We start from the raw sequence: 121,896 nt of genomic DNA on the forward strand, positions 1-121,896 counted from the left end.
GTGAAATTGTACAATTATAAATAAAATAGCTAAATTAGCTTAAAAATAGGCCAAAGAAGCAGATTAAAGCTATGTTTAATCTAAAGTTTACAGAAACATTTCTAAATGTGACAGGAGTCTGGTTTAGCCATGAAGATGCAGGAATGTACAGTTTTAAATATAACTCATCAAAAGCACATTTTAAAGGATGAACAGAATTTTGAAAACAACGCTGTTGTCATTCCCACTGTTTGCTCACTGGCTATTATTATCTCGAACATGGCTGCTGTGATCTCAGTCTGGGGTGATATGTTTCAGGCTGTAGTGTAGGCTTGATTGCCAGACCTAGCAGCCTTGGGAAAGATATAATCAGTCCTGCTGAAGTAGGGTCACAACTCTTGCTGGAATGGTTTCACTGGCCTATAGCAGCTTATCACCTGCTCCCACCCTGCTCAGCCAAACTGCTGAATACTAACAACAAGGATGGGGGAGCCCACTGTATGAATCGATCTACTCTCACACACATACATGTCCTGCTAAGAGGTCACCAAGGCAGGGTAATATGTACACTGTCAAGTCAATAGGCAAATATTAGCTAAACAGCTTAACAGAGAGTGAGAGAACACAGACACCGCATGCATGAAAGGATGGACGCATGCATGCATCAGACATCCCAGTCTGCTTCCCATGGTGCATCTGTCAGTCTCTGATCTCTGAGTTGTATGCAAGCAGGGGACTCGTATACGCTGCATTAGAATAAGACAGAACTGCAGGAGTGCCTTAGACAGACTGTGCCCTGATGCAGCCGCCCACCCTTGTCTTTTCAGCTGGGCTTTCTCATACTCACCCCTTTCATTTCAGCAGCTCTGTGGGACTGGGCTTGTCCCAATACACTAAACAGATGGGCATCTCACAAAGGCCCGTGCTTCTCAGCAAACTGGTGTCCTACATGGCTGATTACACCTAAATACCAAACCCAGAATTGATACAGTGGTTCATGGTCACATTATGCAATGGGTTTAGAGGGCAGCCAAAAAAAAATATGGGTTGAAACCTGTGTCTGTTATTCAGATTTCATAAATACTGCTACTGGTACAATAGAAGATGCAGAAGTGAAGAAATGAAAAGCTGGGGGATGCTAAGAGGCATAAAAGATGTTATGGGAAAAAATGAAAATAAAATAATAATAACAATAATGAAGTTGGTTCAATTCAACAATTTAACAAACATTTTTCCTTTTATAACTGGACAGAATTTGAGAATTTGGGGATTTCACGATTCAGATTTCGTCATGTTTCTGTTTGGATGACAATTCTAAATCAGTATCACTTGGACTGAGGCTCACTTGAAGTTGACAGTGAAGCTAAAACTCTACCAAGCTGCATTCTCTTGTCCCAAACTCATACAAGATGGATAGAGAAGTGATAACTGTATAAATGTAATAATATGTATAAATAATAATATCTAAAATAAAATGATCAATACACAGCTGACAAGCATCTGTGGTGGTATGAAAGGAAATGCATGAGTAATTTTATCAGTAAAGGAGCCATTATTACCATTTTTCAATGCATATAGATTTGAGCGATGATATCATTTTCACAGAAGGCCTTACATATTTTAGCAAGACCATTATAAACCACATTCTGCACATATGAAAACATCATGAGAAATGATACTGGCATGTTTGCTTGCATAAAAAATACAGGTTAAACAACAACAAACATGCCCCTGTTTAAACTTTTTGAACCATGCTGCTGGCATAAACTGTAAACTGGATTTATAAAACTATAAACCGAAGTGCAAAATAAACACACTGTAAGTGTCTGAGAGCATTTGTTTCCCAGATATCCAGCATTTCCCCTTCTTTATTTTACCAGCATTCGCTATGATAGGTGCGTTGTCAGTCTGTGAGTGCTTGTGTACATCCAACTGTTCAGATTTTCATCTGATGTTGTATATGCGTATATACGATAGAGAGAAACACAAAGGGGAGAATGAGTCACTGCCTGTAGCCAGACCATCAACATAGAAAAAAAAAAAATCGGGGCTTCTTATCAGCAGCTGTGTCCTTTCCTTCCTCTCAGACTGCCCTCCCATCCATGTCTGGCCTCCCAGATATGCTAATCGCTACGTAAGAATATCCTGTTGGATAATTACCATACATTACCCTGTGCTCATCTCGGGATTAATTCTTCACGTGCATAATCGCATTTGGGCTTCTTTTGCAGCCCAGTGTTAAAGGTGAACTGTGGGTAAATACAATTTACACTTGTCGGACAGTATTGTTTGGAATGTGTTAGCAGTTCTTACCTTCAGGATAGTGTCTGCAGACCGAGATGGCTGAATGAAGAGGATTATCTCTTCAGTCATAAAATGTCTAGGCTGGTGCATCTTAGAGAGTCATAATACCACCACCCAAGGCTGTCTTCAGTGGTGGATTTCCCTGCATTATCTTTTGTGTTTTGATGGTTTTATATTCATTTGTATATTAATATCTTTGTATTGATCTCTTCTAGCGCGGCGGCACAAAATCTCCTAATTACAGCCCGACTTAAGCTTTCTTCGATAATTTCTGGAGTCGACATTCAACTTCACAAGGTAGAGTTACAAAAAGCAGAAAGATCACAGACTACATGACTTACATAAAAATAGAGTTATAGGTTAAGACTAACAGATATTTCAGGAAACCTTTTACAGATGGTATGTTATGCCAGTAAGTAAGTATTTTCATGGTATTGCCATTCGAAAGTTTTAATGACACACAAATTAAAACAATTCTTTAAACTGTTATAGTTCAATAACATTTATGTAATTAAACATGTATTATGTTAGCCATAATTATGTAGCACATTAATAAGAACATGGTAATATAACAACTTACACCATGTTATCGCACTGATCAAGGTGAGTATCAGTGCATTCAGGGTAGAAATAAATGAGTAGCTCATAGTAAAATACTGTTTCTCGTGACAGGAATGGGATTGTGATGTTATGTACACTGCATACATACATCATGGTATCAGTGTAACTGAAGAAATGCATTTGTTTATTATCATTAATGTTAAATTTTAATAATGTGTCAAGTCAATTGATTATCTCTCAGATTTGCTTTTCTCTGCCGTCTGCACTATTGGTTAACTTGTGTCAGTTTCACTCCTTTTAATCTGATAAACACCCCCATGAGGAGTCATGAGACATTAGTAAATCAAATTGGTAGGACAATGATGAAAACATTACATGTTTGATGACAAGTGTGTCTGTCATGTTGCCATAGCAATACTTTGCCTCTCCTCTACAGTGTAATAGAGGACAAAACTGAGTATTTTTACTGTTGTTACCCTATAGCTAATCCCTAAAACAAAGTAGATGAATGGAAAGTATTGGATTTAGTTCAGAAATTAAATTGAAACAGGCATGGGTTTTACAGCTTCAATAACAAATATATTATCCATTATGTCGGTGTACATTTATGTTGTAACAGTTTATCATTTTCTTACTGAACACTTTTATATCAAATGAAAATCATGTTTATAGAGATATCTTAGTGCTGAGATTTTTATTTAGTAATTGCTGTTTGTTTAAAATACTTTTGATGACATCATTACAAAAGTTTTTATGATATTTAAGGGCACTTATCAAATCATATAAACATTTGAATTATAGCAGTGAAAATGTGTCTTCTTGGTAGGCTAATCAATGTATTCCAGTCACCCCCTCCCCGATTTTTATATCTCATTTAAATATATTGAGTGGGCCATCTGTACGCCATTTATCTACATCAAAAAGCCGTTAGAATTGCTTTTCCCTCCTCCTGGTCCTGCCTCTAGTTGAGTTGACACTTACAAATCAATTCAGACGTACATATGTTGTAGCATGCATACATCCAAAATTAGACAGACAGATAGATAGATAGATAGATAGATAGATAGATAGATAGATAGATAGATAGATAGATAGATAGATAGATAGATTTTTCAGTTCTGCAACAGGCTGTTTAGATGTCTGCTTTATAGTAATGGTGCTTCATACGTGGACAGAGGAAGCTATTTTAATTTGAGCTTCTTGAGAAATGATGCCTTCGTCTCTGTCTGCAGACCTTACAGCAAAGCTCTGCTGAGGCGGTTGTGCACATGGCCCATGTGAACAAACCATAAAAGCACTATTACAAGAGTAATGACCAAATTTAACAGTTTGCCTGAGCACACCTGGGTTCCAGCCAAGGACTGTATATTTCCTCTGACAGACCCAACATCGGCGCAAAATGCAGCCAACCAGAACGTAACTGGCAAGGTCAATATCCCTAGAGAGAGAGAGGAATAGTTTAAAGATTTTGTGCGTTTGTGGGTTCATGTTTGTGGCTGCATAAAGGCCACACAGCAGAGAAGGACAATTAACAGAGATCTCTGTTAATTCTTACAAAATTGGAATGAGAGTACACAGCAGTGTGAGTGCATGTCTGATAAGGGACCTTTTATCAATTGATCAGATGTGGCGTGTGGTGCTTCTCTTTAGTACACTTGCATATTATCATGCAAATAAATCTGAGTAGAAAGAAGTAGAAGAGCTTACAAATCAAATCAATTGAGTGACGTATACCTTCAAGCGCTGCAATGTTAGTGTGCTGCTTTGTTTTCCCCCATCTCTTGGGTTTTCACTTAGCATCAAGGTCACAAAAAGACCTCTCTTCATATTAGTTAACTAGTCACACATCATGAGGGGATAAGGAATATTCACTATAATACCAAACACCAATGGTAACACTAGTATAATATAATAGCTTAGATGTATTACATATATATTATCTATATATTATGCAACTTATATCAGAGTTGTTCATGCTCTGGCCTGCCCGAGTGCCAGAGGGACAGTGGGCGGTTAGATTCAGGACAATGCATGGAGAAAAGTGTTAATGGACTGACCAAGTGGAACAGCTGATCACAGCTCAGAGTTCACAGCCCAGTGCATCATGCCTCTTGACTAATGCTGATAATAAAATACAGTACAGCTGAATGCAGGACTTGGATCTATTGCTCCCTCCCTGCCCGACCAGCCTGAAATAACACAGAATTGGCATCTAATTTTGTCAATTCAAATTGCTGGATGCCGAGCCTGACAGAAGACTGCCAATCCCCTTTTACACATAATTTAATCCTTTCGCAGACTGAATAATGTGTAATATGTATAATATTTGCATTATTAAAAATGTATTAATAAAACTGGAGGAGCTGTTAGCGTGTGTATTTAATAATTTCCTCACTGTTTTGGTCAATTTTTGAAACATTGTCCCAATCTACTCATTTGCTTAAGGTTCCATAACTCCACAGTTATTCATTAATATTTTACTACAGATTAGAGCTGAGTCTGAGACTACTTCACTTGCTTGAGTGTTATGTGACCATGCCAACTGTTTGTCCAAACAGCCTCATCAATGCAGATGTTACATATGCTATGTCAATAAAGCTATTTGCAGGTGATTGATCAGTCAAAACCTTTTGGTTCCCGTGAGGAATGAGTGAGAATTAAAGAGAGTGACAGGAAGAAGGTGTGAGAATCACTGATTCTTCACATCTGACCTCAGTTAATAACACAGGACCTGTGGTGATCGGTGCCTTGGCGCAGTACGCCTATTGGTTCTACTCTCTGGAGAGAATGAGAGATAAAAGAAGCATGACACTGTACCCCAACCACAATCAGGAATTGTCAGAGATCACCATCAAATTCACCGCAAAGAAAAGGAAGGGGCACTGTAGGGAAACCTCTTTCTGAATTTTACAGACCTGATATGGTAGATTTAGTCTTTGGCATTTTTCCAAAGAGCAGCAGTACTTTGTGTTCCTGCTGAAACACTGAATGTAATCAAGCAGCCCACTGATTTCCTGCACCATAAAGCTTTGGGGTATCCTGACCATGAGAGAAAAGACAGTCAGCTAAACAAAGCTTTTTTTTCTTTCTTTCTTTCTTTCTTTCTTTTTTTTTAAAAAAAAAAAAAAAAGAATAAGATCAATGACCATCTCCATGTTGTGGAGATACAATCAATTCTGTGTGGCTCTTAGCCCCTCAGTGAAGATGAAGCAACAATAACAGAACATGGTCATTTCAGGGTCAGGGGAAATTTTGAAAGAAAACCTTTAGTTAAGGTGTTAGTGTTGGATTCTGAGTGTTGTGTAGTATATCGATTATTTTCTTCCTTCATGTCTCCAAGAACTCTTTCACACAGAAATGAGGCATACGGACTAAGAAAGCCCCCCTTTTTTAAACACTACTCTGACTGGTGTTCAAGAATAAACCCCATTAATTTAGGAACACTGTGTGGATGAAGCTCTACATCAATTTGATTGATGCTGCATAAAGAACTAAAGAGGAAAATACCTTAATACAAATGAGGCATAAGAAAAGAAAAGTAAAAGAATAAGAAAAAGTGCATTCCATGGTTATCTAAATTCGGTGGCTTTTATATGTTAGAAGATTTCCATTTTTATTAATCTCCTAAAATAATTATTAATTCTATTTCTCACCTAAAGGATTAGACTGCTTTATTCCACTACATCTGTTGTTTACCTCCTCCTTGATACACTTCTTCATGCATGCAACCAAAAACTAAGAAGCCTCTCTTTTTGAACCCTATAATCCGTGATTGGCATGAAATGATTCTCTAAAGTGTTAATGTAATCTGAACAGAGCTTCAAAAGTTTTTCTTGCAGCGTTCTTACAGATTCCAGCTTGTTTTCCCCCCATGCATACAGTAATACAAATTATGTGGCTGATTTTTGCTATACAGTCAGGTTTTGCTTTGTGATGTAAATATGACAGGCAGTGTAGATCATACAGGTTCTGTCTTTAACCTTTACCTCCAAATCAGAGCCCATGGACTTGTCCGGTCCAGTATCGGATACGACAAATGTGTGAACAGATGAAATGTTGTTGGAAGGAAAAATCAATTTTCCATCTGTGGCCGACACCCTGGAAAGTGCTAGCCGATATCATCCTGTAACTGCTTTTTTGTACCCCAGAAATAAAGATGTTTGACAGCATAGCATGCTGTGGTCAAACATGCAGACAAGCCTTTTAAACCAAAGAGTGTTACAAAGTCAAACACCCTGCCTGCACCTCGTAGCCTTCACCATTACTTCCTGGAAGGTTTTTCCACCTATAATGTGCCTCTGTGCCAGCAACAGGTGGGTCAGGAAGCATTAGCATTTTCGGATGTCATTCTGTCCCATTCACAGGATACAGTATATAAAGGGTGGGGGGAGGGTATTGTTGTTTTTTTTTCTGAAATATTCAAATGGAAGTCAGCTGGATGTCTAGAGGTCACTGTGATCTCATAAAACATGTCTTTGAACATAACTCAATTTTAAAAAAAATTACAGAGATATGATGGGATAAAATAAGTAAAAAGCATTTTATATCAAAAAGGTTAAGTTGTTTTCTTTCCCTTCTGCCTAAGAGGAAATGTTCTGGGCACAAAATGTTCAGTCTGAGGCAGAAGGCAAAGAAAAGGAACACAGACATGCAAAGAAAGCCCTTAAAACATGTGGTTATCCAAACCAGGCCTTCATGAAATCAGCAAAGATACACAGGAAAGAAGGTCGGACAATAACTAGGGAGAAACAGAATGACAAACTGAAAACCATTTCACATTTTAAGGGGAAATAAACAGGCTTTGCCATTGTGTAAGAATTTATTGCCAAGAACGATTGTTACAACAAAGACATAATCACCTAAGTACAAATTTCCCTCGTTTTTGTGCTGAGTTCATAAAATGAATCTGGACAGAGTCGGATGTAAATTACAATTGGATGGTTTGCTCCAGTTCCCTTTAAATGACCCGACGGGGCAGAAAATGAAGACTTGTGTTCTACAAATATTGATTGTTTGCATTATGTAGTATAGCGCTCTAATTTCAGTTGCATTTTAAAACCGCTCCGACACCTTCAAATGCACAGGTTGTTTTCTCAAGTGGTGGTAAGCACTGCATTCAAGTAGAGAATAAATCAACCTGTGGAGGATGTAGAACATTAATGAGCTGAGGGACTTGGAACAGAAAGATGGAAAATGAGAACTGGGACCATCTGTCAGTACTTGTGATGAATGGAAATGGACCTCTCTTCTCCATCCACACTGCTCTAGTGTTCACCACATACCTCGGATGACATTTTTCTCATCAGTCGTGTTTTGTACATTTGTTGCAAATTACTCCATCAGACATCGCTAGCAGCTGTCTGTCAGACAAAGGCATTGCTTGATGTCTTACAGACAAGTGAGTGACAAGGAAGAGAAAACCAACTGAAGGCAGCAGTGAGAAAGAAAGGGGAAGAGAAAAAAGTAAAGGGTGAGAGCATGAACTCTCTGGGGAGGAGCCGTATCGGTTAGTCTGAGGCTAATTCTTGTCAGAATGTATACGCTATCTCTACGAAAGAGGCCAGCAGAAGGCTGATAAAATTCAAGTGGAACTGAAGTTGTACAAATGAACAGATATAACTCCAGGGAAGGAAGAAGGTAATAGGCTGATACTGTGACTTTCTTCAAAGGATGAAACAGATTCTGGCCATTTTTCACTTACACTTGTAGAAAGAAACATATAGCAAGGCTGGATGTACACTGCATTATTAAACAGTGGAAAAACAAAGCAGGTGTTTGCAATTTTCAAATAAGATCCCTTCCTGTTTTACCAACATATGCAATCAAAGAAAATGTATCAGTTAAGTGGATCTGTGGAGTTTTTAAATCATCTAAGGGATAACATAGTGTCTGCAGTTTTGTAAAAGATGTTGAAGAAGCTCGGCAATATTTAATAAACAATATGTTTTTTAGTTAATCTTTTCATTTAAGAGAACCGCAAAAGAAATATTCACTGAGAGTAAAAACATAAATAATGTGTTCAAGTGTTCATCAGATCAAGTGTGCCACATATTCTCATACACTTTCAAACATACTTGTAACCTTTTTCTAAGATGGTTTAAATCCTTTGCCAGAGCCAGTGACAAAGTCATTTTCTCTTTTGATAGATAATATATCAAAAGAAATTCAACTTTTCACAAAAGTTTTTGATTAACTGGTAGGAGCAATCCGCAGAATCAAATATTTGTATAATTGCGTCCTGATCATCAATCATGTCTCCACATTATCTAGTTTCCATTACTTATCAGAGTGTTACTGAAAAGAACTAAATCTAAAGGATTAAAGTCAGATGGAGGAAAAAGGCAAGAAGTTGAGTGGAGGAGCACTCAGTTGTCACTCAGTGGCAGGTGACAGAGTAGAGCAGATGGTGATACTGGGGGTCTGTGTCGAGTGAATAATGTGCTCTTGAGCCTGGGGAAGTAATGTCTAAATTAATATGATTTGTCCACCTTTGATATTTAAGAGGATTATACCTTATGTTCAAACACACAGTTGTGAAAGACCTCATATGAAAAGTGACACAGGGCAGAATAGAATTAGAGGCTCCTGAAAGACTTCTTCATTCATTGTTAACTTCTAGCCTAATCCTTATTAGGATGTACAGGTCTGAGGGAGCTGGCCGTGGCTGTGGGGGACATGTGCCCCTATTGTGTGTCTGATGGTTAATTGTGCCGTCATGGCAGGAGGAGGGGAGAGCAAATGGGAAGAGAATAAGGGATCAAGAAATATATAAAGGCCCCCTGCCTGTTATGGGTGTTACTCGGGCTTACTGAGCTCTGATTCTCTGTGGCTTGCTGTATGAAGTGCAGAGCGCAGTCAGCGTGTCTCCCAGCAGGCTCACATAAGGTATATCACATATGTGATCATGCAGAAAACTGCAAATGACATGAAGAAAAAGGAGAAAGTGCTGTTGGAACATTACATTCATCATCACAAAAACCTGATTTAAGTTTTATAAACTGTTATTATTTGGTTTCAGGCCTTTTCTCAATAGATCAGTTTGAACAACTGACTTAATTTGCATAAACGAGATTCAGCTACTTTGAATATAGTAAATGAAGACTGCGTTGTGCTTGTACAACCCTAATTACAAAAATGTAAACTGTAAATAAAAACACCATGAAATGATTTGTAAATAGGAACAAAACAATATGTTACTCACATTAGAACAGGGTAAACACATTTAATATCTAAACTGAAGAAATTGTATGATTTTAAGAATTTTTTTTTTAAACATTTGGGATGGGAACAACAAAAGGCTCAAAAAGTAAGTGGCATTTAAAAAGATACAGGTGTAGGGACATTTTGCAACCAATTACTCAGGCTTCTAGTACGAAGCCACAGAGACTGTGTGCTGAAAAATATGACAAGGTTGAGCAGCTAGAATCCTATAACAGACAATATAAAACTATATATATATATATATATATATGTGTGTATGTATATATATATATATATATAGCTGAAATACCAAGGGCTCAGAGAAGAGCTCGAGAGGATGTGGAGGGTGAAGGTAACGGTGGTCCCCGTGGTAATCGGAGCACTAGGTGCGGTGACTCCCAAGCTAGGCGAGTGGCTCCAGCAGATCCCGGGAACAACATCGGAGATCTCTGTCCAGAAGAGCGCAGTCCTGGGAACAGCTAAGATACTGCGCAGGACCCTCAAGCTCCCAGGCCTCTGGTAGAGGACCCGAGCTTGAAGGATAAACCGCCCGCAGGGGCGAGATGGGTGTTTATATATATATATATATATATATATATATATATATATATATATATATATATATATATATATATGTATATATATATATATACAGTATTTTTAAAAAATTGTAGTCTGTTTTAATGTTTGAAATTGGGTAGTTTATTGTATGTATCCCTACATTTGCAAATGTAGTAAACCCAACAGTCTTAAATTGTGTGTATGTGGGAAAGTTATTGAAAAAGTACTTTTCAGAGTTTTTGGTTATTTTATATCAACTGTTAAACACTTAGACTCATCCACAAAACTTTTTTAGCTGCTGAAAAGGTGAATCACTGTGATGAATTTCTCTCTCACTGTTCAATGCATGCATTTATCTTTTGGTCTAATATAATGTCCAGACGAGAGCACTGCCTTTGTTCAGCACTGTCAGATAAAAAGGTTGGGTAACATGAATGTTTAATGTTATTTGTATTCATCAGGGTCTGCAGCTTTCCTCTACTAGCCCCACTCCCCCAAAACACCATCATCACCACCATGTCCCTCTGTCTCATGCCACAGTGTGCTGGTTTCACTTTGGTATACTCACAGAAACATTCAGGCAATACTATCATGCAAATAAGGCGGGCTCATTTCAAGTGCCTTTGGGAGAGCAGTGGCTGATGAAAGATGTTCAGTAATCAGTTGTGAAGGCAATGTGGTTTCCATTCACATTGAAGCGTGTGGGAGTCATGTTTAGAACTCAAAGGTCAACATCAGCAATAATGCTACAATCACACTGTGACAGTGGATGGACACTGTGGCACAAGAGAAATTATTGCAACTGTGTGCAATGAACTTGCAATCTTGTTGCCTTTGAAATGCTTCTTTGGTGTGTCAAGACAGCAATAAAATGTCAAGAAGACAGAGAAAGTCAGCTATCAGTCTGTAATTAGATGAGGTCAAGTTGGACATTACATTCGTTCTGTTTTTGATGATACAGAGATTAACTGTGACAAATTGGTAAATCTGTTGCCATCTACAAACACAAGAATTCATGTTTAACAGAAATCTACATTTACATCTAGAGTCCAGCCAGAACTTTGTAGATTTGAAACAGAAATGCACTAATTCATCCAGAAATAGTGACGTGGTTGTTATAGGATCACAATTTTAGTGCAGAATGACATAGGTGCTTTTATATTGGAATATAAACAGTATACAACCAGTTGGTTTGGGGAGTCCCCTACTGCACAGAGGGCACCTGTGCTGTCTTCTTGCAATCAGAAATTGTCACCCAGAAGTTGAGGATTTTGAGCAGTCAACTTCTGAATGACCAGTTTCATCCCGCAACTAATTCCATTTAATCCCAAATGTTGCCCTGCAAAATAAGTCCATGCATTTTACTCCTTAGACTTCCACATACACACAATATGTTTAATTTTGTTAATGTAATAGGGGGTTAAAACGGTAACAATTGTTGCCAGTGGGATTAAATGGGTTAAAATCATTCTTCAGTAGCAAAAGAATTAAACACAACCACCTATTTTTCTAAGTCAGAATGAGGGTGCTGTCATAGTTTTATTTATTTTTTAACAGATAGAGCCATGAGTCATCTACCAATCAAAAGGTCAGTAGTTTTCTGGTTCCCCTACTTTACATGTCAAAGCGTCCTTTGCCAAGATGCTGAAACCTGAGTTACTACTCATGCATTCATTGGAGTGTGAGTGTTAGGCAAGATGCTTCGGCATAGAAAAAGCACTAATGCGAATGGGTGAATGAGCCTTGTAGTAAGAAAGTACTTTAAGTGTTCAAATAGAGTAGAAAAGTGCTATATAAGTACCAGTCCATTTACCATTTACTCTAGTGTGCTGTGAGAACTGTGAGTTATATGCACAGCTGTTGTAGAAGACCCACCCTGAAGGCTAATTTCATGTGTTAATGATTACCAGAGCACATCATTTTATATGAAATATTTTATATACTTTTTTCTGGTTAAAGGAACAATCATAAATTCTGTCTTAATACTCTTTTGCTCTTTTTTTTGTCTTTAACAAGAGCAAAAATTTAAGTATTGATGGAAGACAATAGTTTATATGGGTAATGATACACAATCAGAATGATTTGGGAAAGAGTATACAAGTCCTATCCATCCATCCATCCATTGATCCATCCATCCATTTTCACTGAATACACCCTCTTGGTTATTTTTACAGTCAAACTATATTTATGAACTGATATACTTCAGGCTTGTCATCATGTTTATTTTTCCACTAAATGAAGCAAAGCCAGGATTGCTGACTAAGTGCTCTATAAGCCACACAAGAGGAGAAGAAATAATTTGCAAACTTGCTGTCTGAATTTTAACACCCAAATAATTGGAAAGGTGTGTAGTTTGCAGAGAGTACCTTATGTATCAGCCAGCCTGAGAATATGTGTACAAACATTAACACATCGTCCTTTAAGTAAAACAAAGGTTGATGATATAACGCTGATTTTCGTTCTTGGAAAATTAAAGAATCAAGAATATTTCCTCAAGGTAAATTAGATTAAAATAGCAACGTCTGACCTTTTTCAAAGAGCATTCAAGTGAGTCTTTAACCCTTAAATTGCTTTAAAAATGACCTTTTGTAAGACTGTAGACAACACACTTACAATGTTGCAGCTTTTGTTCCCTTGATTGTCTACAGCTTTTGTCAGGAGTGAAATATTTGTCCTTGTTTTCGTTTACACTCGCAAAATTGGAGGCATCTTATGCTTTGAGGGTGAAATTTACTGTAGCTGAGCAACAATTCAAACACAGCTATTGTGCAACAACCATTACAAGTTATAATTAGAGATACTGTTGTTGTTCCCATTTAATATAGTTTATGTCTAAAAAAAAATAAATGGCATAATTATGGTGGTTAGAGCAAATTATGACACTTTTGGTTGTGGGCAAACATTCTGTAAACTGCCATTAGAGGTGAGGAGGCTTTCTGTGCACTATAAAAAAAAGCACAGAGAGCAGGTGGAGAGGCAACAAGGCTTAGGCCCCACAATCTGCCATAATAACCCTTCCATTTACTGCTCCAACACCTCCTGCCTCCAATTCCTTTGTGTGATTGAAGTACTTTGACAGTTACAGCATTTAGTTGGTCTTCTTATCTTCTTCTCAACACATTATTGTTATTTGAACTTTCCTGTATATTAATGCTTTTATAACTATTTACCCTAAATTGTGACATAAAATATAAATGCCAGCACCAGCTTTTAAATATTTGTTCCCCTTTTATTCATTAAAAGACAAAAAGTCCATAACATTTACAATGTAAAAGGAAGCATAAGTAAGAAAGTGAAAAGGCAACTTGTTCAAAGTCTAAAGATGAATTGCTTCTTAATTAATAAGAGCTTCAATTACGAGCTTTTCAAAAAGTCTCATGGTTATTTTTTTTTTTTTGTGGTCACTCTGTTTAGGTATGCTCTAATTAAAAGACAATCAAAGTGGTCGTGTTATCAGCTGATTAGCATTTTCACTAAACACTGTAGTCATTATGAGACTGCAGTATGGGGCTTGTTGAGGTTGTGAACTGTTGCTGGACCTCTGATGTAGTGCCCTTCATTACTTTGTTGATGTTTCTCTGGTTTGATAATGATCCACTTATATCTGCCACTGAAGCCCTTCTTCTTAATCATCATATGAATAAATGAATGTACATGTAGTGCATTGACTAGTTCAAATGTAATAAAGATGTTTTAGTACTATAAGAGGGATAATCAGTCAATATATCAATCAATCATAATATATGTATACAGTATCTATCTATCTATCTATCTATCTATCTATCTATCTATCTATCTATCTATCTATCTATCTATCTATCTAGATAGATAGATATATAATTTTAGTATATGACAATTTTCATATATATTTTCATATACTAAAAATTATATACTAAAATTATATACAGTTATATACAGAAATTCTCTGTGATATCCTTACTACGTATAATGCATCATGTTTTTATTTGTTTTGCTGAATGGATTGATTCAGCTATAATCCTGACTGGATAGCTTAATACCAGTGTTCTCTGTCTAATGACTTGTCATGACAGGTGAAAAACGCCCCCCAGGTCTCAAAAACAAGACTGCACAATAAAAAAGAAAGAAAGAAAGAAAGAAAAATATCTCCCTTTTTTGTTGTTGTTTTTTCCACAGTAGATACAGTAGTCATGATGACTTTCTGTAGCACTGGAATAGTGCCACAGCGGGGTTTTTCAAAAGATTTGGATGCACTACCCCGTTACAATAATATTCATTGGAAGATATGTAATAACTATTAGTAGGCTAATTATCAAAAGAGTGAATTTTCTTCTTAATTAGGTTATCTTGGAAAGAGCTGTGACAGAGAAGCATGGAAATCTGGGATGCAAAAACCAAAAGCTTTGGAGCTCATGCTTTATCATTAGTTCAATACAGTCCATTACCCAAAGGCACAGAACAATGCAATTAACCCTGCAATCATTTATGTAGGCGCTATATGTATGGGCCTCATACTTAATCCCCTCTTAGACAGTTAAGCTCAGGCATCATCAAATGATCCAGCCAAGAATCTATTCTGGCTCATCTTCTACACTCCCATTTCTCTAGTCTTTCTTCTAGTTGAAGTTAATCACCACCACAACACCTACTGATATATTTTAAAACAAACTGCCTTAATAAATGCATCATTGTTAATGCTGTTTAAATTCACAATTTCAAATCATATGTTTGAGGTGTAAAATGGACACAAGACAAATCTGACTACACAAATATAAAAATTATTTATTTTATTTTAGAATTTATAGTGCTTTATATTCCAGTATATTCTGTATATGTTGCATTTGTATATATTAGACAAAGATAACCTGAGTAAGGTTACAAGGGTTATCAAAGTTCAAGGTAGTTTTTAAAGGTGGATATCATTTATTAAGAGAAAAAGTTAGCCAACCCTTCTTGGCCCTGTGTGAAAATATGATAGAGGTTATATAATTTTCTATACAGTGCAGGCTAGAGAAAAGTATGAGACAGCTACACTCAACTGCTACTATGTCACATACACTTGTTCAAATGTTTGTTCGCGTAAATATCTAATCAGCCAATCACATGACACCAATTCAGTGGATTTAGAAATGTAGACCTGGTCAGGTAACTACTTGATACAACCAAAATATGCAGAAAAGCATCTCTAAATTCACAACATCAAACCTTGAAGCAGATGGGCTGTAGCAGCAGAAGACCCCACTGGGTACCAATCCTGTCAACTAAGAACAGGAAACTGGAGAGGGGAAGACCAGAAAATCATTGCCTGGTCTGATGAGTCTTAGTTTCTGCAACATTCAGACGATGGAGTCAGAATTTGATGTTAAAAAAAAGAAGAACAAAAGAGATGAAAGCATGGATCTATCCTACCTTGTGTCAATGGTTCAGGCCGCAGTTGGTGGTGTAATGGTATGGAGGATCATTTTGTGGCACACTTTGGGCTTCTTATTACCAACTGAGCATCATTTTAAGGTATTGTTGCTAACCGTGTTCATTCCTTTAGAACCACAGTGTACCCATCTTCCGATGGCTGCTTCCAGCAGGATAATGCAAAATTCCACAAAGTTCAGATCATTTCAAACTGGTTTCCTAAACATGACAACAAGTTCACTGTGCCCAAGTGCCCCTCACAGTCACCAGGTCCAGCAGAGCATCTCGGGGAGGCAATGGAACTGAAAATTCACATCATGGATGTGCAGGTGACAAATTTGCAGCAACAGCATGATGCTGTCATGTCAGCATGACCAAAATGTTCTTAATAACAAAGTGGCCAATGAGTGTTTATTAAAGGGGAAAAAAAAAGTGAATGGCTAGGAAATTACTTTACCTACTAAGTCAGAAATAACACAGTTCATAAAGAAGTAAAGGAAAATCAATACCTAAAGTTAATTAATATTTAAACATTGCCTCCAAAATAGGCGCTTCAGCCTAACATGCTTGCACACTTTACTCTCTTACATGACTGGTCTTCAAATGACTCTGGATTGGCATACAAGGCGTGAAACTGGTGGAGGGTACGAATGAGTATTCACAAATCAAGCCTCTGTTAAGTTCTTCAGGCATTCTGAATGTTCTATTAACCAGATGTCTTGTAACACACATCAAGCATGAGATAACAGCACTTGGCTGATTCGATAGCACAGAGAGTCAGTGTCTGTATAACAGAAACAAAGGAGCTCCGTCATCCTTTGTGAGTTATGTGCAGTATTTTTAATTAAAGACTTTTTGTTAATAAAATCACATTCCTTGAGTGGAAATTTCTTTCCACTCTTATTCATATATTTTCAGCCACAACTGAAACAAAATGACTAAATGATTAATTATAGTATAATTTGAAAATACATTTGCCCCTAAGTGATTAATCACCACTTGTAAAATATAGTCTTGTAGTCCCTCCTGGTTAACATATTAAAGAATGTATTAAATTTTAATGTTTAATTATAAAAACGATCTCAAATGAAATATTTATGACTTTTAATGATTTAAGTGCTGATTTTGATTCAGAGCTACCATTGAAAAACAAAGAGTATACTTCCTCCCTGGTAATATAAGCATCCCGAAATACTGAGTTAAAATGCAGCTCTGTCAAACAACTATATGTCTTAATACATGGACAGGTAACGGATATTACCAAAGAAAAGGATAGCTGTACAAGTTTTCCAAACTAAGCACTGTTTACTCCCCTTAGCACCTCATCCATCCAAATTAGGTCATATACTGTAAAAGTAAACTTTACCTACCAAAACAAATGGCTGATAATGGATATGCATCATTATTGTGAGCTGATGTGTGGGAAGAAGGAGAAATGGAGGCTAAAATCAATGGGAACTGCACATTCTTCCCCACATGGCAGAAAGGAGACCTATTATGGAAAAATCATGATTTATGTCAACGGCAGGAGGGATATCAGGTTGAGCAAGGGATGGAGGTGTGAGCCAATAATGATAAATGCCTCCAAGCACACCCAACCCCCATACACTCTTCTCAAGTAGAAGGCTCCATATGCTATGACCAGTGGTGATGATCTTCAGCGGCTCTAGTTTTCCTCTTCTCTCCATTCCATCACTGCTTTAGCGCTTCCCCTTTATCTCCCTGTTTCTTGTCATCAAATTCTAGCCCCCCCCCCCCCCCTTTTTTTTTTTTTGTTGTTGTCTCTTTCATGTGCTCTGTCTATATAGAGACCAGAGCTGCTGCCCATGATGGATTCAAATGATCCATCGCTTTTGGGAACACAGAGCAAGGCAGTCACCTTTAAGCTGTGACTGAGCAATCTGTCTCTGTCAGACATCTCCTGTACATGCAACACGGCCAGACAGTGAGCAAGTAGAAGACAGGCAATGAATAAGAGGAATGTCCAGGATGGCGTATGGTAAGAGATCAAATATAAAGAAAGAAAGAAAGATTCAGTGGAGTTAGCTGAATTAATACTTGGTTTAGCATCAGCTACCAAAGACAGCCTTGTTCATAACAGAAACACATTGAGCTGGTTATCAGTGAGAATTAGCAACAAACTAAAGATTTGTTAACACACACCATCAATTACGATAGCGCATTGCATTGTAAATCTTTTATAGGAGTTATTTAACATATATTAAGAAAATACTGCTCAGTTATTACCCAGCTCAGTTGACCCGTGTTTGCCTATTCTTTGTGTTTGTGCTTCCTCCAACAGTCCAAAGCTGGTCAGGAAAGCCAATAACTTGTTTGACTGACTGACTATAGTGTGAGTGAGCAATTGTCGATCTGTGTTTGCATTGTGAGTGACCCAAACCCACACATACACACATACCATCCACCACCACCCACTAGAACCACTTCTATCAAAGTCAGATCCACCTCCCCGCCCTTCTGCTCCCAGATCCTCATTACTAGAGGCACTCTATAGGAATAAGCAGGTAAAGTCAAATCAGCAAGAGTCTCTTGTAGCATTGTACGGCCTCTTTCACAGCACTGAAGCAGAAGAGCTTGAGGCGCCTAGTATGTAATTGATGGAGACAGATAGCAGTCAGATGTGATTAGTTCAGGGTTGGTCAGCAGTCTAAGAAGACAAGAAAACCGAGAAGTGCAAGTGCAGCAGCGAAAAGAGTCCAGCAGTTTGGACATGAGGCACACAGTCTATTACATACAGGATAGTCTACCTACAGCACCAATCCAACTTTGCTATACACCCTACCTGACATTTATGCAATTCAGTAATTCAGACATAATGGAATATTGCTTCCAAATAGCTGTGACATTTGCTGTGCTTTACTTTACATTACTCAGCAACTGCAATGTGTTCTGAAAAAATGTCATCTCTATACTTTATATTGACTTTGGTAATATGACCTTTTGTACACTCCAGTGGATATACAAAAAGCCAAATTGCTATATACATGTTTTTTTCCCCTTTTCTCTGTGATGCGACGATATGTAAAGATGCCCCAGCTTTCTGTCAAATAGATCAAATAAAATCTATTTTACATGTTGAAGTACATAAATAAATGCTGCAAATTTACATGTAGGCTGGAAAAGCTATGATATGACAATGCACAGACATGCTGCTTTGAAAACATTCAAAGAAGTACATATGTGGTTAATAATTACATTTCTGATGGGTGAATGACAAGGCTAAAGAACGAAAGAAATGGAATTAAGTCTTCCTGGTTCCGTATTCAGCAACATGTTTAATTGTTTTAATAGAAACTACTGAATTTATCTCTCCAAAAATCTCACTCTAAAAGCAAAAACATCCAAGACCATGTGAATAAAGAATAAAAAAAGATTTTCTTAAACAACAAACATCTATTCAAACCATGCTACACATCACTGAATCAACAGGGATCACTAATAGTAACTACAAAACTGGAGGTACTTGTGCACAAACAGCTGACAAAATGCTTCTGCTGAACAGTAACATGATCTAAATACTAATCAAATATCATTTAGAGCTGGCTTTATTTGAGGCTCCTGAGAGACTGTCCCATCTTTTTTTTTCTTCTTTTTTTTTTTTTGCCATGGTAACCAGGGATTCATTTCAGAGGTGTCATGCTGCATTATCATCTCACCGGCTCATCCACTCGCCTCCGCCCTCTGGCTCTCTCGCTTTTGTACCTTCTCTGTTCAGACCCCTCAATCTCAAGCCTGCCCAGCATCCTGGAAGACATGTCCTATCTTGCTCTACCTCAGATAATACATTGATGTGATTTCTCTGCCTTACACACATACACCTACACATTAACACTTTAAGGCTATCTGCTTGCACAAAAGTAACACACTTGGGAAGCTACACACATAGTCAGCTATTGAAACTGACCAGCATGTACCATTGCTTGAATATACCGAGAAGGTGCCTAGGCACACTGTGCTGACCCTGTCAATGGTTTCATAGTCTTCGGGAGATCAAATATCATACCTACCTTTACACCACAGTATCATTAAAAACTCTAATCATAAATTATTTTTCTCAGCTTGTATAAATACATTTTGATTTTACAAAATACAAAACATTTGCACCTCTAAAGGTAGCAGAGCTTACAAAGCTCACATTACCTAAAATTAGCCACTCTTTGTTGTTTGCCCCAGCTTCTCAGCGTATCCCCACCATTGTTATCATCATCATCTATCCTTTTTACATAGTCTTCAAAACATCCACTCAACCATGCATGCATCTTCTTATTCCTTTCAACATTAATTTCCATGCATAACTCTGCCTTGTCACCTTCATGGTTCGGGTACACCATATGGATTCACAAGAAAACTAGTTTCAAAGGAGGCTCCCAGCATCCTTATATTCATTTTAGAAAATAATTAAAGTTCTTATTAAAACACCATATATATGTCTCATATATATATATATATATATATATATATATATATATATATATATATATATATATATATATATATATATATATATATATATATACATATTTCACAAGATGATAATACGTGAAAGGTCAAGATATTTGGTTACAAGTGCTACAGAACCAGAAGTGCTACAGGAAGAAGTGAAGACAAACTGTATAAGCAGCATGTAAGGCTACATCCTTGTACTGTACTGAAACAATGCAACAATAAAGCTGTGTGTTTTCTAATACTCAACATACAGAGTACAACCTTTTCTAAAGAGTACCGGTGAATCCCACTTGCAAATAAGGTTTGAATTACTTAAAGAATCGTCCTGTTACTTGGTTGTAATCATCTGGTTCTATGATAAGAAGTATAAAAATACTGCATGCTATTAAGCTCTTCCTTATAAGTCAAAATAAATCAAGATAATCTCAGAGGAAGGTTTTTTTCCTGCACATTTTCACCTTTGACTTTACATTAGTTTATAGTTTCTGCTAGGAAAATCATTTGTGGCTCTGGAGATTGAAGATGATATCTAATTCAGGCAGTTCTTTGTTTACACGACTCTCAGTGATCAATGTGTGCTAGGGAAGCCCAGACCCCTGCATATGCTGGAGAGTGAGATTTGGCATCTTGCCACATCAAGCAATACCAGAGGCTTGCAGGGTTTAACCCTTTGTTTTGCGCAAAATGGCTTCCTGAGGCTGCAGTTTGTAATAACAACCGTGAGTCCTGTCTGAGCGATATGACATGGCTGCCTGCCTCATCAGCTACTGGTCCCCAGGGACTGTAACAAATGCAGCACTGTAGCAGATTAAAGATAGTTTTACATGAAAACTAGAACTGAGGGGATAAAGAAAAAAGAGGAAGCCTCTTTGAGTATTCATTTTCATATTCCCTCCCTTTACACTTAACATCAGTGAAGTAAAACTGTACTTATGTTACTTAAGTCTGGTGGTTGCATTTGTTTCAATTCGGATGCTTTCGTTCAGTGAAAGAAAAAAAGATTTTAGTATTGTCACTGATAAACAAAGTGCTTCCCTGCATATTGTTTTGCTTAAAGGCTACATAAGATTAAGTAAGGTTTGTGAGGGGAAAAGCGAGGATGTGAGACAGTGTGTAGTAGTTTCATTACTTATTTGCTGTTTCTTCTCCACTGCAGTCACAAACATCAGATTAAAAGGGAGAGCTGCCTGTCTATCTCAGCTAAAACAGGTGGGGAAAGAAGTCTCAGAGACAACTGTCAAAGCTTTAAATATTCGATTAAATTTCAAATATTACGATAAGATAATATTACTGAAATACTAATCTCTTATAGTGTACATCTCCATATGATAGTGTTTGTACATCTGGAAACTTAATTATTTTAATTTGAATACATACAACTTAGGTAAAATTGGAATTTGTCTTGAAATGCATTTCTACTACGTAAATAACCAGCTGCAGCTTAACAAAGATGAGTGCACACTGTACCCTAGACTCTCAAACGGGTCATTACATTAAACTATCTTTTGTCATTTATACCCAGTCCGTTAGTAAGTGTACTGTATGCACTGGGACTGCTGACACAGAGAGGGAGGTCTAATGGTCTGCAGTATTAGTGGGTTAATTGCCATGTCCAGGTCTCCATTGGATTGTAGGCAGGGCATTTCAGTTTAATTGCGAGCCCACCACGAGTGCACTGTAGGAGTAGTGAGTGTTGGTGACGGTCTTCATCATGTCGACCTTCTTTTCACAGCAGACTCAGTAGTAGATTGCCACCTGCTGGAGTTTTAGAAAAATAACTCCTCATTGATGATAACCAAGTCCAAACAAAGGACAGTCATGCTGCTGACCGATGCCAAAAAAAATATACAAAATACAAAAGCACTTATACGTTTTACCACCACAATTGGTATCTGCTCATCGGATGCTAGAATATAAAATCTTCTGTACATTGAATGTATTCTGTGCACAGGTCAGTGAGGCTGACTGCTGTATACACTAGACGTGCCTGCAATGCTGACAACACACAGTCCCCCCCTTCCTTTATGGACTCCTCCATTTGGATGCTAATAAGGCTTAAAGTTAGTTAGCTACTTAGACTGACAGCTGTGCTGACACAAGCAGCTGTAGCTGAAGCTGTCTTGTTGACCTCCCATGCTCTGGACCTCTCCACTGTGCAGGTTGTGGTGGCATCCCTATGGCCATTTTAAATGGAAATATCTAATATGTTTATGTCTCTATTTTGTGTATGTGGTGAATGCAGCTTGCTAAAAGAACACCTTAGCATTAGCTAATATATTAGCATTCCACTAACATGTCCAAATATTGACGGCTTGTGGCGCCAAAAAATCAACATGGTGGCAAAATAATGCCAAGGTGGCCACCTCCATCGTATATGCAATCTATGTGTTTTACTTCATTAGGAGAAGTTTACTATTTTGTCACTCCTTTTCTAAAATGAATACATGCAAAGCATTAAAACCATATCAATACAGCACTGCCATGTTTGCATCTGTGCATTTTTATACTATATTCAAATTTTTCTCAGTAGCTTCCTTCTTCTTTTTCTTCTTTTTCTTGTCCCTGACAGCAGACACTGCGTTGTTCTGTCAATGATTAACGTGTAAAGTAAAGACAACAACATAATGCATGAGTAGATCCCTGTTCTGGCCCTCTTCCTCAGACTGCACAGGCAATTTACATTTTAATGGCTCAAGCTGCTCCATGTCCCCAGCATCAGAGTGAAAGCTCAGCTGAAATCATGGGTGACTGCTTCCAAATGATTTACTGAGAACAGGGAAAAAAAAGAAAGAAAGAACGAAAAAACAACAGGTTCTTATACACATAAGCACAAAAACACAAAATCTTGACATGGTTATAAATCTTCTGGGTGGAAGCACATGTTTATTTTATTAGATACATTTAACCATCATTCAATCAAAATAGAGGATCATAGTCGAAGAATAATCTGACATGATAGAAAAACCACCAGGAATTGCGCAGATTACCACTTTTCAGAAATAAGGTCAAACGTAGATTATATTGAGCAGAAATACTTTATGCGATGTCTTTACTGTGTGAGTGATCAAATATACACAGGGAATCGACTTTTTTTTAGCAGGCATTTCATTTGTTTAACTAGTATATCAAAAAGCCCCAAATATCAGGTAACCCCCTCATGTATTTTAAAAGAAATATAGTCTCATTCCCTCTGATAGTTTAGAATAAACAAAATGCTTGTATTTTAGATATAACTGCATTATACTGTTGTTTACTCATTACTATTGTTGCTACTTATTTAAAGTGGGCTCTTCCTATTTTTTTTTTGTTAAACAACATAACCGACTCTTCGTATTGCAGTGCAAGTCAGATCTTTTCATTTGAGACTGTCAGATCTGCTACTACTGCTACTCTACTTGTGGTCCTCACAAAAACCCTCTGAGTGCACAGCCATACTCAGCTATTTGAATGCTAATGAGTAAGACCACATGATCAAAACTGCTCATCTTATTCATTGGTTCTGGGATCCTTTCTGGCATGTCCCATTTAAGAAGAAGTTCACAACCCTTACACATCCCATTGCTTTTCCAGTTAACAATAGAAATAGGATTGATGCTGAGCACGGTGGCAACAACAAAGTGCTTATGTTTATTTTATTGTGTCTATTTTATAAATCATATTTAAATTAGTTATTATACATATTTTTCCCTTGGTTGTCCATGCCTCACCTGTGGAGAAGGTCCATGGTGCACTGGTGTAACTGGCAATGTATATATGCACTTCCGCAGTGGTCCTGCGGCATTGGGAGCTGTAAACCCCAAACGTCAATGGAAGAGTGAAGCCCTAGGAACAGCTAAGAACCTCAGGCCTCTAGTGGGGTTTGAGGAACACACACACCAGAGATGGGTTGTTTTAATATATACAAATGCTTCATAAGAAGATGTGAAGAGGAAACAAATACACTGTGTGTTATAATTCACTAATATAAGTTGGATGAGAACTACAGCATGCTGATCACAAAGGCTTGTGCATGTCTTGTTATCATGCTGCCATCTAGAGGTGCACAAATGTATGGAAACGTTTATATGGTATTGCCTGCAATACTTCACACAGTATTTTTGCATCGATTTCATTTGAACGCACATGCTTCAGTTGCACAGATAGCTGATAATCTCAGTTCTGGTAATTGATGACACGTGGCAGCATAAATGCTTATGCTGCAGCTTCTAGTATATGGCCTTATCATCCCGCTGTAGCTGTGGTGAAAATCAGTGGTGCTACACAATATACATTTTCCATTTGGCCCTTTTTAAAGCTAACGTTTTGACTTGTGACGTATAATGTTACATGTCTGCCCTGTTATTATATCAGGTAAGGACTTCTTTATGAGTTTAAAACATGAGTTTAGTCATTAATGAGTCAGTGACAATACTTAAGTAACAATTTAATTTATTATTTTGAGAGGGTTATAGATAGTTAAAGATGAAGCAGTTTCCTGTATGTGGTCACAGCAGCTGTGATACTGAAAGAAAGATTTGTTAGAACAGAAAGGATTTGCACAAAGGAGATGAGATCTATCTACAAAATTGAACACAGGCAGATGCACCACAACATGACCCCAAGTAAACAACCATCTGTTGCACAGGGATTTATTTTGCACACTGCAGGATTTCAATTGTTTTGTAACGCAGTGACTCAGTGACATGGATCAGGATGTGAGCCGATTACTGTATGCTGTCACTAGATTTTGATGATTGTTGTCCTAGGATGCTAATGATGTGGCGCAACCACACTTTGTAACATACACAAATTAGCTAGCTGATGTTTATCCTTTAAGGCAGACTTTACAGTGTGATATGAGAAGAGCGGTATGCATAGCTAATGGTTCCTGAATGAAAACATGTATTTGAGAAATCCTCTGAGGCCGTATGCAGTCAGAACCATACAAATGCTCATAGTAATATATCCAGGATCATTTCTTAAATCTCTTAATCATAAACATTAAGATAGAAATGAATCATAAGTGAAAGTAAATGAATCTTGAATGAATCTTTCATGTACCTGTTATTTTCACATGTGATGACTCAGGTTATAGTCAGTCGTGAGGCACTCATATTGGACAGGTAGTCTATTTACAGATAGCAGACTCATACAAAGTGAAGCAAGTAATAATGGCAATTCTTTTTTTCACAGTCTATTGGGTGGATGGGGCCTTTGTATCCAACAGAGCTGAACAATCAAAGCCAAATTTCCTCCAATCTCTAATTGCCACTGACTCGGGGCAATAAAAAGGACTCAAAAACATTCAATCACTGACAGTCATCAACAATTTACTTTAGAAAAATATCACCATGATGTCCCACAGATTAACTGATTTGACTGTGGAGAGAAAGACATATTTACAGTAATACACAAAATAGGTAAAATGGGGAGGAAAAAAGAAAAAAATAATATTGGAGTAAAAGATGAATAGTCCAAAGATGGTCCAAAAAATTTGAGTAATTCTCACTTTAAGTGCTCTAAATGGAACTCTCTTAACCTTTTCCATTTGTCCTGTACAGATCAGACAAAGCAATCTGCTTAAAAATAATAATAATTTAAAAAAAAAACCAGGAAATTATTGAGGATGGTACAGCTTGTGAAGTGCAAAGCATATATGCTCCTCCTTACAATACAGCTGTTGAATATTACAGCAAATCTCTTTTCTAATAGATGTTATTACCATTCTGATTTAATGTTGTCAAAATGAGCAGTGTGAGCTTAGATGAAAGCAAGTAGTTAGATGATTTATTATAAAGTGTTGGTGATCAGTCCTGGACATTTTATTAAACTGAACATAAGAAAATACAGGCTGCAATGGCAACGATACAGTAAAAAAAAAAAAGCCTATGAAATGTTTGTTAGCTGGGCAGCTACGGATTGCCATTACATTTTTTTTCAAATACCACTACTAAAGCTTTTACCAAAAAAAAAATGTCTATCATCAGCTTATGGTCATTTTAACTTTTCTTCTGATGAAAGTGAGTAAACAATTGTCACTTATAAACAGTAAAGCAGGGTGCTGATAAAGACAATACTAAAAAGAAGTTTGACAAGTCTGCATATGACATACATAGATGTTATAGCCACACATAAAATTGTTGTTCAATAACAGCACAACATTGTGAACTTCACTGAAATGCAGTGATAGACAAAGCATCTTCAAGGGGATATTTCTTTTTTATTAAGTAGCCTATCTGTTATCCATTATTTAGGTATAGACAAACATGATTTAGCATTTCATTCTCAATATGTTACATATTTCATGACAGACCTACAATGTCTTTCAAAATTCTCACCAACCAGTGGTTCTTAAGAGAAAAAAAAATCTTCAGACAAAAAGTGAGTAAGTGGCAGGATCAAGATAAAGTCAAAAACAGATCGTTGAACGGTCGGGGTACTGGAGTAAGATGAGATCTCAGAATCAGAAGGAGACCTCACCTCATAGTTGTTCTGCAGTACAGCCAAACTGGACATAATGACAGGATTTAGTATCTAGAATGAGTCTGCCAGTGCTGAAGGAGCAAAGAAGAGAAAATAGAGTCATAGAATTACTATTGTCACAACAGCCTATGCATATATTATGTACCTTGTGTACCTTTTGACTTATGAATCAGCTGGTAACTATACCCTCAAGAAGACTGAGAAAATGTATAAAAACTAAATATCTATTTTAAATGAAAATAGCCATTTATGTAATTCTAGGTTCTTCTCACTACAAAGGTGAAAGTACACTTTATAGGTATATGCTAGTTTAAGGCTAATTAACGTCACAGCACAAGTTCATTTGCTAGATTTCATTTGATCGATTTTAGAGCAAACTGTACCTTTATACACACACGGGGACTGCAGCATATAGCATGATAAACATACAACTATATAATTTCCAAAAGAAATTGTGATGCTGTGTAAAATGTAAATCAAAGCAAAACAGAGTGATTTCCAAATAATTTTAAAAGCCATATTTAAATGAAACCTGTACAGAGGCAACATGTAAAGTGTTGAAAATTAAAGGCCTCCTTTGTACTGTGGTGTTAGATTTGTAGACGCAGCAACAATAATGGCTTTTGAAAGTGTTCCTGAACGTGTGAATGGATTTCTGCTACAGAATCATTTTTAAAGCAGTGCTTTCTGGGTGATTGACGATTGCATGATCCTTGTCCTTTCACAGGCTTTTCTTTGGATTTTCTAAATCTATATTATTATGCAGTATTGGAAATACATGTTGGTAAATTACATTTAAATGTTCTTTATCTATCCTGTCTCTCACATTGAAGCATTTCTTAATCTCGCTAAAACACTCTTTTTAAAAAAAAATTAATTTGTTTTTGTATTTAGTCTACTGTTGCCCCCAAATCAGTGTTACACAACACCACAACTTTTAGGGAAAAGTTGTATATAACATGGGTAAAAGTTACCACTATGAGCTCTAACATAACACTCTCACTTCTCTGAGAGGATGGAATGGAAATCCAGGATGCAAATGAGATGTGACATCAGAGTAAAGTGAGGAAAAAAGTTCCTATCTCACAGCTCAGACCACTAGCTCTCAGTGATGAGTGACATGATGACGAAAGATGAGGTGTGAGGGCGCCCTCTGCTGGTGAGACATGAGATGACGATGGGATGACATCCGGATGGGAAAAGATCAGGACAGCACGCTGGTGTTCTGTGAATCCACGTCTTGCATGCTCATGACATCTGTACTTACTCCACTCTCATATATGGGGTTGTCGAAAGCTGACTCTTCTGTCATGTTGTCATACGGTGGCGAGGACATTGGCATTCTGATAGACTTCCCCTGGAGTCTGAGCAAAGAGTACAGAAACAGGAAACATCATGTAAAGCCTTTATTACAAGGGAAACGCATAAAATTTTGAGTTATTACTTACTTTGCAAAGTAGATGTAAATCCCAAGGACAATCACCAAGATGACTGCAGTTGGAATAAATACTGCAAGGGCAATGTTGGTTCCTTCTGTGCCATAATTTGTATTAACAACTTGAAGAAGAAAAAAAAAAGGACATAACATGTAATTACCCTTGTGAATGATTGTCAACAAATAAATATCAATCAATTCTGCAAGGTACTGAAATATGACTTACCATCTAGTCTGCGTTCATTTACATAATGTGTCGAGGACGCTACCAAGAAATAATTGCAGTTTAATGAGTATGTAGACCATATTTATGCAATGTGAATCACAGTGCATGCTTTATATTTATGGCCAAAAGGATCAAAAGAACCTGCATTTGTAAAAAAGCACTTAAAACTGTCGAGATTCTGCTTTACTTTTTGTATATTTTGACTGTATTTAAAAGCTTGTTACGTGGTTTACCTCTGCAGGCAGGAGGAGTGCTATTCCACTGTGATGGGTGTCCAGGAACACAGTATATGGTGGCATAACCCTGCAGCTCATAGCCGGGGTGGCAGGAGAAAGTCAGCATCTCCCCTGCTTGATAAAAAGCCTTTTCAGAGCTCTGCATGCTGGTGGAAGCTGCACCGGGGTTCCTGCATGGCTCATACTTTTCAGCTGAGGAGCAGTACAATATATTTGATTAGGACTATTATTATTTTCATGCATCTTTGTACAGTAGAAACAGTGACACATTGTAATTTTTGCCTGTTACTCATAATTGCTTAGCTGCACATCACTGACAGTGTGGGCGTGCATAATTGCATGTCTGCGAATCTATGCTATTCTGACTGAGGGAACTTACGGACACACTTGGGCAGTCTCTCGTTCCACTTGGGCATAGCTGAATCATGGTTGTAGCAGGTTAGAAGGCTGGAGCCTGACAGGATGTAGCCTTTGTTACAGATGAACTGTACAGTCGATCCAACAGCAAAGCGACTGCCCGTGATCACTTTACGACTGTGCTGCACATTTCCGGGGTCCTGGCATGTCATCACTGGTGCATCACCAAAAACAAGTGATGATAATTAGTTATTACTGCCACCGGTGCTGGTACAGGAGTGATTAAAAGTATAATTAACAAGGAAAACTATATTGTTTGTGATATTGTTTTGATTTTTTTTTTCTTGGGTAACTGGAAAAACCTTTAAAAAATTATGAGGGGCCATTACATATATGCACATTACATTGAATTTGTTGTGCAAAAGAAGTGCACCGGCTGCACTAAATATTGTTCCCCTAAATGTTATATTGTTAACTATTTGCCACATGACAATGCATCCTCATGTTATGTATTAAAGTTGAACAGTCACAGAATAACACAGTTATATCAAACTAACTAATTAACCAGGTATTATGGTAACATGACTATAATTAGTCATGTTACCATAATATTTAAGCAAAAAGGTCTGAGACTTGGACCAATGATGGCTTATTCTAACTCCCAAGGTGGACTAAAGAGAAACTACAAAGTTTTATGTGCTTCCTCTCACCTTCCTCGCATTTTGGCACATCACCGCTCCAACTGAGATCCCACTGGCACATGAGGATCTCAGAGCCAACCAGTGTGTATCCTGGGTAGCACTGGTAGGTGACCACAGTGCCGTGTATGAGATCAGGATGCGACATGCTCTTCCAGCCGTTGGTGATCTCCGGCAGCTCTGAGCAGGTGTCATTCCTTGGCACCTCTGTTGGCGTTGGCGCCATTGGTGTCATGCAGCGCAGGTATGGGAGGGAAGAGACAGGATGTTAAATAAGGATTTACAAAGACTGTGAGGACAATGCGTTACTGAGGATATATAAATATTCTCCTAATAATCCATTTTCTTGTATAACAAACATTTTTTTATTGTTTAGAGCAGATCTAGATCTAAAAGGAATAATGAGGATCCTCAAGGAAAAAGCCGAGCATTAATATGCAACCCCCACTGGAGGGAATAAATACGACTGCAGATTTTTTGCTTTCTTTGTGCTCTAAACAGAAACTGTTTGGGAAGAAAATGTAAATAGAGGCTTGTGATGTTTCCTAGGAGGAGCGCAGCATGTGGCTTGGCACCAGTCAATCTGTGCCTCCCTAACTGCAGCATACATGGCCGGGAACACAAAGAGTTAGGTAAAACCAGCTGATGTTGAAGTGAACACTATTATTATGTTTCGTGTTTGTTGTTATTTAATCCTGTGCACCTGGGATAAGCCAGAAGACAGATAGACAAAGGCACAGCTAGAGTGGGGAACAAAGAGACAGGGGAACAAATACACCTTTCTTTTTTTTTCGTTCCCTAAATGATGATGTGTTAGGTTCCAGATTCGAGTAACATTTTACATTCCACATTTGTGTCCATTTGTGGTCCCTTGCCTGTGGTACTTTTACAGTAAAAAGTATACAATATATGTAATCCCAAGAGAATTAGAAGAATGTATGCCTTATATTAAAAGCATGTAATAATAGTGTTTTGGTTTTTTTAAGAGAGAATGAAACTAAACCACCGTCTTACCAAAGAAGTGAACTACAAAGCCATTGTTGTAGCCGTAGATGTTAGTGGCAGGATCAGACTGAAACTGAATAGTGACATCAGCCATGGAGGTATAGAGCTTGAAATGTGGTCGCGTGCCACTGTATTGGCCCAGGATGTTGGCAGTCAGGTCATCACCATCATAGAAGGTCAGCAGGTCATTCTTCCCCAAATGGAGACTAGGATTGACATCACAATAAAAAGAGTTACTTTTTGTTTGTTTTCCCCTTAGTAACTTTGCAGATTTAGACAGTTCCCTGGCTCTGAGGTATATTTGCTGAGTGTTGTGCACAGAGCTTCAGTTGGTAAATGTGTTCTGTCTCCCTTTACGCTGATGAAAGCACAAGCTGATGATACTAGACAGTGTCAGCAGTACTTGGAAAATTGCAATTTTGTTTATATTAGATGCATCTGATGCAATGTAAACATTAAATTATTCATGATTCATGTCTGTCTGACGCCCCCCAACACCCCACCCCCCATCCCATGAATATATACTGATGTGCATATATGGGTATTTGAGCATATCATCAAAATAATCCAAAGGAATTACCTTTTGAATTGTCCTTTACCGGTCTTTTACAAAAAGCTGCCATACATGCAAAAACGGAATTATAGAAGGACTACAGAAACAGTTAGAAAAAAATAATAGATAATAAATAATGAATAAATACGTATGAATTCAGTTGTACATGTTTTGTGTTGTGTTTGTGATGTTAATGTGTGATAGAGTATACGGTAGTCAAGTCACAGTTTGGCGGATTCTTCGCTGTTACTGATTAACATAAAATGCATTAACCTTTTTCCATTTGAAAAATTCATATGTCTTTGTAATCACATCAGCATCAATAAAGCTTGACATTTGTTCAGACACAGAGTATGAAGAATACTGGGGGGAAGAAATGTAGTCATATAAGCTGTAGAGGACAAGAAAATGGTTGCTCTTACCCGTGACTAAATTTGGTGTCGAAATAGCAGTGCAGCTAGTTTTTACGACTTAACTTGATTGTGTTAATAATCACTGAACTGTACCATTTAAAAATTAAGAATAAGAATAGCACAATGCCTTCAATCACATGCTTCATGGAAGCCCAGCAGCGGTGCCTTTACAGCCATTACCCGTCTCCGATGCAAGCTGTACATCACTGTTTACTGTGCCAGATCAAGTGACCAACCAAGGGCACAAAGTGTGGTGAGAAAACAGTGCTCAGAGAACAAGTTTCAAATTACTATGCCTCAAAAATGTGCAGTTTCTGTAGCTGCTGTATGTAATTTCGGCTTGTTCTTAAATGGCGTGTCTTTGTCTTTTCTACATGTATTTGTCTGAGCAATAGATTTACAGTAACACTGCAGAGATATCCATATTGTTAAGATATCCAATTCTGAGTCAAGCTCATCTATAAGAAAAGCGACTGTCTGAACACAAATGAGTAAGAATATGTTACAAATGAATAATAATAATAATAGTAATAATAATAAGCTCTGAGATAATATGCTATTCTCAAATGTTTAAAAAAATCTCATTAATGAGCTGATTATTAATGCTGACAAAAAAAACAACTTTCAAGCAAACATATGCCAACACTCTAAAAAATAATATATATATCAGCAGCACAATGCTGCGTATAAAGAGTACAGATCTGTAATAAATATTTAATGTTAAAAGATGAATGAAAAGTAAAGTAATAAACTACAGCTTTTTATATAATTTTTTGCTTTTATAGCATTTTTGTGCTACTTTATGTTTGTGAATGTTTCAAGTATCTCATGCTCAACCAGATTTGATATATGTGACCGATGCACACATGAGCCATTGCAACAACATGACAGGGTTTTTTTTAAATCGCATGCTGAGGATAGACAAAATCCAACTACCAGCTGATTTGCTGTTATGATCCCCAAATTTGCTTGCTGTATCTTTTAGCTTCTGGATTATGTTCTTGATTGAGTTTTTGGCTCCAGTTTTGCATTGTTATTATATATGATGACCTCAGTTTCATCATATTACTGAGTCATAGTTTTGTGGTCACTCTAGTGGTCCTTAAGATTTGAAGCAAAAACATATACAGTGATTGTGATCACCTTTGTTCAACTTCAAATTATATCACCCAACTTAAATACTGTTTTATCCAATAAATTACTTGAAATTGTCAAACATGCCAACACTGTCACTTAAACCTGCTGTAAATATTGCCACGGCCTGCTATTAGCCTGATATCAGTCTGTAACTGAATGCTATCTGTTTCTGATAATATAGCAATTAAATGATGAATTGACAAAAATCACATACCTGTTGCTGTTCACATAAACAGAAATCCACATTTGCACCTATTCAACCATGTGTTGTTCTATAGGAATATAAACCAAATGCAACCAGCTGGCAGGCAGTTGAGTCGAGTCCTACCTTGTTGGTAACCAGTTTGCATTTATAAATTAGTTGCAAACTAATATATAGTTGCAAACTGTTGACAATCTCTCTGAGAGTGATTGCAGTTAGTCCAAGTCAGACTATGATGTTTGCAGAAAGGTTGCCTCCTATCTGTGCAACTGCCTTGTGATCTTAAGTTGTCATGATGTGCAACACTCTCAAGTTCTGGGCAGACATTCAGTCACCACAAGCTGCAGTAGGTTGGAGAATGTTTAAAAAATTCAATGCAATCACCAAGGAGCTGAGGATTTTATGTAGATGGAATAAGGTTGGTGTTTAATTTTCATTCGTCTGACTGAGCTATTAGCTTTCTTAGCTTGCTCTGTATTAGGAGCAAGCTTTGTCAAGTATGTCCAGTGTTTGATGGTAATTTGGCTGAGCCGATTTAATGTAAGTTTGCTCAGCTAATGTTATCTCAAGATGGTGGTGCATTTGATGAGCCATCTTGTTCATAGTATCCCCAGAGGTTTTTTTTAATCAATATTTAATAAAATATCAATATTTGGTGTCCCTGTATAGATAAAATTTTGCCACACAAAATACTGCAATTTTATGTTGTATCAATTTTTTCCCCCAGCCCTATTATATTCTTTATATACAGTCCTTATGCATAGTCCTGTCTCCACTTTGGTTTGTCAGAGCATCTGTTGTTCCTTTTCGATGTTCAGACCCAGTTTATACTCTTATTACCATCGTCGTGGTGATTGTTTTTGGATATATGTTTTGTTCCCTTTTGGAATATGTTTGGCCATTTTCAAAACAGCCAAATAAAAAGGGTTGCTCTTTGCTTATTTTTGGCTTGCCTGAGTTAACATTTGGGTCCTGTCCACATCCACACTGACAATTTCAGCTTTTTGGGACAAACACTGTAATAGGAGATAAGGCCATGTTATCTGTGATTGACAGAGTTTCATAATAAAGGGAAACAAATGACCTCTCTTCTACTCAGTCTTTTACCCAGAACCTCCCCACAGAATTCCTCTGAGAGCAAACAAACTGCTGTTAAAATCAGACTAGGAATAAATCTTGAATATTTTATGTTGACTAACAGTATAAACAAAAAGCGGATCTAATTAGCCCCACAAGGTTTGCTTCTGTGGAAAATAATGCAAAATAAAATTTTAACACAACATGGCCAGAATGATGGGTAGATCTTTTTTTTTTTATGAAGAAATTTGGACAGGGTTTTCCTCCTGGACACAAATAATGAATGTGGGCTGCATGAATCTGGGTGGCAATGTACTCCCTCTGGTTAGCTGGAACACTATGAGGGCAATTTACACCTCCGTGTTCTTTGACAATCGACCACTGTGGATTGAAGTGACAGGAATGACAAAGCCAATTTTCACTTCCAAATCTCCGTGATAATACTCTATGGAAATACAGACCTGGTGCCTTCTATGAGGGCATCTACAGGATAGGCAAATAACTTTTTTGACCTGAAACTTTCTACTTTCTCATAGATCTATTTGAGGAATACCATGAATTCTGCATACACTATAGTGACTGCATGGAATCTTCATTTCTGTTTGAGCTCTCCTTCACCTTTGGGTCATAAAAGCTATCAGTCTTCTCTGCTCTCATGGATTTTCTCCCAGAGTGATGTAGATCTGTCATTTGGTAATCATACTGTGTGATTACATCCAGTTTCTGCATTCTCATCACAAATATATACCAACACCCACTGATCCCTTTTGCCACATACTATAAAATGTTGCCAATGTACTGGCTGTTCTTTTTCTCTTGTTTTTTTAAAATGAGGCTAGTTTCTAATTCTACTACTTTCACTGTAATTGATTTTCCTCTTTTTTCCTACTACAGTGGTTTATCAGCACCACGGCCCATATTCTTTGACACTAATGATGTATAGTGAGCTCCATCTCAGCTGTGTTGATCTTTGCCCCCTTTGTGCAAACCAGTGCATCTGAGAAATCTTTCCTCACAGTTTTGGCAGTGATTTGGTCTTTAAAGTGTTTTAATCAAAATATATTTATCAGTGCCATAGCTGACGTTCTGATAAACAATTAGGTGCACAATTTTGTCTAATATCTTAACACTCAAAGGCATTGTCAAATCTAAAATTGCCTTTCAGCAGCATTAGGTCCCCTCGAGATTTTAGATATCATGTTCAACACTGTTGTAATATCCAAAAACAATCAGTATTGTAGTGGGCACCATCAGTGGATAACTTGGTTTTCCACTTGATGCACTGAAACCACTCACGTCTGGCTTCCTAAATAGCCCCCTCAGTCACGCTGCCTCATCAAGAACCTTGTGGTCAACCTTGGTTTTAAATTGCCCTACTGACCTCATCTGTTCTCTAACCTTTCTACCTGAAGTTTATTAAAAAATCCCAGTGACACCACAGAAGACTGCCAAACGCAAGATGCCTCCAGTCCAGACATACACAGCACTGAGTAGTGAGTCACTGCAGGCTACTCGACCACACACCGCACCAATCTGGCAATCACTGCATCCAAATGTCATCCCACATGGCTCCTTTCTTAAAAGATGACCCCAAGTCACGAAAAGCCAGTCCTGTCCTGGTTTGAAAACTGGTAACTAATCTTAGAAATATGTTGTCCCTGTGTCATTTGCTCTGTATCCATGATTTCATAATTCTTTTCAATTTTAGAAAGATATTGTGTTTCTGGGAATACAGCGACAACATCTGAGATATTTGTTGGTAAACAACAGTCACGAACTACCACTGGCCACAAACAAAGACGGGTGAGAATGCAAGACAGACATAAAAAATTATTTATTTGACTAAATTCAGTCAGATCTTACTTGACTGAACATCTCCCTCACCAACTTGGCACAGGCGTTTGCAAAGTTCCAAGGTCTGCTTGAAAAACAATTTCTGAAAACTCCTCTGCATACCAATGCCACTGGCTCAGTTCTGCAGATGAGGGAATGACAGTTGTTTTCTACAAGCCTGTAGGCATTCTGTCACCTTCACTGACCAGCCAAGTTTAAAGAACCCAGCAAATCTCTATTAACTCTAACAGAATGGAAATAGCTCACGGTACCATACTTTCAAAAGCAACCTTCTAACATCTTTTTCATACATATTTGACATTTAAATTGTTCTGCTCAGTTCAAATAACATAAAAAATAGGCACCTACATAACCACAGCATAAGCTGACTTCCAGGTTGCATGTCATGTATAGAGTCGCCACAAGAGGACTCTAAAAACCAGTAAGTTCAAGCTGCAAAGTCTCCAGTCCTGCTCACTAAACTGAAACATTAGCACTGTTAAAGAGACTTTGTGATCATTTTGTCTGGTGAAACACACTTCCAGATACAATACGCTCAATGCTAAAACACACGCGGACCACTTACCTAGCTATATTCCACAGGTGGGGATATCAGCTGTAACCCCTTGTGTCTGGCTCTTGCTGGAGCCATGCTCCATGCTAATTAGCAAGGAGTCGGCCCTCCTGTTTGGCCTAAATTAATTAATCAGTCCTCATTATGCACATTGCTCCTCTGTAATTGCCAGCACTGGCACAGTGATGAATGATAACACAGAAAACATTCTCATTACTGCGGAAAAGTGTGTGCCCACCCTTATAATGAGACGACTCTTATCCACAAGAGCCTTTTGTCACTTTAACATGCAAAACGCATGCACACAAACACACGTTGATGCAAATTACATGTTGGCCGAGCCTAAAGGAATGCTTTTTCTCAAGCAGAGCGGACCAGACTTGAAGGTAATGGTGGGGTCCGCAGGGATCAGACAAGCTGTGGGTTTCAAGTGCCAGGAAAGCTACACATGACCAACCCTGAGATAAACTAAAGCCGGCCACACCACCATTAATTTACAGTGAACAGTCTCATGTGGCCAGGATTAAAAGAAATTTGAGGCTGGTGCAATTTAAAAAGAGGGCACTGAATGAAAATCAGTTTACCTCTAATCAAACTTGTTTACTTCTGCGTGATAAAAAAAAAAAAATCCTCTCTGATCTTTTTTTTTTTTTTTTTTATTACCCTAGGTGCACTGGTTGACTTTTAATAACAGAGATTAATCACTGGGTCTTAATCTCTATCTAAAGATCACAGTGGCATGCGGGGTCACATAAAGCCCAGTGCTGTATTCAGACATTGTTTTGTATTGGTATCCTCTAATGCTTTTATTCCCTTTTGATCTGCGGCTCAAATTTGAGTGATGGCTCATATCTCACTGCCGGACAGATATAGTTTGGGAAATGATGCGTATTTAGACCACGCAGCAGCATCCAAAACTGGGCATGAGCAGAAATAATCCCCGCCCACACAAATGTTAAGTACGACACAGCTGGGCAATATTAATCTGTATCTTTATGCTTAGTTCAGCAACTTTTAAAAGATGAATGAGCATTGCAGTGAAACACAGTATTTGTTACTGTATCTACTGTTGTTCTAGTCTACATTAAATATGAACAGGTTAGTTTATTTTTATCAGTATATTTTTAGTTCTTAGCAAAAATACAGTCTCTAGTTTAGTCAAGTCCCAGTTTATAGCAACAGAACCACTCATGAGTACAGTACTGGTTGTAGATTGTAACCACCTCACTCTGATAACAAAGTAGCACAATTCAGATACACAGATATAAAAATGCCATATGATGACTATGCCTAGACTTAATCGTTTTCAGTGGTGGAGCTTTCTTCACCAGGAACTCAGAGCCGCGTTCTCAGCTTTATTATGTTTCACATTGTGTTACTGCCTTATTAAAAACATATTTAAAACAAATTCCACAGAAGAAAAATCTAAATTTAAATCGCTCAAATAATAAAATGCTGAGCAACTGGCCAAACGTCAGTTATACCGCTACCGACTTAATGCACGGGATGTACAATGATGAATTGAAGATGGTGCACTAGTGCTGAATGTTAACCTAGTGAGCACTGTTCCCTGTGCATGCACAAAAGTGACCATGAATGCCTTAACTGAAATGATGGAGTGATTTAAATCAGTGAAAAAGCTTCATGATTGCCACCTCTGGCTGCCGTTCACTATGGTAGATTTGTAGTAATGATGGTGATTTGATTTGTTCTGGAGGTTGTCTATTAACGACAGCTTGCAATCTGTCTGTACAGCCTCAGACTTCATTTCATAATTATGTCCTCATTTTATCACACTGTTCAGAAAGAATTATGAATATGGGAAATATGAAAAGTGAAGGGAACAAATTCATGCACGCATGCACAATTGACCACTCTGACCAACAGCTAGCAATTGCCACTGGTTGAGATTTGTCAGCGACTTTTCTTTTTTTTTTACAACCTCAGGCAGTATTCCCATTGGTTTATTTTTAACCTCTCTGTGCCCTCTTGTTTGCAAGTGCTTCAGGCAACAACAGGAATCACTTATGCTGTAGTTTTGGTGCTTACTATAGGCTGCATGAGCAAGGCAATATTGTGGAAATCATTCAACCAAAGCAAAGGGATAAATCCATAAAAGATAACAAGACAGTGGCACAAGATATATAATTTTGCGGAGTTTTTTGTTTTTGAGAAAGGCTCCACGTACCATAAAGAAAAGATTGTGCGATTATTTTCACTTCAGTTAAGATCAATTACTGGTGTAGACTGAAACAAAATGTGTGTGCATTCAGGGGACATTTGTGCACGAGTGATTGGTGAAGGTGAAACAGTGTGCCTGGATTTTGTGTGCGCATCTGTCTGTTTTGACATCTCTGTGCATGTGTGCTGGATTACAGTTGGGTAGGCTGAATAAGTGGCTCAGAGTAGTTGACTGCCAGAGCAGATTCATTTCAAAGCCAACTCTGAGGCAGACACCAGGGAAGTGAGAACAGGAAGGCTTACTGGCTAATCTGGTCAGAGAGCGAGCTGGAAGCAACACAGAATTCTTAATGTAGGGGATGTTGAAAAAAAAATCTAATTAGTGACTGCAACCACAGAAACACTTTCCTGTTCGCATTTTGTAGTGTGTCTGCGTAGATGAGAGAAAGGATGGGAAAATAACCAAGAGGGGTGTGTGTGTTTATATCTGGAGTCTGACATCCTCTCTGACCTCCCTGAGTGATTTCTAGTCTTACACCTGGGTGCAGTCTCTTACACTTGGATGTCAAGCATGATCCGCTTGTCCTCTTCCACATGGATACCCCAGATGCAGTCCTGCCCCTTGTCGTAAGCCTCAGGCCAATTAGGAGACAACACAACACCAGCAGAGTCTGTGATCTCCCCGCTGCACACAGCTGCAACACACAAACAGTACAGGCTGAAAAAACAAATTGTAAAAGATTTGAAGATACAGGAAAGTAAGATGCAAATTAGAAATCAATTCACTCAAAATATATGTTGGTACATAAATAATTTTGACTAGCTAGATTATGCCCGTGACCTTAATGCTTAATAAAATACAGCTGAAATCAGGTGCTGTGCAAGCATCTTGGTGTGATCCTCGCAAAACTGCAAACTGACACTAAACCACTTGGTGACCATGACCCATACGAGCAGAAATTAAATTTTCTTATAGCTAGCTTTACTGGAGAGCTTTTCAATTTCACTCTGTTGCAGAATAACCATGAAGGCTTTAAAGACCAAGAGTAAGGTCAGCATGTCATGTTTGTGTGTATGTGCATGTGGGAGGAGTGAAACAGAGAGGGGAAGGGAAGGGCTCAGGGTTGGGCCGCTATTAAATATGATGCGTCGCCTGTGAACTGTGGCAGTTCTCATCTTAGGCCAGCTATTGTCCGCCTTTAATCTCGAGCACTTCGAAAATCTGCCCTGCGAGCGCACATTTCAAAGTAAATCGTTGTTACAGTTTTGAGAGAAAATTTATCACGGATCAGAGGAAAGCAGCTTAGGAAGATATAGTTAACTGTCACTGGTATTTAATATTAGAAAAACTAACTCCTGCAGTGATCAAGCAGACAATGAAAGCTTCGGGTCCTCGGGTCAATCTGATATTGCTCCAAGTTCTTCTCCAGTGGAAGCACTTTTATTTTATTTTTTTTATGCCCTGCAATCATGACATCTGTTAACTCACCCCTACAAGCTGGCTCGGTCTCATTCCACTGAGGGTTTTGTGCATCCACACACTCAATCACCACAGAGCCTTGCTCCAGTGTGTAGCCAGGGTCACATGAGAATTCGACCACTGCGCCCACACTGTAGGTGGAATCGCTGCTGCTGAAGTTCCCGTACTTCACAAAGGGCTCGTAGCACATCCCTTTCGCAAAAGCTGCAGACAGAGTGTATGACATTGAACATAAGTGACAAGGATGGTGCAAGATATTATTAGCAAACTCTACATTCTGCCTCATCAGCTTGCCTTCGTATCTTATGGCTGCGCCGGTGGAGGTCATCGTCCCGTCTGTGGTGAACTCCACAAACAGATAACGTCCGGTACTGAGCACTCCCTCATTGGGCAAGTATTCAACTTCATAGGAGTCATACACAGGGGGAGAGTCTATGTTGTTGCCATTTTTTATTAGCAACCTAAAAAAAGAAAACAGGGAGAGAGCGCTGATGGGATTAAAATAGATGTTAAAGAAAGAAATTACAAGGTACCCGAGACCTGCTCATTGTTCCAGCTGCAGCTGTAATAACTTTGTGATAACATTCTACACCTTGTAATGAGGTGAATGGGCATGCATGACAATTGCCATATGGATCAGTGGTTACAGAAGGATACATAATGCAATTGCAGTCTCCTACCTCTCACTACCTTCTGGTCCCCTCAATTCATTTGCCTGACAGAGCACACTTAAAGGATTATCATGATAAAAGGTCCTTTCAAATTCATCTGTCACTCCCTAAAGATTTTGGTCATTTATAGCCCTCGAGAATTTTAAGCCTCCATCTGCAGGAATACTGTTATTCAGAGTTCAAAGCTCGACGCCACTCACATTTCCACACTATGCTCACATTTATTCTCAATGTGTGTTTTGATTTTAACAGCATGCATAAACTACCTGTCATCATCCTCTGCCAAAGCCACCTTCTCAAAGTGAACATGAAGCCGGTGGCCTTCAGGTGCCTCCAGAACCCAGTGGCAGGTCAGATTGTTGCTGTAGTTGCCAGGAAAACCAGGAGAGACGATGCGACCATATGTGGCATTTTTTATCATTCCTCCACAGGATGCTGTATGAAAAGAAAAGGAAAGAAAAGAAAAGAAAAGAAAAAAGGACAAAGAGTAGGAACTAAAAACTTGATGACAAAAAGTAATGATTCGAACTGTGGTAGGGGGATTTTGGAGAAAAGTCCCTGTCTGAGCATAGATTGCATCGATATCCAGTGGACTGTGGCTGAGCTACACCAGGCGGCTCTCCTGGGTCTAAGAGTGCCTGATTGTTTGTGAAGGTAAAAGCAAAACAGCGGCAGTAACACTATCAGTTTAGAACAGCTGCAGGCAGGCGCGGTGAAAGGCTGGAACTAGCAGATGAGTTTTTACCAGCAGGAGAAGGAGAGTCATGTGGCCCAGTTCTAATTAAGGCAGCCAGGTCCAATGGCCTTATTTTGCCCCGTCTCCAAAGAACAGCTCCCTGTGCTGCTAATCACATGCAAACACACTCATTTGCCCTCCGAGTGTGACTCAGTAGGAGACAACCCAGTGAAAGGCTCTGTTAATCAAAATCACCTGTTCCCTCAGAGAAAGCTGAAGAGAAACAGGCTTTTGTCTTTAAAATTGCGAGTTTCACTTTGCAAATTATTTTCCTTAACTCTTTTTTTCTTTTAAATCTCAAATATAAGAATAATTAAATAATTATTAAAATGAATAGCAATACTTAGATATTTGCTTTGGAAGCCTGGCAGTCAATGTTAACTACTTGAACGTATTTAACACTGACTGTCAGGCAGCGAGCCTGAAGGTAATTTAGTTTACAAAGCAAAATTGAAAATCAAACCAAATCACCCAACATTCCAATTAAGCTGAAGAGATAAGCCCATAACCCACTGTTATAGCGTTTAGATTTCATTTAGTTTAATTACATTCTTTGCAGTTTTATTGTTAGAGTATCAGTTGCCCTGAAACTTGTCTATCCAGAAAACCAGTTTGCCTTACCCACACATCGGGGTTCTTTTCCACTCCAGTAAGGTGTGGTTGCATTACGACAGGTGAGCATTTTTGGACCCTGCAACTTGTATCCAGTGAAACAATTGAAATAGGCTTCTCCGCCAGGATGCAGGTGCGTCACTGAAACCTCTCCTCCAGCAGGCTCTTTGGGGAATGCACAACTCAGCACAAAGGCTGCAGAGGAAGGAGTCAAAAACAGAGAGAAAGGGAAATGAAGGTACTCTTATGAATACATTATAATTTGATAATTTTTGTTGCAATGTATCGATTTATAAAGTTCAGTATGTTATACAGAAGTGATAGGAAAGAGAGACAGAGAGACAAAGCATGTTTATACTATAAAACCAGTAATTGCATTTTTAATGTAATTGATTTCACCATTATCAGCTGTGAAATCACAGCGCAAATAACTAAATGCATCATTTTGGGAAAGGACATGCTTGGTCTAAGTTATTTTTATTTATTTATTTTAATTTAGCATTTAGAAAAATCATTTTCCAGGGTTTTCCAGCCTTTTATTTGTCTGAGCACAATCCAGTCCTGGACCAAACTGCCAACAATGTTAACTGGCTGCACAACATAATCCTCTATGTCCTGCATTGTGTATTCATTGTTGACCAAGTTGTCTCTCCTCCAAACCACTGCTGAAGACCCATAAATATTTAAATCCAAAATGATTGTGAATTTGTGCAAATGAATCTGTCTCTGTCTTCCTGTTTCTCTTCAACATGCAATTAAAGAAGCTATTAGAACCAACCTTCAGATTTGTTTATATACACTACATCTTTTAATTGTAGTTTACCAGTACAAACAGTATGCAAATGTACAGAGACATGTTCTTGGCACTAGAGTAATTATCATCACTGTGTGGTTTGGTGTATAGTTGCTGCAGATACTTTGACAAATGGATGCATGGTTGTTCGGATGAACATCATAGTGGGTCTGTAACGTTAGGCTGAGGAATAGCCTCTATAGTGGTTGTCAAAGAGTTGCGATTGCAGCGGGGTAAGATCAATGTTCCCAGACTTGCTATGCATTGTTGTCCTGTTCCCTTTTTAAATAAATGGTGTAGGACGGCATAGAGTTCACTTCGATAATGAAGTAAGCTAACCAAGTCTTTAATGGAAGCTATTAAACAACCTTCTCTTCCTGTCTAATAACCACACTGTTCTACCTCATTAGTGTAGGCACTTTAATGACCAGACTAAAACTTTTAAACTTCTGGAAATGTGTGAACAACAGAATATAATTGGACGCACTATGGCTTGTGCTACAACAACAGTGTGATTGTGAGACTGCAGAAGTACAGAAAGCTAGAAGCCTTGTATAACATGCTTTAGCTTAATGGAGCAGATGCAAAAGCTAAACAAGTGCTAACAGACAACGATAACAAAGCAAAGGGCAGCTGGTAGTCATGTGTTTGTTAAAACTGTCTTGCTGAAATCATATTTGCAGCCTTAAAATCTTAAATTACAGCACAATGGCCAATAATAATAATAATGATAATATATGGTAAAGGTAGCTTGCTCACAGTTAGGTGAATTGTATAACACTCGTAATTTTAATATATATTTGCATGATTTCACAAATGGCTACATAACATCAAAAAAGTAAGTTTACAACAAGAAATGGGTTCATCTTCAATATATCAAGTCTAATTTGGTTCAAATACCAAAAAGCACAGATACAGGATCCTCAATAAAAGAGCTACAAGACTGGCATCTTAACATGTTGTGTTTAGTACTAGAGCAGTAGCCACATGTATAAAGCAATAGCACACACTTCATAGACAGGGTTGTTGGCCCACCTCCACAAAAGCAGGGCAAGTGGAGGTTAAACAGTGCAAACAGATTAGACAATATGCAGCAGGTTGGATTTGAAGCGCTTTCATTTCAACCAAGTCATTTGGACATGAAAAAACATCACTTTAGTGATGTTTTCTACCATTACCTTGAAGCTAAATTGTCTATTCAAAAAAAAAAATGTCATTCTATCAATCTTTGAACTTGAACTCGAGGGAAAACAGCCCTAAATGCATAACGGCCATAAAGGTTTGTGAAACTACTGACTTATGTGTTTCTTTTACACAAGCCACTGGTTTCTACCATAATGAAACCGGCCTTTGCGTTGCAGTAAATCAGTGAGCCACAGGGACGAGGTACACTGCCCCTGGGTCATCCATTCCATTCATAGTTTATCACTAGCTCCAATGAACCTAGTTATTGCCATTATCATAGCAGCATTTACATCCCTATTGAGCATGCAGTGGGAGAGCCAGAGGCAAAAATTGTGGAGCCAATTCCTGAAGTATTAAATTACGTGCTGCCTCCATTCCAGTAGATGTGGTGCTGGGCCATAAAGTCTGATTGTTTCACCATTAGAAATAATAGATCCACAGTGCAGACAGCCAGGAAGATTAGCTGATGGTGCTGTAGAGCCACAGGAAACAGATGTGAAGCGTATGTCTTTAGTTATTGTTTTCTTGTAGTGGGGAGGAAATAGTCATAGTCATAGTAATACTCATGTAAACCCACAGTAGTACAGTACACGCATAAGCTAGTTGCAAAAGTATCATTAGAATATTCAAATTCTCTCATTAAAATATTGTTTATTACCTTTTAAATACCACACATTTACTGTACGATTGTGGTAAAAAATAATGCAGACTCTCACCCAGGGAAAACTCAAACTCTGATGAACAAAAAGACATAAATATTACACTGGGTCAGTATTTTTTTTTAACAAAAGTGATGCCAAAATGCAGAGGCAGTGTAGGTGACAAACTGAGTACACCCAACAACTGAATAGCGTGTAGAGTCATATTTAGCACCAACAACTTGATGTAACCATGTTCTGAATAACTTTATCAGTCTCTCACTTTGTTGTGGAGGAATTGGCCCACTGTCTTTTACAACATTGCTTCAGTACATCAAGGTTTGTGGGCATTTGTTGCTTTGCGTAGGATCATTGTCCTGTTACGTCACAGGATTTAAGCAAAGTTTTAAATGCTAGATAGATGACTCTAGAATATGTTGGTTTATAGCCAAACATCTCCACTTTGGTCTCGTTTGCCTGAAGGACATTATTCCAGAAATTTTGTGATTGTTCAGATGCAGTTTTGCAGTCCTAAGCCATGTTACCATGGTCTTTTAGAGAAAAGAGGCTTTCTGCTGGCAAGCCTTCCAAACAAGTCATATTCAGTCTTTTGTAATTATGCTTTCATGACCTTTGACATTTAACTCCTGCTAACAGAGGCCTATCGAGTCTGAGATGTAGCTGAGCAGATCCTCTAAGTTGCGAGGTGGGCCGTCTTGTTTGTCCAGCAAATCCCACAGGTGCGTAACTTGATTGAGAACTAGGGAATTTGGCGGTCAAAACCTCAGACTCATTGTTGTGCTGAACCATTTTTTGTTCTTGGCAGGACACATTATCCTGCTGAAAGAGGCCACACCCATCAAGGAGTACCTTTTCCATGATAGAGTGTACATGATCTACAACAGTGGGTAGGCAGGTGGCACGTGTCAAAGTAACATCCATGTGGATGACCCAAGGTTTACTAGCAGAACGTTACTCAGAGCATCACACTGCCTCCACTGACTTCTTCCCATAGTGCATCCAGGTGTCCCCAAGGTAATGTGATTCATCAGACTAGGCCACCTTCTTCCATTGCTCCATTGTCCAGCTCTGATGATCACGTTCCCATTTGTTGACACTCTCAACAGCGGACTGGGATCAGTGCTGACTGGTTTGCAGCTATGCAGCCCCGTACACAACAAATTGGGATGCACTTCTGTCAGTATTCTGACACCTTTCTATCAGAACCAGCATTAAGTTTTTCAGCAGTTTCAACTAATACGTCTGATCACGTTGTATTCCATCAATGAGCCTTGGCTCTTTGACCCTATCAGTACCCAGGACCTGGTTCACCACTGTTCCTTCTTTGGACCACTTTTGATTTCGTCTAGCCCTCACAATTTAGCCCTTTTCAGACTATATCCTTACACTCACCCATTTTTCCTGTTCCTAACACATCAACCTTGAGGACAAAATGTTCACTTGCTCCCTAATATATCCCACCCACTAACAGGTGACATGATGAAGCGATAATCAGTGTTACTATTGTCAGTGCTCATAATGCTATGCCTGTATATTACAATGTTTGGATGATGTCAAAATGAAGCATTCCTGACAAAAATTCCACAGTATATGGAATAAAATGTCACTTTAGTAAATATTAAATATAGAAGAGGAAAAGTAGCTCAAAACACTTCTGGATTTATATGGGATGGATTTAAAGACAGGAAATTCTTTTTACACTCTACCTTGTCACAAGCAATATATAACCATAAGGAACCTGGGCACATGCTAATTGTCTTTTTGGATTTTATTTTTGTCAGTATTACAAAAAAGCACAAGGCACGCATGCCCTGTCTTGCCATTCTTTCCTCACTCACTCTCTCTTTTATTCTCTTTCTCTGTGCACAAGCTGTGGATTTGTACTGTCTTTATTGAATATAAAGTATGCTTTTTATTTTGCTTCCTGCCCTTTCACACCTACATGTTGGCACAAAAAACAAAAAACAAACTTGAATTTCAAATGTGGAACTCTAAATGTGTATTTGGGATCCAATAATGAGTTCCCCGTTCTTCCGCCCTCTATCAACATTTACTTAAGATCAACCTTCGGAAAACATTTAAAGAAAGTAAACATTTCCCAAAAGAACGCCTGATGCGACACCTGCATGCACTCACACATTCCTTCCATTAATGAGCCTCATTCAGCTGTATGCACATTTTTCATCTGCCTGAGTACTTCAAATTGAGAATGCTGCTCTTCAACCAATAATGGACAAATGTTGTTGACTAGGGCACAATAGATGAGCTGAGGAAGCTAGTAATAGTCAGTTACCCACAGTGTATTTGGCCAAACAAATAAAATGCATTTCAATTTAGCTCTAATAAACGGTTACACTCCTGTATGTGTTGCCTGAATCCCTTCAGGTGGAGAGCTGGAATAGGATCAAAAATGGCTAAGTGAAGGCAGCAGATAATGAAATGAGGTGACAGAAAACACAACACAGATAATGAATGTAGTGTAGATTGTTATTATATATAATGGCACGATATTTGGAGAATATTATCCATTGTGTGTTACACTGACATTTAGAGTAAAATGTGCAAGAAGCGAAGATTCCATGGCAATGATTAGTCATCTTTATAGTCAGTTATTGTTTCAATATACAGATATAACTTTACGCTCAGCTTGTAGGCGACATGTGGGAGAGTGTGGCTGTCAATATATATCTAAGCCACATGACCTGGCTGTGCATCAAAGCATTACCTTTTATAGAAACATCAATAGTGTTGTCTCTGGTAAAGTGCCTCACTTGTACAAACCCAGACGATAGTTCCACGGTGATATAGCCTATTGATATTTATGTGGTTTGGTTAAAGCCTCAATCTAAATGGCCATTTACTCAATAAAGGCCATTAAAAAGCAATAACTTTGAACTAGAGACAAGAATCTTATCAATGCTACTTAGAACAGGTGGCATATGCTGGATCGCTACCAGCGGCAGGGGTCCTCTGACCACATCTCTTGTCGTTGCAGGTTTTAAGTTAAAACCAATCAATAATTGCTGTGAAACACCGCTGCCATCAGCAGCATGGATTACTTCATACAGCTAAAAAATCCTAGCTCACCTTAGATGTCAAATACAATTATTATATCATCCTCTCAATGCAAAGAGGTTGTAAATAATTTCAATCAAACATTTTGGAATCAAATAAGGCTTTGGCAGCATTACATTTAATATTACAGACATTACATCAGTATTACATTTAATTCAGACAAAAATCTTTATGTATGTTATAGATATAAAATAGCCAAAAGGTGGGCTTTACCTTTGCTCATCATCAGTAAGTTTTCAGAAAGCAGGGGTGGGTTTGGGATAAAATAAGTCATAATGCTTACTTGCACTGTAGTATGCAATTTCATTTTTAAAACTTAAATTTAAACCGATTCTTCTCATTAAAAGAGCAAGATCATAAATTTTTCACATTGTTATTTTGTATTAAAGAGCAATGCCTGACTGAGAAATTAAATTGTTTTCAGTTTAATCCTACAGAGAATAGATGCCTGAATTTGAAAAAAAATTGTAGTGGTGGGGGGGTGGGTGCTTCTTTCGTTGTGTGCATTTTTTTTAATTGACCCAACTCCTTTATTATTAATACCAAAACTGTACACTAATCAGCCCCAGCATTAAAACCTCTAACTTCATATAGCGTTCCCTGTTGTGCCTCCAAAGCAGCTCTAACTCACTGCGGCATGGCAATGAAACCTAGGCCGGCATCATGTAGAGTCTGGCACACAGCACTGGCAGAAGCTCTTTTGCGTTCTGTGGGTTTGTGGGCCGGAATCTCCATGGATTTGGGCTTGATCCACAGCATGTCGTTGATGCTCATTCAGATTGCTCAATCACATCAGATCATATTCACTTCATCTGTCACCGGTTTTCATGTAATGGCTAATCTGTGCATTAGAAAAAGTAAAAAAAAAATCCCTAACTGTAAGTATTTATTCAGATTTTTCCTTTTTTAACAAAATCAGTTTTTAAGGAGAATATTTGAACAATCGAGACATACATTCTCTTAAGATGATATTATTAATTATACTTTCAATTCTAGATTAGATCACAAACATATGTGGGTGTATTGAGAAAAAGACGCTGATAAGAACATATGAGGAGAGTGGTAAGCCCCTCTTCATTCCCACACTTTATGTTCTCTTAACATAAACTGTAAAAAACACTTTATTTTCCAAGTGTCAAACTGCTCATGTTATAGACAGATACATCAGTCTGCAATCACAAGCTCGTGCTGTAGCAAATATTAATTACCGACGAGCTGAGATGCGTCTCTCCACAGTTCTATCTGCTTCTCCACGCTTGTCCAATTACATTTCTCACAGTCCATTGTAAAGGACAAGAAGATACCCCGCTTGCAAAGCAGAAGAACATAAATTGAAATATCTTCCGTGACTCCGATATGTCTAATCTTCATGAAATCTGCTCCTGGTATTTTTCTCATTAATGTAGCTGAATTTGTTCCATCAACTTTCAAACCAAACAGGTTTTTAGACGGACAAGGCTGCATGTGTGATCATTTTTTTGACACATTGTTGGCAAAGAAGTATAACACGGAAGCCTATTATGTTAAATTGTTTTCATAGTGGGCAGGAATTTTGGGAAAAAATGCCCTGCTAATGTTAAAACTGAGAAACACAGCAAAACGTTGACCTATTTTGGTGCAATATAGGAAAATATAGAAATTGTTTGTTTTTGGTTTTTTACAGCAAATACAGCATGCATAATTTCAATGCCAAGGTGGAGGTATGCTATTCACTTAAGGATGTCCTGTATATTATAGAGTACATAATGTATTCAATGTTATTTTTTGTACTTTTGCATTTGCATTGCATTACTTCAATTGAGTTTGAGGTGTTTAAACAATGCAAAATCCAAATGGGACAGGTAAAGGTGAAAAGTGTACCAACTGATATAAAATAATACTCATATATATTTCAACTGTTTATCACCATGTGTTCCCAGCTATACATCACCCTGTATGTTCTGTGGTGACCCTTCACTGTCATCATTCGGCCTGACCTCACAGTGATATTCATACATCCAACAGCGATGGGCTGATTTATCTCACATCAGCCGCACAGTTCTGATGGCCCCTTTCATTTTCTAGCTGATGAAAGTACCACGGTAATGTGGTAGAATGAATTGTCCACCAGCGACCACCGTCAGCTCAAATCGATGGGGCATGTAATTGGCGGCCACTTTGTGTGATTGCTAAGATAAACAGACATTGTTACAGACATAGAAGATCAATGTCACACACAAAATAAGCGAGGGAGAGGTTGGAAATTATAGGCCATTATATTCACCAACAACACAGTAACTATTTCTACTGACAGGATTTGCGGCTGACACACTAGATACTACTTTATTACACTTAATGATTCTTTACAAATGTGATCCGTGAAATGGCAAATGAAAAAATTAAAATGGAAAAGGCACATACACATCATTGGCCAGCTGAAGGTCAACAGATAGTGTTTTGAAATAGAGCCATTTTAAATGCAATTAGTCAACCATTTTGCAGCCTCTCACCAGCTCTCCACCATCTTTGCTTGAGGATAAGCATTACCTGATAGAAAGCTGCTGCTTAACAATAAGCTGTTGTCATGTTTAATGTAACGTGTTTGAATGATGTGGCACCAAAGCTAGTACTGTATAGCTTCTGCTCACCTTGGTAATGGAGTAGGAGATATGCTGAATTGTGGCGTTTCTCACTACGGAGACTGAGAGAGATCTGGTTGCTCCAGCTGCGTAGCACTAAGCCAGTCATCAAGACCGACTCATTGGCAAGGATGAAGGGTTCTTGACCTCCTGTATCCTCCACGGTCACCTGCTCTCCTTCCAACACGCTCACATTTAGCACCTAAAAAAACACACCCATGCAGTAAGATTAAACAAAAGCCCTCACTGGTGCAATTTCACAAAACAAAATTTTTTTTTTACAACAGAACTGCAAAGGTTCTTTTTAGACCAACACATTATCAAATGTTACATTGCATACATATTATTTTCAGTACTAGTTTGAGCATATGTATTCACCCTTAATATTCCCCCTCGGAAAACATGTTTGCTTTCATTTCTTTGATAACCTGCAGCTGGGATGAAAACATATTTTTGACTAATAGTAGAATCTATCTGAGTCATTCCACTAATGGTTTGTTGCACAATTCCTCTTCTTCTATGTTTTCTGCTTGCCTGCAGAATAGTCTGTTAGCAACGCCTTATGTCTTGGATTCAGAATCTGCAGTTAAATTTGGCAAAGGAATCAGGACTACTATATGTAGTAAAACGGTCTGTGTAATGACATTTGGAGCATCATTTATTTAATTATTGGCAGAAGTCAAAAAGGAAAATGAAAATCCAACAACAGATCCTAATCATCATTCCATATGATAATAAAAGATGGTACATTCTACATTGGGTTTGCTAGAACATTCTGATTATGTCATTGTAGGTTGACATATCTGACTTTTTTCTACTTTTGATAGTTTTTTAAATTGGCTTTGTGTGTGTTTTTATTTTTAGTTAGTTCTTGGTTTTCCAAATAAAAGTTGTTACCTTTTGCTTTCTCTTGTGTTGTGTTTAGTTTTACTTTCTCGCCTATCTCGTTGTGTTGATTGTCATCCCCTGTTCTTGTTCCAGAGCTGTTTCCACTCCCATTCTTAGTTCTCAGTTTGCCCTTGTATAAATTCCTGTGTCTTCTATTTGTTGTTTATCATGTTGTGCGCATCAGTTATAGTAGGGTTTCTTTTTCTGACCACTTGGAAAATGCAAGTCTAATCTTGCCTTTCAGCGTTATTTTTGGTCTCGACCAGTCTCTCGGGGAATGTCTGATAAATGGTTCACTATGTTCTAAAGCTAATTGCTGTTTTCTTTTGTAGAGTACATTAGGTTGTAGAGTACGCTGAGACATTGCTCTGAAAACTGCTGCTATAGAAAACTGAAGTGCAACAGGATGTTGGTGGCCAAGCAGCTAAATAATCTTAAGTAATTCTATACAGTAATCTGCAAAACTAAACCACTCCTCATGTCTTTCTTGTTTTTGAAGTGGTCTTGAACAATAGTTCGTCAGGCTTTCTAAAGATCTTTTAAAGTTATTCTTTGAACATTGGCTGCTTTTTCCTTCATATTCAGTCAAGTCTTTGCACCCGACCATTTTCAGAGGAAATGTGTTTGTTTGTTTGTTTGTTTGTTTGTTTGTTTGTTTGTTTGTTTGTTTGTTTGTTTGTTTGTTTGTTAAGCCATTTAATACTGAACTATGAATTATTCAAGCATAAAGGAGGCACCTAAAATCAGTAGATGAACCTGTTTTGTGTCTACACATAATAGACAACCTAGCAAAGCGACACTCACAGGTTATATCTTTTGGACCTTTGTTATTAGCAGCATGTCGCAAAAACATAATTTTTTCCCATGTCTTTAGTTGAATCTACAAAAAATAAAGATGACACAGTTTGTGTCATTGTACTTTTGCACCAACAAGGTGATTCCCAAAAGATATGGCATTGGTGTCCAGTGTATCCTTAAAAATTCGAAGGAAACTGTACAAGTGGAGGATAAAAGGAGTGTCAGGCTGAAAAACTATTGGGAGCGCATGAACTGTATCTGAAAGTCACATCTTTAAGAAACAAGAAACAATTAAGCAATGATCTGACACTAGTTCTTTGGTTTATCAGTCTACTGTTCGTCAAAGCATCATTAGAAATAGTCTTACTGGAAGGGTGGCTGTCAAGAAACTATGAAAAACTATGAGAAAAGACTAAGTTCTGCCAAGAAAACAAGAAGAAGAACAACACAAGAGATGTTCACAAACTTAAGCTTGGTAAAACTTTGTAAACTGTTACTGTAACTCTAAACTTTTGCCTTATATACTGTATTTCATTTATGTTTCCATATGTTTAAATAAATGTCTTCTGAAATATCTTCCCATTTTCCGAGCCATGTATAAAACTCAAGAGGTCGGCACAGTATGTGAAACTGAATGCTGTCACAGGTAGTGGGCTTAGGTTTCAGGTATGTCACGAGGCAAAAAAAGGTTGCCCTAGGCTGATGTCCCTGAGGTAATATGTGTTGCAGGATTGTTAGTGCAGCAGCTTGGAAAAGCTGAGACAGTGGGCAGGATGAGTACTAGTCACACGATGGTAGCAAAATGAATTTGGTCACATAGACAAACTGTCACTCAGTCGAGGAGGTGCTGACAATGACTGCAGAGAGGCTGATGGACGCTGCGAGCCTGAGCTTAGAGGTGACTTCTTCCGGAATGATCCAGGAGATCAGCCACTTTGATTGATTTGATTTTTTTAATCAATACCAGATTTAAACCCAATCTCTGAAGGTTTTCTGGGATACAAGGTGCACAACAAGCAGTCAGTCATCAGGTCAAAAAGGAGACAGCCTCATGTTGTATGTGAGTGACAGAATTATGTGTGCATATTTTAGTCTAAATTCTTGATGCCAACATGCTTTTTTTTTAGTAGTTGCATAGTTGCATGAGCCTTAAATAGGAGCGTCACAGTGAGTAATAAAAGAATGACACGTGACTTTAGAATCAGATTCTCAATTCCTCAAGGGTAATGAGAATGACAAGGCTGTAGGCACAGTTCTCTCTTTCTTGAATTGTGCTGTTTCTCACTACGAGTGTTTTTGGAAATCAGATTATTTAGGTTATTTGACTGTTTTATAACCTAATAATTCTCCCTACAGGCTCACAGGAGAGCACAGTAATTCTCCTTGAGTTTAACAGTCACACTGATATATTCAAGGAATGAGACTGAAACGTAGTCAATGTGGAATTGCAATTTAGTCTGTCAAATTTAGCAAATGAGAGCCTTAGAAAACAGATGTGAATGATGTCACCTTAACTGCATTGTGTTATTATGTACATTTAATTGTGCAATTACAGTTACTGAGGAAACTGTAATTAATTTGTAGTTACTATTTAAATAGTGGCGATTTCCCAGATGCACAGTTGTTCCAGGTAAAAGCACATGCAAAACGTAAAGTTTATTCTGTGAGATAAGAAGTCTTCTGTGCTATAAATACAATAATTTCCTTCTGAAATGAGAAAAAAAAAACTCTAGTATATACTGTACAGTGTAAGACATTACATAATCCCACTGGTTTACTTTAGTGCATCATATCTTCTCTATTTTTTTGTCACCAATGTGTTTTGTCCTGGCTTTCAGACGTTTGATGTTGATGCCTTAAAAAAAGATTAACACTTGCTGTGACACCTTTATTGCAGCTCACAATAAAAGTGTCTTAACAGAGGAGACATCCATATAGTGGCTTCCAGAGCACAATGAAACAAACACTTTCGTAGCATACCTACTCTCACTATCACGGGCTTGTGGTGGACCTGCTAGAACAGCTCTGATTTATAAATGTTGCTTTGTGCAATGTATGGTGCAGAACATTAAATATTAACATTTTTTATTTTTGTCATTTTTAATATTTGCTTAAGAGCTTTTTGTGGCTTTGTTTAAAAATAGCATTTGAATTCACTGAAACACAGAAGATAATTTGATTGTGAATTGGATTCTTAATTATTTGATGTCCACCTTGGATATGATATTGACGGTAGTCTTTGATACTGCAACAACTTATCATATTCAGTGAGCAGAACAAGATTGCGGATCTGTGACTACTTGGTTTACATATATCAGGGAGGCTTATGAAGGATAGGTGAGCAGATAGTGGACAGAGAACATTTGGACTGATAGATAGCTCAGCCCCAGAGGGCCCTATCATCTGTCATCCACCCTGGGACCTGTCAGTGCACCCAGCAACAGCTGTCCTGCCTCAATTATGAATCATTGACCATGTCAGGAGACATCAGACTACCTTATCTTCTCCAGTGCTACAGCCAAATGCCCACAGGGACTCACTGTCTCACTCACACACACACACACTTACATGAAGAGCACACACACATGCGTGTTCCTCTGGACTGTAATGAGAGCAGTATTATGGTAAGTCCTAGCTGGAATCCCTGCCTCAGCAGACACATTTGTGTGGCCAGGGATTTGGCTGACCAAGCACACTTCTGCACCAACCACATCATTATCACAGGATGCCATCTATACAGTATGCTGTTCCATTTCCAGAATTATGTTGAGAAAGGAAAGAATATCTTTTTTTTCTTTTTTTTCTGTCTTTTTTTTCATGAAATAAGCTCAGGACAATAAAAGAAATGCAACACCGGCCTCGGATAAGGTGCACTTTCTCTAGTAGCATTATCTTTCTCCCAACCCTTGGTCCAATATTTTTCCAGAGACAAATCAAAATGAGAGGACTAGAGAAGAGAAGGTCACCCCTCTCCTCTACCCTGTGTCTTTTCAATCAAACCACTGTAATGAACACACCATCCTGCAAGGCTACAGTACAATTGTCAGGCCTAGAAACGCACTTGGAATATTAACTATGAAAGAAAATGTCCATTATAATGTTCAAAAAGACGATGATATTTGTAAGACTGAACACCTTGATCTTGATGTGTTACCCGTGGCCCTGTAGAACAAGGAGCTTTCTTTTAACTGTACTACTGTGTGCGTCAACAGTGTGTAGGGGTGAAGATTCATGTTATCAAATTCGAACAGAAAACAGCCTAACACAGAGTTCAGGGAGTGATTGCGTCATGCTGTATAGTTAATCTAATACTAAACATAAACTAAATAATCCATATTATAAAGCCAGGAGTTATTTCAAACTTTGATATTTATGTTTAAAAATGTAAAGTACAAATGCAGTTTGGACAAAGCCCAAATGTTTCTCCTGGTGTCCTAAAATAGACACTATATCAAACCAGTCTGACTTTATACACGTGAGATATGGGCATTATTCACTAATTTATTCATTTATCTGCAAAATGAGTTAACTGTCCACAGAGGCTTGCTCTCGCTGATATTTTATTGTTGAAAACATCTGGTGGCAAAAAGTAATGAACATTTACACTGACTCACAGGAGCTATTGCTTATGCAGAAATGAGCTGTATGTAATCAAAATGATACCGCTATACATGGAAATTAAATGACCCTGCCGCTGGGGGCAATAAATCAACAGCCACTGGACTCACCAGCTGCAGTATCATAATTACTATGATAAAATCTCCCGGCTTATAAACTGGAACATACCAGAAATGTGTCTACCTTGCTTGTGCCCCCCCACCACAACCACCATCACAACCACCGCCATTTGAATAATTTTTGGCACATCCATTTGGCAGTTTTCGTGCATCTCTGGATAGATTTGTGCAAGCAAAAAAAAAAAAGGAGTTGTAGTGCTCATTATATAAAAACGTTATCTTAATTGAACATTCACCTCTACATAAAACAGTCAAGGCCATTTCCTGTTTGCCCTGTTGTCTAAAACAATGGATTCTTACCAATAAGCAAATGCTGAATGTTAATGAGAATGTGCAGGAGCCAGAAGCTGCATACAATAACTTGCTCATTGTCCCTTGTGTTTAATTTGAGCTGGCTCTTGAGTTTACCAAATGCAACCACCTTAGTGATAAGTAAAATAGTGCATGCTGGGTTTTTGTTTTTTGTTCTATTTGCTTACAGTTACTCAGACATTAGAAGCCATTTCATTAGATGAGATTCTTTCTTTTTGATAAATCAGCTTCATTTTCTCCCAGGCCTTGACACCTCGGTTTATTTGCTACACTGCATTTTTTGCATAGATTTAAATTCATGCATTACTGATTACTCTTCATATTTTCAAGCATGCATCTCTACCCTCCCACTCTCATCATGGCACTAAAAGAGTTGTGGGGGGGGGGGGGGGGGGGGGGGGGGGGTGACTTCACCTTCTGCCAGACAGACTTCTTCTTCCTTTATGACAGCTAGCTGGGTGGAGGAGCAATTAGTGTCACCTGAAAGCATTCCTCTCAGGATTGCAAGGCGCCATGAAAACTCATCTCGCCAAAGCCCTGAAAAGCTCATCAAGATCAAACTGGCCTTCTTTATGACCTGACTTACTCACCCACAGCACAGGCTGATGAAGGTTTCCTTTTGCCTCATCTCAAGTTGATTAAAGGCAGCAAGCCTCTGCTGGCTTCCATTCCTCAGTCAGACTCGTTTCCCTGTGACACATCTGTTGTGTCCTTTGTCGTTTGTGCTGCCTGGGACCCGATCCAAAGAATGGCCTAAACATTACCTTGTTAAAATACCACGTGATTACATTCATCAAAGAATTTTAAGAGTGGAACTTTTGTTTTTACAAAAGTGCCGTGACTCGCTTTTGTTGAAAATCTTTCCATCTTTGTTGTGGCACTTCCATCTGAAACGAGCACCAGCGGTCACTGAACGCCAACAAAACAAATTTAATTCCCTCCCTCATCAGCCACCCTCAGCCAGGGTCAATGCCTTGTGCAGTTTGCTTCTTTTGTAAGAAATGCTAGAATTAAAATCGGAGTGCAAGGATCAATACAGCAATTCAACCAGCACTGAGAGGGGCCTGTGTGTCAAGTATTTGTGCCGCTTATTAACATGACTATTGATTGGAGTCAGAGGAGCATGGTCACAAAAGCAGCATCAAATACCAATCATTAACCCTCAAGTCAGTTTTAGCTATAAACTCTTGGCATGCTCTGTAACATCTTAATCCTTAAAGGGGCATTTCACTGATGGTCATCCTTGGCGGCCCTGCCTTCAGTGTCATTCATTATGCAGCCCTGAGCTAATTAGGTTTGTTATTTTTTGTTTTCTTGGGTTTGTTTGTTGTTTTTGGTTTTTTTGCTGTTGTTGTTTTTTTCAAGTTTGGTTTTACTTTGGAAGTGTCTGAAACAATATTTACTCCTCTCAGGATTGAAAATAAAAACTTGAAAGTTTTAAATTTCTCCACTAAGCCTGAAAGCCTTTGATATTTATAAGGTTTAATTAAGGAAACAAACAAAGGGCAAGTTTTCTTTTCTTTTACTATAAGATGTGTGGGGTTTTTTTTTAAACAGACCATTTTTGCTTGGTTAGAGCTGCTGCGATCATGGAAACCTGCAGTAGCAGGCCCACTTTCTATTTACTAACTGTATCACGTTTGCAATACCTATTTTGCAACATACTTTTAAATGATTTTTTGAATATCATATCTGACTCGTTTTAACCAGCATAATCAGCAAAAATGAAGTTAAAGAACATCAAGTCAGAACAGAATCGATTCTGTTCATAATTATTATGGATAGAATTTCTAGGTGTAGCCAAGCGAGCGAAGGCTTGCACTTGAGTGGTCTCAGAATCTCATCTCTGCTTTTTACAGATGATGTGGTTCTGTTGGCTTCTGGAGCGGTTTGCAGCAGAGTGTGAAGTGGCAGGATTGAGAATCGGTACCTCCAAATCTGTTTCCAGTCCTCAGCTGAAAAAGGGTAGAGTGCCCACTCTGGTTCAAGGACAAGTTCCTGCCCCAAGTGGAGGAGTTTAAGTATCTCAGGTTCTTGTACATGAGTTAGGGAGAAAGGAGCAAAAGGTCAATGGACAGATTCAGTTGCATTGATGCAGACGCTGTACCAGTACGTTGTGGTGAAGAGAGAGCTAAAAAGCGTAAAAGCAAAGCTCTCAATTTACCGGTTGATCTAAGTCCCTGCCCTCACCTATTGTCACGAGCTTTGGGTAGTGACCAAAAGAACGAGATCATGGATACGAGCAGCAGAAGTAAGCTTTCTCCGAAGGGTGGCTGGTGTCCCTTTCAGATAGGTTTAGGAGTTTGGCCATCATTTAGGAGCTCAGAGGAGAGCCGCTGTTCCTCCACATCAAAAGGAGCCAGCTGAGGTGGTTTGGGCATCTGACAAGGATGCATCCTGGGCGCCTCCTGTGTGAGGTGTTCCAAGTATTTCTGACCCGGAGGAGACAGACCCAGGACACATTGGAGAGATTATATCTCTTGGCTGGCCTGAGAACACCTGGGTGTTCCCCTGGACAAGCTGGAGGAGGTGGCCAGGGAGAGGGAGGTCTGGGCCTCTCTGCTTAGGCTGCTGTCCCCATGATCAGTCACGATTAGCGGAAGAAAATGGATGGATGAAACATCAAATCAACTGGAGTCATGCTAATTGGTTGCCATATTCTATTAATTTACTCCCCTTTGCTAAAATACTCTGAACTGGATTAGACAAACCAGAAGAGAGAAGGAATTGGAAAAAATAGATGAGAGCAAGGTGGAAAAATAACTGGGTAAAGTAAATAAAAGTTGATGGTGAAAGACTAAAAAAATAGAGAGTACTGACTGCATAGTAACTCCTGAACATTATTGTGAATTATAGTAGTATAAGCTTGTCAGTAATTGGAAACACTAATATAATCAGACTTCAACACAGTTGGAGAGATTTGCAATTGGTTTATAATTCTAGCAATGCATTAACCAATGGTACTCACACATTACAACTGCTTTGAGCCAGAATGTAGAATCGGGTATGAAACAGAACTGAGACAACCAGTGCATCGCCTCAAATGGTTTCTGCTTGAGACCCAGGCAGGTAGTTCAGCAAGCAGAGGAAACAGAGAAATCAGAGCAGGACAGATGGCCTGGAAAGCACTGATATCTAGCTAACCCACTGGATTTATTTGATCAAATAAATAAAAAAAAGCACCATAACAGATTCTAAGCACTTTAATGCCACAGTCCAGTTCTGGAAAACCTCCATCTGTCCTCCCCTAAAACCTTATTGCAAAAGTGCCAGTGGACTACAAGGGGAGATTGATATAGAGATAAGATGTGCTTTAGATATCACTAATTCACAACTGAGAAAAAAAAAATCACCTCCATGTGTATTTATACAGTGGGAAAAGGGACTAACATGTTCCTTCCTGTTGATTTGGTAGCATTCGTACTCCATAGGACTGTCTAATGGCATCTGAGTCTTTATCGTTATTCAATATTAAATTAAGTTTGATTCTAATTCTTCCTATTTTCACAATATGAATCTACAATCAGTTTCAGAGCCGAGGATGGAATTAAACCCATAAAAAAAAACTTCTCCCTAGTCCCTAGTGTTGTGGCTTTAAAGGAATTCATCACAGCTAACCTCATAAAATAGGAGTGAGTGTCAGATGGAAATCAGTACTTTACATCTCATATCCAGCTCATAGTTTGCACAGGCTATCATCCTGTACATATATTCTGTATTTAACTATTGAATACAAGGCCAGGACATAACAATTAAAAGCTGCACCTAATGTCAAAGTATCCTGTCCTTTTCAAAACTACTTTTAGGTTTGGTTTTTTGTTTTTTGGTCTTTTTTGTTTATTTGTTTGTTTGTTTTTTTGGGGGGGGGGGGTAGTGACTAATAGTTTAGGTTAGTGCTAAAAGGCAAGTTAGAGCAGCTTCTTAATATTTGCAGTTATTTTGCAGGAAAAAAATCATTATATGTTCAGAATCACCAGATGGGGCGATGCATTATATTCTGTTAGCCATGGCAGAGGGGTTGAACAGTCAGGCTGGGGGCAGTAAACTCTCGTGATGCATTTTTCATCCTCCCTCTCTCACAAGAAGCCAGACTGCTGAAAGGAATATTGACTAAATACAGAAAAGGTTTGATCTTGCTTATTTATTCCCCACCAATTTCTGTGGGATTTTTTTTTTTTCAATGCTGGTAGAATTCAGCGGGGGTTTCTGAATGCTGTTTAGATTTTTTTTTCTCTGAGCCATAGGTACATAACAGCAACATATAAATATTTATCACAGTCTCCATATTTGCCCTTCAGATTATTTCCTTCATCTAATTTTCCTCCCCTGCCTTCTGTACTGATGGCTACCTTCCAGAATAGAGGCCCCTTCATGATAATGTCTCTACTACAGCTCCTCTGGTACAAAGTGCGGTGCATTCAATCTGTGTTAATGGTTGGTAATGTAAATTGTACCAGTACACAGCTTGAAAAGTGGGTACTAAGAGCTTTTAACCCAGGTCGGAGTTATTTTGTATGTTTCTAGCAAACCAACAAATCCATAACCTAACTGGAGAAATTGAAGGGAAGGTGTGATCCCTTCACAGATCAATATGTAATTATTGCAAATAGGCTCATCAGAAAAATGAAAGCAATCAATTGTTTTCTGATAACAACTGGTAATTTAATCAATTTCATCCCTGCCAACATGGGTATGTTTTTGTCTGTTTATCTGTTATCAAAATTACTAAAAAAAAAAAAAAAAAAAAAAAAAAGGAAGGATTTCAAACTTTAGTAGAGACCAACTTTATACCCTTCCACTTAAACAACCAACTGTTGATTTGCAATGATATCTTAGTGAAAAATCTCCCAAAAACCTCCACACAGAGGGCTGCGTACAAAGAAGACACCTGCTGTTACAGAACGTGAAAGTGCTTGAAAATCTTAATAAGCATTTTATTTGATTATACTCCTGTTATTAATGTTGGGCCAAATGGTGGCTTTTGTGAAACCCTTTGATTTCCAAGTGTTTTTCCAGTTTATTATTATAAACTGTTAATCTTGTGTCAAAAATAAGAATGTAGGATTTGAAGAGGAGAGTGATTAGATGAAGTAACTTTATCTTAAGCAGTTTCACTTCAGTTTTATTTATATAACCCCAAATCACAACAATAGTCGTTTCTCTGTTCATTTTATATTGTAACGTAAATATCGTACAATAATAAGTGAGGTGGGAAATGGTCTAGTGGTCCACAGTGGTCCACAGAAAATTTCTGAGGAATTTTAGATCTTTTACTTTTATTGCACAAAAGGACGAGAGCAGAGAGCTAAAGTGCAAACTGCATTCAGGAAAGAAACAACTGAAGTATACTGCCAACACAACATTAGCTTTTTGTATCTCCACAGACAGCATGCTAACGCAAAGCTAGCAAAGCAGCCAGAGTGATGTTAAAGCTCAGTGTATACTGATACCAGCCCAGTAGCCAGAGCCTGATCTTCAAGTCAGGCTTGTACCATTTTAGCCTTCATTTCTACCAGTACTTTTTGGGCTTCAACTCTGCAACTCTTTGCATTCAGCTTAGGGTTCAACACTTCAGCTTTGGCTTAAAAACTTAAAGAAAGGCTGTATTTGTGTTCTAACTAGGATTGGGAACTGTTTTGGGAAGCCGGACTGTAACGTGTTATTTATATTGTCAGCAGGTTTAATACTCACCAGAGAAAAGTAATTTGTCACTTACTTGTTACATTACTTTCTTTTTGCTCTGTAAAATGACCTGAAATGCAGTGTCTCACAATTACCAGTTAACAATACAAACCTTACGGTACAGTTCCACACACCGACACAAATCACTATCCTAATGTGGATCTTTCTTTTAGTAGTTGTACGCGAACACAAAGCCGACACCATAAAGCAAAGCTCAAAGAGACTTTAAAGTATCATCATGATGATCCTATTTTAGAAACATGAACAGGTAGACACAAAAACAAAACAGAACAAACCAAAAAAACAAAGGGAATCACATACATTTAAAGTCATTACATACATTTACAATTATACATGTGGAAAAGAGAAAAAAGAGAGAAAAAAAGAGGGGGAAAAGGTATTTACCATCTATTTACCCACAGATTTAAAAAAGAAACAACAAGAGTGAATTCCCATCCTTTGTGCTCACTTTCTAATACCCTAAAAACAACCGGGCCCTCTCAACAGTTGGGACAGAAACAAAGGAGACCAAACATTGAGGAACACTACTGTGTTCATCACTTCCTTTGTTACCTGATAAAGTTCAGCGTCAGGCTGTTAGACTGGGGTTGGGATGCGCTGAGCTTTAGTGCCACTCTGACTTCTAGGCTAGCTTTGTGTTAGCACGCTATTTAGCAGTTATTTAGTTAGTTAGCAGTATAAGACACTTGTCTCTTGTCTTTTTGGTTAATAAAGATAAATGTAATGACCACTCCACTATTTTCCTCTTCCACAGATGAGCTGAAATCAGATGACTGTAGTGTAAGAGCATAGGTAGAAAAAAAGCATGTTTGTTTGATGTTTTTTTCCTCTATCCTTCCAGCATGCAGATAATTGAAGAACCTTTGTGTAATTTATTAGCTGAATTTAATAGTGAAAAATGTAATCTGGTTACTGGTCACATGTTATGGAGTAGTGCAAAAGAATGTAACAAATTACTATTAATATAATATTAATGTTAAATATTCATATTTAATTTTAAATTACTATTAAGTAGGAATAATTACATTCAAGTTTTTCTGCTTGCTTGCACAAATTACTCACAAGTGAAAAAACAAAACGATTCCAATTTAAGGTTATATTTTATGGTTTAAGGTTGTTCTCCTTGCACATGATTGTATGAGGACATTACTACGCCACATTGCTACTCTGTGATAATCTTTTTTTTCCTTTTAAAACCTTCCAAATCTTGGATAGGCTCCCTGAAGAAGAGCTTCACACAGTGCTGATGAAAAGGCATGGCATGACACATGCTTGATTTCAATCTCTATCTCTCCACCTTTAGTCACTTCATGCATTCCCAAGGAACAGGGGCCTTGTTTCCTCAATCTCTTCAGTCGTGCCAAGCAATTGTCTGTAAGTTTGCCATCAGATCACTATCAGCTTGTCTGCAGGAGGGAGGGGAAAAAGTGGCCCCCGTCTGCTTGCATGGTGGTTTGAAATGCATGGCTTCATCTTATTTCTTTATCAAGCCCGACTGATGTGTGAATATAAAATGTCTATATATTTTAGCTTTATAGCCTTTCAGTTTAAGAAATCTTCTGCCAAAAGCACTGGAGAAGCTGGGAAAGCAAAAAGCTGATACATCAAATGCCTATGCGGATATGCATGCACATGTGCGGGTGAGTGTGCATGTGCTTATAAGTGCTTCAAGATTTACTTAAGTTACCCAGAGGAAGCTTTCAGAAAAAAAAGGCACACTCTCAAACATATACTCTGTCAAGACTTATCTTCGCCCCCCAGAGGCAGCAAGACAAAGCTCACACATTTTATAAAGTCTCCAATGGTAAATGAGGCGTTTGAAGAATTGCAAATGCCAGGGAACGCATACACTGACAGTTAATTTTTATAACCTTTTGTGAAAAGACTTACCAGGCAAACATTCAACCTGAGACAGACCCCGTCACTTGTGTCCCCATCCACCCACTCAACCCAGTAATTCATTGCATTTCTATCTCTATCAACCCACACAAGACCAGAAATTACTGTTACTGCTTAAACTAAACCAAAATATGTCACTGCTCTTTACTGGTTTAATAAGCATTTTATAAAGCATCAGAAAGCACAGTTCAGGTTGAAATGGCTATAATCAGTATTTTTAGATTAACAATGGAACATGTTTTTTGGGTCACTCTGACAAACCCACAAACAATTATGCATTTCCTCCCAGCACCCATGAGGTTTATAGCCTTTTTCGGCTAATTGTTTTGTCAGACTGCAGAGTTAGTATTTTGGTTCACTCTCTCCAGACACTGACAGCTGTTTTCAGTATTTAAAAAAGTTTAGTGTGTTTTGGGGGGGGGTAAATATTCATGACATTTTGATCTTTGTGTGTATATGTTACAAACTGGGATTTCCTTTTTACATGATTCTAATGGTATCCCAATGTGAACCTTGGTTCTTGTGATTTTCAGTCTACAGTTCCTGATATTACTTTATTTTTGACCTTCTAATGAAATTCAGCTTTGGTAATCTAGTGTTTTGGTTCACATCTTAATTATTATTTATTTTTTTGTCTTCCTTCTCTTACCCCTCCCTAAGCCTGGTTCTGCCAGAGGTTTCTTCCTGTTGAAGAAAGTTTTTTTCCTTCTCACTGTCGCCAAAGTACTTGCTGATAGGGGGTCATATGATTGTTGGGTTTTTCTCTGTATGCATTATTGTAGGGTCTACCTTACAATATAAAGCACTTTGAGGCGACTGTATAAATAAAACTGAATTGAAATTGAATTATTCTTGATTGTAGTTTTAGTTCCTTTGTCTCTTTCCTCATGTGTAGTGTGAGCCTCCTTATCTCCACATTCAGTATCTTTCTCTTAGGTTGGCATCTTGAAGAGTGTTAGCATTCATTATATTAGTCTCCTCTCGCTATTTCCTGCTTTACTTTGAAAGTTTATTTTCTTAGTTTTACTTCCTATCTGTCTCTACCTGATTGTCCTGATTGCCTTCACCACTCTCCTATCTGTCATTCCCTAATCAGCCCTCTGTTATAAATAGTCCTGTCTTCCCTTTAGCAGACTGCAGAGTTAGCATTTGTCAAAGCATTTGTTATTTTTCCCTTGTCTATTCCTCACGCACTATCTTGTATTTTTCCATCACCTTTTGTGGTTTTTCAGCCTTCAGCTTCCTGCAGTTGGGCCCTAACCTTTACGCTCCACACAACCTGACAATATCATTAGATGTCACCTTTTCAGACCTTAAATTTTATCCCAAAGTTCTCGCAGTCCTTTGGCTACAGCTGGTTTTAGCCTGCTCAGGGTTGGCTACTTAATGGAGTTTTGAAACTTACCAAACAGCCACTTCATCAAAAGTTCATCAAATTACTAACATTATAATTATTGTGAGCCTTTAGCACTGACCTGAACTTCGATGCCATATCCCAGGTAGACAGTAATCAAGTAGTTACACTCCACTCCCGAGTCAAGTTGCTGCAGGATTTCAATGTTACCCTCAGGGTCAGTGAAATTCAGACTACACGGCTCTGTGGAAGAAAGTAAAATGACAAGTGATTCCCTTTTTCCCGGATCACTGATCTTTCTGACAGCCCACCTGTGTCTCCCTGGCCCTATAACCCTCTAACTATCTCTGCAGAGATCCTCTCTGACACTACTCATCTGGGCCTTCAGCCCTCTGTGGCCAGTGGGAAGGGCGGGCAGGACACATCAGGAAAAATCAGATTGTTTTTGACACATGAGCAACTCCGTTATCCCTGACGGAAAGATGAATAGCTGTGTGCAGAATGCAAAATGAACAGGAGTAATGCTGAGGATCTGATGCTTAATTTTCTTTTCCTCTGGGATACATGTGTTATATTTAAGGGTAAATGTCCAGCTCAGTACAGTACATCCTTGAAAGTCAGAGAAAAAGAAAAAGAATATTACTCTGCCTACCTGATGTTTGCATGGTGGTGATGGTGGTAGTTGTGGTAACAGTTGTGGACATTGTTGTGGTGTCTTTCTCCGAAGAAGCCGGAGTGAGCTTGTGGAGCTGATGACCAGGGATGGTTTTGTTTTTTAGTGCCATTTCACTAGCTTCCCCCTTTTCCATCTTCCCCGAGGTGGCCTCTTCCGGAAAAGCACCCAAACTCTGAGGCTGACTTCCTAGTGAAGATGAGGGAGGTACTCCGCTGTTTTCACCACCTGAACCTCTGTTATTTGGTGTCACCTGGGTGGTAAGTGAGTGTGTTGTTGGATCGACCTTGTCTGTCCCCCTGGTCCTCTCCTTTGATTTCTTTTGAGGCATAGACACGGGCAGTGCTGGTGTTGTGGGGGAAAATGTAGTCAGCGGTGATGTGGCAGCCACAGTAGCAGTAGAGGCAATATCTGAAAAAGCTGGAGCATCCTCATGGGGCACAAGTTGAGTGACAAGGTCTGCTGCATTTGGAGCAGACACAGAGCCTGGCATGGTGGGATATGCAGCCACAGAGCCATCCTTCCTAAAAAAATGCTGGTCCCCCCGGAAGTCCCTTGTAAGTAAATGCTCATGAAGCAGCAGGCCCTTGAAGACTGGCTGGTGGTTGGGGATGTTCATTGGTGAGACGGTAGTGATGGAATGGACTTCACTTTCTGTGTCCTGCGTTGATGAGTGTGTGAAGAGGTCCCTGTCTAGGTCCAGTGTCCTCTTACTGATGCTGTTACTGTCTTTTGCAACTGAAAATTAAAAGAAAAAAGAAAAAAAGTAATATAGTTATATTAAGCAAAATATTACAGTCCAGTGATCTATAGAAGCAACATGCAGTATACGAGAGTAGTATGTCTTTTTGACAGTTTCATTATAGAATCATCAACTCTGCCAGCCTATAATCTTGCAAAATTATGCCTAATGAGGTGAGAGGCTCTCCTCTTGTATAATTCTTCCACACTTTCTTTTTTGCGTTTTGCTATTTTTAATCAGTTCATTATGCATGTGTGTGTATATGTGTGTGCGTGCATCTGTGTGCAGTGAGGCTGGAGAAACTATGACCATAATAAAGTCCTTTATAAATTTATTCACTAGCAAGTCAGTCTAATAGGTTGACATAAATATAATATATAGTGTGCATATTACTGTACAGAGGGAGTATTTAAACACATGGAGTGTATCCATCTTCTATGTTAATGTAAAAAACCTTTAGTACTTAACATATTAGGGTATTTTTAAGGCCATGAACACAATTAATAAGGTAGTATCAAAAACAGATTCCATAATTACACTCTCCATTCAATGAAAGCTTGGCGAGAGACTGAGAAGATGTAGTCTAGCTTTTGGATAAACAAGAAAAAAAAAAGTAAAAACACCACCAAATGAAAACAAGCTCTCTATTAGTCAATCATGGGTACAATCAGTTATCATTAACCATCTAAATCATCCCAAACTAAGTAGTCATTTTGCCATTCTGATACTGGCACTTCTAACAGTTTAAAAAATATATCTAACTTTCAGCATTTGACACGTCAGTCTGGTACTATTTCAATAATATGTAGGGTTTGTTAAGGTTTGCAAGTTCATATTATCTTCTTTTATACACATATGTCAACAAGAAACAATGCTGTCAGCTTTGGCACTTTAATTAGCTTGCATTTGGGGTGACAGTTTGTCTTAATGAGGCAGAATAGCTGCCGGCACACTTTTCACACTTAAAGATGAAAGGATGTTGTTGACACCGTGGCAGCAAATCAATGAGATATCCCTATGTGAGTGCTTCTATTACAGCACTCCAAGAGCATGACAGAATCTAAGTTTGAAATCAAAACCAATGGAAGACTCCGTTATATATTTAGGGCTTCAGTCAGAGAAGCCTAAAGGCCTGTCAGCAACCATCTGGCAACCACCGGAACTGAGAAAAAAATGTGTATTCCCCAACTAGTTGTGAGCAGTTGCTGGAGGTAGCTCATATTTGCTGTGAAATAAATAGCTAAAGCCTCCTTCACACAGGTCAAAAGACTGGTCAGTGACTCCAGGTAGTCATGAGTTGCTAGGAAGAATATGTATTCTGTGAGAGGCTGATAGATGGCAATCATTAGTGTGAAACTGGTTAAAAAGAACTATACAGTGATGCACCTTGAAACTGCTTTGATTGCTAGCAGGTTGAAAGTCACTATTGGTATGCATGGAAGACACTGACTTTTTCACAAACATAAAAAAGTTTTACAGCTTTACTTCAGTTTATGTGCACTGCTACAGCATTAAACCGCATGCTCATTGACTAACAACTTGTGATTAACAAGCTTGTGGTTGAGCATGAGCATGTGGTTTCATATAGATAATTCTTCATTTCTGGAAGATGGTATGACAAAAATTTACAAAATGGACTTAATTTTTTTTTATATATGACCAAAAGTGAATGACCGAGCCCATAAACTTAGCAGAAAAGTGTTTACAGAGCTCAAGTCTTCTTCTATAGGATTGGGAGCCATTGTGCAACCACAGCTCTTGCCATCTGGTCACTTTCAGTTACAGTGCATGTTGAAGCTACTTCTGCGATGGCTTCATTTTTCCAACCTGGAAGCTGCATCTGTGTTTTATATTGTTGGGAGAATATTTAACTATAGGGACCAGAGGGTGCTAGGTGATCATCCACTGGTCTCTAGGCCTTTGTGATTCCTTTAGAGGTCATTTGCACAAAAAATATTGAGTACATAGATACACAGCACATTAAATAATAATGCAAATAATGCTTATTATGTGTTTACAACTGTTTGTGCCTTGAAATTCTAGATAAGCCTATTTCTTTACTCATACATGAAATTATACCATGATCCTCAGCGTGAACTCTTACAGAACTCTCTGTTTAATCCTCTTTCCTCACATCTGATTCAATTATAAAGCTTGCATATTCTTTAATCGACCGACACTTTTCAATGCGTTCATTATAAGATCCCGTCACTTTCTTGCATATGAAATATAACATATATTTCAGGCTCAAATCAGCCAGCCAGCTGGTAAACATTCACCCTGCAAAGTCAAATTTGAAGTTATTGATTTCCTAAGGATCTCCACAACAGGAAACATACATTCGGGTTTTTAAAAAAGAAATAGTGTCTGAATAAATCTGAAAAATTGCTGTGCCGAAGGAGACGCTCTGCTTTGCTCATAAACTTCGAAAGAAGTTGTAAGGCTCTGTAACATTTTGCTGATGCAGAGTACTTTTTACCACCATCCGGCACATTGATAAAACTTTGATTGGGCTATTCAAGAGGAAGAGTAAACAGCTTTATTACAAAGCCTCTCCTAGGCGGACAGAATTGACACATGGTTTTACATTTTACTGACAAACACGACAACACCACATTCATCTTTTGTGGCGACAGAAGCAATTCAAAGACCTTTTGATGTTCTAAGATGGAGGAGAAACATTTCCTTGTAGCCTTATTCTGTCACAACAAGGGGAGCAAGAATGGCGCTATAAAGGCAAACTAAGCATATTTGACATGTCATTCCAGCAGAGAGAATAAAGAGTCTAAAGGGGGGGTCTTCATAAATGATTGAAGTATATAAGACTGGCCTTCAAGAATCTCAAAGACACACATACACACATACTGCATAATAAATTGAGAGTTTTTCTTTATTCATTTATTTATTTTTATCGTAATTACTGTAATTGCTCCTTGTGACTGTTAAACCCTGCCTTCTGCTGTCTTATCTTCCTCTCCCTCTGTCTCTATCTTTGTAGCACAGATTTCGACCATCTATTTTCTGCCCTCCAGTCAGAATATTGAGTGAATGTGGAGAGTGAGGATGGAAGGCTGGGTTGAACCAGAGTTTCTCATACACAGATCAATAGAGGATCAATGTGTACAGGTTGAAGACCTCACTGTGGTGATTACAGAGAGGCACTGCTACCATATTGTTCTAATCTCCAAACTTTAATTGGCTGTTTACAGCTGAGGTTTGGAGCAACAGGGACAAACTGAATTTTAAGTACCATTTCTATTAGTATTTATGCATTTTAACATGTATTTTTACTATCTCAACAAATTGGACAGTTAATCAATAAAATAATTTTGAAGAAATCTGATCACGAAAGTAATTTATTTATTAGTTTCAACCTGAAAAAAAAAAAGTTAAAATTAGTTATGCTTCATCCAGGTATATCATTAAAATACTGACTGCATATAATTAATTATCTAATGCTATAACTCAAGCCAAAAATTGGCTTGAATTTCCCTTTTTAAAATTCCTTTAGTTCAAACTTGCTCAACCGTCGTGATGTCAAGGATCATCACTTTTAATGAGCACTGGTTTTGTTGGAAGAACCATCTCGTCCAAGTCCTAAGTGAATGCTCAGGTTGAGAGCATGGCCAGGATCATCATCATTTTGGGTTTTTTGTTTGTTTTTACTTCACCATTTGTGGGGTTCATTTGCCAGGAATTTTTCCACAGTGGACTAAACAAAAATAACATTCTGCTTAAGCAGCCTGAACTGTAATTTTAGTCCTCTCTCATACACGTTCTCAAGTAATGCAACAAAAAGCGGGACAAGAAGCAAAGCTTTCAAAATATCATGCAAATGTTTAAATTGTGATGCTATTCATGGTAATGTTACATTATGAAAAATAACTGGGGGGGGGGGGTTTCAGGCAGCATTCCTCATAACACAGACAGACCTTGTTATTGAAGTTGTGAAAAAAAGAAAGTAAGACTATGTAGTTGGGAAAAACTAAGTATACCTCGTGATTTAGTAGCTTGTAGAACCACTTCTAGAAGCAGTGAGGTTTGACTGGGCCATTGCATCATGTCTTTTAATTCTCAGCCAATCTGCTTTAGATTTGCTGGTGTTCAACACTGTCCTGTTGCATGACATAATTTTGACCAGGCTTTAGCTGTCAGACAGATGGCCTCACATTTGACTCTAGAATACTTTTGTATACAGAGAAGTTCATGGTCAATTCAGTGACTGTAAGGCTCCAAAAAACATCATGACCAAATGTGGTGCTGAGCATTTGGTCTTGTCTGCCCAAAAGAAATTGTACCAGAAGTCTTGTGGTTTGTTCTGATACAACATTGTAAACTTAAGCTGCGTTGCCATGTTCTTTTTAGAAAGAAGAGGCTTTCTCCTGGTAATGTGCTTGGATTTCTACTGCTGGAGAGATGGAGTGTACATCCCAGTTTAAAACTTTACTTTTTGATAAACCTTATAGTTAGAGCAGCATCAGATTATTGTAGCATCATCTTAGTCATGCTACAATAGGTCTAGGCTGCTGAGGGCTTCCCGTGATGCATGAATCTTTCTTCTTCACTCTTCCCGCTGCCACCAAGTGCTTGCTCACGATGGGTGTTCTGATTATATATATGATACAGTTTTCTCTGTATTAATGCCGGCTCTTTACTTTACAATATAAAGCACCATGAGGTGAATATTGTTGTGACTTAATGCTACATAAAACTGCCAAAACATCTGCTGTTATAGAGGCGCAAGAACTTTTTGATGATCAGTTCATCAAGTGCATTTGATGAGCAGCACCTGGCTGCTACTTACTCTCTTAATTCCTATGGAACCACTAAGGGTGTACTTAGTTTCTATTTCACATGACTATGAAGTATATAGTTATAATATCTCCCCACACTGCCCACCAGTTTAACTTTATTGTCTAATCATGTGTCGATGTACTCTAATATACTGCCGTACACAGTGTACTTTAAAAAAAATGTGACCTTGATGTGCTTTGGTAGGTTTGTGTCATGCTGTTGCAAACAGTGACAGGCAAGTTCTGTCAAGTCACAAGACTTGTGGCAAGATTTGTTTTAAATCACAAAGCCATAGCAGCTGTTATCATTCGTGGAAGCTGTTGTTTCTCTGCACCTCAGGTAAACATCATTTATTTACGTGCAACAGCTAAAAGTAGCAACCATGCTGCACGCTAAAGAGGTTACGTGTATAAATGAATCACATCACACCACACTGCAGCTGGTTAATTAGAGCTAATTCATAAATTAAAGGTGGTAATTGCAGTGACAGAATGACGTTACTGTGATATTATTCAGTGCATTAGAACAAGTACAATAAAATACCATTTATTGTCCCGGGGGAAATTTAGTTAGTGACATGTTTCCTTTGTGAGCACATTCAGTACACGTTTATGAGAGGCACTTATCTGAGAGGAAGGAAACCATTTAAAGAGTGTGGAATATATTCATTTGCCCCTAAAGAAATCTGCTGTGCTCTCTTGCCCCGTTACATCAAGAAGTACCAGCTCTGCTGTCAAAACTGAGAAACGGGAATATTAGACTTAGTGATATAAAATAACCTTAACAAACCGAGACAACTCTGCATCCTTTAGATGTCACCCTGATACCGTAACAAATGTTAAATTGGTGCAAAATGTTATAAATTTCAACTAGGCTGTGATTTGGTTTTTATCTAGTGAAATCCTTAGAGAAGGCTAACATAAGAATGTAGAAAACCAAGAATATATTTACAGTCCTATGGCCTACAGGGCCAATTATAATAAAGATTTTCCAGCAATCTTGATTATGTGCATCATTTACATTGGAGGCACACGATCATGCTTTGTCCATGGATCCATGACAATCTCTCAGTCTACACTGACTAAGATGACAGAGTGAGCAATCATTGGGGAACGCTCCTCAAGATGGCAACAGACAGCCTCATCTCTTCAGTTGCATATAAATGGAGTCATCAGTGAACACTCAGTGCATGGAGAGAGCACTAATAAGATGGGACAAGCCACACTTGAGGCAGGCTTCTGATTGACATCAATCTCCTAATATCCAGGGGCTTTATTTCCTTATTATTACAGAGAGCCACTAGACAAGCAAATCAATAAGCCACTTCCGCTGGGCTCAGATACAAGGGCTTCAGGTCTCTCTACGTAACTCCTTCTAGGATTCTCAGTGGAGGTTTGACTCATGAATTCATTGTAAAGCTAAGGCAAAAATTTCCTGTTGCTGACTTTGACTCCATTTCCCCGAGTATGTGCAGATTCTACACTTGTTTGCATAAAACGACTAGGAGAGACCAGAGGAAATAATGGGGTGAAACTGATAAATGATTCCATTAGTCAACTTAATGAATTGATCTTTTAATTTTCCTTGTGGGTGTGACAGGTGCACGGAAGGGGAAATAAATAAACAAACAAAAGGTAGAAGGAAGGAAATGAGGAAAATTAAATTGATTACTGGATAAAACCGCCAAGAAAAAAGGGGGGTGAAAAAAGTCACGATTTATTTCTCAGGTAGTAATTTATGTCTAAAAACAGAAGTGTGCATCCATGACTGCACTGACATTCCTATTTCAAAGCATCACATTTTCCTTGTACTGTCTGTCTGGCTTTTGAGTCATGGGGATAACAGCATATTGAGATGAGACACGCTCTTATCCTTCATGTGACCTTTGACTTCATTGAGCGGAACCATAACTTTTCCCTTTCATTTATTCTAGCCTCTCTGAGTTCTGGTTCATTGAACATCGTCCTTCAGACAGCCTTTAAACAAACTGTGTCTTAATGGTGCCATGAAGCTCGTAAGGCCTGACCTTTAAGCTGGAGTAGAACAAAAACACGTCACCACTATTTGCATTAAAACCTACTGTAAAGCATTTAAGTTGCAGGTGGTAGCAGGTCATTCTTAACCAAAGTGGAACTTAAAAAGTGTTTTTTAATTGGTAATAAACTGTTGCCAGCTGAATGTTATTTGAAAAAAAATCTGCTATTTTTTTATTTACAATTTTTTTCCAGCTTTTCTTTGGCCCAAGAACAAATAATAAATGAATACGTGTCTTGTTTTACAAATGCCTGGCATTAAAATTACATCATCTTGCGTAATCATGATAGAATCTGTCTTATGTAGAAGCCAAAGCCTTGTTGCATTTCAATTTACTATTGCTCTGCATCCTAGAAAAATACTGGGAGGAATGTCTATTTTCACACTTCATTTCCTTCCATTAGTGTAATTTATCTTTTCATTTTCTTCTCATTTACTCCATGGTGGAGTCAATTAAGAAGAGAGCTGTTGGTGAAACAAGAACTACAACTTTAAAATCTGTAGCCAGTTACAGTACAGTGAGAAAATTACCCCACCGTGTCTTAACAACAGTTGTAAAGCAAAAAAGGGGGGAAAAAAAGTTGGAAGACTGAGTAAAAAAAACGTTTTAATTCCTTTGCTCATGTCTGTCAAATGCATCCAGGTATTCAGCATGTAGACGCAAACACATGATGAAATGCATAAATAGGCAGCATCATTATCTTGTAAATATAGTTATCTGAGAGAGAGCGCGGTGTACATCTGTGGCTCTTCAGGTGACAGCGCAGACATTATTTTGAATTTAAAAGCTCCTTGATTGATGTCACACCCTTTGCCCACGTTCAAATGATTTCCCAAACCTACAGGAAATCCATCAGCTCAAGGAAAACACTACTAAAGAGCCACCCCAGCAATTTTCAATCTCATCCGTGTACTTGTTATAGATCGACGTGCCAATGTGGACCGTTACACCTGTCAATACTCTCTATTTCATGGGGAGGCTTATGTTATAACTCTGAATTAGACCAGACACAAAAACAAGATTCATTTTAGCCTCAAGAACTCCTTCTTCATCAGATAGCCAGCCAGAAAAAAAGGGAAGAAAAAAAGCACTTTCTTATTTATTTATTAAATTTTTTTGGTTTGTGTTGTGAGATATGTGAGAGCTCTAGAATTATGTTTGAGGTATTTATGAGGAAAAAAAGCCATTATCAAAGTGTATTGAGTAGAAAACAAGAATTCTTAGGAACCACAAAGACAAAAGACAATGGAGAAACTGAGAGGAAAGCACGTGCACGCTGACCTGTGTAATATTTATCAGGGTGAAATCGGTGTCCTCTCCAAACAGACTGATGCCATTCAGCTTGAGAGTCAGGAGCTGAAATTGTATTACAATGCTTTAATCTCAGCTGAGTGGAAGGGCCAAGAGGTCATGCTCCTGGAAATTGAAGACCTGAAAAATGAGCTGCAGAGTCAAGAAGGCTTGAAAAATCATGAGATGAGTGAGGAGAGGGTAGCCTGCTCCTTCACAGTGGAGGAATTTCTCCAGGAACTTGAGGAGGTAAAAAGGAAGCATCTAGCTGAAAAGCAGATCCTTTCTCATGAGCTGACCACTCTCAGAGTCCAGAAAGAAAAATGATCGAGGGTCCAGACTGAGTTCGAAAAATTGGAAACTGCGGATATCGCAGACAAATTGGAGGACATGCAGGTCTCAGATCAGCATTCGGCTCAATGCATAATGAAAAAACTAAACATGGTGAATTTATTAAGAGGATCCAGGCAGAGACTAACTATCTAAACACTTTAATGCAGAAGAGCTATACCAAAATGAAAGAAGCCACTTAGATGAGTGACGAAACATTGAAGTAATTTGATTAGATGTCATTTTGTTACTTAAGTACATGATATATAATAAGTTCATATCTAACACATTTTCTTTAATGATTAGTTATTTCAATAAATAAACCTGTGCTCTTAAATATTTCAGTTGCATTTTACTTAAAATGACGGTTATTCTTGAACAAAAGGTGCACGTTTACGAGGGCAAAGAATCATATTTAGTGTTTTCTGCATGTAGGCAAAGCTCAGACTGAAAGATTGTTCTTTCTTTTTACAGTAGGTGTTTTCATTGCTGCAGAAATTATGGGAAAAAGAAGAGCAAACATCAAAATGAACCTCTATTTTTTTTTTTTAAATCCTTTAACAATAATCTATATTGACATATTTTGTTTTGTGTAGAACAGATTTAGCACTTCTTGCTTCACAATTACCCAATTTGTTTTAAATGCACTTGCTTGAATGCACTGAAAACTAAAAATGTTTTCCCCGAGTGTTACACTCTGTAGAAATCTCCTCCTGCAGAGTCAGCTTCCATTTAAATAAGCTTCCTGGTATTTGGAGAAAGTGAGATACAGGCTCCATTTAGTCCCGTCTTAAATTCCAACACAGTTCACCTTGTTTCCAACACAGACAAAGCACTGTGTGAAATAGTCAAGAAATTTTATTTATTAGTTATTGTTCACAGACATTAAGAAACTCATTAGTCAAAAAAGTACTTTTATTTGCTTTCTGTTCCCTTCATGTTTTGTTTGGATTGAGCATCAGTCTACTTCAAGTTTAGAAAAAGATCAAGGTTTGGGTTAAAATAGTTATAAAATTAATAAGAAATATTAAATAATATTATACGTTGCAAAGTTTACCATTTGTTCCAAAGCTCCATTTTCCATGTTGCCCCCATGACAAGTACTGCGAGAGATGTCTTTAAAAACAGGTGCAGAAACAACACTTACTTTCAACACATTCAAACAGATGTATATTAAACCCACACCCAACACTGTTTTGACACTGAGCTTTGACACAATGCTTATGTTATGATACATAAGGGCACAAGTAGTTTGCTTTAACTACAAAAGTAGTTAAGGCAAATGATTAAAAAACGTTGTACTAGATCATGTTTCAGGACGGTATTAATGAAAGTGCTTTGTGGGTGCTTGTTTTTGAAAATGCATTTGGTGTTATAGCTCAAATTGTGGTCTTGCTACTCTGATCTCTTGCTTCAGGCTAGTGCTGCTCATTTCCACATGCTGCTATGAGTAGCTTGTTAGGTGACTTGAATGCTATATTTCGTTGGTGATCTTAGATGTGGCTACTAGGTGAATACATTTGGATTACCTGAATTTTAATCCGCCAAAGAAGTATTTGTTTTTATATACTTTGTTACCGGTTTCTATTAAAAAAAAAACACATACACACACACACAGTTTGAATCATTGTAGTGCATGGGTTAGCACTGCCAAATCCCTCCGGCTTGCTCTAACAGTCCAAAGATCGTTTCATTTTTAAATCTAAATTGGCCATAGGTGTGAATGTGAGTGTGTGATTCCCTATTTGTTAGCCCTGTGATGGAGTAGTGACTGTACCCCGAGACTCACTGTGCGATAACTAATGTCTCAGCACCCCCTCCCCAAAGAAGTGGAGAATTGTAGAAATGGATGCATGGGTGGAATGACCATGGATAAGGAGGAAAAATTACAGTATATTTTATGATCCCATGGAGTACTAATTGATCAAACGATTAAATATGTTTGTGAATCTGAACCTTTTGCATATTGACTGGATTAGGTGGATAGAAGAAGAGAGCAGACCTTTGGACAAAAACAGTTTTGTTTTTTGTTTCTCTTTTTACTCTTAGATCTGACAAAATCAGAGCATTTTGGATATTTTCTATGTGCACTCTGACTTAGCAAGCAAGTAAAATAACTGATCAGGGTTTTTTTTAGAATAGAAGAGAAATGAATACAAGCAGCATACACACAATGTGGCAAAACTGATATATGTTTTTGAATCTCTTTCAAGGAAGGGCAGAGACTAAGAAATATCCACAATTAGGTAACTATTCTTCAAGCGGGGTGACAAGCTTACTGGAAAACTGCATCCAAGTGTACAGACAGTATTGATACAAACATAGAAGAGGCTAGACAGCATTGTTATTGTTTTGGCTTTGAATTATTTTTTGCCCCGAAGCTTTCTATTTTAGTGTGTTCAGCATGCTTTGTGATAGTTTAGTCAGCGTAGACATTGGGCCATTACATTGGGACAGCTCTAACTGTTGTAGCATTTTATCAACCCTCTTAAAAATGAAAGGCATTTTCAAATGTTTGAAAAAAATGAGCAATTAAAATATGCATTTATTCACTAACTGGATTAAGTCTGAGTGATTTCTCGAAACGAGATAAGAACGAGTATTTAAAAAATAATAATCAGTAAAGGAGAGGATAAGAGAGTTCAAAAGAGAGAGACAAACATAATTTTGACCAGAAGCATTTTAATATCCCAGCTGCATGTAAAGTTTAAATTACTTTTATTCATTTTGGCAGGTGGATGCCAAAGAGCAAAGTCAGGTGAGGGCCTGTGAGTACACAAGTCTCAAAACATAAGCGCTGTAAACCAAAACACAAGCTGCCTATTGGGAGGTGAGGGGAAACAATATTAACACCGACAGTGATGGATGGTGTTGCTTCCTGTAGAGGTCTGATGGATGGAGGACTCTTTACAGGTACGAAGCACTGTTTTCTAGACTAAAAGGGGCCTTTTGTGTGTTGCGCATACACGAGTAAAATGTGCGTTACAAAAAATAGGTGTGCAACATTAATGTATTTCTTTTGCATAGATATAGACAGTGTTTTCTGCCATCCGTGGGTCCATTATTACATATATGCTTGAATATTACCAACAAATAAAGGTGAGATATTCCTAAAAGCTCTTTCCTAATGTGCAGCAGTGCTTGCTTTGTCTCTAAAAGCAAATCTTTGCCTGCTCATCTTCGCTTTTTGAAATTGCACCACTCTTTAGGTAAAGTAAATAGCTAGATTACTCAAAGTTAGTGATCTGCAATGTTTCTAAAAACAGTCAAATTTATGAAAAAAATATAGCAACAACAAAATGCACCAAACACTAAAGACCAGTATGTATCATGGCACAGTCATAATAAGCTGCTGTGTCAGGTTTATGTGCATTAGTATTAACTTCCCTTTCCTCAATAGTGTCACACCTAAAAACAGATCAGTTTACTGGCCTCAGACAAGAAAAAGAGCAGCTAAAGGTCAAAAACCTCCTCTCCAAAAACAATGTTATATTATCTGCCTCTGCTGCACTCAGCAGATAAAATTGATGTTGTTCTTCCCACTGCGATGGTTATATTTGAAATCAACAGCGAGACACTTGTTGTAGTTTATGTTTGGACTTTTCATATTCTCTCTCTACATATGGCACTGCCGGGCTTTTTACAGCTCAGAAGGCAAAAAGGTCCTGAAAGGTAAAGGAAACAAAAAGAAAATTACATTAATTAAAAAGAACAAAGCACTTATTCATCATATCACGTTAACAGTCACCCACTTTACAGTAGCAGGTTGTTTAAGCTAAGAATAGCTCTTTTGAGCGGCTCCGCTGCCAATCACAGCTGCTTGTAGCTTATTGCTTTCATAAACTGTTGCTGCACAGTGCACTCGCTCATGACTGAGAGACACCTGATATTCAGCTTTTATTTTATTTAACACAAGAGGATGTGGTGCAAGAGCCTGCTAGGTTACCATCCCAGGTAACCAGAGAACATCGACAGACCAGATAGTTGGAGAGGTATCCTGGCAATCTTCACATTAGCACTGGTGACAAAAACCAACAGAACACCTATCCCTGCACTGAATTTGAAAAGTTGCTCTCTTTAGGCTTCTAAGTAATGAAAGGAATCATTAGAGTTTGTAAACTTTTTATTTAATTTATTTTTTTTTCTGTGCTTTATAGCTTTACCAAAATTGGATTTCAAGCCTGGCTACCCTAAGAGGATCTACAAACACACGTGGTGCAAGAGCAAATGTGTGTGAAAAAGCACCGAGTGGAAAAAATAAGGGTTGAAATTAAAGTTGTTTAGCTTGAATGGATTTAAGGGCATGAAAAGTAAATTTTAGTGCCCGGTAATTAATCTTTTTTCTCACTGTTGAAATACATTTTTAATGGTTTGTATCTGTTTCAACAAAACAAACCAGGAGGGTCAGGGTGTGCTCCTCTCTCTCACTCTGTTTTATGCAGCTGAACTGGTGTGTGGGTCATTGCATCATTAATCCAGTCTTTAAACTATAGGTCCCAACAACCAACAGACGTCATGAGTTTCTACTATATACTGTAAGCAAATTACCAAAACATTGGTGAGCACTGATGCTTTAACTTAACCACCATGACTCAACACAGTGCAACATTCTCAGTATTTGATGTTTAAATAATTTATTTGTAATCCCATGGATTATGTTTCTTATAACAAAAATTGTTTTGTATTGAGTTAAGCAACAATATAGGACTCTATGGTCGTCTACTTTTTTCTGTATAATAACTAACTAATAATTAATAATAATATGATGAGCACTACCATGCCCTTAGGATTTTAGGCTTATGTTACTAGATCAACTGCAGCTACTTTCTCAGAGGAGGAGCAACCTGAGCAGTCTTTTATACAACAACACTGGGACACTAAGAACACTAAGAATGCATGAAGTTGTAAATTCCCAGCCCTTACCAGTGTGCACTATTACATTCTGCGATCCTTGTGATGTACATGGTACACATTTTAAGATTTCCCATAAAAAGCCACAGAACTCAGTGGCAGGTAACAGCTGAAATAGTTGCAGTAATGCTAATATATAATATGTACACCATTCAGGCATAACATTATGAGCAGTGACAGGTGAAGTGAATAACACTGATTATGTCTTCACCGTGACACCTGTTAGTAGGTGGGATATATTCGGGAGCAAGTGAACATTTTGTCCTCAGAGTTGATGTGTTAGAAGTAGGAAAAAATTGGTGAGGATTTCAGCGAGTCTGAAAAGGACTAAATTGTGAAGGCTAGACAAATGGGTCAAAACTGCAGCTCTTGTGGGGTGTTCCCAGTTTGCAGTGGTCAGGATCAATCAAAAGTGGTCCAAGGTAGTAACAGTGGTGATCCAGCGACAGGGTCATGGGCCATGGATGCCCCACCTCCTCACAGGATTTAAAAGAAAGATGTGTTGCTAGGACCTATGTTGTGTTTACACCCTTTTTGTGAATTGGAGCTGATTGTTTTTCATAGTTCTTACGGTTGTGTTGATGATACAGGATATGTAAGCAGTTTTATCACCAAATTAAACATCCATCTTTTTTCTGCTTATCCAAATCACAATACTAAACTGAACCTTTTGCAGAAAGGCTACCTGCAAACCAAACTGCACAATATGAACAATTATCCCGTCTCATTCTGGAAGAGAAAAAAAAGGGAAAGCATCAAGTTCATATCGAAATAGGGCTTTCAGTGCAAATCTGTTTCTTTTGTTAGCATAATGAGCTCTGTGTCTGGATCCCATCTAGATTAAACTGAACTAAAGGACGCTGGAGGAGCATTAATTGGTAGGTGACTGGCAACACAACTGACAATGTTCTATCAATGATGGAACTCTTCTTCTCTCATCTGCCTCTTTCATGTCTCTTTTGTATGCTCCTCTTTGAACCCTCTTGAGAATCTAGCACAGCTCCTCAAGGTCTTAAAAGACAGCAGGTGTTCACCACACCCACGCCAGCACTAACCCTTGTGCTATCACACTTGCAAGAGACATACATCAAAGCTAATGCTCACATCTGCAGCTTTTTTGTTTATTCTGTAGCTCTGCAGTAAGGAGATGAAGAGCTCTTGATTTTAGCATCCTATTTAGCATAAATACACACACACACAAGTCCTGCACCATGATCATCCATGTTGTGCTAGCACTGTGCTGTGACATCAAACTTGCCAGCTGCAAAAAAAAGAAAGAAAAAGTACATAACAATGGGATCTTTTTTGCCCCCTGAAAAGGAAACATAGTTCATTGCCATGTAATCTGTTTTTGTCAGCTGGGTGGTTTTTCATGAATTTCTAAAATCCCAGCGTACACAGCTCAGCTCACATATTCTTTTGAGATCTTGAATTTGTCCACCAGGAGCAGAGACGGATAACAGCATTCAACCTAGTGTTTATGATGTTAGCTGCTCAAGATGTAGGCTACACACATTTGACCTGTTTTGATATATTCTTTCCTCTTTTTTTACTGTGGCGTCACCAGGCTGAAGCACTCCTTTAAAACTGTAAACTCTACTCAGTTTAAACTGTGATACATTTGAGTTGAGGCCAGTATCTCCTAGAATTTTAAACAGTTTTGCTCATATTTTAAAGAAATATTCAGACTCTGGCAGGAACTAAAATCTTGATATGACTTCACACAACCATATTCGCATGACGAAAAAAAAAGTCCACCATAAGCCATCATCACTAATCAATATCCTCTGGAAGCTCTCACAAACACGATCCAACAGCATTTCTCTTCAAAGTGAAGTAGACTGACAGCAGCAATATCATGCATGATCAGGGTGAATAATTCAATGTATTTTTTTAAAGGGACAAAAGACAATTGGAGGATGACAACTTGTCAGCAGGAGATAAACTGGGCAAATGAATAAGACATGAAGAAAATAAAAGGGAGCTAAGAGATGTAAGTAACTCACTGCCATCCAGTTTTCTGCAGTGTTCTTTAATATATGTTTACGCTTCTTTTTTTGTTGTTGTTGTTTGTGTATGTCGTGAAAAGATTTCCAAATTTATTCCTCTGAATTTTTTAGTGGAGATCAAGGCATTGTTCTACAGTTTAAAAGCAGACTCGTCGAAAGAGGTGAAGAGATGTTTAATGGTGACTAACGTTAGCTGCCAAATGCCTTTGGCGACTCTGTGACTCACCATCAAAGTGAACTCTGACCAAGTGTTTCCAACGTGGCAGCCATGCAGGGCTGAAGGGGAGAAACACGGACAAGACAGGAGGGGAAGGGTACAGAGTGTAACTAAGGGAGCGGCCGGGAGGCAGGTTCTGCTATGATTTGACAGTTTATGGTCAGTGCATTTATCACAAATGTCATCCTTCATCACAGCCGAGATCTACCACGTAGCCTGCATTTACTAAATAAATGGTAAAGGTCTAGATAAAGCCACGAGTGTAATGGAAAATGCTGGCAGTAAAGGTATCTGTTAAGATTTTTGATGCATACACATTCACAAACTTCAGTCTGAAAGCAGTCTGGATTGCCAGGGATACCAGAAACCCAGAGTATTATATGACAATCGGTGAGGGCTGCGGCAGAAGAATGCTGCATAGGCTCTACTTGTTTGGAATTTTATTGATTTGACTTTTAAATAGATGTGTATGTGAGGCTGTATTTCTATAGCAATCAAAACCTATCAAACCCGAAACGGCAGATTCTTCTTTTCTTTTACCATGCAGTACAATAAAGCTGCATCATTTCAATCCAAAGGCTTCAGCCCAATTTAAAACTTGAGTCTATCTAAACAAGAATAGTCAACAAAGCCCATAGTACTGGTTCAGTGTGATACCATATGTGATCCTCTACTGTTGAGATAGAGCTCAGAGAAAGTATCTTTTTTTTTTAATCATCAATACATAGACTCAGTATTCAGCAGCAGAAAGGATTTTCAATGCATGCCCATTCTGTACTGCATGTCTAGCCATATGTTAGTACTTGACCTTTAGGGCAAAATAAATCATGCATTTCCATATTCAGTTTTCCTGTTTGTATTCATGCTTAAGCAGATAAAATCAGATATTCAATGTCACCGCCTTGATGTAGTGAGTTGCAAGCTGATTTAAAGCTTTGCCTCAGCTACTCAGCAGTGCTTTCACAAAGAGAAACATTGCACCGCAACCCAGCAAGCAACAATTCATTATATGTTATTAACAGCTAAATGCCAGGAGTAGAAATGAAACATTAGAAATGAAAAGCACCTACTGTTATAAAATGATCTCTGGCATGAAATGAAGCACATTAGTTCATGAAGTAGTAATTAGGGAGCCATCTCAAGAGCTAGCATTATGAAACAGCTATTATCTTGAGGAAAAAAATTGTTCAAAACCCTTCAATTAGCCGTGATACCACTTGTTTCATCTTTTGTAAGTACAAGGCAATTAGACCTAGGTTTGTCCTGCACTTCCCGTGCTTATTTTAAATTACTCATACGTATGTAAGGAATTTGCTTAACTCCACGCACTTAATCACACCTTATTTTTGGAATATATAAAGTGCATATTTACACTGTATGGGTATACATTTACTAAGGAAAGCAGTACTAAGCTTGCTGTCCCACAGTAAGATGGTTAATCTGAGTGGAAAGCTGTTGTCACAGCAGTGCAGGGTTAAGTGGTCTGTAGCACCATGGAAAATGCAACCCTTCTCTAATCCCTTAAATTTTGGCAGAACTACCAGCTTATGGGAAGCCAGCATTTTTGGAAACACATACTACGTGTTAGACATTGTCACATTGTTAAATGTTTGATTAGCTGGGTCTCGTGTGAAAAGAGCTTTGGTTACCTGCTGTTTGTTGACATATTTAAATAAATGAAATGGACAGATTTCCAACCGTGCAGCAGCTGTTAAAAACATCAATTATCTTCCTTAATAGCATAAATAATGCTTTTTAATAAATTGTGTATTTTTATATTTAATTGTAGTGCTATTTTAAAATCCGGTGTTCAAAGTTGACATTTGTTGACTTTGCAGTAAAATGTCATGCTGGTGTTAAAAAACAAAACAAAAAAAACCACCTGAAATCTTAGTGGAATCGTCAGCCGAGTGTTATTATGATTATATAATAGAAAGTCTTGTTTAAGGCTTTTTACAGAATCAGATGTCATCACTACCACCCTCGCCCAGCCACCCTCACACAGTTTAAGCTACCTGTCTGCTCTGTCCTGTGGGAAGGTGAATAAGCAAGCAGTCCAGCACATCAGAGTGTCAGTGCTGCGAGCTGTGCCTGCCACAAGGTTAAAAGGACAGCAACCTATATGTATGACTGTCCACAGAGAGGTTAGGTAATTCTGATCTTAACTGAGATCGTGAGACTTGTTTTCTTTGCTTTTATTTCCCATCTCCCAGCGATATCTCGTATATTTGCATGCTTCTCCCGAGAAAACAAAATAAAAGTTGTAATATTTAAAGAAATTAGGTCACTGCTGAACTGTATATAACCATCATCCTTAACATTACATTAATTATCATTTCATCAAAGTGTTTATTGAAGCTGCTGGCATTATGTTATAAGTTATATTATAGGGGTTATCATAATCAAATATTAACATGTTTATTACAGGTGCAGTTATAACTACTTTAAAATGATTGAGTTAATATATATATATCATAACTCAGAGCCTGAGTATATTGTTACAGTAAAATAGTAGCTGAGCAAAGGCCTGAATGTATTCAGCTTCTTGTGGTATTTGAGTTTGCTTAGTTACAGGTGACGAAAGGATGTCCAGTCCATGGGGACCTCAAAGGCCTGAGATCTTCACCATATTTGGATGGATGGGGAACTTCTGTGTCTGCAGTTATCTCTTAAAATACATGAATGTTCTGTACATGCAAATTATGTGACTGTAAACGCAAGAGGGGGCGTTACAATACCCTGATGGGATAAAAGCAATCTAGAGTGTATTTTGGGCAGAGATGTACAACTGATGTTTTGCAGTTTGCACCTCTCCACGCTGCGTGCATTCATTAAAATCAATTGTTTGAACGACCTCTTCTGGACCATCATTGTTTTACTCTCGTCCTCAATTTCGAACCCGTAACATTTGGTGCATTGGCCGAGGGTTGAGGGGGAGAAAGGTGGAGATTGAGACTGAGAGGGTCCAAGGTGCTCAAACAGGCAGACGCGAGTCAGTGGTCGAAGTGAGTTGACATAAGCCGGCTTATCTAAAGGTAAGGCACTACCTGTTGAATTATTTCCAAACTGTGCCAGATTGACGATTACAAAATTGAAAGTCTACTCACTGAAAATTACTGGTAAAGGTCTGTTTTGATTTTGGTGAAAATCTCATGAGAATGGAAGTTGAAGTAATGAGAATAAGAGAAAATAAGTAAAGAGTAAAGAGAATAAGAGAAAATAAGTAAAGAGTAAAGAGAATAAGTGTATGAGAAAAGTGAATTAAGATAAGTTTAAGGAATTACACTGGTAAGTGAATATAGTAGGACAGGGAATTTGTGAATTTTGTGACATTAATGTCTCCATTGATTATAAAGCCGGGCTTGGACACCGATTTGGTTGGTTTTGTGGTTTTGTGGGGTGTCTTCAAAAGTAATTAAATTTCTGTAGAACGGAACTCTGGGAGTTCTAAGAAGTGCATTGTTCGGAGGTGACGCTCCCAACTTCCTGGGGACGCTCAGGATTTTCCTTTGGAAGGGATAGTCCGATTGGCAATCGTGGACAACTGAGGACGGTCCAAAATAGCCACTGACTGGGTCAGTTTACCGTCCGGGACGGTATTTTGCACTTTTTTGGTCGATAGAAACCGGGTTTCGGGCGTGTAACGTTACAATTATAACTTCGGGGAAGTATAGTTGGTTGCCGCTTTTAAATTATCTTAGATTATTAGTTATTTGACCACGGCCCGGGGCCGAGACTGGTTTTAATTGATTACAAAAAACTCAGGGAGTTCATCGGTTGGACCGTTAAAGTTAAATTTTTCTAAATTCGGTAGGTTGTTCGCTTTGAGGCCTTGTACATATTTGTATATTTTATAAGACGTCTCGGTGTTATAATTGGTTGTTATAATTTCTATGTTTGTATATAGGCTCTGTCTGCCACGGGTACTGCAGCAAGCCGGTTATTTTGAGAGTGTGTGTTTGTGTGTATGTAAATGAGATGCCTGTGACTTATTTAGAGTGACGTTTCCTGTTTACTAATGAGTGACTAACGACTGACTGCCGGGACTGGGTTCTGGGTGACTTACGTGTGTGTTTTAAGGCAAGAAAAGTGTTTGTGCATATTAAATTTGCATTATTGTTGTTGATTATGAGGTTAAGTACATGAAAAACGTAAGTTGGAAGTAAGATTATTGTTTTATACATCTGCGAAATACGTAATAATTGTTGAAATTGATAGGACTCCTGTTTTACTGACGACTTGAACTGACATGGTGTTTGTGCATGAAGTTTGGTATTGATTTGCGTACGTACAAATGTTTGATAACGGTTCGTGTGTAGTTGAATATACATGGACAGGAGATGTTTATGATGTAACCTGTCGATGTCACGCTGTGGTTTCAGATACTCATTACGGCTTTTTAGTAACTTCAGTAATAAGGCGATCAGAAGAAGCATTATTAGATTTTGCATGTAGTAGTATTGTTATATTTCGGGCCCTGGAATTATGCTGTAGGCAGGATAGAAATCTAAATCCCACTGACGCTGATTGAAAACACATAAGTATATGCACTTAGTACACCCACTCAAGAAATGATTGTGTGACTGATGCTGCAAAACTGACCTAAAGAATGGTGATGTGTGTGGATAATGTTAGTTGTCCTGATATGTGAAAGAGCGCTATTAAAATGTGTGTGAGTGAAATGAAGGCATATTGCTTTTAAATAAAGATTTAGTAGAATTACTGATTATTTGTAGACTGTGAAATTAAAAAAAAGTCTCTGCAGAAGCTGTAGAAACAGGAAATACTGTGCTGCTGTGTGTGTGAGAGGAAGGTGTGTGAGTGATTGATGATGTGAGGGGAGCACCCAGAGAAATAGAGAGAGCTTAAATTCTAAGAAGATTAAGCGAATGCATGTTTTAAGAAAAGTAATAAAGTAATAAAATTATATTAATTACAGGTTTTAGAAAAGAGACAGACCGAGAGAAATAAATACATGAACTAACAATTACATTAATGAATTGAAAACGCACGTACACAAACTGTTACAGGTGAAATTATTGTTGGAAAGCTTAATATACACATGAAATAAAGAAAGCAGTTTACACTCATTTAATTTCCAGAACCAGTGTGTCCCCCAGACCTGATAACACCCTTGCCCAGTTGGCCCCTGTATCAGGCGAGCATGGAAGGCTGGACAGCCCATGACGGGTAAGATCCCACCTCGAAACCCTGGGACAACCTAAGGCAAGGCGCAGTCACGATTGCTTGAACCTAAGTCCCGGAGTGACCTTGGAGTCACTGGAGGAGACGGGACTTCAATGGGTAAAGCTGCTGGGTACAGGCGAAGGGGAAATGCCACTAACAATGACCAGTGATGAGCCAGAGAGAGAAAACACACCCTGTCAAAAGGAGTCTGAAACACTGCAAAAGAAACATTTACGAGATCACAAAGATCACGAATAAACATTTATAAAAATCACACATACAAACAGAAAATGCACTAACCTTACAGAGATAAGCTCGTGAAGAGTAATGCATAGATAGTGATTAAAACCTGGCTAAGAACACAAACATATGTAATTAAATGAGCTTGCTAATTTTATGAGTGTTAAAATAGTGTGAATGTTGAAGAAAATACACTTAAAACACACTTGGATAAAATAGAGTTGTGGAATAACTGAAACGAAGCTGTATGACAAGGGAGTGAGTTATGGAAAAAACAAAACAAAACAAAAAAAAAACAAAACAAAAGAGAAGTGATTAAAGTAGTTTAAAAAGGGTGACTTAGGAGCGCTGTTGCACTGATTGATAAAAAACAAGTGATTAGTATAGAAAGAAAATGAAAATAATTGAATAATGTGATAAGGTTTAAACATGTATTTATCTTGTGACTGAGTATGAAAATTAGTTGGAGAGCTAATGTGAGTGATGACAGAGGAGCTTGCTGTGTGTGTGTGATTGAGGCCTTCAAGGAGGAGTAGACAGTTCAGAGGTGCAAATTTGATTAAGAGGTTTATAAATTAGTGTTGACACATTGTTATAATGTGTTTATATCTTAGGTTGAATGTGAGTTTGGTAAAGTGCTTAAAGGGGGATATTGTGTACGAAACGGTGTAGCTTTTTACGTTTTGGGTGTGTTCTATGGCTGAAATTTAAGATTGTTGAAGATTTTGGAGGTTGTTGTTTTATTTTTAAAGAGGGAGTTTTAATAAACATGGACATGTTTAAGGGGTTTTGTAACAGTGCACTTATAAAGAAAAAACCTGTCAGGTGATTTTGTTTTGTACTTTGATGAGCTAATACTCAGCTCTCTTTTTTTCTCATTTTTGTTCTAAGCAGGCCTGCAAAAGACAACAATGAATAACGGCGCCGACAATAGTCTCAGGAAAACAAAAAGTAAGATGACCTTTTCCGAATTACAATGGGTCAGATTGTGGGTCCCTGTCTAAGAGGATTGCAGCGAGCCAATCCAGTCTAAAAGTATAAAGAACTATCTTCTTAAGAAACGAGTAAAAAGAAAATAAATGATTATATAAATACACTGAGTTTGCTGAAAGTGGAAAATCTGATTATTAGTGCGGAAGTCTACCAATATCCGATGTTAATGCGTGTGAGTGAATGTGTGGGTGAATGGACGGACCAGGCAGACCATAGGTTGGACCGACTGGACACTGACAAAAGACTGGACTAAGGTTGGACACAGGACTGATAATTGTTATGTTTTAAGTTTTGTTTTATAACACAGGTTGGATCATAAGTGGAGAAAGTGAGTATAAAAGGTGATGTTCTAGTTAACATATAGGCTTTTGTTTCTAGGACGTTTCAAGGATGCAGGCTGTGGATGGAGCCAAGAAAAGATTTGACATGGTGATTAATTTGATTTCATTCCTTAAACACAGGTTTGAAGGCCCGGAGCATCTATACCTAATATGATATGATTAACTTTTCTTTTAATTCCCTAACCTGAGTGAAGGATTTTGAGTTTGTAACACATGAGATGTGTCACAAAAAGGGGGGTCGTATATATGTGATTAGCTACATGAAATGTGCTCTTTTAGGGTTACTAAGCAAATGTCTACGTGACCTTTACCTAATAACCTTTGTGATGATAAACTTGTTTACCGACTTGCTCTCTTGTAGAATATACAGACTTAGGAAAGGGGAACTTCAGCTCTGAGTTTTGAGAATAACTCTGTTAAGTTGACAGGAAACATGTCGGAATAGCCATATAGGGCAAATGTGTTAGAGCTTGTAATTAAATGTGGGACTTGAAAAGAGGAAGCAAATTTGGTACAGGACGTACTTGAGATGATTAGATGAGAGAAGGAGAAGGTCAGGAATAGTTTAAAGTAAGATTGAGAAATTAAATGGGGTAAAAGGGGGTGTAGCTTCAGGGCAGCTCACAGCCTGGCGTAAACGCACGGTGCTGTCGCACAGTTTAAGTTATTTGGTTGATTTATTTTATGACAAAATAATAAGGAAACATTAAAAATATACAACACGTTGAGGAGATCTCTTTTGTTATATTTTAGTGTTTAACATGGAAGATGCCTCTCTGGAGCTTCTCTCCTGATGCTACTCCACCAAAAGACGCTTATCCATAGAGACTATGTCAGCTCCCAAACAGACAACAACAAACCAAGACTAGAAATAAACAATCTAAACATAAATAATAACAAATAAAGAACAATACAGAATAAAAATTTGAACCAAAGAATAAAATAGTGAAATGTGGATTATTAAATATTAAGTATTTCTCTTCAAAAGTCTCTGTTAGCTGACGCCAAGCGGTCGCAGCAGATGGCTGCCCGTACCTGAGCATGGTTCTGCTGGAGGTTTCTTCCTGTTAAAAGGGAGTTTTTCCTTCACACTGTTGCCAAAGTGCTGGCTCAATAGGGGGTCACAAGATTGGTGGGTTTTTCTCTGTATATATGAAGCACCTTGAAGCAAATTTTTGTTGTGATTTGGCGCTATATAAATAAAATTAAATGGGAATGTATTGAAGTAAACTTAAATGTCATAAACTAGGAATTAGTTCATTTCTCAGGGGAGAAATGAAAAAACGGGGACTGGTGTTAGGAACAAAAGCTATATTTTTAATATGAACCTGCCCATTATCTTGTTTTATGTACTTTAATAATGAAGGCTGGCTTGTAGAGCAAGGCCACCTTTTACTCACAAACAAGTGCTCAGCCAGACTGAAAAACAGGAAGTTTTAGTGCACAAGGCATATTAATAAATATAGACACAAAAAGAGGAACTCCCCATATAAACAACGTTCAAAACTGTGTGAAGTATAAAGTACCGAAATAACACTATATAAGTCACAGCTGATGATTCTAATGTTAGAGAGCTCTTGCAACTGGCGTCTGAGCTGTGCAGAGGTCGCTCTTAAGACAGGTACTTATGTAGGTTAACATAAGGTTGAGCCCAACAGAAGCAAGGCACCCCAAATGTCCACAGCATGCAGCAGGGGTTGCCAAAATAATATAGGAAACAGCACATGTAGGGAGAGAACACTCACTAAAAGTTCTGACTAACATAGTGTGGTGGCTTATGTGAACTTGCAGGCGTTCACTATGACATCATTAGCACAACAGAGACTGAGTAAAGTTTTAGATGCTCGAAATCTGACACTTACTCATGAAGAAATTAATATGGCAGATTTAATGGGATTAGGAGGACCTAATTATTGTACTAAGACAGCAGAACTTGAAGGGAAAGTCAGGGAAGATTTAAAAGCAGGACCTGTTGGGATTGGGGATTTAGAGATTCTTTTATTGCTATGATATAATGTGCCTTATGATGACTGCATTAATAATAGGTTGTACAGTATAATTTTAATAGTATTGAATATGTTTGTCATAACAGTGATGTCTCTATTTACAGGTTGAGTTGATTTCATACACAATGCATAACTGTGCTTCTTTAGAGTTCATGTTCCGTCCAAAGGGTTTTAAGCTTCACGGGTGAGAGTGTCCAGGTGATACATGTTGAGGGAAGATGAGAACATAGCAGGTTAATTGCATGCACGCTTACAAACACACATGATTTAAATATAGGCCAGGCCGAAGGCCTGGACTTTATGTAGCTTTTAAATTTACAGCTCCTAACTTGCAGGAATGGCGTGGAGTGTAATGAATGAATGCAAAACATGCTTACAGACACAAACATGAAATAGATTTATTTTGTAGGATAAAGGTGGAACACATGTTGCTTTGTTTCTGCTTAGCAACTGCTGAGGTAAAAGGTGTTAAAGATAAATATGCAATAAGTGAACAGGAAATGTGTGAGGGTGAGCCGGGTGAAACAAAATGTTGTAGAAACTTGTCTAACTAGTATTAACAGTAACTTTTGCATGTTATGTATATGCTTGAAGCAAAAAGAGGAGTAAATGATGATAGAAAATTTTGAAGTGTGTTTTCTAGTGGAGATTTAGGCTGACATAGGGCTGGTGTATATTTTACCCGGGGTGTTTTTAATAGAACTAAAAGCGTTGCTCACACACATAAAGAGTATTGAGATTAGGTAAAGTTAATATAATGGATAGAGCCCAGAACATGATATTGTCAACCAAATTTGAATAATTAAAGGAACATTAGATGAACAAAGTAGGTTAGTGAGGTGTAGCAGAGAGAGGCTGTTTGTTTTTTATCCCTTACAGGAGAAGATTTCCACTAGAGAGGGACCCAGAAAAGGAGCAGAGACCACTTAAGCATGAAGTGTTTTCAAGTGGGAGCTGGTGTTTTATTACTGGACCACCTAGAGGATATGAGGTGGTTTTCTGATTTGCTGAGTCAGAGGACGGCTAGAGAGGGTCAGAGCGAAGGAAGTGGACCTGGGAATGGTGGTTTCGGGGCCCATGATGCCATTAATGGATGTAGAGGTGACAGAGTGGGTCGAGGAGTGACCCAAGGAAATGGTGTGGTGATGTCTCTGGAGAGACATCAAGAGAGGGAATTGTAATATTTAAAGAAATTAGGTCACTGCTGAACTGTATATAACCATCATCCTTAACATTACATTAATTATCATTTCATCAAAGTGTTTATTGAAGCTGCTGGCATTATGTTATAAGTTATATTATAGGGGTTATCATAATCAAATATTAACATGTTTATTACAGGTGCAGTTATAACTACTTTAAAATGATTGAGTTAATATATATATATCATAACTCAGAGCCTGAGTATATTGTTACAGTAAAATAGTAGCTGAGCAAAGGCCTGAATGTATTCAGCTTCTTGTGGTATTTGAGTTTGCTTAGTTACAGGTGACGAAAGGATGTCCAGTCCATGGGGACCTCAAAGGCCTGAGATCTTCACCATATTTGGATGGATGGGGAACTTCTGTGTCTGCAGTTATCTCTTAAAATACATGAATGTTCTGTACATGCAAATTATGTGACTGTAAACGCAAGAGGGGGCGTTACAATACCCTGATGGGATAAAAGCAATCTAGAGTGTATTTTGGGCAGAGATGTACAACTGATGTTTTGCAGTTTGCACCTCTCCACGCTGCGTGCATTCATTAAAATCAATTGTTTGAACGACCTCTTCTGGACCATCATTGTTTTACTCTCGTCCTCAATTTCGAACCCGTAACAAAGTAAAAGTAAATCAGAGATTTCATCTGATTCGGAGCCTGAGAGCATCAGGCATTTTTACCCGCATTTTAATATTCTAGACCCAAAACACAAATACAAATTCCTCAGCCCTTTCGGCCGTGCTTTGAGATGTTATAAAAAAAATAAATAAAACAAAGGAAAATAATAAAAATGAGCATGCAAATGACTGAAAGAATGATGAATGTAAATTAAATATTTACAAGCAAAGGTCTGTAAGTTAAATGACCCTGAGGTCTTCTATGCTCATTTATTTGTTAATCAGCATGCTGCATTGTTTAGCTCTTATTATGAAATAAAACCTTAAATGGTTCATTAACAATTTTCCCCACCCTTCCATATTTTTAAAATAAACTCTCTCCTGTCTTGCTCATATTGGTATGCACTTGCTTTAGAATGTAGCAAATTTTCTGTGGTAAAATCCGTAATCCAGACAACCCAGCTGCTCACTCCACTCCACTGTAGGTAGGTTCTTCATTTGATGTTCTCTACCATGCCTTATCTATCAAGCTCAGCATCAATAGCACTGACGGCTGACTCGCTGGGGTCTTAGGTCTGAGAATGAGAGACGTGCCGCACAGTGCCAGAGGGATAATCAACTCACTTAATACTTGTGAGAAGGTTTATCCAGAGAGCAGAAACAATAATTATTATTTTTTTGGCAGGTATTGTTGTTATTACTGCTGCTTTGCTCTTCACCACATATAACTGTTCAAAAGTACTTCACAATTACAGCAAAAATTAGAAAGTTAAAAGACCAGATTTCTGTTAAATACATGCTTCAGGGGGTTAAAAACAGCTGATTTGTTACCAAATACAATCTTAATGCGATTGTATTTACAAAACTAGGCGCCCCATGTGTTTTTTTCCTTTTCCTTTTGCTTCATGGTAGGATGCAACCACGACCAACCATCTGGCCAGTAAAGTGCTGCTCTTATCATCTGGGAATTTATGTCAGCACGTGTAGTGCAATAGCTACATTTACAGATAAAAAGCCATCTATCTCTCGCTGTCTGATGGCTGAGGACAGGGGGGAGTCTAGGTCATGTTCCCACTATAGCAGAAAGATAACTGATGAAGCAATGACCCTATGATATTACAAAGAGTGGCACAGGCAGATTTTAATGGAACAGAAAAGGTCACCAAAGCTGTAAACAAAATCAGGTTCCCAATAAGCGGGCAAGGTTGTTGATTAAAACTTAGAAATCTTGCACATAATTCTTGGAGAACTTACAAATGGGACACAGACTCATCAATCAAGTGTAAAAGGCAGAGACAAAGGGTGGTTCGATAAGGTGATAGAGCCGATAAACAGATGACATTTGAGGCAATAAGAGGCAAAGATGGGGCACGAATAAATTTAAACTGACAGGAACGATGGCGCCATATCATATAGTCTGAAAAATGGTCTGTCGCACAGCTTACGAAACAGGGCAGATTACTGTCATCAAAGATCTTTCAAAGAGCATACTGCTGAGCTTCACTGAGTTGGCACCATTGCCTTGTGACAGATTTAGATAAGAAACTGATTGCTTTACAGTATTTTTATATCTGTCACTTCTTTGACTGCTGTCATTCTAACAAGACACAAAGAAACAGGTCTTTAGCAAAACACTGTCACTTAGTTAAGTGTGTAACTAAAAGGAATGAAACCTGTTTCTCTGTCTGCATAGCTCCTGTTCTTCACCCAGAGATTTTAGGCAGGAAATTAGTTTGATATAGCAAACGGAGAGGTGTGAATAGTGGAAGAAACACTTTTATCTCCCAGAGCTCTCTCCTTGCCAGTAATCAGCTGTTTACACAAGATTTATGTTTCTAATATGGCATGACTTGAAGTAACTGTATAATCTTTAGGGAGCAGATACTATTATGACAGCAGTGAGCAAATGATAAATAATTTCCTTACAGATGCTTTATTGTATTGTATCTTTAAGAATCAAAATCCTGGAAAAAGGTATCAATTTATCTCTTTGTTAATTTTCCTCTTTCAATATAAACAACACATTTATTCAAAATGAAGACAATAGTTAAATGTGACAGTCTGTAATATATTATATAATACATACAGAGTGTATCAAACAGAATCATCCGATTTCAATGTGCTTTTTATTCCACAGCCATTCACCTGTAAGGATCAAAACATGTTTGAAAAAGCGGATTCGTAAATTTCACACGATAGCTAGCAGGTAGCACAGCAACAGCAGTGGCTAGAGTAACTCCAAACATGCTGGGCAAAGTATGGGACCAGTTTGATATATGCTGTGTGTCCAGAGGGCGACAGATTGAGGACCTGTTAACATTGTAAGTTTTGTATGTAAACCTTTATCTTCAGCCATCTATTATATGACAAATAAAATAGCTTCTCATGGTTTTGTCCTTTCTACTCTCCTTAATTTATAAAGAGGAGGGTGAAAAGCTGTTAACATGAGCATGTTTATTGTTTATATTAGCAATGCCTCATTGTATTGTACTTGTTCTACATACTAACATTATCGTCCATAGTTCCCGTGCCTAATTCAAACAGACTCATGCTTTTTGCGAGTAGTGTGCAGCTAATAGTGATTTAGTGTGTGACACCACAGATACCAAAAAGGCTAGAAACTAAAGTTTTACTATATATGCTTTCTTGTATTGTAAGACTGTCAGAGAACTGCTGTAGTATCAGCTTCTGAAGATTATTCATACCATTTCATTAGGTTAGCTTAACAGCTAATAAGCTTAATCAAACAGCTAACTAGCTACTTTGTGCTATTACTAACAAGCTTCGTCTTCGAAGTAAAGAAAATCTGATTTAACCTGGAAAGAAGATTTATAGGGAACCAAGTTAAACACTGCTGGTGCCATTTTTCAAGGGCTATTAAGAAGAAAAAACACCATAGATTTCATGATAAAGATGTTAAAGGGAAAAAAAAAACACACTGTGGCTGTAAACATCGTTTATATACAGTATGTGTCTTTAAATAGGGTTTAAGGTGACTTTTTGCCATAATATGACCATAAAGGATAGAGAGGGATAGAGCCCATGCAAAGGTGTCTGTTACTTCATTTGAGTGAACTACAAATGGAAGGCATCAAGTTTGGCTGTGAAAATTATAAATTACTGGGCTGTTAGACATTGTCAACAGAATTTACTGATTTTGCATAATGCTGATGCTGCAGAGAGATGCACAATGCCTTTCCCTTCTGTCTGTGAGTGAATATATGTGTGAAGCTATGAGCCGTAGTGTCATAAAGAAAATACATCTTTATTGAGCAAGACAGGCAGTCTCGGATAACAAGTTTCTTTAGTAGTAGTTCATTTCTGGACAGCATTGCTATAAAGCTGCATAACTCTTTAAGGAAAAATAAAATAAATACAAAAATGCTGGGTTTATTGGGAAATTAGCGAATCCAGATACTGCACCCCACACGCAACACATGCTATCAAACTTGGCGAACTCTAATTCATCAGAATTGCTAAAGAAACAAAATCTTTCATTTCTAGATAATACTGTATATAACCATGATCCCAGAGATAAGATCTAAAGCCGTTAAAGTCGATGGCTGGCATTGGCAATCTCTGGCTTTATTTCTTGAAAAGGCCCTTTGTTCTTTCTGCTTATCATCTCCTTAAAGACAAAGAATGACGGCATTAGGCCTGAAATGTATTGTAAGAGACTAAAACTGCTGTGAGGGACAAAAGGACAAAGACAGTAAGAAAGACAGTGACTGATGCTTGGAAGCAATGATGGCAGGAGAAACCCTGGCCATCCAGCAGAATTTTAATTAGTGCAGGCAGCAGCACTGCTCATAGATTAATCTTTTCTGCGGTAGGATTTACTATAGGAATTACTGATGCTGACAATGTGATCGCTCAGGTAAAAATATAACACTGTAAAAAGAAAAGCGAGAAAATGGTGATGAAGAACACTGCCTCCACGAGGCAAGGTTGCTTTAATGTTTGTTTCACTAAACGGAACCGCATATTAACAGAATGTTATGAATTGTTATTATTTTGCAAAGACAAATATATGCTTTGTTTTGTGTGCCTGTGTGCGAGCGTAATGAAGAACAATTGATTACATTTTCATCGAGGGGAAACTATTGCACTGACCTCTCATTATCAAGCAGTTTTGTTCCAAATCATTTGAATAAAAAAGTCTCACCTAGATAACAAGTGTGAACTTTCTCAGCAGCAAAGGTTAATGCCATTTTAAAGTCATTGTGAGTGGGTAGTGATAATGATGAATTCTACACTGGCTGTGATTTCTAAGACATTCCCCTCAACCCCTTCTCCCCTCTTCCCCGATCCCCTTCCTGACATTTGTATTATTGAGAAACAGCAACTCCAGGATAGCTGCTGCACTATATCCACTTCGACTTAATCCTCCTGGCATTTCACTAGCCTCCTCTCCTTCCTCACACGTGCCAAACTAAGCAATATAAAATCCACTTTGGAAGGGATTGCCAAGCTGTGGGTTAGTTGAAAATTTTGGCAGGGTGCGACCTTATCGATGATTATGATGCATGGCAATTTTTCTCGTATTTCCCTTTGGCTATGAAAGGAGATGTCAGTTGATTGTTCTTGTTGAGTGTGAACAGGGATTGATGAGAGGTCTGTGTCTGCAGAGAGAGCTCCTAATGAATAAATAAATCAAGCATCTCTCTCTCTGCAATTGAGTCGGCTTCTCTGTGCCTGGATCTCAAAGTCACACCACATCAGACTTGCTAAAGAAGACGATCAAGGACACTAATTGAATTGCAGTATATGCGGACATACAGTGCAGTATGACTCTCCTCTGAACAACTAGAGCTATCACCTCGGTGGGGTTTTTTCTGTTTTTCTTTAATTTCACAGCCTGAAGTCAATTTCACAGCCCACAATTTCCATATGTTTATCTACAAAAATGTAATTTCTGTTATTAGTGACAGTCCCTCGGCCACATGTTCGACTGTTCACACATGATTCAAACACGGCACACGAACACACACATTTTCCAGATACAGACATGGTGAGAATGAACACACTAACACCCACGAGGTTTAAATGCGGGAGCTAAACATCTTGCAGATATTCCGAAAATTTCTGTTTTGTTTTCAGTGTTTTCATTAAAGCTGATGAAGGACATTGTCTCCAAAGAGACAAAGACAACTTTGAGTTAACTAATAACTAATGGTTGTCTGTCTCTCTGTGTTAGCACTATGACAGACTGGCTACCTGTCCAGGATGTACCCCGCCTATCACTCCAGCCCTCTTGCAACCCTGAATTGAATAATCAGAAGATAATGGATGGATGGATCAGTGTTGTGGAGGTATTTCCCTTCATTTTTGACAATCTAGGTAGATGTTTGTCTATAGAAAGGCCTGCTGTTAGTCCGACAGATGGTGAGGAAGCGCATGAACACTGGAAAAATCAGGATATAGTCTTGTGTGATCCAAATAAAAGCAAGGGCCCCTCTGGGGGCTGCCTAAGAATAGAAGCAAAGCATAAGCTTGCAAATCATGTGAGCTAAATGCACTGATAGAAACTGAAGAGAACTGGTTTCAAAGCATTCTACAGTTAAATATCTCAGTGTGATAAAACTTAAAACTTTCCAGTAATAGAGGTAATACTGTCTTAACAAAAGCGCACTACATTTGGCTTTTTAAAATATGTATTTCATTGACATCACGGGTCTGTGCAGATTTGCTTCTGTCAAAGCACATCTCGCAAAACCAAGTGGAATGAAAAAAAAGAAACAAAATACAAAAAAACCACACTAATAACTTGAAGTACAATGGAAGTATGGTCCTGTTGAGGTTTATGTTCTGTGCTTCATATTCCCAAAAATGCCAGAGTTAGGTTAATTTAAGCTGAAGCTGAAGCTATTCTCCTGCATGCTTTAGCATTTTTTTGTTAAGATACCAGACTTCACTCCATCCTGTAATCTTACATCTTACAGTGTAAGTTGAGTCAGTGGGAGCTGACTAGTGGCTGCAGTAATGTGCAACATCAGGCGTTGCACATGGAATTGGGAACCTGTAGGAGAGGGATTTAGATTTGTTGCCAACCAGCCTATGCGATTATTGAGAAACTGTATGAAAGCTCAGCAAACCACCATGAAGAATGAGATTTGTAATGTAGAGATGCGGACTCAGTACAACAACACAAAGTGGGAAAACCCACTGGCCTGAGCTTACTTGTGATAAGCTGCAGCTATCTTGTCTCGAGCTGCCAAGTTGGTGTGTAACTCAGCGTCATCTGGCCCGAGCAGTGGGCTATGACATTTCACCCCTCCTGCCAGGAGGATCCTCCTATCTTTTTTTTTTTTTTGGCTGAAACCCCCGTGGTCTCTGAAAGTACCATCAGCACTCAGTAGTCAGCTGATGGTGATCAAATTAACTGACACGAAGTAGATTCTGCTTGTTCAACCTGCTGCACAGATAAATGCATCAGTGACAGACTTTGAATTCAGGCAGTTAAAGTGTGTCTGATACAAGCTTTCACCAGGATATAGTGGCTTAGACAGACATTAATTGTGTAATAATCATAATCTTTATTTATGGAGCACTTTTCAAAATCCACTTTACTAAGTGCTTTACAAGGGCAGCAAAATAAAACAGAGAGCAATAAAATAGTCAGTTTTTGGAAAAAGAAAAAAAAAGCTACTTTCAGCTGTTTCCTTATTCACATGGGGTCACCACAGCATATTTGATTTGGCAGATTTTTATGCCAGATGTCCTTCCTGACCCAACCCCAAAGAGATTTGTGTCTCTTCCCAGGATCCAACCAGGGACCTTTCGCGAGTTAGGCAAAAGTGTAAACCACTACAATGATTACAAAAAAATGTGCATAAAAATATCAGTATGGGAAAATAAAGGGAGATTTCTTAAATAAATAAATAGCATTCAAGCTAAATAAAAAAATACTTGAGTAAAACTCAGAGACTCTCTCCCAAGTATTTTTAAAGAAGAGCCCAAAGGAGGTCACTGACTCAGCTGATGTGATTTCCTTGGGCAGATCGGGGCCCTGACTGCAATGTCCCCTTTAGTTTTCAGCTGGGCCCCTAGACCAGGCCAAAGACCTCTGCTCTCTCTGCTCTCAAAGAATATCTGGTGCTAAGAGGTCAGAATATAACTAGAGAATCAACACCACGCTTCACTAATATAAGCAGTAAAATCTGAAAATCTTTTTTAAAACATACTGAAAGCCAGGGGAAAGGGACTATCAGACTGTCAGACAACAAGATTGTCCCATGGAGTCCTGTGCTCTAGCAAGCCGAAAGCCATGTACACTGTACAGTGACAGACCACATGCTATCATCAGCAGCCATTAAGAGCTTGTTGCTGCTTCTTGAACCCTTATGGCACTTCTCAGAAATGTTGCTTCTCTTGGCTCTGAGGTTTTCCTTGGCCGCTATTTTTTCTCTAATATTTTTTGGGGGGTAAATTAGAAATGGGTTTAGATATGTGTGAGGCAGAGAGGAATCTCATCCTGTTTCTTTCAGGTTCAAGAAAGCAGTTTTTAAATAACCAAAGACAGAAACATTTGACAAGCAAATTGAATTGCCTACAACTTACAGACATTTAAAATCAATAGTAGAAACTGTAAATGCTGCATTCAAGGGGATGGAAGATGTTTTCTAAAAAGTTTCTTATTAAAAGTTCAAATTGTAATGCTGGTTCAAATTGTCTTGATGTGGACAGAGGACATCAGAGAGGATCTTATTGATTCACTCTATCAATAAAATAGGATAAACAAGGCAAAAGTAGAGCATGGATTTACCACTGGATAGACGATCAGAAATATAAATATGAGACTATGCTGATGAATAAAAGCTATGAAAAAGAAAAAACAACCTGTGTGTTCTTGTATTCTTGTTATATGGAAAGAATGCTACAATAATGGCTCTTTTGTAGTTTTTTGTACTTGTAGACATTTTCCATTTGTTTTCTACCTTCCAATGTTCCCTTGTACAGCTGCAAATATTGTTGTTTACCCAAGGCTACATTCTTTCCAAGGGTTAACCTCAAAATATTTGGTGAGGACAAGCAAGCAGAATTTAAATGGTTTTGGAATATTTCGTGCACGTGGGCTTTGGCTTAAAAAGTAAAACTGCAGAGCTTTTGACAGATCTTGCTCTTTTAAGATGCAGCTGTATGAAAAGCGGGGTGCTACACTATTAATACGAGGTGATTTACAGTTCACAAAAGCAATGCATTTGAAATCTGATCTACTGTTGCATCCCGTAATTCAAAAGGGGTTATTCTTTTTTTATGCCCAGTGAAAAGACACGGCTGTTATGTGTCAGACTGCACGTATACCAATTACCACCACAACAGCTTACCCTGGGTTGCATGAAGGAATTATAGCGTGGTGGATGGAGTTTCATTAATAGTTTGTAACCAAGATTCAGTTAAATATAAATAAATGCATCATAAATAAATCATTACAACTGAAAGCCTTCCTGGATTGAGATCACACACTGTAGAGCCATTTTAAGTGCATTTGTGCTGGGAGCTGAAATTGATTCGTCCAGATCTTTAATAGATTATTAATAATTCTCTGTGGGGTGTGTATCATGCTATAAAACTGGAATGACTGTAAAAGAAATCAGCTCTTACCTCTGGCATGATCTTCAGGGGCTCTGAGTAAAGTTTCTTGGTTCTGCACCGCATCAAAGGCAGAGCTGATTGTTTGACGTATATGTGTATTTGTTTCCTAGCAATGGCCAGTGGTATCCTAAGTTTAAACAAGCAAGCTTGTTGTCTGGAGGTTACCTGAGGAGTCTAGGTTGTAGAAATTAATGAGAAGAATTTTTCTGTGGTTGCAGCAGGCAGCCCTCAAGCATGAGTTAATGCAATTCTAAGAACTGCATATAATCCTCCCTTCCCCACACAGCTTTTTGCCCCTGGGATGCAAATGAATGGGAGCTATAAGTCTGCATTACTGCTAAAATAAATGCAAACATTGTGTAAATTCCACAAGAACAACAGAAAAGAAATATGGTGCTGGGGTGCCACAAGGAGACCATTGCTCTGATCAAAATATTAAAGAGCATGAATAGATCATTAGAGCAACTGGGAAATCAAGTCAGAGGAGTTGTAAAAATGGACTGATAAAGTGTTTCAGGGTTGCTTTCAGCAGTTTCCTGGGTGTATTGTGGTATTCTAAGTGTTTTTGTTTTAGATGCCATGTATCACAATCCACAGTTGCAGTGACAGATTCAATTTTCTGTGAAATCTTCACACAAGACTCAAATACCACAGCTTATTTGAGATTTACTGACCCAGATGCCATGGCTGTATGATACTGTACGATACTAAACACACTAATCTGCCTCCTCTCTTAATTAATGTTGCTGCGCGGTGTACTGCAGAAACCCATATTTGGAACAACACTGTAAGATGAAACATAGGTGTGGTTTGAGCCTCGGGGACTGGCTCATTGATTCCCTTTAGCCCTTGAGGCTGGCTTTGAGAGCAGGTTTCAAGGGCTCTCATTACCAACACGTACATGTAAAGCTGTTCAATGCCGCTCGGAGCTGTCTGCACAGAACCCCTAAATTGAGCACCGCAGTGAGGATGATGGATAGTCTTGTCCAGGATACAGATGGCTCCTGCAGGGGGTTTGCTTCCCCTTTGGGACAAGTCAGCTGAGCTGAAGACCACATGTTGACAGGCAGACCCTCTTTGCAGTGCAACATGCAGCACCACAGAGTCATCCATAACAGCTGTGAGACCATGCATGTCCCTCTGATGTTCCGCTACTACCACACAATCAATAAAGCAGCCAAGTGTAACACTAACAACTCCCACATGCATCCATTCTTGACTGTACATGGTGTGTGATGTTTCCCTTCTGAAAACTAATACCCCCGTAAATCATCGCAACGTAGCGTCATACTTATACTATTGTCATAAGGACCAAACAGGTTTTTGTTTTTTAAAACAAGATTTCAGATCTAAATATAAATAGCAGCATATCTAAAATCGCCTGTAAAGGTGATTGTTACCAGTGACTAATTAACTAGGATTATCATTATTATCTGCACTGTATGTCACTTTGACTGAGAGCAGGAAGGTAGTGGGTGATGAAGTGCATCTGTGTGAGAGCGGGCTCCAGGGTCACATGTCTTTGTGTCCTGCTCTTTGAATGGGTTTTGCCCTCCTGGTCCTTCTGGCCCCAGCTTTCCTGTTGGTACAGGTAGAGCTAATCACAGACCGCAGTACTGGGTGCATGCAGTCGGCGCTGAATAAAACATGGAGTGAAAAATTTAATCAAGAGAGGGCATCTGTGGCTGTCTCTGTCTGCTGGTACCAACACTCGAGCCATTCACCACATGTGTCCTCATACTAATGACAAGCCTAAAAGGAGGCAGAGGGCAACCTCTTTTCATAATCAAAGTGTTTTTATTCATGACATGTCTATTAATTAGTTTGGAATAGTCTGAACCATGTGCTCAGGAGAATTTAAATTGGCTGAAGAGGATTTGCCCTTTCTCTGTTGAGCCAATGATTTCTTGGCGTGTCTTTATAACTAGGGAGGGATAAAGAGGGGGAGAAAAGGAGACAAAGAGATAGAATGGGTGTGTGTCTATATCCTTCTGTTCCTCTATCTTTTTTTCCTCTCTCTCTCTCTAACTCATGGAGCCTATAAATCACTGGGGGCACCAAAATTGAAACTGTCAGCTGTGTTTGCCTTGTTTCACTGTATCTAAGCTAGGTGTGTGTATTATAAAGAAGGATACCTTAACACATTCCAATTTCTCCTTCTGCTTGATTTGATATGTTATCAAAAAATGAGCTGTGAAAGTTAGAAATGTGTTACAAAAGTATTAAACAACCTCAAGAAGGCTGCTTTCAGCTGACAGATTGTGTTATATTTTGCAAGAGAAAGGTGGAAGAAAATGTGTGTAAAAAGTCAGTAAAATCAAAAAATAATGTCATGAAATTTTCTCTCATAAATGTATTATGTGGAACAATACTAGGGTCTTGAGAGAAAAACTCATTACAAACCTTACTGCCTTGTAGGATTGTGTGCTATCTTAGAACCCTTCACCCATGTTTTATTCAGCTGTAACAATTGGCATGACTTAGATAATTAAATGCCTTCTCTCTTGGCTTAATCTCTATCATCATCTGTGTCTTCCCTCAACAGAAAAGATGCTATTAACGACCATTTATGTCTGCTGCCATTAAAACATTGCCTCAACTTATGCGACTGTACAATCTGGCTCAGTGGTATTTGTCTGCCTTCATTCCAACTGTGAATCAGCGGCAGGATCCGATTGAGAAGCGCAACAATGGAGCCGTGTAAACAACCTGTGTCTGGTACAGTTAACAAACAGGCGTGCCGTATTGACACTTGTCAAGACATAATCAGCAGTGATGTTTTAGTCATGGTGAAGGATGAAACAGGAGGCAAATTGTTTGCTAATTCCCATTTCACACTCCCAATGTGAAATCAGCCCGGCACACGGAGCGCCGGTTCCTCTACACGCACAATGGCCTGGCTCACTGCATAACACCAAATTATCTTTCCCCCGGCTTAATTATTCATTAGGCAAACATAATTAATTTAAGAAGCTTCTCTCACAGGAAGTGTTTCAAATAAAGGCCAGAAGGACAGCTTTCTGCTTAATCATTAACTGAATGCCAAGCATAGCCAAGAACCTGCGAGGGTCTAAACGCTTTATAAAATATAAACTTAATGTGAGATAATATTTTCTTTTCTTCAACGCTCTCCGAAATGTGCTGCAGCTATTGATTTGGCTGATGAAGCCAGAAAAACCTCCAAAGTTGAAATTCTCAAACTTTAATGTAAGTGAGTCAAATGTGGCCGCCGTACTCATATTAGCAACGGGTGAAATTGTTACACAATTTTTATTTTTTTCTTTCTTGACTTAAGAAGCAGATGTATCATTTTCAAGTTCTAATTTGCGCACATCATTTAGCAGACCTCATGTTGTCTTGCAGCATCTGACAGGGGCCGTGAAGCCTGTGTGACTGAGGGGATGCGAGACCCACATAGAGGGATTTACTTCTGCCGCTTTTCTGAGCAGATCTATCTCCGACCCTACGCATTTACCAGAAAAAAACACCCTAATTACACACACTGCATACACAGGCGCGCACACACACACACACAAACTTTGCCCTCTGTTCTCCTCCTCCTTTATCTCTCCTTCCTTCCCTCAATCTTCCTGACTCTAACGGAAGCGTCTCAGAGAGAAGGAGCGGGCTTTGATGTATCTTCTCCATGATTCTGAGCTTTCAGATCAAGGGGCTGTTTGTCTTCAAGCTCACCAAATCCTCAGACGGCCTGAGACAAAGAGCAAACATACTGAAGTGCCTTTCCAGATCCATTTGCGTAATGGCAGAGCTGTCTGCTGTGTGCATGCACTGACCCTTTTTTTTGTTTTGTTACAACCTTTTATGCCACTCTGCTCCAGCAATCGTTCCATACTTTTTGTATGCCGTGTTATTATTTTTTTTACTCTGCCTACTTCTTTTTCGGCTTTGATGAGATGTTTTAATTAAAGGATGAGGGCTCCTTAATGTTTTTACTATTGTTTGCATCCGCTTTATTTCAACTAAAGTTTCTTCCAGCAATTACTTTCTGCAAGCTAACAATCCACACTCATATCACCATGGAAACAGCCAGATTGGTGTTTTGGGTTAGGGTTTTTTTTTTCTCCCCCCACCCCCGAGGATCTATTAAAACACTTCTTTTCTGAGAATCCATTCATGAGTCAATGAAAGGGTTGAATATGACACTTGCTTTGTCTGCCAGTGTGTGGCTTGGTCAATAAGTTTTGTTTTAGTTTCTTCAAAGCAAACCGTAAAGACACACAGATCGTTTTGCTCATAATAGATTTTTGCGAGGGAAAAGAAAATCGACTATTTCAAAATGTGTTTGTTTATTTAGAAGGTAAAGAGGTGTTTTCTCTTTTTTTGTCCACAGAAACATTTCGTGTTTTGAAATATTTTGTCTATGCGTTGCAGTTTTAGCTGTTAAACACACAGTGTGTTTAACACGTAACGTAATGGTGTTTCTTTTTCCTTGTTGTTGTGTTTGAAAGAAAAAAGACGAATTATGACACTGAAACAGTAAACATGTGAAAGCTGCACTCACCAGTGAGTTAACAATGTTTTGTTTTATTTGTTGTTTTGTTTCCTGTAGTATTTTGAAAGCTCAAATGTCAGTACTTCCTGTCTTCCCTCCTTTGTTTGGTGTATTTATAGTCCATGCGGCGCCCTCGGTTCGTCTGTGTTTATCTCAGCGTGTGATGTGTTAACCACAGGATTTGTTGTTGCCTTTTGTTGTACTTGTTCATTTGGACTCTGCTCCCACCACTTCCCTACTTTTATCTGGCTTATTTTTGTAACCTTTATTGAAAAACTTGTAAAGGGTGCCTTTGGTTTTGTGCACACTGCCTGCAGTGTCCTGCGTCTGGTTCCTCACTCCTCACTGAACCGTGTATGCAGCATGTTTTAAAAGGAGTGAAATGTCAACCAAAGATAAATTTAACACATCTTAACCTCAACATTCCAACAAGCCATTATAGAACATTTTTTTAAGTCAGTGAAACATCTGAAACACTCTGTTAAATAACATCCAATATGTGTTAACTACCCAAAGTACCCAATAAATTATATTTGGTACCATTTGTTTTTTTTTCCTTTTTGATAAAGGAAAGAAAATCAGCATTACATTTAATTATTAGTTAATTATTAGTTATTATTCATCCCTGGCTCTCTTCCACGGTGAGTCTTTATTCTGTCTCCCTCCCCTCAACCCCACCCACAAACTGGTCACGGTAGATGACTGCCCTTCCCTGTTTCTGGTTCTGCTGGAGGTTTAAAAGGGAGTTTTCCTTCCCACCATTGCCAAATTCTTGCTCAGAGCAGGTTGTCTGATTGTTGGGGTTCTCTCTCTATTGTTGTAAAGTCTTTACTTTACAATATAACGTGACATTAATTTTGTGTCTAGTAACCATCTAATCCCTGAAATCCCTATGTTTGAACTCAAATTTGACTCTCAATTAGTCTGTATATTTCTTTTTATTAGAATTTGAACTGACTGTAGTAGAAAATGCTGATTCATCAGTCCCAGTGGTTTAAGGGGTAACCTTTCTCTTTCTTTTACAGTTGAGTGCATTCAAGTCAAGTCTGTGGTTAACTTTGTTAAGAGTTTCGAAGGTTAAAACAACAGGGTGGTAGGTTGCACAGAGCACACTCAGAAATGGCAAGGGATGCTGAGACATAGCTCACATACAGACAATGAAAGGAAAAGAAGCAGAATAAAATGACTCCAAAATCACAGCAGAAGTTTAATCCAATTTTTCTGGCAGTCAAAGCTGTGCAGAAACCACTGTGGTTTGTCCCCTATAAAAGCCACAGGGATGGCTATATGCCATCCAAATACCATCAGGCAATCCCGAATCACCAAAAGCAGAATAAATCAATAATCTAACAAGAAAGACTGATTTAAAAGGAATCCGCTGCACACGAAAAGAAGTAAAAATCGATGTGACCAAGTAAAAACAGGCATGGACTGAAAGGAATGAAGCAATCTCCCTTTTGTTCCAGGGTTGATATTCCAGTTACATTGTGGATTATTATTCAAAAGCAGACCTTTCTAGAGTTGTTCCCAAAACCTAAAAATACAAACACACACAAAGAAAACACAGATCTCAAACCATTAGATCATTATTCCACATTCGTCATGCTAGTAAGGCATTACATAGTCTCTAGACTAACGTGCAATACTTAAAGAGAGAGAGAGCTCCTGAGGCTGTGTGTATGAACATCCTGCACAGAAACTGTGGCAGATATAAACTGATATTTGTGAAGGGAGAAAGCTCAGTACAAATGTACATATCTCACACAAAGTTCAGACCATTCTTACACAAATATTTTTAAGCAAGGCAAGCCTGTTAAAGTGGAATTGGAAAAGCAAAGCAAGACAGAATTTAACTTGAAACAGGCAATTTCACAGATCTTGCATTTAATATATATTTTGTTTGCTTGTTTTCACACACACAGTCACACGCACTCACAATCCCATATTAATATCTGCAATTTTTCATTCAGAATCTGTATTTTAAATAATTGGGCTGAGCTTTTTTTATTTTAAAGCTTTACCCTTAACTTCCAAAGCTAAAGCCTTTTATTTCCTGTCCTGAGTTTTTGTTCTGCATGTGATTTCAAAACACCACCAGATAAAACACCATCACCACTTCACATGTGTCTCCAATTTGCTGAAATCACACTTCTTCTTTTTTGCTGTTGTTTTCAGCACCATGTCTAATAGCATGTGGTGCAAATGGCATTTTTTACATACAAATGACTAATTAAAGGAGCATCCACATCTATCTAATGTGGGAATGGAAACCAGGCTAGTGCACGTGCGTACTATTTCCCGATTACTGAGATTTATAAGAGGACCAAACACACGCACAGCTTAATAAATCACATGAATAGAATACTTTTGCCCATTTCTGCCTCTATGCGTACACACGGTTTTCATCTGGAATCTACACAGAGTTTTAGGCATCAGGTCCCTGGACCAGAGCCAGGGAGCGTCCCTACAGCCTCTCAGCAGAAACAGCTTTGTCAAACTCAGTTAGCCGCCTCTGAGGGGAAACACCTCTTTCCACAGTAATACACCAACTATTCACATCATGTCCCTGCCTCTGCCTGAGCTACCTCATCAATCCACACAGCAACAAAGGTAAACAGCCTCACACCTTCCAAACAGAGGCCTGTGCTACTTTGTTGACACAATGTATGTGCAAACCGCCTGCACAGAGGGTAAGCTTCTCACAGGACAGACTGAGCTTCATTTACAGAGGGTAATTGCACTGGAGCCAAGTGGTGCACTTTTGTGATGAGATTTTTTTTCCAGCTTTACTAAAACCTTCTAGAACCTCTGGGTTTGTCTACTCGCCAAGCGAAACTATGACAGGGGTAAACAACAAATTCAGCTCAACGCAAACATGTCACCTACGAGCTGGAATGGCCGCTGACATTGAAAGGCTATTTACCAACTGCCCTGCTGCTGTGTACATGCACGAAATGACATTTTCAGCTTTTAGTTATGTTGCCCGTTATTGCTAACCCCAACCCTATTGCCAAATAATAGCTGGGATATCCTAAATTTGATATAAAAAAATAGATGTTGGGGATCCCCCATTACTCTGCCTTATTTTTCCTCCATGTCTTTGTAACTCTGCTCCCAGTTTTGCGCCCTCCTTGTCAAATTGTTTATTACCAGCTATACCTCAGGGGAGCTAAGGCCCAATCCTTAGTGTGAAAACAAAGGATACGCTGTAACAGCTTTGTTCTTTGAAGATGTTCTAGTCTTCACATTGAAATATATGACTTTTATGCTACACTATATATGAGTTCAATGTCAGCAAAAAAGAAAAAGAAAAGCAGAGCTACCTATGCAAAAAGAGAAAAAAGAAAAGAACAAAAACAGAGAATGAGAAAGACAGGATGCACTGGAGAGTCTAAACCAGTGATTACTTCAAGAGTTGCACTCGCGTGTTGCAAATTCCCTTTTTGCTCCTTTTGTCCTGGTGAAAAATATGTGGCTGTGGAAGCACATTCCATGTAAAATAGAGCTATAGAAATGGCGAGCTATGCGAGAGTGGCTGGTAGCAGCGTGGACACTTACTCAAAAAAATACCCCGTGTGAGGATTTTCTTTCCCTTCTTCGAGGCTGCTTGCAGATAAGCATCTTGGTATTTTTGTTTCTGCAAAACAGGCTTCACTGAATTCTATGCTGCTGATGTTGATATTCAAGAGAGAAGGTCAGCCAAGAGCTCATCTACTTAAATGGAGGCAGGCACAATGTATGTGTATTAATCATTTTGGAAGGTTGTTTGACAGCTATGGAAGTATTATCAGTGGTGGAGTGGCTAATGCAGAACTTTGACAAGTGAAAGGTTGCTGGTTCAATTCCAGTCAGGCATGCTAATCTCTTCAAACATGTGGAGCTACTTGCTGTGGCATCCCCTTGTAGCAAGGGAAAATCCCAAAGTAGCTTCATTTCAGAGATTTGGAGTGGATCTTTGAGAGTGGCCACAAACATCCCTCTAGGTACTAATCTGGAGCATTTCATTTACTTGCTATTATTTCATATTTAGAGAACATTTGTCCTTTGTCTTTCTGGCATTTTCTCCATTGCGTTAAAAGCTGTTAAGTCTCTCCAAAGGCTTCCTGCCAACTCCTAATTCCTATAGTCTCACCTTTGGAGTTCTCTACAGGACTAAGATGCTTTGTGATTAACTTTTATCTTTAAGACAACCTCAACCTTAAGGGAAATTCTTCGAAAAGGTCAAAACTCTAAGAATATTCTCACCAGAGGCAACTCTTTGTACTAGAAAGTTTTTTAAAATATGAACCCTGCTTTGTTTCCCTTTCCAGATTCTGCCCAAGAGTATTTATTCAGAGACTCTGAGATATGTAACAGCTCATTATGTGCTTGCCCCGGTGCAGCAAAAAGATTCACCCATAGGGTGCTTTTCATTATGCAAACTTATGCTTCCTCTCTCCTCCCATGATTCCCCGTATGCCATCATGGAGGATCTTTCAATCCTTTAATTGCACTTTGGGAAGATGCTGAGCAAGAAGGAAGTGAAGAAGTTCAAAGTTTCTCTCCCCTGTAGAGAAATGTTGTATGTAGTCATATAGACATGTAGACATATAAATGTAGACCCTCCACATATTCATAATTAACTGGTATGACTTTAGACTGATGCAGTGGAACTAACATTTGACTCATTCAGCAGGCATTTCAGCTAAAGTTTTCATCTATGTTACATTTTCTTCATTGTATCAACCATGATGAATGATTAGAGGTTTGACATGTTGCAAACTGCTTTAGCTAGCACAACTGCAGTCAAAGGCTAACCTGTTAACATACTAGACAAATAAGTGCATCGTGTAGCACATGAAAGAGTATTCAGCGCATCAAAACATCAGAAAAGATCTCACTATTCAGAATTATATTCCTTTTCTAGTCTTTTCAACTGCCCGAGTGAGTCAGAGTGCACAAAAGGAATCTGCACATCAATAACTATTTTTACACATGTCAAAATGTCTTCAGTTAATAAACCTGTCCACAATGTACTCAGTGTACAAAAACTGCGTGCATTCACAAGGGCAAATAAAAAAAATGTGCATACAGATTCTTTTTGTCAGATTTATAAAGCATTCAGCGTTCAGCCCCTGGTGTCCACACTATTCCACTAACCTGAGCACCTGTGACTCATCCCCTAACCGGCTTTTTTGACCTGCTGCTTGTGTCTCCAGCTGCATCTTCTATTTTTCCTGTTTCCCTTATCTGTTTTTCAGCTGTGTGTCTGCCTGTTTGATTCCCGTTGTTACCTGTTTACTGCCCGTGCTTTCTCTGTTTTCTAGAATTTTTTTTTGTTTAGAATTTTTCTGCAAAGTTCCTGGCATATCAAGTTCTCTTCCTCAGTCTCTGCCTTGCTGTCTGCATGTTGCAAGTTTGATTCAACAAAGCAGTCACCATCTAGGCCTGATGCAGAATCGTGTATGAACAGGATTGCAATAAAGCAATGTTAAGTCACTGAAAGTATTTGCATTTGCAGAAATTCTACTTGTTAAACTCATACACATTATATTAATGGCATTTATTTTTTTCATTTTCCTGTAACCAAAAGGTTGGCGAGCACACTAAGCTCCCAGAGGAGCTAAGAAATCGAGATAGTAAGTAAAAAGACATAACAATCTGATTGTAGCAATATTCAAACTATAGTTATACATAAGACATTTACATTACAAGCATGGCTGGGTTGATAATACTGTTTTGCAGCATATTTCAATAGCTCACTTCCACAATGGGATCTTTTCAAGCAGGTGATTTTTCTTTTATGTTTTTATTATATGAGAGCATGACAGAAAATGTGATGTTATCTGGATTACAGTTAATTTACAGCTGTTCTCATAAAAGGAATAATGTTAACACTTTATCACAAGGGAGAGCACTGCAAAAACTGATATAAAAATATTTGGCTTATTCCCACCCAGCCAGATCTTGAGCACTTTGGGTTTTTTGCGTATACACTATGTGTGAGGTCTTGTCTGATCATTGCAATGCTGATCGCCTACTGTCAGATTTCCCTTTCTGTCTCTCTTTGCCTTAATAATTCAGATTTAATCTTTCAAAATACACGACAAGGCCTCATGGACTGAATACATGCTCCACTCCAAGCTACTAGGCTATGTTAAAAACGTCTAGGTCAAATGAGAAGTCAAAAGGAATTTTTCATCTTAATGCAAAATGAAAAATGAAATAAAGATAAATTCACAGAAGAAAAACTACAAAAGAGAAAAAGAAAACTACTAAACAAATATACTAAGAAAGCATAAAAAAAGGCACAGAGGTTATTTTTTTTCAATCAGTGTCATTTAAAATTGGATAAAAAGAGTCATCATTTGTTTAAAAACTGATTACAGGTATTAGTTTTATGCCTGAGTTAGATTTTATTAGGGTATAAATTATGTTTAAGGGATTTAAATAATTTAAGATTCACATTGCATGAAAGCACAGGCCTTATAGGGCATCAGGGAATCCACATTTAGAAGGCAAACGGCTTAACTTAACAATGACAATATGTACATAGACATATCCCTCTAAATACACTTCTATTTCAATGCAAACACAATGGATTCACTAAATCAACATGCCAAAAAAACGAAAACAGAACCGTGAGCAGTTGAATGGAGGGAAATGACATCTTAATGCCATTTGAGCTGAGAAATCTCCAACAAATCAAATGCGGTGAATTCTACTTCCCATTCTTTTACAAAAACAAATGTGACAGGTACTTCAGAGAAGTCATGTAGCCTGGACATTATCTGAGGCTTAATACTTAATGAGTGTCCCAAGTTGTCTTTATTTCATGTCTTTGGAGAAAAAATCTGATTAACAAAAAGAAATGAGATATGAAAATAGTCACTCAGTGTGCATTTAGCATGGTAACATTGCCACTGTGGTAATTCTAACATGCAGGTACAATTTGTTTTTATTGTATTTATCTATTTATTTTATTTTATTTTTGGATCCCTGAACTAAATAAGCTGAAGGATTTATTGTTTCATGGGCTTGCAAATTTAACTCATAGCTCACAATTTCTAAAAATACAACATATCTCTTCTACTGTTGTGTTGACCATAAGTTGAAGTTTATACAGAAACACTGATGTATATGATTGGTAAATGACTAGCCAATGCAGTGCCATGTAGAACTGGGCTTCTGTGGTCAGTGAGGCAGTAGTGTGAAAGTCTCCATTCCCACGTCCAACAATTTTCTGAACTAACAACCTGCCCTTGCAGTCCATGCTAATACTTACATGTTGCTTCACAAACAGAGGCGTTAGCAGGATTGCACTGTGCACACACCTCTGTAAATACATCAGCAATCAACAGTTACACAATGGCTGTTGGAAAATTTTACTATATTGCCCAAAGCTATTATTCGGGGATTCACTAAGCATTTGTCCCAAATTCCATGCCAGTGCAGCTGAAACACAAATATGCATGATAAGCAACAGAATGCAGAATGCACTGTAAAGGGGATTGTTGAGTCTGCAAAGCTTTTCTTTTTCCACTAGGAAGCTACTAACCTTCTATTTCACACACCATCTAATGTCAGAAATGCACAAACCTGCTTTTGCAGCTAAGGGCTACAGTATAGTCCAGCAATCAATGACATGGTCTAACAGAGCCCTGGCTGTTCCCCGCTAAGTAATCCATTTTTAAGGGTGAGTATTCTTTTTAAAGACTGCCTTACTGCTCTGACAGATGAGAGCGACCACAATCACCAAGAGAGAACCAGAGGCAGATGACTGCCTTATAACTGACAGCCAATTGCCTGACCACCAAGCAGCAGCTTGGACCGAAAATGTTCGATATCTTGAAGATGCCGGTCGATGTTAGAACCTGTAAATTATACACAAGGTCCTCTGGGACACGACTTCAATATATCTCAAAAGGCTTACAGTCAGAACGTGTCCCTTTCCTCTGTGTTGTCTGTATTGGAGATGTCACCACACATATAAAATTTTTAAAATGTATGCATGGCTGCAATACTTTATAGCACTCAACGATTCAAACTGATGGATGTTATTTCCACTGGAAAACTACTTGGGTGAGCTTATAATGGCAGCTGAGAGTATTTGTGCTTAAAATGACAGAGAGGTAGAAATACAATCAAAATCATTCCCTACCGTAAATGCAGTAACTTTTCCCACCGTCCTGCACACTTTCTTTGCTTGTGTTTGTCTTTGACTATTTTCAATTACTTGGTGAGCAACTATCCCCTTCCTGGATCTATCCACAACATTGTTATCTTTCTCCGCTCCTTCTAATATGTTTACTCATCCTGATGAATTCAATTACATCTTTTCATAGGAAATTACTGTGGGGGTGGCTCAGCCTGCCAGAGGTCAGCACTAACTGTGAATACTAAAACTACTCCCCCAAACACATTACACAGCCTATTAGCTGCTGCTTTCCACACAGCACTCTCCGACCCTACATAAGCCTTTCCACTGCCACAGATGAAATGCTTTCTAGATGGGATCTGGCGTGGAGAAGAGGGGAAGAGAGCTGGAGCTGTCCCCAGGCCTAATCGTTTCGGAGAGCCATCCCCACTGCAGCCGCAAAACACGCCAGTCCTGATTAGGGAGGTGTGTACACAGCCAGGCAGAGCGTAAAAAGGTGCAGAAAGGAGGCTTAGCCTGGTGGTTGCTATTGCTATTGCGCCCACCGATCCACCCCACCCCCACCCCCCAGTGTACAACTGGCGAAATCGATAAGGCACAAGGCCAAAGGCAAAACAGGTACAAAGTAAGCCTTCGATGTAGTGCCTTGACAAAGTGGTCGACATCTCTTCATTTAGAGTTTTGCTACAGGGGCACTATTATTCACTTGATATAAATTAGACATGGATCCCCCTTCCCCAAATTAGCTCCGTACACTTTCCTGCAGGGTCCTGCCCAAATCATCTACTGTAAAAGGGAGCATTCAGTCTCAGAATGCCTGGTCCCGCTCAGGAGGAAAACTCTCTCCTTTGCTGAGGGTACGTGTTGACAATTTCACTGTAAAAATGTTACCTGAAATCTCTTAAGAGGTGATTGTGTTAAGAAAAAAAAACCTCTCACATAATTATCTAGATGCAGGAACCCATTTCAGGTCTATCCAAACTGTCAGGCTGATTAAACAAATAGACTGTGAAACGCTATCAGCAAAATAAGCCAGTCTTCTCTCTAAAATATAGACATATAGATAGATTGCATCTGATTGGGGCTGAAATGAAATCAGATGCTATTAGCTGTAATGCTGTATGTGTGAAAAATAGTGGGTTAGTAATGTACAATTAGTAGATAAATAACTACTTATAGATAGATAGATAGATAGATAGATAGATAGATAGATAGATAGATAGATAGATAGATAGATAGATAGATAGATAGATAGATAGATAGATAGATAGATAGATAGATAGATAGATAGATAGATAGATAGATAGTAAAAGTATCAGTAAAATATGGGAATGGAAACTGTAATATAATGTGCTTGGTATTAACTGAATTTATACCAATCCTGTGAATTTCATTTGACCAGATGCAATTAAATTAATCATTTTAATATATTCATTGTACTTATGTAACAAAATCACATGGAAAATTGACATGTAACTAAATTTGGGCTGATTTCTTTGTGTAGTGTAGATAGATAAATCAAATTGCATTGCATAAATCATAATTGGTAAATACTATGCCTGTATTCTTTTAGCATGCTAGTGTGTAAATGCTAATTTCCTTGTACAGGACTAAAGAGCGGCTTTGCTCAGTGCCTAAACTGCACTGGTTCTGTTGCTAAATTGTTTAATGGCCAAGTGACAACTGGTGTATGTGAGTGCTGATGAATATTAAAGCAAAACACACACACACACGTGAGTGTGAATGTATGGCAGATAACATTTGTTTTCTTAGCTAACACATTAGTGCCACTGTATTGCTTTACACAGGTTAAGATTTAGAATAGATTAGTCCAATCCAATCTTTTTAGTATTAATAGAACCTGGCCTAAGGTGTGTTAACCACACAGTAACAAGAAACTGGGCAGTTAAAAACATGTCCAGTCATTTACACAGTTTTCATCTAGATAAGTGTTAGTCACGCTATATGAAAGGCCTCATTTATTAAACAATCTAACAATCAGTTTTGATCTTAAGGACAAATTAAACAGATGAACTTCTCTCTCATCCCTTTCATTGAAGTCAAGACTTCATGTAAGCGATTATGTATCTGTCCTTCATTCTCATACACACATCAGTCACGGTTTTGTGTTTCTACCCATTCACTACACCAAAGACAGACTCTCAAGCCGCGTGTTATGCTTTGTTTGTCACCCCACGACTTAATCCACTGAATAATATGTGTTACCTAGCGTTACCTCTGCCATTGCTGTAATCTCATCTTCCGTGAAGTTCGCTTTTCTGTTTTGGTTTATGGCTGTTTCACACTAAACCCTTATTCATGCAGGCATTACATCAGGAAAAATCGCAAGACAGCTGTTGTCACTTTAAGTTGATTGAGATTTATCGATTCATAAACCTGCTTAACCAATGTTTTTTGGTTTGGGTTTTTTTATGCTCAGCATCTTTCATGAATCAAACATGAGCACGGTACCAGGAATGATCTTAAGACAAGTATAAATCTGAGTGCATTTTTATAAATGAGTCTCCAGCTGTTAGAGAAGAATCCCAGCAATACGATGATGAAATAAAAAAAATTAAAAAAAATCCTTCCAAAAATAGCCATTTGCCTTTCACAAATAAAGCTCCACACTTTTTGAGGAAGAAAATATATGAGGCAATGAGTCAAATTAGGATGCATAGAACATTCTCACAGAGCGAGAAAGGCATTTGCACATGAAGAGTTGAAAATGAGTCGCATTCAGCCAAGCTGTGAGCTCCACCTAGGAGGCAGTGAAAGAGACTGAGACAGGCACAGAGAGGGACTGAGGCAGGCAAGCAGGCGCCAAGCCTTGAAGAGGGGCATTCTGGCATAATGACTCTCATTTACCATTGACAGGCCTTGGGAAAGTTAAACTAATTATGACAGCACACAGATGCTGAATAGCCCTTGATGAAGTTAATAACTGGCAATCCAACAAACAGGTGTTGAATGATTTCTGTTACCTCCCCTGGAATTATAGGATGTTCTGATTTTTTTCCGCTCGCAGCAGCAATCTACCCAAAGGCAGAATTATGCCGCCTTATAACCGTGATCTTGGCAAACTGTGTGAATATGTGAATGAGAACAATACATACAACGATGGAAGACAGAAAGCTTGTTCTGTAACCTGTACCATTAGTATGACAAACAGGAAGAATTGCCACCGAGTTGAATGTGCATACAAAAAAAACTGCTTGAAATGAAAGGCGCTTCATTGTGCTGTAGTGGTAACAGGTGTCAGCACAAAAGCATACGCACGGAAATGTGTTTCATCCTTCCTGTGAGTCCAACATTTTGGTATCTGGCGGTGGTTTTAATATGCATCTCATCCATTATTAAGACCAAATAAAGACATTTTCATTTATAACACACATCAGTTTTAGGGACTACAGCAGGGTAAATGTTAGTGGTGTTGGTGTTAAATTGTTGCTTTACATTATCTAATCTCCCGTAAAGTGAATAATATTATTATCAGCCTACGACTGTTTTATCAACAGGATACGTGACGCTTAATATTATATTTTCAAACAACAAAGATTTACAAAATTCAACATACATTCTTAAAATCAACAGTGGTGTGTCAATGAGAGTTCTGTCTGCCAGGAGGAGATCGCCACTGATTTAATGAACTTCAGAATACATAAAACACATCTCCTGCAACTCCCAGATCACTACAGATCATTATTAACAGGCAGGGATAATGTGCATGCATAAAGATAATAGGCTCAGCTGAATGTCATTAAATTGTGTAACACTTTAAGTTTCACACCAGGGCCAACAGAAACTTTGCACACTAAATGACTGCACAATGAGCTATTTAACATCTGCCGGCATCTTATTAGGCATACTTGTTTGAATACTCTTGGAAAAAATTCAGTTATTGCTTTGTTTTTGTTGGTAATGACTTTGTAACAAGTCGAAATATAATATGCTTTTTTTAGTATATTTTGATTTAGCAGACTGGCTTTTTTAAAGTAGATAAAGGAGGTTGTCACATGTGGGCTTCTTTCTCTGGCTGCTTAGACTTTGTATGCAGTGCACTCCTCTAGCATTTCTTGCATGGCCTACAATGAGATTTGACCCAGCGCTAGAACGCGTTGTCGATCGGAGGGTAAATTTGATTTGTCACTGAATAAAAGTTCAAGCTGTTACCTTCTTGTTGTCTATCCAAGTCAGACCAGCAGACTTGTGTATTAAGGCAATCAAAATCCTGCAGAGAGTGTAAGTGAGCACTGCATAGGGCTTGTTACCCTTTGACAACAAATATGATGAAAAATGCTGCTTCTTGTATTGTTCTCACGACACATATGCAGTAGTTTATAAAGTATGTTCAAATTGCAATCCCTAAATGGCATTTTAATTATATTCAATATGATTCACAGATTTTTTTCTGTTTGTCTATTTATGAAGTGAGACTTTTTCGAACACAGTGTCGGATTGTCTGTGTTTAAGATGAAGAAAATGTAAGCATGGATTTCTAAGTGTATATGTAAGTGTAAGGAAACCATGCAGGGTACACACAGAACTCCTGCAGATGTTTGAGGACAAACTAAAAGTAAGTGCCTAATTAAAAGCATAAGATATATACAGGGGCTGTACGGGAAGTCTTTCCTCGTTGTTTTTGCAGGTAATGGTGCTCTTATTAGCTGGGAGGTTCTAGTCCGAATTTTAGCGTTCCTCCCTCTGTCTCTCTCTGCAAATCACCCCTTATTAACGTGACGAAATAAAGGGCTGAGTAATTCTTTTGCAAAGTAACATATGCAGATGGATGATTTGAGTGCTGTTCGAAGGCCAGCACAAATATGTTTGGACTGATACTGTAATTATTATTAAAAGTCTTTTATACATCTTTACAATCTTTATGTCTACTGGCTGAAACATTAGAGTCAAGCAAAAATCGTAAATTAAATGAAAGTGTTTCATTAATAAATACCTGAGACTGATTTTTCTCTTGGAAAAAAAAAAAGAAATCCAGTTCAGGTGAGAAAATAATGGCACGGTTCCAAAAAACTTGACAACAAAATGAATGGTTGTTTTTGTGTTCCCCCTGCAAGGTAAATTAATCAAGTTCACAATAACAAGTCATAGCACAAATGAGAGATTGGGACCTCTTCAAAACTACAAAGTTAATCATTCCTGTAACTGAGTACGCATTCAAAACTCCTGATAATGGCAACTTTCAAGAATTAAAAATTGATATGCCCCACCTTGGAGAGTTTACTACTGTGTGAACATTTGCTGGGTAAGCAACAGCAGCTAATGGAAGCTGTTAAATTTTATTTTGCTCTAAAAATAATGCACCCTGCATTTCTCACTCTCCCTAGAGTTTTGAGCAGCGGGCGAATAGAGCAGGTGTGTGCCTGGGATCTGTGCGATCGTGAATCCAAAATTCACACATCTTTCAAAGCGGCATTGTTCTGTGCTCCACCACTGAGTGTGTATTTATTCACATGCTAATTAAGATTTAAACGCTCTAAATGTATTTCAGGTGTATCGAAAAGATCCGGATTTGAACTCTTATTATATAAAAATCATAAAAGGTCTATGCTGTCCCGTACAGCACACCTTTCTCCCACTAGATATTCAATCAGTTGATGTTTTGTTGATGGTGTAAAATATTGCTTCAGGCACTGGTGTGGAATTGCAGCTCAGTTTTCAAAGGGCTGAGATGTAATGACTGAACCAGCCCAGGCAGTATGAATTCACTCTCGCAGTTATTGCATTGTTTAGTAATCACTATTTGCTTGTGAATGTGTTCATTTTCAGCACCAAACAGACAACTTTCATAAAAGGCTTCGTCACAAGAGGATGGACAGGGGCATTCGATTTGCCCGCATCTGTTTGAACTTTACATGTTGCTCGCATTAGATTAAAATGGCAAAAATAACATCCAGAAATCCTACTTTTATAATAAACTCATATGCATTTGTTTCACCCTGTGTTTTTTGTGAGTTCCAAACTCAACATTCACTATTTCTGTGGTGGCTCTTGTCCATATCCAGTTACTTGAACAATAATAGATATACATCATTTCCACAAAAGAGGGGTGTGTGAGAGAGAGACAGAGGGGGGGTGACAGTAAAGCTGCGCAGACAAGCGGAAACACAGATAGTGTCCAGCAGAAAGCATAGATGATGAGAGGGCAGGCCCACACTAGAGAAATAATTAGGACAAGGCCACTGTGCATGAATCCGTTGCAGCTTCCCACAAGCACTCATCTGTGTCAAACAGCTTGGTCAATAATCTTCAGCAATTCCCAAGGATTAGAGTCTTATTACCGAGCACCGTCTGTCACACAGACCTCAGCGCCCAAACAAGTCGCTTCCTGACTGCTTACTCCCACCGAATAAACATCCCGCTGGAAAATTGATCATTAGGTTCAAGTTCATGTTTATTGGTGTTTAGTTTCTGATTGTCTTATTTAGTTTTCCTCTTGCCTGGTGGTGGTAGTGGTGGTTGGTTGAGCTGGGGAGAGAGGCTGTTTCCATGCTATTTATGTGGCCACGTGGATGTGTGTGTCTCTCTTTAGAACAAATTAAATCCATTTTGTGTAAGTTGTGCTGGACAGCCTATTGTTATGTAACTGACTGTTAAACGCATTTCTCCAGTGATGCGCCATAATTTCTAATTGACCACGCTTTGTTTGCAACTGTTGGGTTTCATTTATTTGCCTCTCGCTTTAAATTCAGATTCCACTTCCTTCTTTCGGTAGTTTACAGTGTACAACAGAGAAAACAAACAGGACTATCCTCTCGCAACTTTTAGCCCCAGCAGTGCTGTAGTACAGTACGTCATAAACTTAACAATGATAACGAGTCATTCTGGAAACATTAACACTTGTATCACACTTGTAGATCTGAGAATCGTGAGCCCGGTGTCATTAAGCTCTGTCTTCGCTTTTTAGCCGACAGTTTCCCCGAAGGAAAGGAGGGGGTGAAAAAAAACAAAAATTCCAGAAAAGTACAAAAGCACCAAGACACAAGTTCTTACCTTGCCCGCGGATTTCGGCCGCGGCGGCGGCGAGAAGCAAAACCGTGCAGAGGGTCTGAAATTGGCAGCCTTGTTTCACGCACATGTCTACTAAAGTCGAGGTCGCTCTTCGCGTATCTACGGAGCACGTCCTTGTGTTAAGAAGAAGAAGAATACTTCCAGGGGAGGAAAAACAAAAAAAGAATAAAAACAAGCAAGGCGAGGACTTTAAACAAAGGCTCGCGGGATGCTCTCGCACTTCCTCAATAATTCGCCGACTGAAGACCGTCGAGAATAATCAAGTGAAATGCGGAGGTCCCTCTTTAATTTGGACGCTCAGTAAGCGGATTGCTGGCTGTGTGAGCTATCGGCACATGGAGAGGAAGGGGGGGAGAGAGAGAAAAAGGAAGCCGAGGATTCAGCACCGCGGACAGCTCCTAGCGTCTGCTGATGGAACAGCCTCAAAGTTAGCTGGAGGAAGAGGAATAACTGAGCTCAGTGCGTTTTCATTGAAGTCGTTCTTTCGGTCTTTGGAGCTTCTTGTGATGATGTTTTTCTTTTTAACAGCCTTCCTTTTAATCATCACAACAGCCACGTTCAGGTTCAACAAGAATATATAAAGATGGCATTTTTAGGATAGCCTATACCAGACTTAATACTTGACTTATTCTCAGACTTCTGCTGTTGTTGTTGTTGTTGTTGTTT

General features: G+C 38.4%; 1 protein-coding gene across 2 annotated transcripts; it reads right to left on the reverse strand.

Moving 5' to 3' along the window:
- Positions 1-24,871: 24,871 nt before the first annotated feature.
- LOC134635700 (seizure protein 6 homolog) lies at positions 24,872-121,556 on the reverse strand. Of its 2 annotated transcripts, XM_063485172.1 has the most exons (17): positions 121,213-121,556; positions 66,022-66,780; positions 65,491-65,612; positions 50,688-50,880; positions 42,358-42,543; positions 41,267-41,435; positions 40,624-40,790; positions 40,339-40,533; positions 39,406-39,544; positions 30,889-31,085; positions 29,887-30,081; positions 29,199-29,390; positions 28,817-29,011; positions 28,584-28,622; positions 28,371-28,479; positions 28,190-28,286; positions 24,872-26,993 (listed from the first exon to the last, which is right to left on the reverse strand). In XM_063485172.1, the coding sequence occupies exons 1-17, from the start codon at positions 121,295-121,297 to the stop codon at positions 26,967-26,969; spliced, it is 3,066 nt and encodes a 1,021-aa protein (XP_063341242.1). In that variant the 5' UTR covers positions 121,298-121,556; the 3' UTR covers positions 24,872-26,966. The 2 variants fall into 2 exon arrangements, with proteins under 2 accessions (XP_063341242.1, XP_063341241.1); XM_063485171.1 differs by having other exon boundaries at positions 24,872-28,286.
- Positions 121,557-121,896: the final 340 nt, after the last annotated feature.

The sequence above is a fragment of the Pelmatolapia mariae genome, linkage group LG10_11 (assembly GCF_036321145.2).
Source record: "Pelmatolapia mariae isolate MD_Pm_ZW linkage group LG10_11, Pm_UMD_F_2, whole genome shotgun sequence".
Lineage (NCBI taxonomy): Eukaryota > Metazoa > Chordata > Actinopteri > Cichliformes > Cichlidae > Pelmatolapia > Pelmatolapia mariae.

Coding starts and splice junctions, on each gene's coding strand:
- LOC134635700 (XM_063485171.1), bottom strand. CDS start 121,297: ATGTGCGTGAAACAAGGCTGCCAATTTCAGACCCTCTGCACGGTTTTG. Junction 50,881..65,490: donor GATATGGCATCGAAGTTCAG/GTCAGTGCTAAA, acceptor GTGTTTTTTTAG/GTGCTAAATGTGAGCGTGTT. Junction 30,082..30,888: donor CTTTGTAGTTCACTTCTTTG/GTAAGACGGTGG, acceptor CAACGCCAACAG/AGGTGCCAAGGAATGACACC.